The sequence below is a fragment of the Canis lupus genome, chromosome 22 (assembly GCF_048164855.1).
Source record: "Canis lupus baileyi chromosome 22, mCanLup2.hap1, whole genome shotgun sequence".
Lineage (NCBI taxonomy): Eukaryota > Metazoa > Chordata > Mammalia > Carnivora > Canidae > Canis > Canis lupus.
The window spans coordinates 35,059,017-35,203,195 of NC_132859.1; the positions used below are offsets into that span (position 1 = coordinate 35,059,017).

General features: G+C 38.4%; 2 long non-coding RNA genes across 3 annotated transcripts; one reads left to right on the forward strand and one right to left on the reverse strand.

Moving 5' to 3' along the window:
* Positions 1-12,150: 12,150 nt before the first annotated feature.
* On the reverse strand, positions 12,151-25,890 carry LOC140614479 (uncharacterized). The gene is made up of 3 exons (XR_012015334.1): positions 25,765-25,890; positions 17,858-17,994; positions 12,151-14,301 (listed from the first exon to the last, which is right to left on the reverse strand). It is a non-coding gene; the product is annotated as an uncharacterized lncRNA (long non-coding RNA).
* Positions 25,891-53,297: 27,407 nt separating this feature from the next.
* Positions 53,298-94,159, forward strand: LOC140614480 (uncharacterized). Of its 2 annotated transcripts, none has more exons than XR_012015336.1 (3): positions 53,298-53,434; positions 54,041-54,224; positions 93,929-94,159. It is a non-coding gene; the product is annotated as an uncharacterized lncRNA (long non-coding RNA). The 2 variants fall into 2 exon arrangements; XR_012015335.1 differs by lacking the exon at positions 93,929-94,159 and adding an exon at positions 63,074-64,128.
* The last annotated feature ends 50,020 nt before the right edge of the window (positions 94,160-144,179 follow it).

Sequence of the window (144,179 nt, forward strand, 5' to 3'; positions counted from 1 at the left end):
AAATAAGAACCAAAACAAAACAAATTAAAGAGAACTCCTATAATAACTAACACTTGATGGTATAATTTGTAATAATAACTTTACCTCAAGGAGATGAGGTAAAGCTGAAGGTGATGTTCCAAGAATAAATATTATCAGTAATTTAGCTTTCAAAGTGTTAGTTATCTATACAAAATCTTAAATCTGGCTTCCTTCCAGATTTTCTGGAGGGCTGTGTTGAAGCACATTTATTTGTACACAATTTTACCTGTGTCTGTTTGGTACCAGGCAAGAATAAATTGCCTGGATTGGAAGCCTGGCTTTAATCCCATTGAACTCCATAACCTTGGGGAGTTAATCTCTGTACTTCAATTCAGTTTCCTCGTCTGTAGCATAACTCTTTTCCTGCTGTTCTTTTGTCCCTCCTCCACAGTATCCTGGTATATTTAAACATGTTGGCATGAAGACAATAGTAGTTATTATACAATTTTGACTACATATAGCTCAGCTGAGTAGTATATTATGGTTGGGTTTTATTTTTATACTTTTTCATTTGTTTTTCTTAGAAGTACAAATTTGCTAAGGTTCAAATTTTCTTATTTATTTTTAAAATACTTTTTTTTATAATTTGAAGAATATGGAGAAATTTAAAACATGGACTACCTTTAAAGTATAGAGAATAATAAAACACTCAGGTGGCCATCTTCTATAGGTAACAGATTACATGAAATGAAATATTGGCTATATGGTGAGACAAAGCAGAGAAAATATTGAGGGTCTATTCCTTGGGATTTTTACTGATAATTGAATGAGCATGTGTATGAACAATTACCCCCACATTACTTAAGTCTTTGATGGTGACACTAATCTGCAAATCTTCAAGAAGAGGGAGCTTCATTGACTTACATTTGGATGTTCCTAACATACTAGCCCTTATTTCATGGGCCTAGGATCTAAGATAGATTCTGCCCATTTACTAAGTATACCTCCTTTCTGGGGAATAGGGAGATAATCTTAGAAGTGTTCATGGTTACCCTGGATTCACTGTTAGATGGGCTTGGGCCAAGTTTCCATCTATCACCAGATTTCCATAAACCCCTTCTCAGTGGTATCAAGGGTCTCCAGGAATTAGCAGAGACTCATAACCAATATCTAATAACTCCCAAAAGGGTCAGGCTGTTTCCTTTTTTTCAGAGTACAGTTGCTCTGGAAAGTGCTACAAATCAGTCTAATTTGGAAAAGCTTGGGAAAAGGGTATAGTTTTAGTCAGGTTGTAGGCTCCTTCCACAAACAGATGGACCTTCCTCTCAATTGAGGGTCTAGGGGTCTATGTCCTGATTTAGGTCTGAAAACTGCTAAGAGGCCAGAATCTCCACCATGATAACTTGAGTTCATTTTCTTTTCAGGCAACCAAAAACATTTCTGTCAATATGTGTCAAACAGAACCTTGATAGACTACTGATCTAATTTCATCTTTATGGACGGTGTGGTCAATTAGCCATATCTGTCCTGTTATTAGTAGAGATGAGAGGCTCCTTGAGAACTACCAAGGAAGCCTTCTCTACAGGTTCATAAATTTTAATTTTTTATTCTCTTATGTTTGCTCCCTAGGGTGATCTGTTTTTCCTTTAGTAATTAGGTTCACAGCCACTTGATCTCCTAGTGCCTCATCTTCCATTTGTACTTCATTTCCCAGGGTACCACTGGTGATAAATTCAATAATTGTGATTCCACTCCATGCCCCAGATGATCTCTTTTCTATTTCCTTCAGCAAACAGGAATCTGCGTTCCTTGACTTTATGAGCAACTCAATCCCAGAGTCTCATCTTGAAGGTTTGGTCCTTGACCCCACTCAGTACCAATTACAGTTTCTAGTCAAGATCCCATGACCACACCAGATCTTATGATCAAGTAGGATAATTTGAGGAGTTTGATAAAGAAATAATTTACAAAGATGTGCATAGTATATATGTGTGGGGCCCACTATTGCCTGGTTTAGTGGTATGGGAGGGGAATCATTGGGGTTTAAATATTGAGAATATAGAATTTCAGCCAAACTTCATGTCATCAGAGGCTGCCTGGTCCCTACTTTCTACATCTCCTGAGGCCTTAAATGATGATCCTCCCAGGGTTTCTGTAGGACAAACTTACTCTATTCTTAACTGTATTTTTCAGCAAAGCGATTAGGTAAAAGCTGTCTCCATGTTGCCACACTGGTTAGCACTCCTCCAATGTTTGTCTATATCCAAACTTTTGAGCTCTCTCCACTACTATAGGTTCTTCTGTGTTGGTTGTATAGTAACATTTTTTTTAAGTTCCTCCACTTTCATTTTACTCCAATTTTTAGCAGGTGAAAAAGTATATATATATATTTTTTGTTAATTGGCCATTGTAGGCATGGACTTAAAAAAGGGGTTTTGTTATGGACAGTGTGCTTCTGTTATATAATTTTTTGTTATAATTGATATCAACCAATATTTCCTTAATTAACTTAATTCTATTTAGATTTTAGTTCTGTAAAATTTCAGGACACTGGAGTTTTAAATGTTTAGTAGGATTTCTGAAAAATTGGAGCCCATGATACTCTCTTTCTAAAGGATATTTTTACTCCTTGGGCAACAGATTAAGTTCAGCATGATAGTCTCTATTTGACAAGAAATGGAGGTGATGTTATTTTCTGCCTTCTCTACCCATTATTGGGAAATTAAATTAAAGATGTGTATGTGCATGTGTATATGTGTGTACATGGTGCCTGTGCACTTGATTACATTTAAATTCTGTTAGATAAGTATGCAACTTGTAGAATAGTAGAGACTGCTGATGCAAAGAATATAATTGTTTTCTTTATTCCCTTAATTCCCAAGGATACCTTAACTATTGATTACCAATTATAGTCATTAGAAGAAAGTGGTCCTATAGTGCAGATTATAAATGTGAAATTGTCATACTATGGCAGAGTTGTTTTTTTTTTTTTAAGATTTTATTCATTTGAGAGAGAGAGTGAGTGAGAGCACACATGCATGAATGGAGGGAGGATCAGAGCAAAAGGGAGAAGCAGACTCCCTGTTGAGTGCAGAGCCCACAACAGAGTTGGGCTCAATGCCAGACCCTGAGATCATGACCTGAGCTGGTCAGATGCCTAACCAACTGAACCACCCATATGCCCCTGGCAGATTGCTTTTTTTTTTTTTTAAGATTTATTTATTTATTCATGAGACACAGAGAGAGAGAGAGAGAGAGAGAGAGAGAGAGAGAGCAGGCTCCATGGCTCCATGCAGGGAGCCCGATGTGGGACTCGATCCCGGGTCTTCAGGATCAGGCCCTGGGCCGAGGGTGGTGCTAAACCGCTGAGCCATCCGGGCTGCCCTGGCAGATTGCTTTTAAGATAAACTATAATTTTTTTTTCAGGTAGATTTTCAAGAAAACTCTAAAGTCATCAACTTCTCAATTAATCAGTGACAAAAACAAAAACCCTGGCAACCAAAATAATACAAGCATTTTAGTTAGTGCTTGAATCTTTTACTGTTTATTATGGCTCAAAGGGTTCTGGGTTCCTTTAGTTTCAGTAGACAAGCTGGGAAAAATCAAATGGAACTGTGTATTTTCTTAGACAGTGATAAATAAACCATAAAATACTGGTAAATACGGTGGAATAAATAGATTCAGCTGTAAATTTTAAAGCACCATTGAAAATTGAAGATTGTCACTTTTGGGGTTTTGGTTAAGGCTTTAGCACTAAGATATCACAGCATTGTGAAATAAAAATAACTAGAATTATCTATATGTGCAAGCCTGTCCACTTGATCAAATGAACAAGGTAAAAGTTTCTCCTTCATTTTGGTTTTTATTGATATTTTAGAGATAAACTAGCCCACTTTGTAGGACTTTTTCTTCAATGTTTGTACTTGAAAAAAAAAAAGCCTTTATATAAACTAACTTCCATGTTTTTCAAGTAAGGAAAAGGAGACTTAGTAATTTCTCATTAAATTACCCAAATCTATAAGATTAATTTATGGTAAAACCTACCTATTTGTTTGTTTGATTGATTATTTACCCATATGTTTATTTGTACACTTGTTTAGTCATTTATTTATTCATTCATTCAACAAACAGAACTGAGGGTATACTATGTGGAAACAATTAAGCCACTCAGGAGTGCTGCCGGTAATCCTTGTTCCCAAGAAGCTTGTTGTTTAGTGGAAGAGGGAGATGTACATTAACAGCTTATTACTCATGGTGAGGTCAGTTGAGGATGATTTTTAGACCATACACTTTATTAAGAAAGAAAGATATTGTTCTGTTCCCATTACAGACTTAGCACAATAAATGCTAGTAGAATATTCAAGACAGTACACAATATTGTGCACATGTAGAGGAGGAATATTTAAACCTGCTTGTAAGGGGCTGGTGGAGGTACACCTAAGGAGGTATGGACTAAGAGTTAATCAGATGACAATGTGTATGGGCAATGTTCCAAACTAAGAAGACATCAGAAACAAAGGAACAGACAGGCAAGTCAACATATACATCTTGAAAACAGTAGCAGATAAAGGGTGAGGCAGAGTGATGGAAGCTGGAAAAAAGAGATATCTGATGATGGAAGGGCTGGTTGAATTGTTAAAAAGTTTATAAGATGTGAGAAGTCATTACAGCTATATTAATCAGTGTTTGCTATGTGATGCTATATAGCAAATAACTTCAAAATCCCGATAGCTTGCAACAAATATTTTTTCTTGCTCACTTTACATGTTAGTGGCTTTGGGTTATCTGCTGTGGCTTTTCTCCTACCTGTGAGTTTAGATCTGCTCTACATTCCCAAGCTCCCCTCTTTTTTTTTTTTAAGATTTTATTTATTCATGAGAGAGAGAGAGAGAGAGAGAGAGAGAGAGGCAGAGACACAGGCAGAGGAAGAAGCAGGCTCCATGCAGGGAGCTTGATGTGGGACTTAATCCCAGAACTCCAGGATCACGCCCTGAGCTGAAGCAGACGCTCATCCGGTGAGCCACCCAGGTGTCCCAGCTCTCCTCTTTAGTACATGTCCTTTTCATGACAGAGGCCAGAGAAACATAAATACACAATCAGATTGAAAGCTTCTTCTTGGCAGATTTGTCACATCTCCCAAAGCAAGCTACAGGGTCAAGTGCAACACCAATAGGAGAGGAGATGTACTCTTCCCATGAGGAATAACAAGGGCATGGTGCTGCAATCCCTTTTTAGGGGAAAAATAAAGAGAAACATGAGTAATAATAATGCAATCTACTGCAGAGGGTTTCCAGTAGGCAAATGGTAAATGACATAGAAGTATATTTATAGGAAAGTATATTTAGAGGAAATAAAGAGGCTATAATCAAAGTAAGATATTCAGCAGTGTTACAAAAGAAGTGGCGGTGTGCAGAGGGGGGGTCCCATTTCTAGGACCTCAATCCAGGAATGACTCCTTTTACCTAACAGAATTTATTTTGCCCTTCCAACTCTCTAATAGAGTGTAATGTATTGGAAAGAAGATCCCTTCCATAGGGAAATAAGGTATCTGCCATGTGGTGCCTGTGTTCTCTTATTAATTAATCCCCTTTTATCCAATGTACAGGGACTAGATCATTAAGTGTTGTAAGTGTCTCATGAAGTAGTTCAATTTTATCCTATAGGTCATTGTGGAACCATTAAAGAAATATAAATAAGAAAATATAGTGAAATTATCCAGGATACACATAAATATATACATATGTGTGTATGGACACATTGATGTGGATGTTGATTGGATCTATATTAGCTGCGGAGTCCTGGGTGAACTATTGAAACCACTCTAATCCTCAATTTCTTCATTTGTAAAGTAGGAATTGTAATAGTACCTTCATGAAAATATGTTTGTTGGGGGAATTAAACTTGTAGATGGGAAAAGGTAGAGTAATAGTATATCAAGACTAGAGTCTTAGTTGAGATCGTCAGACTTTAAAGTTGGCTCCATCACTTACTTGCTGTGTGACTTAAAGCAAGTTTCATGACTTCTCTGTGATTAATAAACTAATAGTAGCATTGTTATGAAGATTCATATAATTCCAATAACTGGATTACATTCTAAGCCATTCTCTGGTTCTTAACCCAGAGTTCAACATTTGTTTTTGTTCTCATTTTGTGTGTCACATCAACCCTGAACAAATTTCTCTTTAAGGATAGCTTGGATCTTATAGTTTTTTTCACCATCTTACCATTGTTTAAACATCTGGGGAACCTATCTTGTGAACTTGCCTCTTCAGTGGTATTTTTTTTCAATAACATAAAGTATATAATTCTTTATTCATCCACCCATTCATTCACTAGAGCCCATCTAATTCTGCTCCTGTACTTTAGAAGGCACAGCACCTACATTTCTGATAAGAAAGTGACATTTGTAACCCACCTGACCATCACGGAAGTTTCCTTAAAGATCCAATTTCCCAACAGGAGGATCCCGAAGATGGGTTTTCTTTAGTCTTATTTCTTTTCGTACTCTGTTCAGTCACTAAAGCTCATCTTTTCTGAGTGAATTGAGTCTCCAAAGTATCTAAGTGTACGGACTTCAGAAAATGGCTTTGTGGATTGCAGTAGACAGAATAATTTGGCAGTCACACATTAGGACTCCTTGAATCATCGTGGACTTCTGATATCTCTCAAGGGAAGCTGAAGGTCTATAATAATGTACATCTTACACAGTCGACTGCCTGTGGTCATCATCTCTAAGACACATTGGAGAGTGGCACTTTACATTACCTTGCACTCTGTACTTTATAAAATACTTTCACATCCATTATGTCACTGCACATTCAGTAACCCTGAGAAAGAGACAAAGCTCACAAATAGGGAATGCTCTGTGAGCACTTCTCTGCCATTGGTATTCGTCTGGTCCCTGAATGAGGACTTACCACGTTGGCTCCCCAGGTGGGGAGGAAAATAGCTAGGAGCCAGAGGTGTGTTTCTGTAGGATATAGAGGGGGTCATGTTCCTGGGCTAATACTGTGAAACAAAGCACTAGAATCAGCAGTGTCTCACTGAACCGTTTTAAAGGATGTATATTTTTGTGCTTCTCTCCCATTTGACATCATTTTCACCTATTTCAATTCCTAAATGACATTTGATTTTAAAATGCACCTTTAAAGGGATGTATGGGTGGCTCAGTGGTCGAGCCTTCAGCTTAGGGTGTGATCCCAGGGTCCTGGGATGGATTCCCACATCAGGCTCCCTGCAGGGAGCCTGCTTCTCCCTTTGCCTATGTCTCTGCCTCTCTCTTTGTCTCTCATGACTATATAAATAAAATCTTTAAAAAAATAAAAAATAAAAATGCACCTTTAAGAGTTGTTCACACACTATCTTAAAAAAAAAAACGCATCACTATCTAGTGGAGTGATATAAGTTAATTTGTGGAAGTCTATGGGCTTTAGGATTTGATGACTCTATATGTTCTCGCTCTGCCTTTCAGTAGGTTTCAACAAATTCTGAATCCTTTTCCTGAGCTCTCAGGTTCATAACCTCGGGTAGATTATGTGTGAAGCCTCATATGCCCTTAATTACTCCGAAGCATATTTGACATGTGAGACATTGTTGCACAGAAGCTAGAAGGGCAAGCTCTGGAACCAGACGGACTGGAATTGAATCCCAATCCTACCATTTACTAACAGTGTGCCCTGGGGGAATGTAGTCCATCCATGCCTCAGTTTTCTTATCTTAAAATGAGTTTCTCATAGGGTTTTGAGAAGAATAAAAAAGATTTGATATATGGAAAGTACTTATAGTTATGCTTGACATAAAGTAAGTATTCAGTATATTTTAGCAGTTATTATAGGTAGTTATAACCTCTTGACTCCAGATTTTCAAGGGTGGATACAGTTCTCTCAACTCAGGGAAATATAGCACTTAAGGACTTAAAATGTAGGTATATTGGTTCACTAGCCCCTGGAAACTGTTATTTCAGACAAAAATTAAATTAATTATGTACAGGCATTACAAATAACATCCCCATTTCTAACTCCATTACATAAATCATTACTCATTCTACATAAATGTCTGATGATGAGAGGCCATACATTGTGAGGGTCTTAAGTCGTCAAAAACATAGGGTCTTGAGAGCTGTCTTCAGCAATAAGGAGCTCTTTCGTTGAAAGATTAAAATGATTAATCATTTTCATTGCTGAAGAGACTGTCTTTTCAGGACCTTCCTAGAAGAAGAATTTCTTCCTTTCTTCCTTTTGTTATGCTTTGTTTGGTGTTCGGTTTTTAGTGTTTGCTCTACTCAGTACAATCTCATTGGCAAATAGCCATGCTGGGCAGGCAGTGTGAAAGGCTTGCATACCTCCGTTTGAAGTAGGCCTTAGGAAGTGAGATAGGCAGTTAAACACAAATTTCTGCCACCCAGCTCATTTCAACACTTTTCATATTTTGTGAGGAATCGGCCACATGCTGAGAGTTTATTAAATGTATTAAAAGGCCAGCAGCTCTTTTATGCAGAACATTTATACACCTGGGGTACAGGTTACCATCTGACTACTCCATCTGACAAAAATGATCCTCTTCAACTCTGCCTCTGTGAACAAGCTATTTGTGACTGCAGGAGACTCGGCTTGTCATCCACGCCATCTCATTATGCCAAACCTGCTCTTCAGGCCTTCCGGCCTGCTTTCAGGATTTGTTTCCCTATTAGTCCTAGTGTATATATATATATATATATATATATACTGATTGTCTCCCTGAAAAAAATATTAACTTGCTACTTTCACCCTAGAAGTACACATATTTCCAAGTGAATGACATGTGGAAATGCACACTTTCCAGCAAGACCCTGAATGCCTGGTTTTAGTGTCTTTTTTTATGATCTCTCAATCTATGAATCATTACATAGGTACCATATGTAATGGCATGCGAAGGGTATTTCTTATTAGGAAAATTGGAATCAAAATGGCAAAAGGGTTTTTAGCTTTAATTTGACAATATTTTCATGTTGATGTTTTTTTTTTTCTCTTGAAAATGTAGTAAAAAACAAGGAGTTTAGATAGTGAATCTGTTTTGGACTCAAAATATATGTTGGATGAAGTGATAATTTTGTATGTATCAAGAAGACTCAGCCAGAAGGATGTTCTGATGAATTAAATTTCTCTCCCTAATTTCAGGTAAAGTGATTGAGTCCATGGTGGTAGTTTTAAAAGCCACGTGCATAAGTCAGGACAGGTTAGGCAATGTTGCAATAACAAGCACTATGAAATCTCAATGGCATCATAAAATAAATGTGTATTTCTTGCTCTTGAAAAATCTTCTGCAAGTCTTGATGAATCCCAGGGCAGCCACCTTGTGTGTAGTGTTTCGACATTCCAGGATACTTTGATTTGATGTCACCTCCATCTGATCATATGCTTACATTTTTACTGTCTCAGGGAAAGAGTAGGTAAAGAATTAGCTTACCACCAAAACCACTAGTCATGACTAGTTACATGGATCTACTTATTGCAAAGAGGGGAATGGAGGTGTAATATATCCAGGAAGGGAAGGAGAACTGGAACTATCATTGAGATTATATCTGCTACTTCATCCCCACTTTTGATAAGAATTTTGGCAGAAATAAGCAGATGAGATATAAGTGCCTTTCTGTTATTACAATCTCAGGTGGAGTAGCCAACAGAAAGCTTGATTAGCTCTTATAACCAGAAGTGGGGAGAGAGCACTAGCAGGTGTGAGATCAGATTATTGATAAATCTGGTTCAATCAGTGTTACAGTCATTTCATAAGAAGGCCATTCTGAGACCCAGTCCTAATTGTCTGATACTCTTTGGCATGAGAGGGGGGGTTACCATCAAGTTTCCCCTAAATTCTACCCAGCCTATCGGGAGACATTTGAAAACCTAACGGTCATCCACACTGGGGTCAGGGTATCCACACTAGAAGAAAAGCTGGCTGGCCCTATTTCCATCTTCTCCCCTCTATCTACATGCCCACTAAATAAGCTTATTTTTGGTGGCATGTTTGGTACTAAAGAAACTGAATTCGGTTGAACTTCACAGATCTGCTAGGAAATGCCAAAGTTATGTTGTAAGCTATTAGATTTAGCTCGCAAAAGACATAGTCCTATTTGGATTACAAAGGACTACTAAAAGACACAGATCTTTTATTCTTCAATGTAACTGTAAAGCACTCAGATGTGTTTTCACTAGTCCAAGCACTTATAGGAATACAAAGACGAGCTTGGCAGAGTCAAGCAGAGTCCCTTAATAAGACTCTTGCATATGGTGATGGCATACATTCTTGGTACATGAAATTTGTGCAAACAGAAGCAAGTCCAAGATACTGAAGTGGGGTGAAAGGGTGAATCATTAACTCTGGTGGGTGGGAGTACTGGTGGGATCAGGGAAGCCCCACAACAAGTAAAGATTAGACCTGACTATTGAGTAGTACATATGGTTTTTAGCATGGAAGCCTAAGAACAATGCTTGGCTACTATGGGAGACACTTCTCTTAGGTCTCACAACAAGTAACTAATTTTTTTTTTATCCCACTGATGTGGTAAAGCTTGCAACTGACTAGGTTTCCTTCTTTGCTTTGGCTGACAAGAAGTACACATGCAGATTGGGGTCCCATCAAACAACTATATATATTTTTATGGCATATATATTTACTTCCAATTTAATCTTTTTTCCTCTCTCTTACCACATCCTCCTTTTCTTTCTTCATCTTTTTAAAAAGTTCCGGTGTATATTACTCTGTAAATCATCTCTGATTCCTTTTGAACAAATTCCAAAAGGAAGAAGAATGGGATATTTTTGTAGCATTCTGCATGGTTTGGTGTTTTGGGAAGGGAGATTGGAAAGTAGGGAGACAGGGTATTTTCATCATTAGCATAATAAGGATATGGATTGAGGCTCAAGCCTGGGAAACAAGTTAGGGGGTTTTCTTTCTCATTTGTAGAGATAATAAAAGTCAATACCAGCGGTGTTGTGCTGGCAATGTAAAGAGAGAAAATGAGATTCAAGAGATAATTTGAAGATGTACAATGCAAGGTATGAGGGCCCCTTGGAGATGGAGAATTGCTTCCAGGCTTCTGGTTTGAGTTACTGGGGTAGACTGTAGGACCCCTCACTCAAGAACAGCAACTGAAGGAGAAAATTAACAAGTCTAAAAAGAATTTCATTTAGATACAGTTAGTTGGAGATTCCCATGGGAAATCCAGGTTGTGAATTTGTACAACTAAGGCAGCAGGCCAAAGCTCTGAGGAGTTGAGGATGCTGTTCAGAGCATAGCCAAGGTGATAGGTATTATCGAGTTCAGGTAGAGAAGGGAAGGAGTGAAATCAGAAGAGCTAAGAGAGCAAGAGAAAATGGTGGAATGTGAGATACCAGTATTAGGTCTGGTGGACATACCATGATAATTGAGGAAAAAGGATGGGAAATTGTTGGGAGATTGTGGGACTATGAAATTTAAGACCTTACAGGAAGAACTATTGCAGGAGATAACCAGGTATAAGATGTGTTCCTAGCAAGGGGACATACATAGAGATCATAGGTGATGGTTGTTGTGGTAAAGGAGGTGAACGATGAGCACAGGTGGGGACTTGTCATAAAGAGGAAGATCCCTATGTGTTAACTGAGCCTGTGGGAATGATTCACAAGTTATTGGTAGGTAAAGGTTTGAACAGGTAAAATGCATTATGGCCAGAAATTCAATGAGGAGATTTCAAAGGTGTATAACAACCAATGGCATGGAGTCAGAAGTTGGAGCTACACATTTAGAAAACCCGTCTTCAATTTAGAGCTCAAGAAAATAAGTGGTCTTCCAGCATTCCAAATAAAACCCAAGGGATGGGATAATTCTCTCTTCCTGGATGTTTCACAAGGCTGGTATGTGGACAAATGAGATAAGGAATATTAAAGTTCATGGCTAGAACACAAACTTAGGAGATGTTGATGATATTGAACCTAAATTCAAACCCCCATGTCAGTTACCTTTGCCGCTTACAGGATTTGTCTCATGGTGGCCTGAGGTTGTTGTCATGAGTCCAGTCATGACCAAAATGCAAACTATTTTAGCAGGTAACCCCGGGAACTATAACACTGGTATGTGATCTTTTGGTTCATGATGTATTGGTATAAACACAGAGTACTGATCAAATATAAGGATGTTGGATAAAAATAACATTAAAACTGATATGGATATCTGAGAGCATAGAATTAAAAATTCACTTATATGTTTAAAGTAAAGGAAAACTGTATAGAAATTTCAAGATTTGAGTGGATACTTTTGTTATACCTTTTCATATTTTGGAGCACTGTGCTTTCTATTCTCCCTGACTGCCTTTGTACCTAATAGTGGAAAAGTGTAATACTCACACCCTGCAGATGTTGGAGGCATTCTGAAAGACAATGCCAAAAGATTCTCACTGAGAGCATTGCTCATATAAATGGATAGCTTTCTGAAGTGCTAACATGGAGATTTCCAGAAATCTTTGAAAGTGTGAACTCTGGGAAATTTGTGCCAGGCATTGGGCACATTTCCATACACACCCATTAGAGGTAACCCAAATATCTGATAACAGGATCATTAAGTAAATTATAGGCCATCTTTGTAATAGAACATTGTTAAATGTTGATGTAAACATATGCCCAATATAAGGAAACACAATACATCAATTTTTAAAAGAATATTACAAAGGTGTTTCACATTAAACTCAGTTATCACTCATACATATGTCATGTCATAAGAAAAAATCATGTTTATATGAAGATACTAACATCGGTCATTTGAGAATAGTAGGATTTGTGTGCATATATATGATTTAAATTGCGTTTCTCTTTGTTCATCAGTATTTTCTATTAGTATTTGTCTACAACAAACATATATTGCTTGTGTGATAAATCTAATAATAAAGAGAAAATAAATAGAATAACTATGGGGAACTCACCATGGCATTGAGTCCTCCTAGAAAACCCACTTCAGGAAGAACAGAAATTTATTTATAGTGGATAAATTAGATCGGCTGTTTTTCTATTCCTGTTTTCTCATAATCCTATCCTGTGAAACTGCCCTACCAGCTTCAGGAGAGTTGGTTTTATATGCAGAGTGTTCCCTGTTGACCATGCTCTTATAGTGCTCTGCAAAGTACACTAGATTACAATACCTATTCAGTTTGGAAGGTCATGAATTGCTTCCTGTTTCCTAGTGCAAACTGGCTTTATGCTCACATGTTACTTTTTTGCTTCGCTACTGATTTGAGTATTGAGGGAAAGTCTTCAAGCCAGCTTTAGAAGGAGAAACTGCTGTCATTTCTGAATGCAGTTAATTAGAATAACATTTGCTTTTAAGTATTCAATATTTGGCACCGTTATCAGACCTAAAGGTTATGTTGTCCTATCAGATAAGCTGGGCTCCCAGGGATGTCTGTTGTCTCCCTGGACTGGTGCTGGCTAAATATAAGAATCTGAGGTGGATAGGAATAATTGCCTTAGATATTAAATCTGCACATTATAACCATGACGCTTACTTAAGTCTTTCATGGCATTATTGGCAGATGGATTTTCTCTGTATGGACAACTTGCTCTTTGCTCAAAAAATTTCTTGGAAAGTGAAAGAGGGAAAGTTTGATTTCCTTGAGCACACTGGGAGCTTTAACAGGTTGAGGTAACTTTCAGAGGGGAAGCTAGTTTGGACAAAGGCTATTTGATTATTGGCAGGGCCTGACATGCATTCCTAAGTGGCTGGCAATTAAACTGCCCAATTAAAGAAACATCCTCCATGGAGAGCTTGAAGCATTACCCCTACCCTGATTTTAGCAATCAGCTGAATCTTTCTAACTGAACCACTCAAAGCATCATATATGTCTGTGCTGGGAAATAGCTTCCCTCCTCTCTCTAGGATTTGCTCATGAAAATGCCTAATGTTTCATGGTGACCAAAGTTCTGTCTCCCTCCGTGCCATGTGTCCTGTGGAAATGGGGTGGGAAGCTATCATTTTACTCTTTACTCTAATCATCTACTTTGGAGGGAAAAAAAAGGATAAGAAAAGTGTATATTTGGTAGGAGGTTGGGAGAGAGGAGGGAGGAAGCCAATGTGGGAAGTGTGTTCTGCCTCAGGCTGCATTTCTAAGTTGTTTCTCCCCCCAGGAACTAACATGTATTGGATATTTCACTCAGAAACTTGTAGTTCATTGTAAGAGATGAACGATGCATGAATAATATCAGCAATAATGCTCAGTGGGGCCCAGGTTCATGAATGGTTTTGAAAGGAAATCTTGGTTGCTTTGATGGCTTCATTCATCATGTTCTGGAGGAAGAATCCTGGTGTCCTGGGTACCTTTCTGCTCCAAATCTCTAGCTGAAACAAACAAGTCATATAAATTTCTAAAACAAAATCAAATAACCAATTAATTCCATTAATAAATAATTAATTAAAATGAATGCATAAAACTATTTCCCTTTTCTCATGAATTCAATTAAAGCAAACTACTAGCTTGAGGATTTGCCTTCAGTCCCTTTGACAGAGGTCATATTTTCTGAGGTCAAAGGTGCTAGATTTGGATGCCCTGCTACTTGGCCAGGCATACACTGGTTACTCTTTACTGTAGGCTCTTCCGGGTTGCAGGTTTAATATCTGCCTCTGTTCAGCAAAATTTTTATTGAGGCCGCTATGTTCTTTGGATGGTAGAAAATGATCCAGATCTTGGTCTCCCTACTTAAGGCAGTTAACTGATTAACTCCAAACTTTGATTGGAGTCAAAGTTTCCATCCTCAGTTGTGTACATAAAAATGGAGGTAATATTAAAGGGAAAAATAACAACAGGTCATTTAAGAGAAAATCCCAGAGAACATATCATTGGTTGCAAATAATAAATGCCATTAATTTGTGCTAGGAGTTCTGATGAAAGAGAAAACACTGGTCACAGCAGTTTCCTGCAGGATTTGAGAGTGGAAATAGAAATAGTAACAATTAACCTTCTCGCTTAATCTATACTTTCCTGATGGTTGAGTGGCATCTGCTCCAGGCACTTCTGAGGTTGGAAGGAGCTCATTCCATTGCAGTGAGTGGTTGATATCAGAATGCAAGAATGCAAGAAATAGAGAACCCAGGTAACTTCAGGATGTGTTTCAGCTGCTGGTCAGACCTGACAAGGCTGTGGAATGTTCCTGGGAACTAGCCACTCTTACGGCTCAGGGCTCTCTGGTACTCTGCGCTTAGCATGATTTAGCTTCCCACTAAGCGTTTTGTGATTTTTTTTTTTAATTAGTTTACTTGGCTGCTACTGGAAGTCCTTTCTCTTCTCTCCTCTTTACCCCTTATTTCAGTAATTGATTTGTGGATTTTGCTATCTTCTCCTCCACCAGGAGAATTAATTGGTTACTATTCCTGTGTATCAAACTATCTTTAAAGTCAGAACTATGTTATTTGCCTGTGATTGTGTGGGTTGGGACTTTACCTGGTGTCTGCCAAGATGTTCTCCCTGATGTCCATGGGGATGGGAGTATCTTGAGGGGCATCTTTACTCACAAGTGATGTCTGAGCTAGGAAGTTTCAAGTTGGGCCTGGTGAGGGACAACCTGACTGGGGTCCAAGTCCTGTCTGTGGGAACCCATTTTCCCCATGTTGGCTGGGTCCCTCATTTCTCCCCAAGCAGTCTCAAGATCTCTCTTTTCCTGTGGATTCTCTCTCCTTGTCCAGCAGGGCACCTGGACTTTTGTGGTGGCTCAGTGGCAGAAAGAGAGCAAGGCAGGAGCTGCTATCAGAGAGAAACAAACCCAGACATTAAAGTGGTAAGGACAGATTTATTCATTAGTAACTGCTGGAGGAAGGAAAGGAGTCCAGCATGAATGGAACTCAACCTCACTGAACAAAGGCAGGAGACATTGAAGGCTGGGGTGTGCTAGGGGAAGGGCACTGAAGGGTACACATGGGGTAGTCCACGTGACTGAGTCCATGTGTATCCTAATTGGCACTAATTCAGAGGAGAAACAAAGTTCTCATATCCTTTTTAAAAAAAATAACATTTAATTTGTTCATTTGAGAGAGAGAGAGAGCATAGGAGAGAGAACGCATATGAGCAGAGGATGGGGCAGAGGGAGAGGTGAAGTAGACCTCACTGCACAGGGAGCCCCATGCAGGGCCCTGATCCCAGGACCCAGGATCATGACTGGAGCTGAAGGCAGATGCTTAATGGACTGAGCCACTCAGATGCCTCCCAAAGTTCTTGTATCTTCCTGGCAGGAAGTAGTGGTTTAAGTTAAAAACAAGGCATCCGCTGACATTAGGCCCTTATCTTTTCCCAGGAACTAGGAGCAAGAACAGTCATCTCCCTGACTGTTGGCGCTCAGGTTCATGAGAAAACATTCTGGGCAGTAGCTTTACATCTCAAAAGGTAGAGTAAGGATTTATACTAAGACCAGACTCTGGGGCCTATCTATCACCACGTTTTTGCTATAACAGTGAACACTCCTGACAGTCTTGAGCTTTCTCAGGTAGGCATTTTAAAGAGAGGTGGTAGTAGTGTCAGGCTCATCCTAGGGATGTGGCCTTCTGCTGCTAGAAGCCTTATTATCATTTGGGCAAGTCTTATATATAGTGCAGGGGTTTGGATGGGCCCATTAAGTGCTGAGAGTTTTGTTGTTCCCACTGCCAGGCATTCTTAAGTCCATAGGCCCAGAATTCCAGAGCTTCATTTCAGCTACATTCTGTTGACTAAAGTGAGTCAACAGACCCAACCCAGATTCAAAGGGAGGGTATTATGCAAGAGAGAAGACCAAGAAGCATTGTTTATTGGGTCTACAATTGTGACTGAAACACAATTACAGTTACTTTGTCGCTACCAAGAGTGGGCCATTCTTGTGGGACAGAATATATATGCTGGGCCACCAGCCAACTCAAAGGCAACTGCCCCTCTCTTAGGCAGAAACCTGGCTCTAGCTCCACTCAACTATGGCAAAGGTGGTTGAATTTGCCACCACAAAATCGACATTGAGCATGAAAATTCCCACATAAGGCAATCCTCCTGGTAGGTTTATTTCAGTTGGGTGTTCTTTGCATAGAAGGTATTCAGCATTTCCAGAGACTCCTTAGTATGACAATGAGTCATTGCCTGGGGGTCAGCTCTATCTGGACCCCAGAGGATACTTGGGTGTTATGTCCTAAGGTTTCAGAGGTAATCAATTGACTACTGCAAATTATTATTATTTTTGAATATGGCCAGATTTTTTTGTTGTCGTAGTTATTGCTGCTGGTTTTTACTGCTTCAGGGAGTTAGCAGAAAAGAAATATGGGCAGGACCTCATAATCCCACTCCTATGACTTTTTCCAACTCAGATCAGTTCCACTGACACATATGACAGAAGTGATGCATATTGATAAGCCTATTAGTATTAACCCAGTGTAATGTGGGGGCACTTGATGTTATATATATACATATATATATATCATATATATTATATCTATATAAATATGTTATATCTATCTATCTATCTATCTATCTATCTATCTATCTATCTATCTGAGTATATATGTACATTCTAGAGCAACATTCTCAGTGTTTTTCCATAGTGGCTCACATGAAAGTGGCTCACATGTCTATTATAATCACTCTCTACAATTCCCAGTATACTGGTTATAACTACACCCTTCTTCCCTAATAAAATACATCTTAAAATGCAAATATGAGAGATCATGATTATCAGAGAAATCACCCTAATTCTGCTGTAACTCATAGATTATATAACTTCAAAAAATCATTTGTTACCCCATGCGCTGCAAATTCTGGGAGACACAAACAGTAGAACAGTTAAAAGGGCAGATTCCAGAGTGAATTCTATATTTTATTTCCTGTTTGTGTCATTTAAGATACTCTTTCAAACTATCTCTGTCATTCTCCCCTTGTCTGAATACCTACCTTTCACTTCAATGTGCATAGAAATGTCCTGGGGCTGCTGTGATGCTGCAGAGTCATATTCAGTAGACCTAGGGCGGGGCCTGAGATTCTGCCCAGAGAAAATGCTGATGCTGGTCTAGAGATCCAGTGAGTCCATCCTATGAACAGAATGCAGCCAGAGAGAAGGGATGTCACTACAAAGGTTAGGTTTTGAAAGACTGCGACCTCTGTCTTACAGTCCCTTGTTCTCTTTCTTTCTATGAGCCTTCATTCTAGGGAAAGCAAAGTACTGTGTTATGAGTAGCTCACAGGAGAGGCCCGAATCCTGCTGACAACAAACATGAACAAACGTATAAGTGGCTTCTCTCTGAGCAGGGCCTTGAGTGACTGTGGTCTCTGCTGACACATTGATTAGATATTGGTAGGAGATCTAAGCCAGAGGACCCAGCTAGGATATGCCCAGAGTCCCAATCCTCCAGTGACTCTGAGATAATGTATGCTTGTTGTCTTAAGCCATTAAATTTTAAAGTCATTTGTTTTGCAGAAATACATAACTAATGCACATGCTCTCACACATATGCTACTTCTTGCGCTCATTCAGCAAATAGTTCTTGACTGTCTACTAAATGCTAGGTTTCGGGGAAACAATGGAGACAAAATAGATGTGACCCTACCTAATGTCCTGGTGGAAGAGGCCAACACAAACATTAACTTATTCGTAATTTAGAATTTAATGGAAAAATAACTTAGAATTTTACAAGCCACATTAAGTACCTGGGGAAAATGAAGGGGCAAACTGAGACTGGAAAATTATAATGATGATGATGGAAGCAAAGAGAATGGAAAGTCAGCTGCTGAAATGGAAGGGGAGGGAAACTCCGGGAGGAGACCTTTAGGCAAAGACAGGAAGAACAGGAAGCAGACGACCCTGAGACTATGAGGCGACCACACTGGAAAAGGAGGCAGGGCTGGGTCACACAAGGTCTTACAGGCTATGCAGAAGAGTTATGATGTTATTCTAACTGCAGTGGAAGTGTCTTTGAAAGGTTTGAAACAAGGGGCAGCATAGTATAATGTGTGCTTTGATGAGATAAACTCTACTGCTGCATAAAGGATGGATCATACGGGGCAAAAAGGTGTGTGGGGAGACCATCAGGGGGCTGTTTTGGTTTCTAGGCTAAAGATGTCAGTGACATGCACTAGGCTACTGAAAGTGATGAAATGCCATGGATATGTTCAATGTATACAACACCCTTCCTACCCTGCTCTCACATCCACTCATCCAGACCTGCAGGTATTCACAAATTATCTTAAAGATTTTCTTCTCCAGAAAATTGTCCCAGATATGCCAGACTGGGCTAAGCCTCTATGTAAATCTGCCTCAGTATTTAATAAAAACTTAACCATAATAATATAAGATATGTATATGTAGCTTTTTAAACAATAGGTACTTCCTTAACTAGATTGTCAGTTCTTGGTGGGCAGGAACAGAATTCTGTTTTCATCTTCAGCACTGTGGTCCAGTGCTAGGCACATAGTAGATATTCAACAGATACTTAATTAGAACTAATTCAAGACATTCTGTTTCTATCATTATTTTGAGACCATGGCTTCACTCTTCATATGGAAATGTGCTTCCTTCCATCAGGAGGTAATTTAAATATTCATCCATTGTTGAATCTTGGAGGTTCTGTGTTGATGTTTTTCTTTGTTTGTCTTTTTTTGTTGTTGTTTCTCTTTTTTGAAGCATATATGGAATCACAACCATAAGAGTTAACAATTTTATCGATATTCTCTGTAACCATTCATAAGCAAGCAGGACAGGATCAAACAGCTTGAAGACAAAACTTAATTTAAGTAAAGACATATATATTTGTTTATTGGACCCCATGCAAAGGGTTGTGATATGAAAAACATGTGAGAAGAAAATGTTCTCTATCTCTCTCATTCTCCCCTTGTCTGAATACCTACCTTTCACTTCTTTTAGATTTTCCCTTCTTCCTTTCCAGGCCCTTGTAAGGAAATGTCTATGTCATTTACTGTCCCTGACAAAGCCACACTTTACTGGACTAAGTCTACCCAAAGTAGGGTTATCAAGGCACCAAACCAAAAAAAAAAAAAAGTTGCAGAAACTTGGCATCACCCTTCTGAATGGTGGCTCTTAATTCCAGAGGATATTGTCTGGGTTATGCCTGTGAATTTGTAGTGTACCTCATGTCAACTAAAGTTGAATATTCTTGCCTATTTAGCTGGGTTTCTCGTGTGAGAGTACCACGATATTGCTTAGAAACTTCCACTGTGATAAAAGAGTTATTAAAATAAGAATTTACCAGAAGTTTAGAGAAAGTTGAAATGGATGGTTCATTGACACTTGCTAATATGGCAGCAGAAATAAAATGGTGTCTTAAGCACTTAGTGTTGGATGACATTCACACTTTCGCAAAACTCTACAGTGTAGAAAGTTTTTGATACTAAACTGTCCATTGTACATAGTTCTAACGCATTGTATTGACCACCAGTACCTCTATAATGATAGATTGCACATTCAGACTTCTAAGCATTAAATATAACTTTTAGTATACTTATTTCCAATTCTTTTTCTGGATTAAGTTTATCATTTTTTTTAGGATTTTATTTATTTATTTGAGAAAGAGAAAGAGAGCATGAGCAGGGGGAGGGCATGGGAAGAAGCAGACTCCCTGTTGAGCAGAGATCCTAGATACTGGGCTCAATCCCAGGGCCCTAAGATTATGACCTGAGTCAAAGGCAGATGCTTAACTGACTGAGCCACTCAAGGGCCTCTAGTTTATTTTTTGACTATGCCATTCCTATATATCAAAAATTACTAATTTTACTAAAAAATACATAGTCAACTTGTGTCAACAGATCAACAACAACAAAAAAGTGAAATGACTCAAGAAAATTTAGACATTTACGTTTTTCCATGCATATTCCATTTGGAATAGTCAGAGGGTTCTAACTTATAATTTTCAAAATAAAACATTTGGACAGAGGCTAATGCATTTCACTGGTCAGATAATTTTTTCTTCACCATTATTAATCCATGGAAAGAAAACTGTGAAACACAATTGAAAATATATCACAATGAATTTTTCTCTTATCATTTATTAATAGAGTAGCCAGAGTGGGGGAAGAGACATAAAGCATGACTAGAGGCACAGATACATTTTCAAGATATTTTTAAGGCTAATATAAAAGACAGGACATCTTTTGGTCGTTTCCTTTCAAGGAGTCTTAAAGACTAATAAGCTCTTCAAAAAGGATTTTTTGATCATGGTCTGCAGGCAGGGAAGCTATAACATGTATCTTCCTCTTCTATATACCTGAATATTTTAGGGGCAAGGCCACGTCACAGGTAGGACATACAGGCCAAGAAATTCCCTTGGAATTGGTGGCCATTGGGCTAATTTCTAGGACATCTGGAAGTATAGTCATTTCACTCTAGCTATTGTTATGTTCTCAAGTTAACTGTATTTCATTCACCATTAAACTTTCTCTCAAATCCTTGGAGGAAAGCAGTTTAATAAACTCATCCACAGGAAGTTGCTTATGAGTGAAACAAGAACAGTAAATATCATTTGCTGAGTCTGAACAATGGTCCATAAGGTATCATTGATTATCACAGTTTATTTTTAAGCTTCAGCTAAAGAAACTGGAGCTTAGAGAGACTTTATAACATGCTCAAAATTATAGTTAGTAAATGGAAACATTAGAATGTGGAACCCAATGATGTTACTCTGAAGGCCATGTTTACCTAACCACCATTCTAAGGTTTATTCAGGACAAAGAAAATATTTGAGGCAAGAACAATTAAATGAACAGAGATTATCACTAATGATAAAATTCCAGACATTGTGGTAGGTAGATATGGAGAGATTTGCTGAGAAATGGTAGCTTGAGAGTATTTAAAATCACAACATAATGACAATTGCTGTCCGTTTTGGAAACATACAATGGAAGAGAGGAATTTAGCAAATTTGGGCTCTGTTTCCCATGTCAGTCTCCCCTTATCACCATTGTCCAATGGCTGCAGTTGATTCTGTATTGGTGATCAATTTTCTTTTGCTCAAACAATTATATATACTTATCTTAATTAATTAATTGATTGATTAATTAATTTTCTTTGTTTGTCTTTTTAATTGATTGATTAATTTTGAGAGAGAGAGTGAACACATGCAAATAGAGGAGCAGAGGGAGAAAGACAAGCAGACTCCTTGCTGAGCATGGAGCCCAACATTGGGCTTGATCTCACAATCCTGAGATCATGACCTGAGCTAAAATCAAGAGTTGTTGCTCAACTGACTGAACCATCCAGGCACCCCTGTATATATTAAATTGAACTGGTTGTCAAGATTTTAAAATATGTTCATTATACATAAAAATTATTATTTCCTATTTATTTTAAAAATCGGGAAACCTAGCAATACTAAGCTTGCATTTTCTTGCGGCAACAAGAAGCCAGAACTGAGTAATGGGCAGGTCCTATAGATAGAGCCTATGCTCTTTCCGATTTCTCACCATCCTTGCCCAGCTTGCTCCCCTCATTCCTGCTACATGTCTTACAGCGCTTCTGAATGCAACCTGCATAGGTCGCCGCAGCTGCTTAGCTGCTATAGGCATTTGGGACCCCTGATCTTTCCACCCCTGTTACAGAACTAATAATGCAAGTCAGGTCTGTAGGCAGGCAGGGACTGGTCTCAAATGACAGTTCTGCATTTCAGTGGTCATTTATTGAATGCTTAGAGCAATGGTTCTCAGACTTCACTATGCATCAAAATCACCTGGAGAGCTTGTTAAAACACAGATTACTGGGCCCCAGCTACAGAGCTGCTGATTAAGTAGATCTAGGGAGAGTCCAGGAGTTTGCATGTCCCATGCAGCAGTCCCAGGTGATGCTGAAACTGCTGATCCAGGGACCATACTTTGTGAACAGTGTTTTGGGAAAGCACTATTGTGGACTGGATCATGATAAAATAAATACTCTGTCTTCTACCACCTTTTGTTCTTCTATGTAACTTGCTTCCTGGTTTTTCTTAAAATTGTATGTTTTATTTAAAAAAAAAAAAACTTTCTTTTTGTCTTATTTTCCTTGAATTTCATCCACCTTTTAAGATCTTCCAGCTGGATTAAGAATTAAACATATATTACATAGGGTCACCAGTCATCCACCTGGAATGACTTAAAGATAGGAAGGTAGTCTTGATATGACACGGAGACTTCCTCCCTTCCTTACTTTTATGATATATTTTTTCTTTTATGATATCTTTTCATGTCCTACATTATGGTGGCCATAAACTGTGGCTGCAATCCAGATGCCCCCCTCATTACTGCCAATCCCAGCCAGATTTAAAAACTAGGGGCTTTTCCATTTCTAACAGATAACAGTCCAAATCCATATCTTCTGCAAATCTATTTATACTACACAGATGGCTGAAATCATCCAGAAGAATCACACTTTGAAATCCAGAGAAAGTGAATGTACAGCAAGAAAAAAAGTAGTTTGGCTATTTTTCTGCTGGCCATTTTCCATGATGTGTATTTTTTTCACATATATGTGAAATATATATATATATATCAAAGACTTTTTGTAGGGGTCAAAGACAGGCCACCGCAAAATGTGCCACTTTGACATATTCATTTTAAATAAAAGTTATAAATTAAATAAAAGCTACTTCAAAAACTTTTGTCTCCATAAAGCAGGAAATAGATCTTTCATGTGAATGGTACCCTCCTTGTGTCAGGAGGTAAACTGACATTCTTATAATTAGGGGTAGGAAATTCAAAGCCAAGAAGGCTACATAAGCAACTCTTGTTACTTTTATTAATTTATAACCGCAGCCTAAATTCTCTTTAGAATTCCTTGCTGGGATCCCTGAGTGACGCAGCGGTTTGGCGCCTGCCTTTGGCCCAGGGCGCGATCCTGGAGACCCGGGATCGAATCCCACATCAGGCTCCCGGTGCATGGAGCCTGCTTCTCCCTCTGCCTGTGTCTCTGCCTCTCTCTCTCTCTCTCTCTCTCTGTGACTATCATAAATTAAAAAAAAAAAAAAAAAAAAAGAATTCCTTGCTAACTAAAACTCCTGAACATAAGTTTTCTTTGTCCTGTCAATTCCCCAACAAATTTATTATCTCTGTATAAAAAGTATAAAATCTGTCTGCTTTGGCCATTTCTTAGGTCTAATTTTCATTTTTGAGCCTCTATGTACACATAAACTTTTTTTCCTTCCTCTCATGCCAAAGTAATTCTAAGATCAGCTGGAAGAGTTTTGAAAGGTAGATAAAAATTTTTCCTCCCAACACTACTTTTGCTCTATATGTAAACCTCTCTTTAAATAAATTGCAGTATATGCCATGTGCCTTCAAATCTTTCTCAGTTCAGCTTAAATAAAGGGTGGCAAGACAGCAGGACTGAGAGGCATTGAAGAAAAGTAAGCCTGATTGATGTGCTGTGGCTTCCAGCTTAAGCAATAAGGTGTGACAGATTTCTGTGTATCCAGAATTGTGTCAATTTTATGTATCCTATCTTGCACAAAGGCCATAAACACTTCATTCCTCCAATGACCTTTCAAGCCTTCATTACATTTAATAGGTGATAGAAGAAGAGGAAGAAGAAGGAGTGGGGGTGGAGGGAGGAATGAGAACCATGGAGGCATATTTGTTAAGGGCTTCATTTAACAGGAATATTTAATGAGATGAAGATATACAATGACCAATATAAGGCAAGTGTGCCAACACTAGACTTTTCTGAGTTAGCAGATATTTTTGATCAACAATATGCCTCTAGTTGCAGCTATATATAAGGCATAGCAGGTCTAGAAAAGATGGGAAACAAAGCATAAGTATACATTAAATAGACACATGGAACAGTGGTGATGTGATTTATTATGCACCAACTTTGTACCAGGTTCCATATAAATCATAGAATTATAGTCCATCAAAGTAACTTCAATTTCTATTTAATTATAAAGGTGTATATTCTCGTAAGAAAAGCCATTATGTAACCATGAAATTTTATGAAGCAGAGAATTTGGATTTTGATTGTTCATTTTGAAAAATGATTATGAGTACAAAAATATTCCTATAAATAGAGGATTCAGTTTATTGCATTTCAATTTTTATTTATAGATTATTAGCTATTTGACTAAGAGGTGACACAAGACAGAGACTTCAAGCTAAAATTATTAGGATGTCAAAATGAAGATAAAGAATGTCAGAAATAATAGAGTAAGTTTCTGATGACTCATGATTTAGGTTACAAAGGATTAATGCACAGCTTTTCAGATATATCTTCCCGTTGGGTAAGATAAAGTATAACTAAAATTTGAAAATAAAGAACCATTTAATGTTTTACTTTCCAGTGGGCAATAGAGGTATAAAGTTTTTCTATAAGTTTTATGCCTGAATGCTATTCCATCACTTACTAAACATAGGATCTACTTTTAGTAATATGTACTTACATTTCAGGACATCATTAGCTGCATTTTACTTATGTTCGAAAAAGGATCAGAATGCCTGCTCTTCCTTTCTCCACTGTCTTTGTTTGAAAAAAGAACGATGCATTAAGGAGTTGGTGTCAGGATAGGAGAAATCTTCTAATGTGAATTGTATGGTCTTAGTAATGGTTTTCTCTTAACAAGCTTCCAATAATAAGAATTTAGGGGCAGGTGGAGGGTGACAGGACAAAAAGTTTCTACTTAAAGGCTTCTTTCTTCCCTGTCATACAGTGAAGCAATTACCGAAGAAAATACTGGCATGATGTTAAGGATCATCCACATCCTCAGTCTTCTTTTAAGTTATCACCTAGTTATAATGGTTCTCCCAAGATGGAAATGTGGACATATGAGAATAGAAAGGAACAAAATGAATTGGTGATACATCTACCTCTGGTTTTGAGTTAGCAAAATTACCTCAAAATCATTTCTTTTCTCACTGGAAGATGTTTCTTTTTCTTCTCTCTCTCTCTCCTTTTCTTTGTCTCTCTCAACAAAACTCCATGAGGAAATGAAATGATTCCTAAAGAACCCATTCTTGTCTCTCTACTTTTGGTCATTAATATAGTTAGTCTGTAATGAACCCAGAGGCACAAAGTGCAAAGTGTTCCATGAGGTATAACAAATGAATCCTCTTTCAAGATACCAGGAATGTGTGTGTGTGTGTGTGTGTGTGTGTGTGTGTGTGAAAAGCAATTTTTAAAAGAGTGCCCAAGTGGTCTTCATTATTCTAATATAGGTAAGTGCTCCATTAAATTTAGCAATATCTTATTAAAGGTGTGAATAGCTGTAGATTGAGACCTTTACTTTATCTAAACATGGAGCAGTCAGAAGCTTCTCATACCTTTTCTTCTATAGTCTCAGGACTACCAATTATCTCTACATATCAGCCCCAGTCTACTTAGGTAAATGACAGTTTATAATATATTTGATTTTCTGACATTCTTTTCTCACCCTATTCCATGGATGTAAGAAAAAAGCATGATTTTGCTTCATTCCTAATGTAGATCTTGAGCTCTCTGGGAAAAGTTAAGTGTATGTTTTAACAGGTTGACCCTCCCCTGCTAAGAATTGGTAGCAAATTCTTAAATATAATTCTTCAGATTTATTTTAGTTTTGCTCACCAATTTTAGCTGAAACAAGTGGCATATCCTGGGATACTTGCAATGAGCTAAAATAGTTTCTAAGATGATGCCTCAAGTGACTTGTACCTTCCAGTTGTGATTATTAACCTCTAGCCTGAGCTCCTCACCTAAGTGAAGTTTAAGCCTCCATAATGCCTCACTCATTTTATTCCCAAAGTGTAAGGTACTTCTAGAGACAGTAATTGGACTATATTTTCTGGAAATGAAGTCCTATAGGAGAGATACGAATAACCCAGTACTGGGTGAATATGCATTTCTCCTGGCTTTCTCTTTTCCACAGATTCTTGCTACATACTGTGCATGAACATGGTCTTCCTTCATTTTGGAGTGATGATAACTTGAGATGGGGTTAAGGCTTTCATTGTAAGGAGAGAGAACAAACCTCAGCTTAATTTTGTTCTAAGTTCTACATTTAACCTACTTAGGAAAACAATTCCATAAGAGAAGAGAACTTGGGCACCAGTTAACAATGAAATACAATTGACCTCTTTGATTAAAAAGAAAAATAAAAATTCTGGGTTTTTTTCACCTTGATTTTATTTTTATTTTTAATTTTTTTTAGATTTTATTTATTTATTCATGAGAAACAGAGAGAGAGTGAGAGAGACAGAGACAGAGAGAGAGAGACAGAGACAGAGACACAGGCAGAGGGAGAAGCAGGCTCCATGTAGGGAACCCAAACGTGGGACTCAATCCGGGGTCTCCAGGATCATGCCCTGGGCTGAAGGTGGCGCTAAACCGCTGAGCCACCTGGGCTGCCCCAAATTCTGTGTTCTTACCTCAGTCAGCTATCTCTGTGGAGAAGTAATTAGCTAAAGGTAAATTTGGGATTGTACTGTACCATTTCGGTTGGCAGAATAATGGCCTCCTAAAGATGCCCCTGAGTGTTCCTAGTCATTAGAAACTGTGAATGTGTTATATTACATGCCAAAGGGGGATTAATGTTGCATATTAAGGTAAGATTGCTAACCAATTGACCTTAAAATAAAAAAAATTATCTTGGGTTATCTAGGTGGGCCCACTGCAATCATAAGCATCTTTAAATGAAAAAAAAAAAGTGTGGCAGAGGAGATGGCAGCGTGAAAAGACATGGCCAGCCGTCGCTGGCTTTGATGATGGAAGAGGCCACAAAATGAAGAACGCAGGCAGTCTCTAGAGGTTAGAAAAGGTGGGGCACCTGGGTGGCTGAGTGGTTGAGCATCTGCCTTTGGCTCAGGTCTCGATCCCAGGGTCCTGGGATGGAGTTCTGCATCAGGCTCTCCACAGGGAGCCTGCTTCTCCTTCTCCCTATGTCTCTGCCTCTCCCATGAATAAATAAATAAAATCTTTAAAAAAAAAAATAGAAGTGATAAAAGGTGAGAAAATTGATTCTCCTCTAGAGCCTCCAGAGGGGGAAGACAGCTCTGCCAACTCCTTGGTTTTAGCCCAGTGAGACCTATGTTGGATTTCTGACTCCTACAATTGTAAGATAATACATCTCTGTTGTTTTAAGCCATTAAGATGATGATAATTTGTCACAATAGCAGTAGGAAACCAACACAACTGCAAAGTACCACTTTAATAGAACCGCCAACCCAAACTCTACTCTAACATTCATCAGCGTCGAGTAGCCCATATTGAGATGATGTGCACCAGGTGCCTGTGATGCTAAGGGCCATTTTCCTTTTTTTCAACATCATTTTCTCTTAGTCACTTCTTTTCCTTTTAGTTTTTACTTCCATAAAGGAACTCAATATGAGAGAAGAAAGTAAGATGTTAACAGAGTAGAGAATTTCATCAGAGAGTAAAGGAAATAGTCATGATCCAGATTGGGTTGAGAGTGTGTATATGTCTGTGTGTATGCAGAATTTTATCAACTTGAATTATATAACAAAAATTTGTGAAAAAAGGCATCATATTTTTAAAAAATTTATTACTTTAAAACAAGATGTGGAAATAAAATGAACTAGTTTAGAAAAGACAATGACTGAAAAAGTCCTGTTTCTCCAATACTTAGTTCAGATCAACAAACTGTGGTTCATATGATGGTCTTCTGTAAAGTACAGCCAGATTTTTGGGTCTTGGTCCAAAAATTACTGGCCAATAACCTTGATTGTATAACCTCTTTTGATATAGTACTCAAAGATGGTAATAATGTTCCCTTTGTTTGATCAGTAAATATTTTATATCAGGAAGGCTTGAACTTAAGTAGGGCAATGATTAAGAAATGAATATAATATCAATACTTTTATAAAAATTGCATTTACACAGTGTAATTGCTTGAAAGTTTTATAATTATTGTCCTGCTTCATCTATGTAGAAGTTTCTTTTATACTTAAGATAATGACTTAGTACATTTATAAATTTGATATAGTATATTTATTCAAATTTTTTAAATGCTTATATTTTGCTTATTAAAGTCATGTTTCTCCTTTCAGATATTTAAAGTACTTGAAAGAATAGAATATATTAAACTATAAACATACTTTGAAATATTTAAGGAAATCTCTTCAACTACATGTATAAATGGGGTTAACTCTTCCTAAACAAGACTTCTTAGAATCTTAATTCTTTAAAGTTACAAATAAATTGATCATTAATAAAATATAAGTTGAAGTGTAATTACTCTTACATAAAGTTGCTAGATTTTTAAAAGAAATAAGTTTTTAAGCTGACATTGAAGACTAAAGGAAATTGAGATTTGAAATGTGTTATATTAACAGATTAATGATACATTAAATAGAACTAACCACAAATAGATATTTGTGCTCTTAACCATTTCCATTCCTCCCAGCAATGAAAAACCTTCACTGACAATTCATAGAGGATATTTGAAGGGAGATTGAATTTAAAATATACAAGATTTACTCAGCACGTTTATTGAATGCTTATGTGTTACACACTGTGCTAGGTGCTAGAATAAAGGGTTTAGAACAATGCTTGACATGTGGATATGCTCAGTAACTATTGGCTATTATTATGCATAGAAACCATCTTTGTGCTCCCAGTACCTAGCATTCTAGTGTGTGTAGGTGTATATTTAGATGTCTGTATGTTTCTCTGTGTCTATCACCAAGAAGGAAAAAAGAATACGAAAACTAGTAGAGATTTAAGGTGCTCCTTTGTTAATTGGCAATAGACACATGCATGTGTGCACATGCACAAACACATGTGCAAATCTGGGTTACCTCAAAATATTGTTTGTGACCAGTCCTTTAGAGTAAAATCTAAAAACAAATCTCCTCTGAGATCAGAGTGAAGAATTAGAAGGGGCAGCTACTTTGCTTCAGTATGCCAAACTTTTTGATAGATAAAGAAATGGAGGCCCTGGGAGATGACATGACTTGCTCAACAGCTATGTTGAAGACAAACAAACCAGATACTAGTGAAGTTGGGCGGCACAGTAGAGTCAGGGAAATGAGGTATTACAGGGGTTTAATCAGTATTAATGTGATTAGGTCAGCTGTCCACTAGGTATCAATGATCCAAATTGGGATTTCATCCTCCCACAGAGACTGGGAGATAGAAACCCCATCCTCAGGTATTGGCTGAAACAGACAGTATGTTTGTTTTGGCAGCCTTCAGTTTTTCTCAGGTAAGCGCTTTAGGGTGGGATATGGCTATCTTAGGGATGTGGTCTTGAACTCTTAGAAACCAGGCTGGTGTCTTGTTTAAGTCTTTATAGGCCACAGTTGAGGCCTAATGGATAAAGGGGCTCAGAGGAGATTGGCTAGGATTTGGTTAATGAGAGAATCTTTGTCACCCCTCAATGAATTTTCTAGGTGTGTGATTTCTGCTTGTATTGTAGCCACATTCTGGTAATAATAACTGTACATTAGACCATCTGAAAATATTTTACCTCAAAGAAAAAAAATAGGCTTCTTTCATCTTTTTTAAGTGGTAGGAGACTCGGCTTCACAGCTGTGGAGCTCCAGTCCAGCTGGCAAGTTGAAGGGTGTGTCTTTGTGCTCAGGAGAGCTGGCTACTTGCATTCCAACCATGTACTCTGAATTTAGTATGAAACCCATTGTGTCTATTATGTCCTCATACTCAATAGGTACAGTCCATTCCCATTATTGTTTCTACTCCAACCCATATTGCCCATGTCCTGTTGGCGTGTGCTGTTTTGAAACGATCAGAACATCAACCTCTAATACATACCACACTCTCTTGTTATTACCACACTGTCACAATTCAGCTTCTGAAATAGAAGTATACAGTGAAGTATCAGCCTTGTTCACTGTTATATTTGTCAATTCCTAAGTTATTTAAACTTAAAGTAACTAGTTCTCTCCATACCCTAGTCTAAGTCTACCTTTTGAAGACTTTAACCATTTTTAGAATATATTTAAATATTCGATCATCATTAGCTCTTGCATATCATGACTCTGTAAGTTCATCATCCATTAAGTTTGTTTCACTTAACACACTAGCCTTCTGTTTCACAAACTAGCCTTCTGTTTATTGCCCCCAGTGCAACTTCATTAAGTTCAAAGTGGTGACCCTTTTAGTGCACAGACCCTTTCCTTTTCCTTTTTTTCTAAAAGGTGGTCTATCTTTAGATCTGTTTCAGATGGTTTCCTTTGCCTGTAGTAAATCCCCATCCACATTTTTCTGGGGCTAATTGGAGTTACAAAATAGAAGGCAGCATCCTTACAGGGTTTAGATCACTCTCTTAGACGTGCCTTTATTATTTCTATTTAAGCCACTTTGTTTTCATTCTTGGGAAATGCTTTGAAAAGTTTAAAACTCTTCCCCCCCTGTAATTTTGGTTCAGTTAGTCAGAGTACTGAATAAGATGCATGAAGGTGAATACACTTTTTTCTCTGTTTCTTTTCTTTTAAAAAACATATGTTCTGCCTCTCCTCTCATTTGTACAGTTTTCCTGCCCTGGGTGAGAAGAGAGGCATGTGTAAGCCTTTATTTTCCTCTATCCCTGCATTTTGTTGTTCTCTTCTATTTCAGCTTTCTGTTCTTATGACTCCTTTACTTTCATTTTTCTTCCCCTTGACTCCAGTTAAAGGTAACTGTCACTACCCTGTTCTTGCAATTTTCTCAGTATAGCCCTGTTTTCCATGCCGGCTGATGGGTATCTAGTCTGCAAATGAACATCTGGGGAGTGGAATAAAGGGTTAGATGATTGCACTTATAAATATCCCCTTTGTGTTCAGAGTTCTGTGAAATCTGGTTTAAAAGTTTATCGTTTTTGTACCAAAACAGCAACTCTTGTGCTTAACTCAGAAGTAATATCTGTCATCCTTGGGGCACCGGGGTGGCTTAGTCAATTAAGTAACCAGCTCTTGGTTTGGGCTCAGGTCAAGATCTAGGAGTCCTGGGATGGAGCCTCACCAGAGGCTCTGTGCTTGGTGGGGAGTCTGCTTGAGGATTCTCTCCCTTTTCCTTTGCCCATCCCCTGCCCCTTAAAATCAATCAATAAATATTTTTAAAAATTTTAAAAAAAGAAGTAATCTTGTTACCCTTAATTTTATTTATAAGACAATAATTTGATGACTGATGTATTATAGTAGCAATGTGGACTATATAGACTACAGTAGCAGAGTATCTGTTAAAAAACAAGAAGGGCACATGGCTCTGTCTTCCTAAGGAGAAGCTCCCATAGCCCATTTAGGATCTGAACTTGAGAGTCATAAATACTACTGTAAATACCACTGGACTCAATTGTGGGATAGAGACAATGATGTGAGGATGTGCCTCACATCATGCCTCACTGATGTAATGTGATACCTCACATCATTAAATATGAGATGTGAGGAGTGTCAGGGTGGCATAGTTGGTTAGGTGTGGGACTCTTGATTTCCACATAGTTCATGATCTTGGGGTCATGGGATGGAGCCCTGCACCAGGCTCCACACCCAGTGCAAAGTCTGCTAAAGTTTCTCTTCCCCTCTCCCTCTGCTCCTTCCCCTCTGTCTCTAAAATAAATAAGTAAATCTTTTTAAAAAATGAGATGTGAGGCGTTGAAAGAGTCTCTTTGGAGAATCCCATGCAGAGAAAATAATGAGGATAGAGAGGTCATTCTATCAAGAACAACATGTGATTTATGTAACCTTGTTCCAAAATATGTGTTCTAGAAAAGTGCTTATGACTACTTATGAATCAGAACTGCTAAAGGAAATGGGTGATGGATAAATTTATACCTTCTGTGCAAATTAGAATTATAAAAGATTAGCTTTGAAAGACAAGGAGTTGAAATTTAGTGAAATGGTCAAGTGGGAAAAAAAATCTTTCCTGGTGAAGAATAGTCAGAGGGAATTGATACTAGCAAACCTGGAGCGCTTGTTTCTATAACATATGTCTCCTTCCTGCTCTAGACCATGAAAGAGAATTGATATAAGGTACTGAGTACAGGAGAATATTCCCAAGGTCTAATAAGGTATTAGCATAAAGCTACCATAAGAAATACATCTTCTCTAAAGTAATGCTATCTAATGAGTTGTTATTGGCACCAAATATGATCAGGCATTGTGTTACATATTGATGCTGGCTTGGGATTACTCAATACTTTATGGTTTACAGTGTACCTTTACATACTTTATCTCATTGGAATCCTACACTAGTTTTTTTACAGGGAAAGCAGTTGCCATGTGACAGATGAAAAAACAAGCTTATATAGGTTATGTGAGTTCCCATGGTCATATGGTGGATATGGGCCAGTGCTTTTATTAAAATCTTCGGCTCTGATTCCTCATTCAGCTGGCTTTCTCCCAGCATCCTTTCCTTAAAATAGTAGTTACTGTGGAAAGACTTAAACTTAAGGACCCAAACATGAAGAAAGAACCACATGTCATAATTATGAAGTTCCTAAATAAATGCTTTATTTCTTTGCATCAGAATTTGGCAAACTATGGCTTATGGACTAAATGTAGCCCTCTACCTATTTTTGCAAATGCAGTTTTATTGGAACACAGCTACGCCCATTCATTTATGAATTGTCAATGGCTGTTTTTGAGCTATAATAGCAGAGGTAAGTAGTTGCAATAGAGACCATATGGCCTGCAAAGTCTAAAATATCTACAATCTGACTCTACAGAAGAAATTTCTCAGACTCTGCTCTAAATCACTATCCAAATAGTATAGCATCCCTTCAAGCATGTGCTATCAGTTAATATTTAGGGAAGAGTTCTTCAAAGTTTTACACTAGAGTTCATAGGAAAAACGTTACCTCACTTCATTACTGAATCTTTGAGGCCTCAATTCTGGAAAATGTTGTAAATAATTGTGTGATTTGTGGTTACACTGGTACCAAGTAACTTCTAGTGACCAGCCTTCAAAACTCAAACTGATAAAACAATGTTAAACATCACAAGAGTACAATGAATAGAATTGGAATCAAACACAAGAAACATATCATTTACTGAATAACTATAAATTATGATATAATTTTTCCTTATGCATCTTCATCCTGGGTACATAAGGGAATAGAGCCAGCCACCACTGGCCTGATGTTGTGTGGAACCCCTTATTAGTTGGCTGCCTCTTTGCGATTTTGTCTTCCTGCTTTGTCCAAATTGGACAGTCTTTTGGAAATTAGAAACTAGGGGAGATTTTTATGTTCATATTTGATTATTGCTAAAATTTGTCATTTTTAAAGTATTTATGCACCAGTGACTTTTTAAATGTGCATATTGACTGTTTTTAGTTCCTTGAGGACAATGACTGTTTCATGTTTTTATGTTCTGTAGTGGCATCTGCTTAGAGACCAATAGTCTAGACAGTTTTCTGTGAACAGGCTTAGGGAGCCACATTAACTTAGAATGTTCTGATGAAAACATTCTGTTCTTTGCTTGGTCTGTCAATTTGCGTTGGCAGCCAAGAGTCTTCCATTTTAAAGCAACAGTTCACTTTTTTTTTCAACTGAAAAAAAAAAAAAAAAAAAGCAAAAACAAACAAACACTAACAATGCCCAAGCACTTTGGTATGTTGCTTAATTTGGAACTGTGAAACTGCTAGTTTATTCAAATAAGTCTCTGCGTTTTTATGTTAGAAGATAGACCTTCTGCCCCAAAGGCAGTCTGCAGAGCTACAACAGATAGGATCCCACTATATGAATTGGAGCCAAGGAGGCAACTTGATGAGCAAGCCAAGTTGGCCCCCTGTGTTCTTTGCCTCCTCTGTATCTATTTCCTCTCTTTCAATAGTTTTCCCTGCCAATGCTATCTCCAGCTGCACAAAGCTTATGTGCTGCCCATACCCCTACTTTCCCAGTACAAACTGATCTGGAAGTCTTAATAAAAACACTTTAGTTTAATAACAAATTAATTCTCTAAGAAATGTTTAAATAAAATAATAAAGATTAAAACATCACTTTTAAAATAAAACAAATGGACATAACAAGAAAATTAGTACTAAGTTGTGAATTATTAAGGATGTATTTTAGCAACTGTTAATTAGCCAATGGTGGAAATAGTTAGGGAATGAACATTTCTGGGTCTCTGGAAGTCACATGACCATAGTGACTTCCTATGCATGAATTTAATCTTGAGAATCATTTCAAGATTAGGGTAACAGATAGGAAGATATAAGGAACAAAATGGAGTTGACTGCAATGGACCAGAGCCTGGAATCGAGGTTATAAAAATAAGTGTGACTGGCAATTAAATTCATTCACAACAAAGTTAGGTTTATCTGTATCTAAAAACTAGAGGACATCACTGAGTCTCAACACCAGGGAATCCCATAAGACAAGGCAGTTTCCAAGTGTGCTGCACCATTTCCAGTTACCAGGTAGATTGTAAATTCTAAGTAGGTAAGCCATGTCTTAGCATCCTATTAGCACTCTATTCAGACCAGAGGAGATGGAAATATAGCAAGTCAGAAAATACAAGGTTCACAAGTGTGAGCTAGAGTTGAGTCTGGCTCACTCAGGTGAATCTACAATAGGGTGTGATATGGTCATGACCCCAGATCCTAGAATGATGCTCTAGTTTGATTCATTCAGCTTAGAGTAGATAGATAAGTATTAGCAGGAGCTGAATGGCAACCAGAAAAACAACTACATAAAGGGTGGTGGCAAAGGATAAGAGTATGTCCATATTACTTTGATTGAATTAAAGGGATGGTTCTTCAAAAATTATAACAGTAATATATTCATATTAGTAGAACATTTTTTAAAATGCAAATAAGTATAAAAGCATTAACAATAACCTATAATTTTACTATCCAGGGGAAATGGCTATTTATATTATAATGTAAAACTTTCTATTATTTTCTACCTTCCATGTACTTAAGCAAGCCTGTGTGACTTAGTGTGTCTATGTGTGCATTTTTAATTTATTTTTTGGATCTCCTTAAAAAGGACATTATTATCTCCTATCAATTAACACCATTGTATCTGTCTGACTTACTAAGTATGATCCTGCTGGATATGCTAGTCTAACATAATGTTCTGCTACTATTTCAACTGGGTTTGGACTTTATCACTGGCAGCAGCTGTTCATTATACAATGGGGACTTCCTGATGCAGGAGGGCCTCATCACAGTCATAAAAGGGAAGATAAGGGAAAGGAAGTTGATCCAATTACTTTGGCTATACAATAAATCATCCAAAAATTTAGTAACATAAAGGACTCGTTATTATGCTCACGGATTCTGTAGGTCAGGAATTTGGAGAAGGCACAATAGCGATGACTTGCCTTTGCTCCATTATATCTGGGCTTCAGCTGGAGAAATGAACATTTGGAGTGATTTGACAGCTGGGCCTAGGATCTTCTGTAGGCATCTTGAATCACCAGTCTGGCACCTGTGTTTCAATGACTTGGGAATGCTTGACTCAGTAGAGGCTGCTAACCAGAGCACATGCACATGGCTTTCTCATGTGACATGAGCATTCTCACATCCTGGAAGCTTCAGGGTAGTTGGATTTCAACACAGACGCTCAGGGTTCCAGAGGTTAATGCCCCTGCAAACAAAGCAAAAGCTGCATTGCCTTGAAGGGCCGGCCTCAGAAGTCACACACCATCATTTTTGCTTTGCTCACCTGGTTAAAAGAGTCACAAGGTGGCCCAAATTCAAGGGAGAAAAGACAAAGCTCCATCTTCTAATGGAAGGAGTATCTAAGATTTTGCCCCCCATCCTACAATCTCTAACTCTTCTAAAATTAGTTTGAACAATGTGAAAGAAAATTGAGTCTCCTAGGTGAAATACCACTTAAGGAAACTCCCCAAAGTGTTTTTCTCCATTTTTGTGATTTTTTTCATTTCTAGGCAAAAATTATTTTAAACAATTCAGAGATTATAATAAGGAATAAAGGAGACAAAGCATTTTCCCTAATGCCTTGGCCAAGAAGAACCTAAAACTTTAGAGATTAGATTATAATATAGAATAGGTATGAAAAGAAACATTTTTGGCTAACTCACATTACATCTAGAAAAATGTTGCTTATAAAGAGGTTGAGTGTGCCAGAAGGGGAGACAGAGGGCTGCAGAAAGTGATTAGTGGGTGGGCACAGTTAGGGGACCATAAGAATGTGAAGTAGAGTAATCCACTGGGAGCAGTATGCACATTTGCCCATCTCACTGGGGCAACAACTCATCCTTACCTGAAATGGCCCCAAATAAAACTGTGAATTGCCTTCTTTTCTGTTAGTATCTAAATGAGAAATTCAGATTGCTGGGCCTTGACTCTTGTAGTTTCTGGTAGCCAAGGTAACACTTTTTTGTTGTTGTTTTCTAGAATATCATACCACTCTGAGGCATAAATCTACAATTAATCCTCCAAAACAACTTGTGATGATGTACTGTTTGGCATTATCAACTTCTGTTTTTTTCCAGGTGCCAAATATATAGAGCTCTTAAAATGCACCAGGCAATCAAAATGCTGCTTTGGGATATTTCCTTCCCCATTGAATTTTTGTGTTTTTTTTTTTTGTTTGTTTGTTTTTCTATCATCTTTCTAAAATGGAGAAAAGGAGATGAAAAAAGGTAAAGGAAATAATTTTAACAGCTAGAAGATATAACAGAAGATACTACTTTTAAAAAATATCCTGTAGTGCTCACATTAGTGATGAAACCATTATACATAATGGTTCCATGGCAGTTTTTACAAGAGCAAGACTCTGCTGTCAGGTAATGGAGGCCTGCAAAGCTACTTGGTATGCCACAGGAAACTGATGACCAAACTTACCTAGAGGACAACTCCTTGTTGAGTTCAACATGTGAGTTCTTTGTTGGCAGAGAGTTGTCCATAACTGGCAACTTTTGTGTTTAGAAAGAAAGCCAGTTGGTTTGAAGGATACCTTTACTTGAGTTTGAAGTCAATGAATGCTTACTGAGCACCTACGGAAGACACAGAGCTGGGGCAATTTCACAATCAGGAAGTATTTGGGATTCTGACTTAGCAGAAGCAGAGGTTCATTTGGGATATAAGCATTCTTAAGACACTTGAGTGTTATCTGGGGACAATTAAGAGAGCAAACAAAAATTAATTACAATTGAACAAATAGCACACTCTAACATCAACGGTGGAGGAGAAGGAAGGACATCCATTTAGGTGCATGTTCCTTCTGCATTAGGGGAAATGTTCAGAACTACATGACCACCAGCAAGGTTAGTCTTTAAACAATTGAGTGTGTGGGGTGAAAGAAAGTAGATATGCACTTGTATGTATCACACACACACACACACACACACACGTAATCATAATCATAATCATAATCATAATCACTTGGCTTGGTTTAGTTTGTCAGTAGCCAACTTTTATCTCCCTGGATCAGGTTACTACAGGCTTGTTGTTTAGAGACCTCTCAGCTTGTTGAAAGAACATGCTGCAAACACATGGATGAGGCCCAGCAAATATCTGCCATCTTAAATTCCAAAAGCCTCTTGTGAAGAAAATGGCAGTAATTTCATAATGGTTTGGGGGGGAGTTAAGATTATGGAGAAGAGACTACTTCTTTAGATTTTCCTTCGCTATCTCTCATGATAGGTACCTGTCATGTGCCAAGGAATGCATTGGGTGGTTTAATATGCATTTATCATTTAATTGACCCTATACATTGTTATTGAGAAAAACAAGGCTCAGATAAGTGTAGATATCCTTAAGGTCACACAGCTTGTGTAGGAAAGCTGGATCTGGGCCAAGGAATTTTGACTCCAAGTCCTACTCCTCAAAGCAGTATGTCTGTCCAGAATCACCTTCCAGATTTCCATCTGTCTGTTGGGATCATACAAACCAGCTTAAATGTCACTTCCCCCCAGAGGCCTTTTTGGTCTCATCCAGCCTATGTCAGTTCTTGCCTCCTACATTCATGTAGATTTGGGTCTATGTATCTTATTCATTGCATATTACACCCTGTATATTGCCTGCTCAATGTTTTTTTCTTGTGTTTTTCTGGTGGGGAAAAAAACTAAAAAATTTCAGGAAAGCTCAGAGAATAATGTGAAACATATCAGTGTACCAAACACTCAGAGTTGATAATTATATACTTTCTACAATACACTTTAAATAAAATAAAGGAGCAGCCATTATAAAGTTGAACAGCCTCTGTGCCCAAACTCTGGTCCTACTCTAGTCTGTCTGTCCCCAGAGGCATTCATTAACATGAATTTCATATATATTCTTCTAGTTCATGCTTTTATACTTTTACTTCATATATATTTCTCCATAAATAATACATTGTATAGTGTGAATTTTTTTAAATGTAAAATACTTCATTTATCTAATTCCCTAGTGATACTCATTGGGATTGTTTTGAATATTTGGTTACATAGAACATTCTTACACATGTTCTCTTATTCTAATGTGTGAATACTTCTTTAGAGTGTATACCTAAAAATGGAATGGCTGGGATGTAGTATATAGCATTTTCCATCTTACTAGATCCCTGCCAAATTGCCATTTAAAGTGGTTGTACCCATTTATACCCCTTCCAGTGGTACAATGTGAAAGTATTCATTTTCCCACATTCTAGCCAGTACTTTGTATTGTCTGATGTCAGCTATATTTTAGTGGGGATACTTATTTCCACAGTCAGTGGTCAGCCTTTCAAGGGAGGCTTTATTTACACTTATTTATGTTGTTTGGTGTTCTTAGGGTCCATTATATGTGGCTAATCTAGATTGCTCTTGATGCTTATAGGTTAACCACTTGCCTACTGTGTCCATTGCCAAAAGGTTCCCTGTGATCTGTTGAAGTATGTAGGCAACATCTGTATCTCTCTGAGTAGAATTGCTCATACTGTTTCAGAATATCTTAAAGGAGGCAATACAAAAAACCCACAAAATACGATGTGAATTATTCCTTTGGAGCCAGAAATTAAATAACTCCTATGCTACTACAATCAAATTAAGAACATTTAATCATCAGAACTAATTAGTTAAAAGTTGAGCTGATCTATACAAGGAACTTGTGAAACACTTCTTCATTTAGACCAGCTACAGCTGATGACATTAATCCATAGGTAGTTTCTCTGCTTCAATGCTGTCTCACCCTCCAGGGTATTATCCATTTTTACTTGTTCTGTATCTTGTATATTCAGGTTCTTCTTCTGAACTGAATCCTCCCCATTTGTTTATAATATTCATATCTTAGCCATCTTCTAAAAATTTCTCTTTCAAATCTCCATCCAACATCCCCATGTCCCCTTTCATTCACCTTCAAATGTCTCTAAATTATATCTGCCTTCTCAGTGTGCTCCATTCTGGCTGTGATTCCCATTGGTCCACTGAATCATCTTTTACTAGTGACTTAATACTGCTCAATCCAATGGATGTCTTTGCAGTCCTGGTCTTACCTGCTCTCTGCAGTATCCTAGTTGTTGACTGTGGAAACCTTAGCTTCATTTGGCTCCCAGCTATTCCTTCAGTCTCATTTTCTAGTCAGCCAAATGTTAGGGTTTCATAAAACTGTCTAGACTCCCTTTTTCATTTCACTTTATAGCACTGTTCCTAGATTAACTCATCCAAGTTCATGATTTCAAACAACAAAATCTAGAGCTCCAGCCAAGATCTCTCTGAATCCTGGACCTGAGTATAGAGTGATCTACTAGTTAAACCACTTGGATATCTTTAAGGTACCTCAAATACAATATGCTTTAAATGAAGCTCCTCCTCTCCATACTTGTTCTACTTCTATGCTCCTTATATGAGTGAGGGCATTACCATTCAGGTGGGATTGCTAGCCAGTAAGCTAAAAGTTGGACTTGCCTCCACTTTCTTCCCAGAACCTTACCATATCCACTCTACCCTATTGATGTTACTTCCTTTGTATTGTTCACATCTGCCCATCTCTCTACAGGTCCCCAACCCTCTTCCCTGTGAATCTTTCATCAGCCACCACAAAAATCTCCCAACTTTTAGTTGCATGCTATTTTCCCTTACTTGAAATTGAATTGGTTTTCTATTGTTGCCATAAAAAATACCACAAACTTAGCCTAAAACAACACAAATCTATTATCTTATTCTTCTGGACTTGATTAGTTCTAATCAAAGTGTTGGCAGGGCTGCATTCCTTCTGGAGGCTCTGGGGGAGAATTTATTTCTTTCTGACTTCTAGAGGCCATTTGCCTTCCGTAGCTTTTGCCTTTTTCTTGCCCATTCTTGCTTTCTTCATCACATCTCTTTGAGAAACTTTGTCTATTCTGCCTCCCTTTTATAAGCAGGTTTGTGATGACATTGGGTCCTCCTGGATAATCCAGGATACTCTCTCATCTCAAGATCCTTCATATAATCACATCTGCAAAGTCCCATAGTCCTGTATGGCAACATTCCAAGGATTAAGACAAAAGCATCTTTTGAGGCCATTGCTCTGTCCTCCACAGCAATCCTCCCTCACTCCCCACTCAATTTGACTCCCACTAAGACTTTAGATAATAGTGCCAGTGTCTTATTCTAAACCCTTCTTCCTGAGAGTCAAGTTTATCTGTTAGAACTGTGAACACTATTATCTCATTTTGTATTTACTTGATTAAAATCTGCCCCACCAGTTAGTAGGTTCTATGAAAGCAGGACCAGCATTGGTTTTGCTCACTGATTTGTTTCCACACTCAGTGGAGTACTTGGCACAAATATGTCTTAAGTGATTGAGCAGATAAGTAACAATGAATCTTAGGTCAGTTTCCCTGGAAAATAGACATAAGATGGAGAGATTAGCATGCATAAAGATGATTGGTATGTGCCCTTGAACCAGTACCTATGAGAGAGTGAAGGCATAGGCAGGCTGTTATACGGTAGCAACAAAGGCCTCTCCTAATCCCATGGGGCCACTGCAGCAAGGATGTCCTTTGAGAACTGTCTTGATTCAAAGGACTGAGGCTGGGTCTTGGTATCCCCTGAATAAACTAGCCATTTGATGTGAGCTGCCTCTGTAGAAGGAATGTAACTCTGAGTGAGGCAGGGGAAAACTTGGGTGAGGCAACTCTCTTTGGCCAAGGGCAATTTTGTGGAGAGGATCTCAAGTGTACCCTCAGTAGCCAAAACTCACAGTGGCTGGGGAATCAGTACCTCGGTCCTACCTGGGGATCCATATGACACACAAGTGTCCACTTAGCAAACAGCCCTTTTTCTTTGGGTTGACAAAGAGTTCCTTTAAATGTGCTGCAAATAAAAAAAACGGGTTTTCCATTTTCATACCTGCTGTGCTGTGGTATCAGAATTTATTATTGACCCTGCAATGTGGGTTTAATTTGTTATAAGACACAAACCTTTTTCTTTTGATTTGAAATAAATAACTGATATCTCAAAAAATATCCTTTTTTGAAAATTAATTGAATTGTATTAAAAAATCCCTTATTTGCTCAGAAAGTAATGCAGAAATAATAGAATATTTTTCCCCGCAAGTATACATAAAACTCTCTTATCAAGATAAATGATAAATGACATTATTTCAACTATGGCAGTATTGCCAGTTACAAAATAGGGTATTGCTTATTTCTGAAACTTTAGCTCATCATAAATTGGAATTTTATTCTGTTTCCTACAGTTATTTTTAACATTTGATACTAGCAAATGGTATTCCTTCAATAAAATTATTTTGAAGTCAGACAAAAACACTCAATGACATTAAAGATATCTTTGGTAGAAATTATAGAGTGAAATTTATGAAAAGAGGAGTTTCTTTTAAGTAGTTTAACACATAAGTTAGACAACAGGTATATGAATCAAATGTTTCTTTTTTTTCCCATGGGACAGAGGAGGATTGGGGAAAGTAGTAAGAGGTATTGCTTGATCAAAAGCTAGGATCTATAGAAGGACATAAAACCAAAGTAGATAAAAGGTATCCTGAAACCATAGATTAAAAAGAAATATGGAATGCCTTTGTAGATATAAGCATTGAAACTATTTTTGGGATATGGTAGATTTAGAAGTAAAGATGCATATAAAATAAAAGGTTATTTTATCAATCAGTGAACTGCTAACCAAGAACATCTGGAAGGTTAGGATCTAATTAGAGGTGATTAGTATAATATGAAAAAGCTCTTATATGTGGACATATGTCAAATGAGACAGAAAAGGGTAATTATATAGAGGCAGAAAAATATAATGTTGATTGAAAATCAATCTCAAATGTACAAGTCACCCATCTTAAGAAATTCAGTTTGGTTAAACAAACATATATTGGGTGTCTATTACTATGTTTTGGTCATTCTGCTAGGCAGATGGATACAAGACCTAGCAAAGCCAATCAGAGTCAATTAGACTCAATTATAGTACTTCAGTTGCAACAAAAGATGAAAGATAACCATTTCTATACTAGTGAGACTCCAGTCTTTTAATTTGAGTATCATATGAAACCTAACCACATTTTGTACTGTAAACTGGTAAAACAGAAAATGTTAAATTACATGTGAATACATGACAACATTTAAGAATAGAACACAAGTTTTAAGTTCATTTTTGCTTACTAAAGAATTACTAAAATATATGGGTGGTCACAGCCACTACATTGTAGATAAAATTTACCATTTCTATTAACTCAAATCTTTATGCTTTGTTTCTGTTATATCTGAATAAACATTCTTGTACCTAGGTGTTTTCCTCTAATTATGATATTTTTGAGGGATATCTTTTAACAAATATAATTAGTGGATCTTCTTCCTCTCTTCCCCCTCCTGCTCCCCCTCCTCCTTCTTCTTCCCCTTCATCATCCCTCTCTTCACCACCCCTTCCCTTTCCTCACCCTCCTCCTCTACCTCCTCCTCCCCCTTCTCTTTCTTCCTCCTCCTCATTATCCTCCTCCTCTTCACTATGAGCCTTAGGTTTCCCTTCCCTTCCCTTCCCTTCCCTTCCCTTCCCGTCTTCCTCTTCCTCTTCCTCTTCTTCCTCTTCTTCTTCTTCTTCTTCTTCTTCTTCTTCTTCTTCTTTTTTCTTCTTCTTCTTCTCCTCCTCCTCCTCCTCCTCCTGAATATTCAGATACTTTGGGCTTCTTGATAGGAGCTACCTTTACAACAGATTTCATGTATTTGTGCCTCAGTTGTACCCTTCCTAAATCTTCAGGTAGCAATCTCTCTCTCTCTCTCTCTCTCTCTCTCTCTTTAACTTTATTAAGGTATACTTGACAAATAAAATTACATGCATTTGAAGTATATAATGTGTTGATTTGATATAGGTATGCATTGTGAAATGATTACCACCTTAAATTAATGAACATATACATCACCTCACATTGTTACATTTTGTATATGTGTGTGGTGAAACTACTTAAGATTTACTCTCTTAAAAAATAAAATATACAATAGAGCACTATTATCTATACTCATCATGCTGTACATTAGATGCTCAGAACTTATTTATCTTATAACTAGCAATTTGTATCTTTTCACATCTTTTCCCTCACCCTCCATCTGGCACCATCATTCTACTCTCTATTTCTGTTTGATGTTTTTATTTTTTATTTTTTTGAGATGGTTTGATTTTTCTTTAGATGATTTGCTTTTACTGCTTGAATTCCTACATGCTTCTTTTAACCATCAGTTTTAACAATGTCATCAAGTATGTGTTGCTGATGATTATTTTCTTAATTTTATCTTATGGCACAGTTACATCTGATGAATGCTTTCATCAGATGATTATATTTTACTTAATTTCAAGAATTACTTCTTTCTGTTTTGTATATTTTCATTTCTGTTTGTCTTGCTCTTTGTTTTTCAGGAATATCTTTTTAAAAAATCTTTTATCTTTTGTCTTTCTTTTAGCTATTTGAAATCTCCTGGATACTTTCTTTTGTGTGATTTTGCTCAATCTTGAAATGTAAGCTAGATCTTCATTGTCTTTTTTTTCCTTTCCTTCATGTTGCAATTTCTAGAGCATTTCATATATATAATGAGTTGTGTTTTCTCTTTTTTTCATTCAGCTTCTTCACTTTATGTAGCATTTCTTTGTGATCTATTATTTCTTAGGTAATAAGTTACCTTAAATTTTTTCAGACCCTGCGGACTAATTTACCTTAATTGTTCATCTGTTTCTTGGGGAGTGGAGGATTTCCACTCCTACTGTATTAGCCAGCTTCTTTGCCCTTTCTTATTACTCTCTGTTTCTCTCTCCCTCTCTCTTCTTTCTTTCAATCATACTTCAGTTTCTTTGGTGTGAGAATGGGTGATAACATTATCAGTCTATAAGTCTAAGCTACACATTATTTTCTGGTTATCACCAATTTTTGATGGGAGAAAGTCTAGTCATGCAAGCTTTTTGCTGACACATCCTGCGGACAGGGATAAGGGCAATTTTCTGCTTTATTTGGGCTTTATTCCCCCTCTACAAAATATATTATTTTTCTAGAGGTCATGCCCTCTCTTAGTGTTAGACATTTCAAATCTTTCAGTAAATAACGTAAGTCACAGAGTTCATATAGTGATCTTAGGTTAGCCACCGTCCTCCTCACTTAACCTATGGCTGTTTGATTTAACTAGAGGGCCAGGTCATTTGAAAATGAGGATGGAATCATATCTCTTCACATCCTCCTCTCCCTTCCTTTTGTGGTTGAAATGTGGGTCTGTACAGTGATACTGCTACTTCTTTACACTGTCCTGTACCTATTCCTTTCTATTCTTGAAATCAAAGTTTTGTTAGATGGACTTCAGGAGTATGACACTTACATTTGCAAAGATATTTTTGTTTTTCCTGAAGTACAAGAAAGCTTGTTGATAGTTATATAAGTGTATCAGTGTATATACTGGTATGATAGTTACTTTTTATCATTTAATATAGAAATTTCTTTTCTACTTTTTTCTGTTCTTTTATTGTTTTTAGAGACATAGAATAAAAATATCCTTGATCATAACTCCATCAGCTTTAACTGAAAGTTTTCTTTTTTTTTAACTGAAAGTTTTCAACTCATTTCTTAACTAGCCTAATGTGGCTATATTATTTTTAAAATTTAAAAATAATAAAAATTATTTTAAAATTTACAAAAATTCTTAGTGTAATCACTACTTATGATGTCAAGTTTATTCAGGGATAAATCATTGCTCCAGTTTATTGAAATTTAAACAAAACTTAGTTTATGCTCACAGCTTAAAATGTGGAAAATAAATATAATTGAAATCCCAAGGTTTACTGAACTTTGTGATCAGGTTCCCAAATTCGTTGGAAATGTTACAGAGAATTATTTTTGAATAAAGACTGGAAAGACATTCTAAAATGTTTCTATAAAAGGGTAGGAGGGATAATTAATTAAGATTTTTCTTTTTTAAAAGAGAATAAAATATCAATGGAAAGTTATGACAAGAACAACTAAAATATTTTTATCTAGTAGATCATTGTTTGGGAAATTATTTTCTAATAAAAAGGTGGTTAGAAATATAATAAAGAACTGTCATAAAAACACTTCTCTTCCACAACTTGGTTGTAATGGTGTTAAATTATTTCCATTCCAATGCAAATTATGTCTTGAAAAACTTGAATGGATATATTCTTACTTCAAGCAGTTATTAACATATTTGTTATTTTTATTTTATCATCGTTTTTTACAATCCAGTCTCAGCAGAGTGACACAAAGAACTTCTTTTGATCTCATTATTTAGGGTAAATTTGGAAGACACATTTGTTAAAAAATATATCAGTACTTTTATCTCCAAAAGGCAGTTTATTCACACACATGCTCTGAAAACCATAACCTGTCAGATCATGCCATTCCTCTGTACTTCTGTCCATGAAGATGAGAGTTTTCCCAGGAGAGAACAGAGAGCCAGCAGAGTTAAAATTGGCAAAAAGGGCACGAAACACATGTGTTTGGGGGTGTCAGAGAGAGCAGAAAGTATGAGCATCCAAAACTGAGTGCCTGCACTCCTCATTTGCTGCTGCCTGAATATTTACTGGTGTGAGATTATAAAGGTTTCGACTGGCAGTATTCTTTCTTGGGCTCTGTATTTTTAGGAAACAAGTAATTCAACTTTTCAAGAAGGAATATGTCAAATTATGAAAGACGAAGAAATTGATTTTGGGGAAAATGAGATAGATACATTATTTGCACTTCGACATATTTACTGTGAAATGAAAGTACATCTGTTTCTAAATAGCCCTTTACACCGCAAAACAGGTAAAAGTCAAAAGAGTGAAAATATCACCTGGATAGGTGGTAGATGCATCTAGAAATTGGATTTTCAGAGGACTCTAAACAAGGTCAAAGGGTGGCAACATAAAATAATTCCATACTGTTTATATAAACTGCATTATGTGCTATTCTGAAATGGAACACATTTTGTAACAACTAAAAATCACTGAATATTCCATCAGTTATTTCATATATGGATGACAGATTTGCATCAGTGCAATATAATACGGTCAACACAGTGAAATCAATATAGGTCTTTGTTTTCAGTTCTGAAGGTATTTTAAAACCTGTAGTGCCTCTAAATTACACTGACTAATATTTTACTACATCGATAAGGGTAAATCAGCACCCTATATTTCATTACATTGATTAAATGAAACATTTCATGTGTAACTATACAGAATCATATGCTGACTCTAGTCTTAAAAAACAAAGCATTAGCTTAATAGCCTTATTTTATAGATATGGAAACTGAGACCCAGATGTGATACCTTCTCATCCTATACCTACTAGACTTTCTGTTACTCACTATATCATATTGTCTTTCCTAACAATCCTTTGATGTGGAAATGATATTGGAGATACTTGTCTAGGTATGCTGGATGCTATGTTAAGTAATGGATGATGGATAAAGACTCTACTGAATTAGTTAATGGACATGAGAGCATTTTATGCCCTGTATATATACCCCTATAAATTATGAATTCTAAAATTCAGCTTGTTTCTCATTACCATCTCTTCTTCCAGTGCCATGAGCTTACCTTCACACTAGCCAAGAGATTTTCCTTCCCTGAGCCTCATGGTCTCAGGGTTTTCTCCCTATATGACAAAGCAGATAGTGGCCTAGAAGTTAGTGTGTATTTTGCTTTATGTAACTAAAAAACTTACTACCAAATGTTTAGCTAATGAAGACATTTATTTATCTCACATAGCAAAAATGATGTCTATGAGACATTAAAGTGAAAATGTCAAGCTAGGTAGGTGGACCTTGAGTCTGCAGTTCTGAGACAAGGCCAAGCTAGAGATATGGGGTGAAATTGCTTAGGAGGAGTGACTGGAGGACTAAAGGGATTAGATAGAAATCAGGAGGAGAGGGGGAAACTAAGGGTGTATGAGATGTGAACTACAGAAAACAGAATAGTTATATCCTAGAAGAGATGTCAGGAAAGGAGTGGTCTATTGTATCAACAGGTGCTTGGATGTCAAGAAACAGCTAGTTAATATGGTATCTGTTCCTTATTTTATTATTTTATTTTATTTTTATTTTATCTTATGGACTACTGACCTTTTTTCTTTCTTGTTCCATATTTTAAAACTCCTTACATTTAATGGACACTTTTAAATATTGGGAATTTTAATCAGCCCATCTATTGATTAAGAGATCTGTTTTGGGGTAGGGAAGAGTTTTGTGTCCTTCAGATCTCACCTCTAAGTGACTACCTATTTTTAAAAAATGAGATAGAATTAAAATCTCCCAATCAATATTTCAGGTAGAGTACTTTCTTTACTCAGTCCCATGTGAGGAAAAGTAATGAGATTATTCTATTAATTCAGAAAAACAAACTGAAGATATAGTTCTGAAGAGAGAGAAGCAAAGGTGAGAAAATGAAATCTGTAGAATTTTTTTGGACTTTCTAGTACAAATCATCTGAGCTTCTATATATTGAATGCTTAATGTTATAAATTCAAGCTACATCTCATTAAAGCATGTTTTGGTACAACACCCTTAAGGCCTAAGGTGCCAAAGATCACTGGGTTGTTGAAAACTTCTCTGACTCAGGATCTGTTGTTGTCACAAGTCTACTGAACAGGAAGAGAAACCTACTAAGCATGTGCTAATGATCAATCACTATGTACTTTCACATCGATTATCTCTTTTAATAGTGAAATGGCCTTATGAAGGGTATTACTAAGCTGTTTTAGGAGCACATAAATTGTGTTTCAGAGCGATTAGGTAGCTTGCCCAAAATCACACGATTAGTAAGTACCAAGGTCAGGGTTTGAACATATAGCTGTCTGACTCAGACTCTCTTACATCTCCTTTTCTTAATGTAAGACCTTTCTGGCCCCTTTGATCTCCTGAGGCTGCCTTCACGCATTCAGGCATGTGTAGAGGAGAGCAACCAGGGATTCCTCTGTCTAGTAGTGTTTGGGGGTCCATTTAGAGCTAAGGCTGCTCATGAGCAAAAGATCTTAACTGATGATTCATTGAGATAGACCTTTGGCTTCAGAGGAATGCAAAAAGGAGACAAGTCCAGGTGAAACTCTCCAGGCATGCTGGAATCATGGGACCAGAGGAGAAAGAGCATCTCAGGACACATTCTGTTTTTGTCTTAAACCCTCTCCTGTCTAAGGAAATTGCTTTTTCTCAGAGCCATCCCATAGCTTCAGGAGATTCTCAAAGAACTTGAAGATTGATGGTATGAGCCTGATAATGGGCGAGCAAGTCTGTGACATTTGGGTTCTCCTTTATCATAAACTGTAACTTAATGAAGACGTTGTATGTGTGTGTCTGTGTGTATGTGTATTAATAATATATTATATTCCTAAGAGTATAGGGTTGAATTATATCTCTCCAAAATTCATATGTTGCAGCCCCAACATCAAGTACCTCAGAGTATGACTTTATTTGAAAAAAGGATCTTTGCAGATATAATTGGTCAAATTATGATGAAGTCATTAGGGTCAACCTTAATCCAATATAACTGAGGTCCTTATAAAAAGGGGAACTTGGACATAGAGACGAGCATACAGGGAGAGAGCTATGTGAAGATAAAGGTAGGGATGCTTCTCCAAGCCAGGGAACGTTAAAGATTGCCAGCAAATGTGTGTGTGTGTGTGTGTGTGTGTGTGTGTGTGTGTGTGTTATTTACATAATTTTTTCTGATGAGTTTTAGTTTCTATTGGAAAGATGCAGATTGTCTGGGACACAGTCTCATCCTACAACCTGATCACTATAATGTTTTTTACAATTCTCATGGATAACTGTTTCTTAACATTTGATCGTCTTTCCTGGATCTCAGTGAAATAGCAAATAAAATGTGCATTTGAAGCCATCCTTTATAGTTTTGGCTATCATCAAGGTGTATACTATATATTATAATTGGTGCTAAGAACTGGAGCAAGAGTGAAAATGAGTAAGTGGACAAGGGACAGGGGCTATATGTGATCCATAACGAGGACAAATCAGTTTTCTCACTGACCAGACTGATACTTTACGAAGAATGTACTCTGTGTGAACAAACACTTCTCACTTTCATTAGGAGGAAGACTGGCTTCTCTCTGGGTGATGGAAATGATAAATAATCTTAGAGAGGGTAGGCTGTTTGTTATACACTGGTGCATTCACAAAGCGCTTGGTCAACTCTCCTGGAACAACATAATTGGACCAGCTGTCCATTCTGGTCTTCGAAAGTTTTTTGACACAGGAAGGCATTCTGTTGGCAAAGTCACGAGTGATGCAATTCATAGCACAGTCTAACATTCAGAATCAGACTGGGGGGTCTCCTGGTGACTTGATCTTTCATGCTATCTCTCAGACTCTCGAATAGGTATTAGCAATCATACCATTGTGGAGTAGAATGTTCTGACCCCTTTACAGACATACAGGTGGGCTTCAGTTGGAAATCTGTACCTCCCCGTATTATGTACAAAATATTTTCCCTATGTGTATGTATACATTTTAGTAGTGAGACTTCATAGCTTTCAATGGATTCTCCAAAGGTTTTATACCTTTTGTGCCCCCACAAAAAATAACACAGAGGCAAGTTCCATTGGAATTCTCTAAGCCTGTGTACCATTAGCCTTATTTTTCTTTTTGCTGGTGGTCATCACAGAGGAGGTGCCAAGACATACTTTTGTGAACACCATTTTTAAAAGCACCAGAGATCCCAGGTGTTGTGTGCACCATGTACTATTCTAGGAGAGAAAACTGTTTCATGTTACAGAACATTGCAGCATGCATGAATGACTGGACAATGCAGTGAGTGTGCCACTATCCTGGCCAAATGACATTAATCACTTAATTCACCAAGAATCTAAGAATGTTAGAAGTTGTCTTATGTAAAGTTAACTTTGTTCATGTCTATATTCAAGGACTTCTGTCTCTGACAGAAAGTAGACATGATTCTAAGCCATTGTCATTAGTCAGATGCCTGCAAATCAATGTCTTGCTGCAAACCATCTCAGTTTTACACTGGGAGCTAGATTTGCAATTTTTAATATGACATGTACCCACCTGTTAGCTAGATTCATCAACTGTGAAAAATTCTTTGAAGAAATATGAGACAAAAATATTCTGAGTTGTCTTACCTTATTGATAACAGATGTTGAGACTTAGGGTCAAAAATGTTTATTAAAGTTTCTTTTTTTTTTTTAAGTTGCCTAGGAAAGGACCAGATATAACTCTTTCAGAGTGGAGTTGGATTTTGTCCAGCTTGGGAGAAAAGGGTCAAATTAGACTTTGGTATGATCCAGCATCATACTTCTATGAATAATTTTATTTTTATAACTTTTTCAAGTTAGTTTAGTTATTTGAGAATTTTAAAAAGTTGTGTTTAAAAACATGAATAAAATTCAACACAAATGAGTACTGGGGAAAGTACTATCTTCAGGAATGGCAAAGTAAGGTATTAATACCTTAAATATATAATTACCTTTTAAAATTAAATATGAAAAATTTTCTCACAATTAAAAAAATACCCATAAGACAGTTCACAAAAGAATAAATACAGTTGAATGTGACAAATATGTGAAGAAATTTTAATTTCACTCATAATTAAAGAGATTCAAAATACTCAGTTATTTTTATACCCTGATATTTAAAAGTTAGAAGTGATAATACTAAGTATTGTGAAAGATTTGGAGAAATGGTCCACTCATAAATAGCACCATTTGTTTGGATGGCAATCTGTCAATAAATCACAAAATCTTTAAAGTGTGCATGCCTTTTGAGAAAGAAATTATATTCTAAATATTTTCATTCAAGGAAATTTTTAGTGAAAAATATATTATTTATAATAATACTTATAATACAAAATAGTTAAAAATCTCTTTTATCTCCAAAATAAGGATTGTTTAGTTGTGATACTATCAAATGATAGAATATTAAGCAGACTTTTAAGATTTAAGTGTGGAATTACATTATAGCATAGGCATATTTTTGCACACTTTAAAGAAATAGAAAACAGATTATGATACTATATATTTGCATAAATACATCTAGCTTTCTATCTACAACATAGAGGAAAAATCTAAAAGGGCATACATCAAATGTTGACAGTGGTTATTTCAAAACAGTGGAAATATGAATTGTATCTCTATTCAGTTTTGCTTCTGTGTGTTCAAGTCTTTCTACAATGAGCATCCATTGTTTATATAACAGAAGTAAAAATGAATTTTAGAAATACCATGTGCGTTTTCCTTTATTCTTTTAGCATTGGCAAACTATTTGAAGATGCTCTGGGTACTGACGTAGAAGTGTATTTGTGTTGGAGAGAAAAAAATATGTAGGTGCTTTCTGATCCTCAACTCCATTGAAAAAGAGAGTTTGGCAATTTATGATCAAGTAGAATAAATAAGTAAAATTGCAGGATTTTTGTCGAGTAACATAAACAGGAAATAAAACTTCAGGATATTGGGAATAATGAAGGGGCCAGTCTGGGAAAGTCAGATTTTCCAAGTGTCTGTGGAAGGTGACTTAATCCAGGTGATGTATATCTGGCTAGTTTCATCAAATATAAAAGTGTTTTATGATAAAAATTTTTGCACCTTTCAGATTAAATTTCTCCCTTACTAGTCATCTTACTCATTGTTATGTGACCAGTTGAAACCTTCTATGAAGTAAATAAGCATATAATTACTACTGCAACCAAAAAGCAGAGAAAACAAAAGTTTTACTTAACTGTACCAACAAGAAGAAACCTTTTCTGATTTCCATAGATTCAAAACCTGCTGCAGAATTTGCTAGGCTGGCATTACCTGACCCTTACATACTTCTGTGTACACTTAGCTGAAGTCTGTTGGAAATATTTTCTTCATAGCAGCCACGTAGCTTTGAAGGGGAGGAAAGTCTTTGATCAATAAGAACCTTGACAAGTATGGTTTTAAAGAATTCTGACGACTCCAAGTTGTTCAAAGAAAGGTTATTTAGGGTAATCCCAATTCATGCTGCCAAAATTTCACAGAGTGCCTTAGGAGAGTATGTGTCCAAGAAGAGTTTCTTTTCTTGTCTTGCCCCTCACTTGATATCCTTAAGCAAGATTCCATATGTGGTTCGCAAGAGAGTTCTAATGTTTCCACATCTTAGTCTTGGTAACAGGTAATAAATTAAGCCAGAATGGAAAACAGAAATGGGAAAAGGCCTAACAATGGCTAAGCTTTTAATCAATAAAACTGTGGTTTTTCCAATGGACAGATAAAATCCTGCCTTAGAAATTTCTCTGAAGCACTTATTGGATGTGAGTTGTTTTTTTCCTTGTTCTGTTTATTCTGCATGCTATTAAAAATTCAGCAAAAGTAATTTGACAAAATCATAATTACATTAAAATCAGTTAATATTTTAAGCAAACATTTGCTATAGTTTTATAACAACTTTGTTTTAGAAAATAGAAAGGCAATAAATATTATCCATTATCTTCCTGTCCAGAGATGATCACTTTTAATATTTTTATATATTTTAATCTGTCTTTATATACATAACAGTTTTGAAAATTGGAATAAAATTTGCATACTGCTTTGTAACTAGATTTTCTAAGTTTTAATTCAAAGCTATGAATATTTTAAACATTCCTTGGTACCAGGGTGGCTCAGTCATTTAAGTGTCTGACTCTTGGTTTTGACTCAGGTCATGATCTCAGGATTGTGAGATCGAGCCCCAAGTCAGACTCCATGCTGGATGTAGAACATTCTTAAGTTTCTCTCTCTCTTTCTCTGTACCCCCCCCACCTCTAAAACAAAACAAAACAAAACAAAACAAAAACACAAAAACATTTCTGAAATATTTTTTGAGAGAAAAAGAAAGCTACATAGTATTTTTTTTCCCCAAACTTTCATTGAAAAACCAGGACGTATGCTGTATCCCTTTTCTGAAGAGCACCTTATACAAATGGAGGCTGTGGACACCACTTCACCTAAACTGAAGATGTTATTTTCTCAAACTTCAGTTCCCCAGAATTCATCATGGCATGGTCTTGGATCAGACTCTTAGCATCAATGTCCTGGCAGGATCATCGTCTTCATTTACAACAGGTAACTTTCCCTTCTTGCTGCGCTGCAGAGTTTTGTTTGCTTCCTTCAATGTGATGCCTGCAGGGGCTACCACCAAATCTTCCTCTTTCATCATGATCTCTTCCAAAAATCAGTCGTTCTCCTCCTCCTTGAGAAAATCAACTGCCCATACATCCTGTGCTTGTGGTTGGGATACCAAAGACGCCATGCTGGGCTTTGGCTTCAAACACATCCCACACTCAATCCTCAGGGCTGAGGACACAGGGTCTTTGATGAATCCTTGCTCATATTTCTTTCCTTTCTGAACTTTGTTGGCTTTGGAATTCAGGTATACAGTTGTAATAGATGAAGCCAATACCTCCTGTAAGGGCCTTTGCTAAGGCCAGACCAGCCTCTGTGACTGTGTCCATGGTTGAGGAAGCCAGGGGGGTCTTCAGAGTGATCTTTTTGTTTTAATTTTAAAGTATTTTTAAAATTTAATTTTATTTTTAAGTAAACTCTACACCCAACATAGGGCTTAAACTCACAACCCCAAGATCAAGAGTTGCATGCTCTACTGACTGAGCAGCCAGAGTGATCTTTCTTATGAGAGCAGAGGTCAGGTCCATCTGGTCTGCAGTGAGTCAGCATACCCAGTGAGAATGTGAAAGTCATTGTAGGTGATGCCATCCCCACACTTAACTGTCCCCATGGACAGCTAATGTTCCACGAGCCTGCTATTTGGGACATAGATGTGCCCCTGTTAATCAGGTAGTGGGCCATGACCAGTGTGTGGCAAAGCTGCATGTGGCTGAAGACCTGGCTGCAGAGCAGAATTTCTTAATTTATGCAGATCTCCTATTCTAAAAATATGTGAAAGAGAAATCAGTCACCCTCTCTGATTTTTCCCACTCATTTTCTCTCCTTACTCTGGGAAACGAACAAGGGGTAGTGTGGAAGGGGGATGGGGTGACTGGGTGACGAGCATTGAGGGGGACACTTGATGGGATGAACACTGGGTGTTATACCCTATGTTGGCAAATTGAACTCCAATAAAAAATACATATTAAAAAAGAGATAAATCAGTGATCTAGGCACTGTGAAGATAGAGTGGATAGTGAGATACAGTCTGTGATCTCAGTCAGCTTGTATTCTAGTAGTGAAAGAGCCAGCAAGGAGTAAACAGAAATGAAAATGCCTCTCATGAGCCATGTAAAAGAGAGAAAATCCAGACCATGCTCATAGAGTGTCAAGGGATAAGAGAGAAACTCTGATTTGGAGGGTCAGAAGGGGGTGATATAATGATCAGTATGATAGCAGACTGCTTCTTACACCATGTCATTGTGATCCAGTTCAAATGAGTTAACACCTATTAACTGCCTAAAACAGTGCCCATCATATACTAAGTACTCAGAAGATTCCACTCTTCTTAGTGTTGTTGTTATCGTCAATACTGTAATTGTATGGCAATTGGAAGAAAACACTGGCTACAATGCCACTGATATGAACTCTTTTCCGACTTCAGCCCCCAAATTCAATAGGCCATTAGTTTCTATAGCAAATGGCCTTCAAAACTCAGCTACTGATATCAAGAAGTCAAGCTGGCTGCCATCCATTAGGCCCTGGTTAACATTTCCCCTCCAATTTTCATTTGCCGAAAATGATCCAAGGAGCCATAAACTTGAAGAGAGTATTTAATTACTTCAATAAAATAGGCCCATGGTCTTCCATGCTGGTTTAATAACTACATTTCCATGCTTTTGGAATCACTTACAATATGCATTTTAAACCAGTGACACTTATTTCCTTTTATTATTGTTCCCACTCTGTTAATATGTGTTTATCTTATTTCAGTCTCGGTAGCCTTGAAACAAGTACTTATTAATCAGAAGCCATTTAAATGCTGATATGCCATGTTCTACATTAAGGAAACTAAAAGAACACCAAGCTGCCAAGTACACATAGGTGCTTTTCCTCTTAATTAAAAGCTGCTTTGTACGTATAATTCCTTTCCTGGCATTTTATGTGGAGGTATTCCAATTAGACTCAATGAGAATAGGGTAATTATAAACATAAGTAAAGATTCATAAGAATCTTATTTTAGGGACTTTACTCAGTGATAGATGACAAGTTAGTCTATCATGACCAGGTGTTCACTAATGGACTTCTGCAAATTTATAGAATGAGATCTCTGTGTGTAGAAACCATGGTTTCTCTTCCTGACCTGGAGTGTTAAGGACCCCAGATACACTCACTGTCTTGGAAAACATCTTCAGGCCATTGTCTTGATTGGCTTTCACTCTTCCTGCAGGTTTGATGTACATCTTGGAGATGCATTGGTTCATGATCCTATATAAATTCTAAAAACTGCAATATATGATAACTTAGTGGTAGAGGAAAAAAGCTTCCTGAAGGTGCTGAAACCATTCCCTACAAACACAAAAAAATGTAGGAAACAGAGGTAGAAGAGCTTATAAAATAGTAATTTAAGTCCGCCTGTCTCTAGATAACACATTGTTTGACAATAAAAATCCTGGCTATAAGAGGAGTTAGACATTGTACTATAAGAACCTCAGAGCCAAATACCTCCATTCTCTTAGCTAGTCTCTTTCATGGAGCATCCCAAAAGTTGGAGGTGAATTTTTGAGGCAAATATGCTGGGTTTTTAATGAGTGCTTTAGGAGTCAGACCCTGCATAGGTTTAAGAATTAGTTTCAGTAAATCCTCTCCTTAAACACACACACACACACACACACACACACACACACACAGAGAGAGAGAGAGAGAGAGAGAGAGAGAGAGAGAGAAATGGGGAGAAAGAAAGCAAGCTGTGGGCATCTTGTTAGGTTCTTTTGCTGGACTGAAGCAAATTGGGGTGATAGAGGGCAGCTTAGATGGAGTGTAAACAAGCCAAGGACTCCTATAGCATCCTAATACAAATCTTCATATTGTTTAAACAGTAGGAGACGCGAAAATAGGCATCTTCTGGTCCAGCTTTCTATTTTACAAAAGCGATCCAGAGAGGAAAGGTCACTTGCCCTCAGATGTACAATATTAGTGCCTGAAAAGGAAGATGAACTCATTTTTTCTCTTCTTTGATCTTGTACATTCCCATTATATTAGTCTGATTAATAAACATTACTCAAAGTCGATTCCCCTGAAAATGGTTTTCTTCACTTTGGGATAACTCTCTTTACATTAAAGACCCTCCCTTATAAGGAAAGAACTAAAAAAATTTGCAATAAAAATGGACTGCATAAAATGGGAGTACCAGGATCTATTTTATGAAAAGCAGATGCCCATTCTCTTATGACATCTGTGGTTTAAACATTGATTGTCTATAGTTCAAGAAATTCAACAAAATTCAATGTCAAGATATCAAATCAGTTTCTAGTGAGCTCCATGAACAGGGATTACTCAAAAGAGGATGTATGCTACTATGGAGTCTGATTTGTTTTCTAGACCTTACACCTATTTAAATATCATAATTCTTCCCCAAATTTAGAAAGTATAGTATGGTGGTAGGCCCACTGAGAGAGTTTATATACCTAAAAAAATCAGCAGCATAGATTTGAGGTCATGAACATCAAAATAGCAGGAAGTGGCTTTCTATAAAGTTCAGAATCAAAGCAACAAATTTTCCTCTCACATCTTATCAAGTCCCAGGCACCTGCCCATGAAATTGGCAGCAAAAAGATATTCTGTCCTGCCAATTACAGGTTTCTCAACATCTTGCCAACTTGCTTTGTCTCCACAACCTGGCAAAATGTGGCTATTGGCAGGAAAGTGAATATTTGAAAATGATTATAGTATATAGGGATTTTTGGTTCCATAATGTCTAATTGAGTAATTTAAAAACTGTTTTAGCACTAGGGATCGATTTGCTTTCTACTTTATAATATGGGATATACTCTGGAATTTGAGCCCTTTGGCTACTAGTCCCTCAAAGAAAGAGCTAGAATGAGGTCCTCAATGAATGTTATCTGTAACAAGGATAGTTTAGCAAAATATTAATGACTTCCATACTTTGGAATTCCATGATCATAACCTTCCCTCAGGAAGGATGTCTCAGGAAGCTAACCTGAGACATCCAGCTGCCTCCTGCTACAGAGGAAGGGGATGGAAAGCCAGAATTTTTGAAATATCTTGACCATTTCTGGAGCCAGATCATCCATAAAGCGTGAAGAAAGTACCCAGCCATCTATGGCAGCTGCCCTATTTGGCTTGTTGCCTAGGGTAAGAGAATATTGCAACCTGGAAATGGGAAAGCCAAATCCAGTTATTCTGGTTTGAAAGGGCTGTGAAGGGATACAAGGCTGTAAGGAAGTGCAATGGTGGAGTGGGGGATATAAGCAGCCCAAAGAGCCACCGGGGTGTTAAGTAAGGGGTGTTTTTTTAAAATTCACATTAAGGATTCCAGAATATAATGGTCTCATAGGTGACCATTCACCATATCAAGCCACATCAAAGTAAAATTAAAAGCACTGAAGTCTCAGCTTTCCTGATGGCTTGGTTCTTCTATGACTAGAGGTTCTCAAACGGTGACAACAGCATTAGCATCACTGGGAAGGTATTAGAAATGCAAATTCTTAGACCCCACTCCAGACCTACTGAATCAGGAACTCTGAGGGGGGGGCCCAGTAGCCTATGTTTTAACAAGTCCTCCAGGTGTTTCTTGAAGACCACCGTACTAGGGCCTGATTTGAGAGTCAGGAATTTCTACAGATCCCCAAAGGCAGATGGTCAAGCTGACGTCAAGCGTCTATGCCTTAGAGCCTACCCAAGTGAGAGGCAAGGGGCTCGTAGTATAGAACACCTAGGCCAAGGGCTGGATGGTGAATATGAAGTTATTCAGAGGCCTTTGTGACACCACTTAGAACGGAAGAGAGACTGAGACTATCAGGGACCACAACTGAACCTAGACCCAGCCAAGAGAGATCAACCTGACTACTTTAGGTACAAATGGAATTAAATCATTCATATATAATATTACCATATATAATTATACCACTATATATCACACAAGCTACCAGAGAGGGGACGTCTCAGAAAGATACCCGAGGAAGTAGAAGACACAGAACTTTGAAGGATCTCAACTTTGAAGGACCAAATGTTTATACTGGAGGGAAACTGTTGAATCAGAAAAATCTGGAACTTTGTTAATCGGCAGATCTGAGTTGTTCCCATTCCTTAGGAGAATAGGATCCATAAGGAAGCTTAGGCCAGTGCTAGAGGATAAATAAACTGTGTGTCTGAAAGCAAGATGCATAAATTTGTGACCATGCTATGCACTTTTGCAACTTTGCAGTATACTAGTTGCAGTTTTGCTGACCAGAATGCCCTCTGGAAGTCGAAATATTTCAGTATAGAAATGATAGAATGAAATAATTTTAAAATGGATTTTAAAATCATGGGAACTGCTCATGACATTTTTACAGTTTTCCCTTGGCATATTCTCCTCTGTCCTCCCTCTCTTCTAGATAAACCATCGAACGAGTTTTGCCAACTGACTCAGAGCCCTCAGGTGGAGGGAGTTTGGCAACATCAGAATGGTGGGCAAATCGGGAAGAGTCAGGCAGGAATTCCATATTTGGAGACTGAATGAAACAGAATGAATATGATGAGCCTAAAATAAATGGATATAAAATAAACAATAGGCAAGAAAACAATAGATTTCTTTGTTACTGGGATTAGTCAGTTTGCCCTGGATTTTTCAATTACTTCAATGTCAGGAGCATGATCTTGGAAATTCACACCAATGTACCTCAGCTGAGAAATATTAAAAGCTCTTTAGAAATGTTTCCAGGCAGTATGTTTAAATATTTATGAACAATTTCTATAAATGACTGCTGGCCAGTTGTAATAATTAGGTGTATTCAGATGATATAATAATCTCCCCATCATTTGAAAATGTGCTGACTATGTAATACTCACCCTGAAATAGCCTCTGCTCAGTGTGCTGACCTGCTTTTTCTTTCTGGGAAGATTGGCTTTTATTTTTAGTTAAATTAAAAAAACAATTTTTAGTTAAAATATAACTTTTATATAAGTTAAATTCACAAATCTATATGTATAGCTCAGTAAATTTTTACATATATATATGTATATATATATACATATATATATGCACCCATCTGAACTCCACTCAGATCAAGATATTTCTTTTTTTTAATATTTTATTTATTTATTCATGAGAGACCCAGAGAGAGAGAGAGAGGGGCAGAGACACAGGCAGAGGGAGAAGCAGGTTCCATGCAGGGGCCTGATGTGGGACTTGATCCTAGGACTCCAGGATCAGGCCCTGGGCCAAAGGCAGAGGCTCAACCGCTGAGCCACCCAGCAATCCCCAGATCAAGATATTTCTAATGCTTCAGAAGGTCCTTTGTCCTCTTCTATGGAAATCACTCCGTCCTAACCCAACTATTGTTCTGATTTCTACTACCATTGATTATTTTTTTCCTTTATCTGAACTGATGGAAATGGAATCAAATGGTAATGATGGTTTAATGATTGGGTTCTTTTACTCAAAATTATGTCTTTATGATTCATCTATATTATTGCATTTGGCACAAGACCATCTCTTTTCATTGCTGTGTAGTATTCCATTGTAGGACTAAATCACAATTTTCTTTTCATAGACATTGGGTCATTTCCAGTTCTTAACTCTTACTAATGAAACTGCGATGATCATTCAGGTTTTTGATGAACATAAATATCCATTTCTTTTGGGTATAAACCCAGGAGTGGAATTGCTGTGTCAAGGATATATGTTTATTTAACTTTAATAGCCACTGCTGGATTTTCAAAATGATTTTACCAATTTATACTCTTATCCAAAAGGCTGGCTTTTTAAATGGGAGAACATGTATTGTATGTTTTCAAGGCAAGCCTTTCTCAACACTGGCTTTGTTGGGATGGCTTGTCTGTAGTTGCCTATGCAGGGCATAAGTACTCTAGAGAGGAAAATTTTTCACTTGTATAGCCCATTTTCACATTCAACTATGTATTTATCCATCAGAGAAAGATTGCTCATACAGGAAGCAATTTAATACAACAGAGCCAGTTTTTTTAACCCCAAATAATACATTTCTTTTTAAACTTTTATTCTTTTTTTCATGTTTGAAAGTATATATGGAAAGCGGAGGAGGCTGTGCATGTGTTGGGGTGAGGGCTATATGGGAGTACCTTCCTTCCCTCAATTTAGCTGTGAACCTAAAAGAAATAAACTCTTAAAAAACATACTCACTGTAGAAAAATCAGAAAACACAGGAACATGTATACAAGAGAATAAAGACTCATAATCTGTGACTTTTCTGACTGTATGCTTCTACAACTTACTAGGAAGAATTCTAGCCATATGAAAATCATTTCATTACACAGGTTTTGTAACCTGTGTTTTTGTTTATAATGTGCTTCTTTTACTTAACTATTTCATAGAATCTTCACACATCAATAGTTATAAATATGAATCATGCTTAATGATATCAAGAAACTTTATTGTATATAAATAACACAATTGATTTAACTATTCCCCTACTGATGGATGTTTATATTGATGCTTTGTTTTCTTTTAAATTTTTGTAAACATTTTATTTATTTATTCATGAGAGACACAGAGACACAGGCAGAGGGAGCAGCAGGCTCCCTGCAGGGAGCCCAGTGTGGGACTTGATCCCTGGACTCTGGGATCACACCCTGAGCCAAAGGCAGATGCTCAACTACTGAGCCACCCAGCTGTCCCTGTTTCTCTTTTAAAAATAATGATGTAGTAAGCATCTTTATGTATACATACTGTGCATATGTTAAATTATTTTCATTAGGATAAATTCCTGAAGTTTTATTTCCGAGTCAAAAGTGATGCATACATTCAATTTTAATAGAGATTAACAAAATGCCTCCCCAAACGCTGTGCCAAGATACATCTCTAGCTGTCTATGAGTGCAATTCCCAAACTCCCAAGAAGTTAGCTGTAGCATTCTTTTTAATCATCATTTTACTGGTCTTAAATAATGCCCACTTTTATTAATATTTACTTAACTACAAATAAAATTTAAAATAGTTTCACAATTCTGTTCACTATTTGCAGTTATTGCTTTGTAAATTACTTATTTGCCTCATTAGTCCATATTGCTATGTAAAAATTTTTGGATGTAGAAAAATCTATTAACATGTCTGCCACATTTGCTTTAAATATTTTCCTCTTTTATTTTTAGCAAATTGGTATTTTCATTATCTAAGTCTTTGTTTATATTCTCTAGTTGAATGTAGTGATTTTTTTTCACATATTCTTCACAATTCTTATTAAATTCAGTTCTGATATATTTTGCATGATTACTGCTAATTTGGTTTTTTTTTAGTAAATTTATTTTTTATTGGTGTTCAATTTACTAACATACAGAATAACACTCAGTGCTCATCCCATCATCCCAACATTTGTGGTTTCCTGTCTTGTTAATTTTCCCCATTCTTACTGGTGTGAGGTGGTATCTCATTGTGGTTTTGATTTGTATTTCCCTGATGGCAAGTGATGCGGAGCATTTTCTCATGTGCATGTTGGCCATGTCTATGTCTTCCTCAGTGAGATTTCTGTTCATGTCTTTTGCCCATTTCATGATTGGATTGTTTGTTTCTTTGGTGTTGAGTTTAAGAAGTTCTTTATAGATCTTGGAAACTAGCCCGTTATCTGATACGTCATTTGCAAATAACTTCTCCCATTCTGTAGGTTGTCTTTTAGTTTTGTTGACTGTATCCTTTGCTGTGCAAAAGTTTCTTATCTTGATGAAGTCCCAATAGTTCATTTTTGCTTTTGTTTCTTTTGCCTTCGTGGATGTATCTTGCAAGAAGTTACTGTGGCTGAGTTCAAAAAGGGTGTTGCCTGTGTTCTCCTCTAGGATTTTGATGGAATCTGAAGCAGTCATCAAAAACCTCCCAAGACACAAAAGTCCAGGGCCAGATGGCTTCCCAGGGGAATTCTATCAAACGTTTAAAGAAGAAACCATACCTATTCTACTAAAGCTGTTTTGAAAGATAGAAAGAGATGGAGTACTTCCAAATTTGTTCTATGAGGCCAGCATCACCTTAATTCCAAAACCAGACAAAGACCCACCAAAAAGGAGAATTACAGACCAATATCCCTGATGAACATGGATGCAAAAATTCTCAACAAGATACTAGCCAATAGGATCCAACAGTACATTAAGAAAATTATTCACCATGACCAAGTAGGATTTATCCCCAGGACACAAGGCTGGTTCAACACTCGTAAAACAATCAGTGTGATTCATCATATCAGCAAGAGAAAAACCAAGAACCATATGATCCTCTCATTGGATGCATAGAAAGCATTTGCCAAAATACAGCATCCATTCCTGATCAAAACTCTTCAGAGTGTAGGGATAGAGGGAACATTCCTCAACATCTTAAAAGCCATCTACGAAAAGCCCACAGCAAATATCATTCCCAGTGTGGAAGCACTGGGAGCCTTTCCCCTAAGATCAGGAACAAGACAGGGATGTCCACTCTCACCACTGCTATTCAACATAGTACTGGAAGTCCTAGCCTCAGCAATCAGACAACAAAAAGACATTAAAGTCATTCAAATTGGCAAAGAAGAAGTCAAACTCTCCCTCTTCGCCGATGACATGATACTCTACATAGAAAACCCAAAAGTCTCCACCCCAAGATTGCTAGAACTCATACAACAATTTGGCAGCATGGCAGGATACAAAATCAACCCCCAGAAGTCAGTGGCATTTCTATACACTAACAATGAGACTGAAGAAAGAGAAATTAAGGAGTCAATCCCATTTACAATTGCACCCAAAAGCAGAATTAATATTGTAAAAATGTCAATGTTACCCAGGACAATTTACACGTTTAATGCAACCCCTATCAAAATACCATGGACTTTCTTCAGAGAGTTAGAACAAATTATTTTAAGATTTGTGTAGAATCAGAAAAGACCCCGAATTGCCAGGGGAATTTTAAAAAAGAAAACCATATCTGGGGGCATCACAATGCCAGATTTCAGGTTGTACTACAAAGCTGTGGTCATCAAGACAGTGTGGTACTGGCACAAAAACAGACACATAGATCAATGGAACAGAATAGAGAACCCAGAAGTGGACCCTCAACTTTATGGTCAACTAATATTCGACAAAGGAGGAAAGACTATCCACTGGAAGAAAGACAGTCTCTTCAATAAATGGTGCTGGGAAAATTGGACATCCACATGCAGAAGAATGAAACTAGACCACTCTCTCTCACCATACACAAAGATAAACTCAAAATGGATGAAAGATCTAAATGTGAGACAAGATTCCATCAAAATCCTAGAGGGGAACACAGGCAACACCCTTTTTGAACTTGGCCACAGTAACTTCTTGCAAGATACATCCACGAAGGCAAAAGAAACAAAAGTAAAAATGAACTATTGGGACTTCATCAAGATAAGAAGCTTTTGCACAGCAAAGGATACAGTCAACAAAACTAAAAGACAACCTACAGAATGGGAGAAGATATTTGCAAAGGACATATCAGATAAAGGGCTAGTTTCCAAGATCTATAAAGAACTTCTTAAACTCAACACCAAAGAAACAAACAATCCAATCATGAAATGGGCAAAAGACATGAAATCTCACAGAGGAAGACATAGACATGGCCAACATGCACATGAGAAAATGCTCCGCATCACTTGCCATCAGGGAAATACAAATCAAAACCACGATGAGATACCACCTCACACCAGTGAGAATGGGGAAAATTAACAAGGCAGGAAACCACAAATGTTGGAGAGCATGCGGAGAAAAGGGAACCCTCTTACACTGTTGGTGGGAATGTGAACTGGTGCAGCCTCTCTGGAAAACTGTGTGGAGGTTCCTCAAAGAGTTAAAAATAGACCTGCCCTACGACCCAGCAATTGCACTGCTGGGGATTTACCCCAAAGATACAGATGCAATGAAATGCCGAGACACCTGCACCCCGATGTTTATAGCAGCAATGTCCACAATAGCCAAACTGTGGAAGGAGCCTCGGTGTTTATTGAAAGATGAGTGGATAAAGAAGATGTGGTTTATGTATACGATGGAATATTACTCAGCCATTAGAAATGACAAATACCCACCATTTGCTTCAATGTGAATGGAACTGGAGGGTATCATGCTGAGTGAAATAAGTCAATCAGAGAAGGACAAACATTATATGTTCTCATTCATTTGGGGAATATAAATAATAGTGAAAGGGAATAGAAGGGAAGGGAGAAGAAATGGGTAGGAAATATCAGAAAAGGAGACAGAACATAAAGACTCCTAACTCTGGGAAACGAACTAGGGGTGGTGGAAGGGGAGGAGGGCAGGGGTGGGGTGAATGGGTGACAGACACTGAGGGGGGCACTTGATGGGATGAGCCCTGGGTGTTACTCTGTATGTTGGCAAATTGAACACCAATAAAAAATAAATTTATTATTAAAAAAATAATGTATAAACTCTACTTTGTCATGGAGCCTTTTTTGCTTGAAAAGTTTAGACTTTTATTTGTAGATAAGATTATAGGTTCACAGTTTTCTTGCTTGGTAACCTTTTTAGGTTTTTCTATGAGAGGTATGCTTGCTTGGTAAAATAAATATGGTAGCATCCATTCCTTTCTTTATTCTGTGAAATACTTTCAATGGCAAAGGCCATTTCTATCCAGTAATGCCTATTTTACACATTATTATATCCCAGGTACTGTGTTGGGTATTAGAGATACACACATGAGTAATAAAGATGTGGTGGCTTTTTGAAAAGAACTTATAGTGGAATCTGTTCCCTGAAAGTTTGAAAGAATTAGCCTGGCCCCAATTTGGGGGAGTAGAGTGCATGTACTTTTTGTCAAATTTTCTTATTTTTTCCATTTTAATGGCTATATTCCAGTTTTTTACTTTTGTCATTCATATTTTCTTGGAAAATTATTCCTCTCAAGGAGAGCTTGATACTGTCTTTTGAATTACTGTTCTCTATCTGTGGTTATATCTCAGCTCCTAATTTGTATGTTTCAGTTTTCTCTCTTTTTCTTTCCTTTGATTTCAAGTGATGTTACTGTGTGTGTGTGTGTGTGTGTGTGTGTGTGTGTGTGTGTAATATAAAGCAAGGAACAAATTACCCTCCTATCTCTACAGTTTTGTTACATTATCAATAATTTGCCAACTCTGAGAGGAAATACATTGAAGATGATAGGCTTTTTGAAGGTCCCTGCGCTGTGTGACCTTGGGCAAAGAATTTAGTTCTTGCCTGCAAATAAACTCTCTAATCTATTACTTGAGAAGAATATGAATTTCTTAAGACCAGGAGCTATATTTCCTTAATCTTCCCCAGGACCTGGGACAGTGACTCTTATGAAACAGGCTTTCAATAACAATTTGTTGAATTGAATTATCTGCTGAAGGGCAGAGAGCTTGATGAGATGGTTTCTTGAGGAACATTCCAGCTCTAAGAGCTACAATGCTGTATGAGAAGAACAATTACTGTGATGAGAAGGAGAGTACTGTCAAAGAGCTAAAGACATCATAGAAACATATAGACCAGAAACATATAGACTGGACCAAACATATAGATTTTCCTTTTTATGAATCATCCAGCAACATCATCACTCCTTCTTAATTTAATCATTAACTAACTACATTGTTGGGGAAAATATTGAATTATTTTATTCTGAACATTATAAAGCCAATTCTTTTAGCCATGACTTTACAAGGGAAAAATGAAAGAGTTTAACCATATGACCATAAATAAATAGCAAGTTGTTTCACACTCATGCTTGATTCAATGAATTTTCTAATTTTTTGTTAGCTGCTTTTCCTAAAGCCCAGCTTACAGAGTGTGTCCAAGTAAGTAATTCATATGATTTTGAGAGATATAAAGGAAAAAAAGGTCCCATACTTTAATAGATTCATAGCTCCCTATTAAGTATTAATTTGAGAGTGAACTTGACAAGTTACGAAAGTAAAACATATCTGTGTATTATTCTCTCTTACTAACACACTAACCCATGGCTATTTTTGTGTTTTTGTTTTCCCTCCCAGGACATTTTCTTCCACATGATGCTTGTATTTCCAAGAGCAATGCTTAGTGACTTTATTTTAGAATTTTTATTAACTATGAATGGTAAATCTTTTCTCCCATGATCACCCACAGTGAATAGCTGTTTATTGTCAACACTAGTTTTGGGGTAAGCTGTGCCAAATCCAACTCTCATGTAAGCAATTACTCACTAAAAACTCCATGGAGATGTAATCATATTGAAAAAACTAAGTCTTATTATAATCCTGTAAAGAATATTGGTTATATAAAGTAATATTTCCTAAGCTTATAGATTTTTGAAAGATCTTATCAATTTGTTATATAAGCAAGATCAAGAAAAACACGATCATCTAATTTAACTTACTGAATGATCATATTTAATTTTTAAAATCATTGTTATTTTAATGAATTCTATTAATAGAGACACTAATAGAAAAAGGACTCACTTTAGACCCAAGTCCACCTTATCTTTTAGGATGGCAAGGTGATTGGTGAGCAACCTAATATTGTTTTCATTTGGATATTTTTCTCTCTAAAACTAACTCAATTTTCTTTTTAAAGCAAAATAAATGCATATTACCATCTATATGTCTTATTTGATTAAATACAATAAACACATTCTGCAGACCTCTTCTAAAGTCCCTTCCAGCACAGAGATAAAGAAGAATATACATTGACTGAGCTCCAGGCAGAAGTGATCACAATGTTTTGGGGTGAAGGGGGTAATGACTTGAGGTAAGGAACTCATTTGTGTTACCAATGCTAACCTTACATCTACTATGATAGATTCCCAAAAGCATTATGGCAAGAGCCCACTTCAGTTCTCAATATCCCATCCTGTAAAAAGAGGGAGAAGTATGTAGTATATAGAGGTATGTAGTTTTCTTCTAGTCAGATATTTGGTGATGCACTAATTTGTTTTTTTGAACTCTCATGACTGGTGTTCTTACTTGGAGTAAATGTTGGGAAAAGAAGGTAAACTATAACTTGAATGATAAGAATATTTAAGAAAAAGAGGTTGATGGTGCAGAAGATATGTATCATCATTCCATGAGGTTTTGGGCTCTCGGCTTAGTTCAAAATTGACGGTTAGAAATATTTATGTATGGCAGGAAACTAAAGAAGCATAAATCAGAAAGAGCTGGTGGACTCTGAGTTCCTGATTTTCATTATGTGGAGAAGCATGAAAGGCACTTTAAGTCTGAGTTCTTCCACTCACTTTCTTTAAATGACAATGCTCACTGATAGACTTCAGTAATTTTACTGAATACTAAGGCAAGCAGAATTGTTCATGTGGAATATTATCTGCAGAAACCTCCTTCTGAAGCCCTGACACTTCTCCCTTTTCCAAGTAATCCACATTATGACAGCACTTTGGCATGAAAGTGAGTTTTCCATTTCGTTACTTGCTAAATTGAAGCTATTTGATAAATGGCATAGATGCCACACAATGGTGTATACAAACGCCATGATATTTGACAGAAAGCAATTTTAAAGCTTTTACTTTTGCATTTCATATACTTATAGTCCAAGTTAGCTTGGGAAGTGGCTAGGATGTCATGACACATGCATGCCAAAATAAGCTTGAGTGTACATTTCATATGGAAAAGAAGTATAAGTTTGTATTCTAGTTGCAAACAAAACAATACAAAGAAGACCCCAATTGTGTATTCATCTGCTACATAATATCAAACTTCACTATGCACTTTGGATTTAGAAATTTTATCAGTAATTAATCTTGCACACTTTTCAAAACTAGGATGGATTTTAAACTTCACACCGACCGACACCTTTCGTGAAATAATGATAGTATATATGATAGACAGTTTATTCTTTGATCTTGCTTGACTGTTATCTTTCAAAAATGGAGCTCTGAAGATCACCAACTCTAAAAAATCTTGACAAGATACATGGGTTTCCACCTGGTGCTATCATATCCTTTTCTTACATTTTTGGTCTTTCACTTGTCAAAGTTACCCATTTAATGTTCCTTAGTACCTTAGAAAGAGAAAAATACCTAGTTACTCTTGAAAAAAAAATGTATTAGGTAAAACATGATGGAAACCCATAAATAACAGCTAATTGTCAGTCTTCGGTGCAAGTCAGTAAATTTATGCTTGTGTGATTTTGCTTGCAAAATTGGTGTGACTGTGTCATGTTTTCTTTTCTGTTATTCTCTTTCCCAATTAAAACAATAAAAAGGACAAAATGTGGTGAGGTTAACAGGAAAGACACACACACACACACACACACACACACACACACACCAATTCAGGAATTCATGGGAACTCTATGTAAAACTAAAGAATAATTCTTTGTTGGTGTTCCAGACACAAAATAAGGTCTTTTTTTTTTTCCTGTGTAAATTCTCAGAACACTGTTGAATTGATGGGCAACAGGAAAGCCATTGACCATGATGGAGAACATTAGGGAGGTTTTTACACCTCTGACATATTTCCCACACAATGTAGAAGGGATCTTATGTGGCAAAAAGGAAAGTGCACAGACCCTGAGACAAAACATACCTATGTCCAATACTACCTCTGTCACTTAGGGGTTGTATCATCTTAACTAAACCACTTTGGCTTTTGTGAAATTTCATTCTCTTTTGTGTAAAATTGCCATGGATCTACCCAGTAGGTGGAGTTGTTAAGATAAAAACTGATAAAATATACATGTAGTACCAGACTTAGTGAGTCCTCAATAAATATTATTCCTTTCCAATATTTTCCAGTGTCACTTGTAGAAATTTTGTGAACAGAAGTTTTTAAGCAGTGCAATGAGGTAATTAAGGTCTCTCAATATCAAAAGCTACTGAAAGGGACCAAGATTTAACCATGAGTAAAATTATTCTTCCTTTTTTGAAGCATGATAATTGATACTTAAATGGGTGGTTTCATGCCAGGAGTAAAACAGAGAGCCCTAGTAGCATATATTGACCATTTGTTGATAATTTTTCATTATTAAAAAGATAACGTGTTAATTTTAGGAGAAGACACCAAAATAGAAAGAAATTGTTTTTAACTTCAGTTCCACAGTCCAAAGACCCATTTTGGCACTCTTTCTTTATTATGCCATTGGTTTGATTTCTCTTCACTTACATTTTTTCCTGGCAATTATTTGTCGTTTCTGGAAATGAGCTCCAAATCAAAATAAGATTATTTCCCCTTGGCATACAAGGCTTTGGCTAGAATATAAATTTTGTGTGAATAATAGAATGTTAAATCATTGCTCTCCTGAGCTTGTGAGTCATCCAGATACTTCGGTTTTCATGCTCATAAAAGACATGAAACTACTGAAAATTTAGACTTTATCATTAACTCAAGTGCTGGTCCTGCCAGTCACCATGTATTATCAATATATCAAACTCCAGTGGTAAAGAAAGCCAGAATCGCTACCATTAAAGGACTTGTAAACCCTTTACAAAATGGCCTCTTAGTTTTTAGAGAGTTTACAAGGTGGTTATGGTGTTCCATCAAACCTCAAGTCAAATTTCGGAAAGAAGTTTAAAATTGTTAATGCCATCAAGGAATAAATTCAGTTGAATTTGAATCATGAATGTTTACTTAGCACAACCAGCATTAAAAAATACCATAAGTAAACAATAAGTCTTTGCATAGTGATTTTGGGGAAAACTGTGGATTCCAAATATAAATCACTTCCTGGCCCCTCCCTATGGAAACAAAATAAAAGAGATAGCACCATTTATTATATCTTAATTGTTTTTTTTAATTTATTTTTTATTGGTGTTAAATTTACCAACATACAGAATAACCCCCAGTGCCCGTCACCCATTCACTCCCACGGCCCCGCCCTCCTCCCCTCCTACCACCCCAAGTTCGTTTCCCAGAGTTAGCAGCCTTTACGTTCTGTCTCCCTTTCTGATATTTCCCACACATTTCTTCTCCCTTCCTTTATATTCCCTTTCACTACCATTTATATTCCCCACATGAATGAGAACATACACTGTTTGTCCTTCTCCGACTGACACTTCACTCAGCATAATACCCTCCAGTTCCATCCACGTTGAAGCAAATGGTGGGTATTTGTCATTTCTAATGGCTGAGTAATATTCCATTGTATACATAAACCACATCTTCTTTATCCATTCATCTTTCGTTGGACACCGAGGCTCCTTCCACAGTTTGGCTATCGTGGCCATTGCTGCTATAAACATCGGGGTGCAGGTGTCCCGGCGTTTCATTGCATCTGTATCTTTGGGGTAAATCCCCAGCAGTGCAATTGCTGGGTCGTAGGGCAGGTATATTTTTAATTCTTTGAGGAACCTCCACAAAGTTTTCCAGAGTGACTGCACCAGTTCATATTCCCACCAACAGTGTAAGAGGGTTCCCTTTTTTTTTTTTTTTTTTTTGTTTCTCTAAAGAATAGATAGATGCACGTGGGTGATTTTGACAAAATTGTCCATTCTCACATAGACCATTGCATTTCTTCCTGTTTCTTCACATTTTTATTAATAGTATTTGGGTTTTACCTGTACATGCAATTTTTATAGATTATTTCCTTTCTCTGATGGAAAAGCAGTGTATGTTCATTATAGATTATGCAGCAAACATAGAGCCTATAAGGAGGAAAATAAAAATAATCTCATCACCAGTTGTAACCTATCATTATGTTAAAATGTTTCCTACATTTTTTATTTTGATTTTTTTTCATTTTTTACATATTTGAGTTTATATTAATATACAGTTGTGTCATAACACATTGTCACTCTGCCCTTTAACACATTTATTTCTCCATTTTTAAAAATACCTTGAAAACATTATTTCAACTGGTGCATATCATAGTATATGCCTTTATTTAAATACTTCTATTTTTTTAAATACTAGACTATTTATACTCCTTGTCTTCCTCCTATTTTTCTTAACATTATAAGTAGTATGGCAATAAGCATCTATGTGTATAAACCTATTTTCTGAGTTTCAGATTTCTCCCTTTTTAATAAATTTCTCAAAATTGCTGAGCCAATGAGCAGAAAGGTTTTGAGATGCATTGGATTATACCTGGTCACTCTCCTTTGTGCATTTTTTTGCCTTTTTTTTTCTCACTCTCCAACTGGTTTTGAGACCTTTAGTGTTCCTTTATCCCTTCCTATAGTAAAGGGTCCTTGGATTCAAGGACAAGGTCCTTGGATTGAATGACATCACTGTTCTCCTTTCTTGTTTTTTTTTTTTAATAAATATATTTTTTAATTTTTTTATTTATTTATGATAGTTACAGAGAGAGAGAGAGGGAGGCAGAGACACAGGCAGAGGGAGAAGCAGGCTCCATGCACCGGAAGCCCGATGTGGGATTCGATCCCGGGTCTCCGGGATCACGCCCTGGGCCAAAGGCAGGCGCCAAACCGCTGCGCCACCCAGGGATCCCTTTCTTGTTTTTTTAATAAAGGGATAGTGAAGCTCAGAAAGAATGGGAAGCACATTGACATAATGTACCTGGGAAAAAGAGACAAGAATCAAACATTTAAAAAAGATAAATGAAGTGGTTGACTTCTCACTTAAAAGAAAAGCAATTTACCTCATTTGAATCATTGGGGATAAAACAGAATTTCCTAAAATGACAAGGGAATTTGGTAGTAGAAATAAAAAAACAAACCATTTAGTTCAAAGGTCCTTTTAGAGCTCTCTTATATGCCCTTCCCAGAATCAGAAGTGTCTTGCTTTCATGTTTCTGCTTGTGGCCAGATTTTGTTCATTTTCATTGCTATAAGGTGTTATATGACCATGCCACAACATATATATATATATATATATATATATATATATATATATATATATATATTCCAATATTGAGGAGGCATATGCATAGAACTCTAACTACTGAATTTTAAGACATGTGAAAATTTGACTTGAGTAGCTACTTCCAAACACTTGTCAAAGAAGTTGTACCAGTATATACACTTCCACCAACAATGTATGAGAGTTTCAGTTCTCCATATTCACCAGTATCTGCTATTTACCTGTCTTTTGAATTTCACCCAATCTGTTGGGTATGTTATAACATTGCCTTGTAATTTCACTTTGCACTTTCTTAATGATTAATGAAATTGTTCACCATTACATATGTTTACTGGATGCTTTTAAATCTTTTGTAATATAGTTGTTGAAATCTTTTGATTATTTTATTAAGTGTCTAATTCTGCCTACCTGATTTGTAGGAGCTCTTTATGTATTCTGGAAACAAGTCTTCTTTTGGACATATGTATTGCAGGTGTCTTACCTTGTACTGTGTCTTGTTCTTTTACATTCTTAATGCTATCTTTTGGTAAATAAAAGTTCATAATTTTAATAGAGCAAAATTTATCAATTTTCCTTCATAGTTAATACTTTTTATCTTACTTAAGATATTTTTGTTTACCTCAAGTTTGTAAAAATATTCTATGTTTCATTTTCAAAGTTTATTGTCTCACTTTTCACATTAAGATTTTTCAATATGTGTTGATTTTGTAAGTGATATGAAGTAGGAGTTCAATTTCCTTTTCCCCTATGATATCTAACTGATCCAATGCCACTTACTGCACTTCACTATCACCTTTTTCATTTATCAATTGACCTATGGAAGACCTGAGTTTTAGATGATCACTCTGGCTACAAGGTAGAAAATGGAATGGTGGTTGGGAGCAAGAATGGAAATTGGGAGAACAGGTAGGTGGCTTCTATAAAGTACAGGTATAAATGAGGGTGACTTGAGTTAGGAGAGTAGCAACAGAGATGCCAAGGGACAGGTTAATTTGACAGATGTCTTCAAAGTCAATGTATAAGTAAACATAGAGCGACAGAGGGAGGAGTGTGAAAAGGAGGGCAATAAAAATTACTTTCATGTTTCTGGCTGAAACATCAAGCTAATGGTAATGCCATTCCTTGAAATGAAAGAAAAGTTTGATTTGCAAGATTTTACTTTGATTTTTCAAGAACTTACATCTTCCACGCTAGAAGATTCTTGTACCTCCACCAATAACTTATAAAACTATGACTCTTTTCTTAGTAACCTAAATAAACTCAGGACAGGGTTGAAATGGTCAGTCAAGAACTATTAAATTTATCAATTTTCTTCAAGGATGGTGGAAAAGAAAAGAAAAAGAAAAATTATTATTATTTGTTAAGTAGAAGCCACTTTATGTACTTGATAAGTATACAATGAGCCAGATCCTTAGCAAGTACTGGTTTTTATACGAAGACCAAACATCAACTTCAGCACAGCACTGACACAAATTCTTTATTTGTGTGTTTTGAAAGCATAGTTCAAAGTCTTCTGGAGTGATGTAATTCAAACTGAAGCATATCCATCTTTTTCTATGTCAACTGAACTTTGGAGAACTACTCTCCTGAAGTACCCTGCTACATGTATCAAGGTCTACAGAGGCTTTTACTTCCATGCTCAAAACAGGAATTATTACAGTAGCTCATTTCCCAAAGGTATTCCGTGAGGTGAAAATTACATTTAGAAATGGTGGGCTGAGAGTAATAATAACATTAATAATTGATGCTTCTGCAGTTCATTTAATCTTTGAATTCCACAGCTAAGTTGTCATATCATATTATCTAAATTTCAGACAGACAACCTTCACACTGATTAGCACATTAAGGTAAAGATGGAACTTAGAAAAACCTGAGGTGGTTTATTATTCAGCTCCATGTTCTATAGCAGAAGTTCGCAGGCTGGCTGAGATTGGGTTTTAGGTATGTGAGAAAGGCTTTTTTCCATCAGCATTGGGACAGCCAGGTATGGCTTTCAGATCCCAAGTAACAAACTCTGGCACTGAGCAATGTCTAATGGTTGACCCCACAGTTCTGTAGCATGAGTGACTGAGCATGAGTGACTTCTGGCTCCTGCTGCTTTGCCCATTATGTGCAGAATTCCTCAAGGAGATGATCTGCCAACAGCAAGGCATGCTGCTCTCCATGGACAAGAAATCTGTGGTGTGGTTGAATGAGTTCTTCTTTTAGATGATGGAGGATAGAAGTATGCATGACAAAGCCAGGGAGTAGAGAGTGAGTGGTGGTGATGAACAGAAAAGGCTGGATGAGTGCTTCTGTTGGGCTCTCCTCCAGGCAGCAGCCCTGTATCTCTGTTGATTCTTCTGTCATTTGTTTTGATGAATGCGTTTAGTGCAGGCCAAGCTATTGCCAAGTGACTGCCTTAATGATGTATGCATTTAGAACTTCATCATTTTGATATACTTGGTAAAAAAAAAAAAGTTTTAATCAGAATCTAAAACCATTTGCATCATCACAACAAAATGACATTATATTTTTTTAATGAAAGAATGTGAGCTGCCTGGTTATTTCAATACACTGTCAACCGTTGCCAACTTTGAATGAGTGAAAGTGTTTTAATTTTCCTACCACTTATATACACAAACAAGTTTTCAATGTAAACTTGATCATTTAAGGAGATTATCAATAGAAAATCTTGATAAGAGATTGCATATTAGTCATTTTTATCATAAAATTTGAAATGAAAATTATGTTCATACATACTGTTGTGGATTGGATTGTGTTCCCTAAAAACATGTTGAAGAGTGGACCCAAGGAAACAGGGCATTCACAGTGGCCACCAGCTCGAATGACTCACAAAGTAAGCCACTGCTCTCAGAGTGCTACTCAGGTGCATCTCCAGCCTAAGAGCACTTAATGAGGCATCCCAGTATCAGTCTTCATCATAATTAAAATGTGACTAAATGTAAGGCTTAGCTCTCAATTCCAAAGATCTTTTGAGAATTGACAAATACTTGTCTAGTCTTGAGTCAATCATAATAAATGTCCACCTAAAAATACCCCTGGGAAAAACAGCCTTACATTGAGCATTGAATCTACACAACAGGGGAGACCATTCAATATGAGGAAGGAACTCTCTTTCTTAGTCTGCTTTTGATTTGACACATTGAGTTAGTGGTCAGTGTAGTGGGAACCAGGGTTAAGAGGGGAATTCATTTTTATTTTGTCCCTTCACTTTTGCTTCAACTATAAAATTCAAGGGCTTATTTACTCATTACTTAAGTAATTAACAGTTATTTTATGTTATCATTTGCTTCCAGTGTTTTCTTTGACTTTCTGATCTCAAAGGTGAGTCTTCTTGTCAGCTACTTAGACTTCCAGATCATGGCTCACCTTTTCTATCAGATTTTCTTGTCCCTCTTCCCAACCCACAGAAGGGCCATGGAACAAGTCCAAATAACAGCTACTTGCAATTCCATTACTGAGCAGACAGGTCATATCATCCAAATGGCCCTGACCATTGCTCTGCAGCCTCTTTGCATCCCACTCTCTTGTTGGCTCTCTCCCACCAAAGCTGCTCTACACCATCCTGATGTCCAAGCCACTAGATTCTTTCCTTAGCCTTTAAATATTAGGTGGATGTTCTAATAGAAGGCTTTTAATGTTATTTTTGAGATTCTGAGTTTCTGAGAAAACTTACAATTAGTGACCTTATTTCACATAGAAGACAGAAACCCAGCCAGCATCTTGCTCCATCTTTCCTTTTAATTACCCCATCTTAGATTGAACTATCTCTGCATCTCTTGTCTGAGCCCACCCAGATGCTGGGAAGAGAATGATTAGCTCTTTCGTAAAGTTAATCCCTCTGGTGATCTGAATTGTGCCCTGTTTTACCTTCTCAAGGATCAGGCTTTGACTTAACCCATTCTTCTCCAGCACCTTCTCTCTGTGTGGTTCCTGTCTATTTGTGCTCAACAGTGTCCAGTTCTCCCCTACATAAGAAACATATACATTCCTTTTCTTGAAATGAAAGCTCTGAATATATATCTATATATACTGTTTGCTTGCTGCTTTCCTGCCTGGCTCACCTACCCACTACCACCACTGCAGAAACTACTCACTGACACTGATCCTGGTGAAGGACACCAGGATCACCTTCTAGTCAAATCCAATATTTTCTTCTTGTTTCTTCTTATCCCTTGTTTTCCATGATCTATTAGATTTGATGGACTTTTGTTGATGTCATAGTAGGTAAAGCAGATGTAGGAGTCCTTGGATAATTTGAACAGGAAAAAATAGGTAAAGAATGAGAAGTAGCCTTCCATGGAATTTAGTGGGTTTGTTAACCACCCTGACTGTTCCTGGCATGTACAAAAGGCCAGGTAGACAACCAATGTTCTATTTTTTGCTGCAATGTGAACTTCTACTCTTGTTTTTGGAGTAGGGAGCTCAGATTTCTTTTGTTGTATCACATTGAGTGCCTTGCCATAGCACCTTGATACCATGACAGGGTGACCTCAACATTGTTCATCTCTTCTACAGCCTCTACTCCATAGCTGCTGAGACTATAGGTCTCCACCTACTTCTCTGGCAGTTTCTCTCATCAGTTTCATGTTCCTGACCCTTCATTTAGTTTGCTCTTGAGTTTGGCTTTGTGCTTGAAGGCCTTCCAAATCTTATGTACAGGAAGAATTGACCAGTAAATTGGGTCATCATAAAGCCTGGAATTTGAAGAAAATAAATCTTTGGCATTGGGAATGTCCAAAGCAGGGACACTGGCATTATATTCTCGTTAGCTAGATGACTGCTGCACTGCAGCAGAGAACTAGAAACAGAGAACTAGAAAACATGAAGAAGCTTACAGATCAAAATGACAAGATACATGTCTTCTATCACTCATCCTCCCCAGTCTCAATGAAATAATAAGAGAAATATACAAAATCTGTCACTAGTAGCACTTAAAAAAAAAAAGATTATCACCAAATCAGAACCCTCAGAGTATTTTTCCTTTGGCTCAAAGCCATAATACAGATTCTCCATGTATCAGGGGAGATCTACCTTTGGAAAGAGTCAGGGTAAATTGAGGATTCAGAAGCAGAGCTTTGTCCTTAGGTAATTTCTAACACTGTGACAAAATAGAACCCTCCCACTCTGGAGGAAGTCTAGCTTCTTCTCATTTTGTCCACTGCTACCACACTGGGCCAAGTGACCTCCCTCCTTGGTCTGAATTTGCAAATGCCTCCTAACCAGAGTCCCCACTTCATGTTGTGCTAAATCCTGTTCTCCACAGAGCAGCCAGTGATTCTATTAAACCACGAATAAAGTCACATCACTTGTTTGCTCAAAAGCTCACACACAGTAAATTCCAACGTGGTAATAGTGACCCCAAAGACCATGTGCAAGCTCATGCAGAGCAAGCTAATGGACCGTGTGGTTTTCACTCTATCAGAACTTGCTTTAAACAATGAGAAGGAAAATAGCTGTATCCACCAAGGGTTCGTGAATATGAAACAAGGAGATTGGAGAACTGACAAGAGCAGAATTAAAATAATCAAGTCTAGACTATAAATTGGATTGGGAGAAAGCACAGCTATGGTGGACTGAAGAGACATGGAGTTGCCAGAAATTATGACATGAGTTGGGGTGAAGCCCTGCAGTCCTGATGGGGTGGGGAGTGGCAGTAAAGGGCATCTCTGAGCAGAGGTAGCTGGAGTCACGGCAGAAGGAAGCTGGAATGGAAGGGGCTCAGGCTTGTCCAAGGACATGGAGAGTAGGGGTCTGGAAGCATCCCCATGAAAGAGGAGGGAAACAGCCCCAACTCCAGCATCCCTGATTCCAGCATGACGTGATGTTGGAGAGAGGATTCCAGGGAACAGGATGAAAAGGAAGCTACATCTTCAGGGATTACCCTGACTTCCTTGAAAGTAAAGCATTGGAGAGGCTTTTTGGGAAAGGGATTGAAGAAACAGAGGACATTCTTGCAGAGAACTATATAGCAAATGAAGGATTCTGGAGAGACAGAAGAGATGGGTCAAGTGAAAAAAACAAGTTTTAGAAAAGTGTTTGTGATACAATACTATTTTACCTAAGGATAAATATATGTCAAACTCCATATCGAAATGTGGAAGGATGCAAACGCCAATGCCTTACAACAGATTTCACTGTCAACAGTCTGTATTTCTACATGGGCTTTACTCTTAGCAGCTATCGTGATTTACCTTTGTGATCATAGTAAACAAAACAGAATTAACAAGTACAACAACAAAACTTGCCTGAGGAAATCAGTGTAAATATGATTGTGCTTCTAAGAAGGGCAGGGGATGTCATGGAGTTATCACAGGTAGTAAGGAGCAGGTGCGAAGAGTTACATTTCTAGGAGCATGCTTGTCTTTTGACTTAAAGTTTTGTGGGTAAAGTTATTGTGTGGGAGGGCACAGAGCTTAGAGTAATGATCTTTTAAATAAATTATATTTTCCTTTCAAGACGGGTGATAACATCACTCAGCTTTCCAGAATGTCAATTCATCAGTTAAAATAGTGTTTTGGGGGATCCCTGGGTGGCGCAGCAGTTTGGCGCCTGCCTTTGGCCCAGGGCGCGATCCTGGAGACCCGGGATCGAATCCCACATCAGGCTCCCGGTGCATGGAGCCTGCTTCTCCCTCTGCCTATGTCTCTGCCTCTCTCTCTCTCTGTGACTATCATAAATAAATAAAAATTAAAAAAAATTAAAAAAAAATAGTGTTTTGGGGAATCCTTGGGTGGCACAGCGGTTGGCGCCTGCCTTTGGCCCAGGGCGCGATCCTGGAGACCCGGGATCGAATCCCACGTCGGGCTCCCGGTGCATGGAGCCTGCTTCTCCCTCTGCCTATGTCTCTGCCTCTCTCTCTCTCTCTCTGTGACTATCATAAATAAATAAAAAAATTTAAAAAATACAGTGTTTTGTAATTAGAGAGTTCTGGACTCAAATCTTGACTGTAACCCTTACTAGCTTTGTTACTGCGAATAGTCACTTAACTTTTCTGAACCAGTTTCCTCATCTGTAAAATGAAGTTATTAGCATATATCTAGAGGTTAGTCTTAAGAATTAAATAAGGGTATAGGTTCCCAGTACAATGCCTGGCCTGGAGCTAGTCCTCAATAAATTGAGCCTGTTATTAGCTATTCCTACGTGAATTAACTCTGAAAATATCTGCAATATGTCAATTCTTTGTAAATTGTATTACATTTGGAAAAATTTGGCAAAGATGGAAGCATAAAGCTATGCAGTTTGTCAAGAAAACCATTGGTCCATTTCACTGATTATTATCACTTGAAATTAAAGAGATCTGAAACTTACCAAAACTTACCAAATTGTAAAATTTGACAAATGTTATTGTAAATATTCATGTTGGTTTTTAATAAATTAAACTTTACCTCTTTATAACTTTTTTTGAACACATACTCAGTGTCATAGGATTTCATTCTAAAGAATTTCAAAATGAAACAAGAAACAAATGTCTCATTTTGACTCAAGAGATATTTCTCTGTTCATGTCTTTTGCCCATTTCATGATTGGATTGTTTGTTTCTTTGGTGTTGAGTTTAAGAAGTTCTTTATAGATCTTGGAAACTAGCCCTTTATCTGATACGTCATTTGCAAATATCTTCTCCCATTCTGTAGGTTGTCTTTGAGTTTTGTTGACTGTATCCTTTGCTGTGCAAAAGCTTCTTATCTTGATGAAGTCCCAATAGTTCATTTTTGCTTTTGTTTCTTTTGCCTTCGTGGATGTATCTTGCAAGAAGTTACTGTGGCCGAGTTCAAAAAGGGTGTTGCCTGTGTTCTTCTCTAGGATTTTGAGGGAATCTTGTCTCACATTTAGATCTTTCATCCATTTTGAGTTTATCTTTGTGTATGGTGCAAGAGAGTGGTCTAGTTTCATTCTTCTGCATGTGGATGTCCAATTTTCCTAGCACCATTTATTGAAGAGACTGTCTTTCTTCCAATGGATAGTCTTTCTTCCTTTATCGAATATTAGTTGACCATAAAGTTCAGGGTCCACTTCTGGATTCTCTATTCTGTTCCACTGATCTATGTGTCTGTTTTTGTGCCAGTACCACACCGTCTTGATGACCACAGCTTTGTAGTACAACCTGAAATCTGGCATTGTGATGCCCCCAGAAATGGTTTTCTTTTTTAAAATTCCCCTGGCTATTCGGGGCTTTTCTGATTCCACACAAATCTTAAAATAATTTGTTCTAACTCTCTGAAGAAAGTCCATGGTGTTTTGATAGGGATTGCATTAAACGTGTATATTGCCCTGGGTAACATTGACATTTTCACAATATTAATTCTGCCAATCCATGAGCATGGAATATTTTTCCATCTCTTTGTGTCTTCCTCAATTTCACATGAACAGAAATCTCACAGAGGAAGACATAGACATGGCCAACGTGCATATGAGAAAATGCTCTGCATCACTTGCCATCAGGGAAATGCAAATCAAAACCACAATGAGATCCCACCTCATACCAGCGAGAATGGGGCAAATTAACAAGGCAGGAAACAACAAATGTTGGAGAGGATGCGGTGAAAAGGGAACCCTCTTACACTGTTGGTGGGAATGTGAACTGGTGCAGCCACTCTGGAAAACTGCGTGGAGGTTCCTCAAAGAGTTAAAAATAGACCTGCCCTACGACCCAGCAATTGCACTGTTGGGGATTTACCCCAAAGATACAAATGCAATGAAACGCCGGGACACCTGCACCCCGATGTTTATAGCAGCAATGGCCACGATAGCCAAACTGTGGAAGGAGCCTCGGTGTCCAACGAAAGATGAATGGATAAAGAAGATGTGGTTTATGTATACAATGGAATATTACCCAGCTATTAGAAATGACAAATACCCACCATTTGCTTCAACGTGGATGGAACTGGAGGGTATTATGCTGAGTGAAGTAAGTCAGTCGGAGAAGGACAAACATTATATGTTCTCATTCATTTGGGGAATATAAATAATAGTGAAAGGGAATATAAGGGAAGGGAGAAGAAATGTGTGGGAAATATCAGAAAGGGAGACAGAACGTAAAGACTGCTAACTCTGGGAAACGAACTAGGGGTGGTAGAAGGGGAGGAGGGCGGGGGATGGGAGTGAATGGGTGACGGGCACTGGGGGTTATTCTGTATGTTAGTAAATTGAACACCAATAAAAAATAAATTAAAACAAAACAAAACAAAACAAACAAACAAAAAATAAATTTCCCCAGTGTCTTTTCATGGCTGGTACCCCATGTCTTGCTATGTATGAATAATATTCCATTGTATGATTAGATCACAATTTGTTTATCCATTCACCTATTTAAAGACATCTTGGTTGCTTCTAAATTTTGACAATTACAAATAAATCTGCTATAAACAAACAAACAAAAAAAGAGATATTTCTCAAAACTAGAAGCCATAGGGGCCTCTGGGTGGCTCAGTTGGTTGAGCATCCTACTCTTGATTTTGGCTCAGGTCATGACCTCAGGGTCCTGAAATGATTGAGCCACACCTTGGGCTTAGCACACACACACACACACACACACACACACACACACTCTCTCTCTCTCTCAAATAAATAAATAAAGTCCTAACAAAAAAAAAACCTAGAAGCCATAATTCATTATTTATCATTTGAGAGAAATTATGAACATTTCGAGACTTTTGAGGATAGAACAATAAAATTATGCCCCACAAACCTTCAAATATCTCAAAGACCAAAAAATTACTCTTCAGACGAGAGAACAAATTCTGAAGAAAGTATATCGGTATATACTGAGCATTAGATACTTTATCATTACATTTAAGTTTATGCTTCCAGAAAAATGTTCATAGCAAAATTAAATAAACTTTGAAATTACTGCTGGAATGGAAGAAGCTATTACATGAAGGAAATATTTTATAGAAAACACAAATATAAACCCCAAACTGCATTTTACATGGATGATGTAAAACTATTTTTTTTTTGTGCGTGATCATCTCTAGTATTTATGAATTCATAGTCAATATAGCCTTGGGGGGAAATAACTTATATCTGTCTCTTGGTATTGCTTTGACTTGGCCAATTACTACATCAAGCATAAAATGCTAATTTCTTAGTATATACCATCTAATTATTTCTTACGCAATGCTGTAGGGAAGGGCAGGCGTAGATTTTATGCTTTTATCTATTGAACCAAAATTGACCAGAAATATTTATGGAAATTGAACATTTTGTCATATTAATTAAAACACAAAGGGGGAGATAAATATGAAACAAGAACAAGATAAACATTAATGGTCTATTATAGAAGTTACCTGAATTCTAGAGTTATCTTACATAGCAAAAAGATTTTCTCTCGATTTTCAATTAAAATTAGTTGATATTGCCTGAATGCTATACTGGCTCCAAGGCTCAGCAAGAGAAAAGTCCAATGATTAATTAGTAATGTCTGTCACGGATACAGATGACAAAGTGGAAATACATGTGCGGGGACAGATTAACCCAGAGATTCTCGAAGCATGGTCTCTGGGGCCACAACGGCACCTGAGAACTTGCTGGAAATACAAATTCTCCAGTCCTACCCAGGCATACTGAATCAGAAACTATGGGGGTGAGGTTCAGCAATCTCTATAAGCCCTCCAGGAGATTTCACTTTATAAGCTAAAGTTGAAAACCCCTGGGTTGGAGTAATGCCAATTATCAAAATGCCTAAATTTATAGAACTATCCCGAACAACGTCTTGTGTTTCTTAGCGACAATTTCTCATTATATTTGCCATTTTAAAAATTTCATTTTATCACCTTTCTTTTTTCCCCTGCCCTGTCTTCTTAATCCTTAAATTCTAATTTAAGGCAATTTTAGAAGAGAATATATTATGCTGGAATTTGACAATGATGCCCTGGAAAAGTGTGCTATTTTAGGCTGGTAGATATTTTATAAATTCCAAACAGAGGATAGTATTGCAACAACAACAAAAAAAGTGTTACTGAGAACTACAGAAACTACCAGGACTCAGGGTATCATAAAAACAAAGAAAACCTCTGAGATTAGAAATGAATCAGTAGAAAGTGTTTTAAAGCAAACCCAGAAAGCAGTTCTGGGTTTTCTGGGTTACATCACTTGGTTATCTATCACTGCATAACACAATCCCCCAAATTTAAGTGCCTTAAGCAACAATAATTTTGTGTGGTCATGATTCTGTGGGCAGAAAATTGGGACAGAGCATAGGAGGAATGGTTTATCTTGTTCTACATGATGTATGCTGAGGTTGGAATATGCAATATTGTTCCCTCATTAATATAACTGGACCCCAGCCAGGACAACTTGGCAACTGGGACCCTCCAAGTACCCCTGTTTCCAGTAGGGGTGAGGGCCAAGTAGGAGGAGGCAAAACTGCCACTTTCAGAATAGGCCCCAAATTGATACAGCAGCAATCCCCCTATATTCTATTCCAGTTCAGGGGGTTAGAGAAATCAACTCCACATTCTGAGGAGGGAAGTGAAAAAGAATGTGCTGCCATCTTTAATTTAGTACTCCAAAGGTTAAATTCTATCTTCTGGAAGATCTCAGTATTTTGAAATAAAAAAATAGAACTTATTTTACAGAAATTGCTTTATCATTATATTTCATGCAGTCTACACAATGAACACTTCAAGGATAGTAATCGAGTCTTCCTCATCTTCAAATTCCCATTACCTAGTACTATGTCTGGCCCACCGTAAGAATTTAATAAATGGATGTTGAGAGAATGAATAAGTTTTGTTGGTAAGGTATAAGCAGTGTAAACTAGATTATGTTGTTGTAACAAATAACCCTAAATCTTACATCCTGTCTGTCTTGGATGAGTTAAAGCTCTGTTCTATGTTGCCACCATTCTGGAATCCAGACTAAAGAAACAGACACTCTTTATATATGGTGAGTTTTGTGGAAGGGGAAAAAGAGAATATGGCCAACACTCTATGGCTTTTAACACTTCAACCCGAAATGGAAGAACTTCTCATATTTTGTTGGCCAAGGCAATTCAGTAACCATGCTTGATATCAATAAAGCAAGACTGTGTGATCCTTCCACAGGGAGAAGCGATGGATATTCTGAGTAATAACATAATCCATCACGAAAAAGATATCTGAACTGATAATAGTGCATTATTATTGGTTTTAGCATTTCTTTCTGAACGATCACAAGATTGCAGAAATATTATCTTTTTTTAAAAAGATTTTTATTTATTCATGAGAGACACAGAGAGAGAGAGAAAGGGAGAGAGAGAGAGAGAGAGAGAGAGAGAGAGAAAGAGACACAGGCAGAAGGAGAAGTGGGCTCCATGCAGGAGCCCGACATGGGACTTGATCCCAGGACTCCAGGATCACGCCCTGGGCTGAAGGCAGGAGCTAAACCACTGAGCCACCCAGGGATCCCTGAAATATTATCTTTTACAAGGATTATTAGCATGTGGTCTTCATGTGATAGTGTCCTTTAAAAAGAATTACTAAGTTGTGGTTCCATCCTCAAAAAAAGAAGTTGGCACATAATCCCAGCAGAACAAGTTTATGGAACTAAGTCTCTGGTACAGAGCACCGAGTTCCTGAATTCTTCCTAAAGGTAATCTTTTTTCTGAAGTGAATAGGAAATAGAACCTGTATGTTATGTTCAATTCAATAACATGGCAGGTGTTGACAGCTGTTTCCTGAGACTGAATTGTTTTGGAGGGAGTGGGTCAGTTAGTGTAAACAAGTTGGTTTTGTTTTTAAGTTGCCTTTGCACAGTTCTGGTTTCTGTGAATTCCAACCTAGCTGTGAATGAAGCCCACAAAAGCCCCAGAGAAATGTTCTGTACGTCAGTGGCTTCAGAAGGCGTGGGGACTGCCAAAGCACATCACAGGCAATGACCTGAACTTTGCTGAGGCATACTGTGCTCTGTTTGTAAATACACATAGGAGGCCACCATTTGGGGGTTTATCTACATACAATTTTTCTCTCCCATAGATTTGGAAAAGAGTCTGACTGGCCTTAAAAAATATTTTCAAAGGATTACATAGAAATGTTTAGGGTAACCTGGAAACATGGAGATATCATTAGTAAACTCCATTCCTTGTGAGAATGATTTACATTCCTTCTCATTTTCTGCCTTTGGCCCAAAAGGCCACAAGGCCCAGAAAGGAAATCGGCTCTCTAATGGTGGAGGCCTGTGCCTGTCCCATCATTTCCCTGCCTGTGTTGCTTTCAAAGGGAGGGAAAGCAGTTCTTCCAGCCAGAGAAGCAATTACTGCTCTGAAGTTGGTTGGCAGGTTAGTTTACAGATTAACATTTTGTGGTTGCATATTTATGGTCTAGAATCCCAAGTACTCACTTTATAATAGAATGTGTGAGAGAGAGATGATAAAGTGGCACAACCCAGCACATCATCCCCATGGCAACTGTATCACAAAGAAAAGTTACTGCTGGTGCAAAGGCAAGACGCTTTTCTCTTTGATGCAAAATATTGCCTTCGAAATCTGTAAACTGGGAAGGGGCTCGGGAGAGCTCTTTCTCCCTCCAGCTCCTTGCTCCTTCCCTCTCTCTCCGTAGCTTTCTTTTCTCTTGTCTTCTTACCTTCTCACCAGCCTCTCTCTCCTTTCTTGTATGTGGCCATAAACAGCCAAGAGAAAAGGGCATCTTTTTTCCTGAGTCTTCTCATCATTCCTGACTATAATAGGTGTGAACAAATAATTTTTAATGAAACAATTGTCAGAGAGCAAGGAGGCCACCTCAGAACCATGTGGCTATCCTAAATGTTTTGGCTTTTTATTTCCTCCATCGTGTCCTGCTCCTCCAAATAATACGTTCTGACTAAACACACAGAAGTGCTTGCCTAACAGTTGCTCTGCACATTTGTCATTTGTCCAGGCAAATTGTTCTGAGTCCTAAGGGGGGGAGCGCCCACCCACTTTGATGAACAGATAGGATGTGATCAGTCACATGTATCCAGAGTGTGGCTGAAGGAACTTGACACTATGAATCAAGTGTTATTCCCCCCTCCCTAGTACAAAAGACAAATTTTTTGTCCCCTGGACAACATTGCAAACTATTTCTACATGGAGAGATTGCCAGTTTCCCTAAATTGAAGGCCAGAAAATTCCCCTTGACTTAAATCTTTCATTAAGTTCTAATAGCCATTCTAATGGCTATTTCTCTTCCATATGCTTGGTTATTTTTTTCCTATCAATATGCTGGGCACTCAAAGCACCCTCTAATTTCAGATGATATTTTAAATCTGTGACCTTTGTCTCTATTGGAGGAGGGGGAAGAGAGAAATTCTTCTACTATTGAAACTGTATAAATGCAATTATATATATGACTATATGTACACATAAGCACTTAAATCAGTATTTGTTGATGATGACCACCCAAAACCTGCTCTTTCCTCTTTGCTCAACACACACTAACAGACAATAACAAATGAATTAGCAACATTGCCAAGCACTAAATTTTAAGCCAGAAATGACAGATCATTGGTTATCTGTTTCCACAACTCTGAATTCATCATGGACATGGCTAACCAATTTATTGTCTTCTCTCACTGAGTACAGACATAGCCTCCGAGTTCTTAATTCAGCTCCCCGAGCAGCCACTGCCAATTGATTAGAACTGACCTGTAACATCATAGCATTGACCTGTAAAATATATTTCTTATTCCTAAATAAGGCAATGCATTAACTTCAGGAGATAATATAGCACTAGATCAAATCCCTAACAAAAATGGAACCCAGTTAACACAAGTTCAGTTGCATAAAGTCCAAGCTTTTCTAACTAGATACAAATTCAGCAATGAATAGAGATAACTCCCACAAGACATGGAAAAAATCTAAATATGCATCAATGGATGAGTGGATAAATAAGATATAGTGCATATATACAATGGAGTATTATTTGGCTGTGAAAAAGGAAATCCTGCCATTTGCAGCAACAAGGACAAATCATGAGGGCATTATGTTAAGTAAGAAAAGTCAAAGAGAGAAAGACAAGCCCTGAATGATTTCGCTCATATGTAAAATCTGAAAAAGCCAAACTTATAGAAACAGAGAACAGATTAGTGGTTGCCAGGGGCTCAGGGAGAGTAGAAGGAGAGGAATGAGGAGTTGTTGGTCTAAGGGTACAAACTTCCAGTTATAAGAGGAATAAGTTCTGGGTATCTAAGATACAGCATGGTGAAAATAGTTAACAGTACTGTATTGTACACTTGAAAGTTGGTAAGAAAATAATTTTAACTGTTCCCACTATAACAACAATAAAATGGCAATTATATGAGGTGAAGGATGTGTTAACTAAGCTTATTTAGATAGTTACTCCACAACATATACATATAACAAATAATCACATTGTACACTTTAAACTCACACAGCATGATATGTCAATTATACCTCAATAAAGTTGAAAAAGAAGAGGTTAGGATACTGTTTGGGAAAAAATGGGGTTCTGAAAATTAGAATAGGAACATAAAGGATGATCCTTATGAAGTTTGAGATTCAACCCCTAAATTCTGCTGAGTCTTTTTTGACAGCTGAAGTAATGCTTCCATTTTATTCAAGGAGCTCAACCCTCCTTTTTAGAATCTATAGTGGCCTCCCCTTGTAAGGCACTGCTGCTCCTCGTCAAGACCTACTTTCATGTCCCTTTCTGCTTTCAGACTTAGAATTAGACTCATATCCCAGCAAGAACCAAAGGGTGAGGTACAAAGAGTTGCCTGTGAGGAGGCAAATACACATCTAAGAATGACAGGATTTTTAGCTTTTTTTTTTAATTTTTATTTATTTATGATAGTCAGAGAGAGAGAGAGAGAGAGGCAGAGACATAGGCAGAGGGAGAAGCAGGCTCCATGCACTGGGAGCCCGACGTGGGATTCAATCCCGGGTCTCCAGGATTGCGCCCTGGGCCAAAGGCAGGCGCCAAACCGCTGTGCCACCCAGGGATCCCGGATTTTTAACATTTATATAGACATAAACCTGTAGAATATTTGTAGGAATGGATACTTAGGGTATGGGATTGTGATGGAAGAGATATAAAATTGGATCAGGCTAAATTTACTGATATGGGCCCATTAAGCAAAGATTCTGGATTTATTATTTTGGTTCAGAAGACTCAAAAGGCTAAGAATGGTTCTAACATTTTTAGAGAGTGATTTTCTAAAATATGGAGTCAATGGTGGTCTGCACTAAATAAAGTTAAAATGCCAGAACTGCTTTGGTATACTATAGAGGAAAATATCCAAAGAGAGGCTAACTGGAATGTTAGAGGTGATGTGTCATGTACAACCTAATCACCCATTTTTGGAGGGCCTAGAGGACATACATTTCTCATGACTGTGAAAAATAAGTTTGTGAAGATCCCTTGAAAAGTTTTATGGTGGCTCCTCTCTGTAGGAACCACTACTGTTTAACTGGGATTCCTAAATGCAATAGGAATAATGGGACCCTGGGGTGTCAGGGGTAAAGGGCACTAATCACGAAGGACAAGATAGGTGTGGTTATCATAATGGACAGTGGAGCGAAAGTGGTAATCAGAATATTCTGACTCACAGAGCCTTATGGTGTTGGCCAGCTGATCATGATGTTCTGAGAAAAGAAATGGATGGGACATCTCAGAAGTATAGTGTTGAAAGAAAATCCTCCTACATACAGAATTTTGAGCAGTGCTTATTTTGCTTGAAAGGAGAAATAGCCAGAGGTGTGAGTATATATCAATTCAAGGGCTGAGGCCAATGGTTTGGCTAGTTGATGAGGAACTTAGAAGGAACACGATTAGAAAATCTGTGACAAGGAAGTTTGAGGAAGACATATATGAATAGACCTCTCCAGGTAGGCATAGGACATGAAGATATTTATTGGGTACCATTTGAATGCTCCTGAAAGGGTCACCTAAGCAGAGGAGGATATTAATAATGTAGTAGAAAAGATGACTCAATTTATGGTTACCAGTCAGCCCTTTCCCCCAGCAACATCTGTCACTGTCCAAGGGGCTCATGAGCAAAATGGCCATGGTGGCAGAAAGGAAAGCTATATCTAGGCTCAGCAACACGGACTTCACTGGAAATGTGAATATTGCTATTGCTAATATGACTTCTCAGTCTGCCAGAAACAAAACTCAACATTGAAGAGCTGATATGACACCATTCCCTGGAGTGATTAGTTTTTTCCATGTGTGAATTTGGCTAGGTGATAGGTTCCAATCATTCACCTGAAAACTTATTTAGGTGTCACTATGAAAAGATTTTGCAAATGTAATTAGAGTCCTTAATCAGTCAGCTTTAAGTAAGGGAAATGATCCTGATCCTGGATAATCTTGGTAGGCCTGAAAAGTTAGGCTGAAGCTTCCTTAGGAGAGAGAGAATGAGACACAGAGACAGAGACACAAAGAGACAGAGAAAAGAAATCTCCCTTGTGGATATTTGGCTCATGCCTATGGGTTTCAGTCTGGCTGTGAACTTCTCTTCCTGAATGCCTGCCTCACAGAGTACAGTTTGGCCTTTGAGACTTGCTTAGTCAATCTCTACAATGGCATAAGCCAATTCCTCATAATAAAAAAATATTTAAAATATACATATATGTGGGGTCTCCCCTCTACTTGCTAGATGGCATGCTGCCTGATTGATGAATCATTTAATAAAGCCAATTTGATTATTTATTTATTTATTCATCCATCTATCCATCCATCCATCCATCCATTCATTCATTCATTCTTTATCTACTACTGGTTCTTTTTCTCTGGTTAAATCCTGAGTGATACATGTGGTTTGCAGAGGGCCACCTCTAGCATCAGAGAGCAGAGTTTAGAAGAGTAGTTTTGAAGCTGAGAGACAAAACAGTAATAACCAGCACATGGAGCTTTACTCATGAGGGACAGATTAGTTTGCTCTGTGACCAGAAATGAGAATGAGCTTGGAGACGTGGGGAGGCATCCTCTCCTCAGGAGTCTGGAGAAGAAAGGCACAGATGGGTGGTTGCAACAGAAGTCTCTCAGCCTAGCCAATGAGGACCTGTAGTAACAACTGGGGGAGGTTGGCCTGAGAAAGCAGGCTCTGTGGCCAAACCGTGGGGTGGGGAGCATTTCTACCATTGGCCAGCATTTCCAGAGCAGAAATTTGCATCACACAAAGGAACAGAGAGACTTCCCATCATTCAGGGAGAGCCAGAGAGAGAGATAGGCCTGTGGTGGAGGGGATGGGCTCCCTGGCCTTCCAGAGTCCTCCAGGATAAGTAGTGCCCCAGTGGTGCCTCTTATTTCTCCCTGTCATGCTGCTTAATTAGTGATGGGGAGAGTGATGATAGCAGCGAGGTCAGCATTCATGGCAAAAGCTCTTCATAAAACTAGCTCATCTGAGTCCCAGTCTTAGCAGCAGCAGCATTGCAATAGAAACTTCCCTAGAGGGGCACCTGAGTGGCTTAGTGGTTGAGCTCTGCCTTTGGCTAAGGTTATGATCCTGGGGTCCTGTGATGGAGTCCCCACATCAGGCTCTATGCAGGGAGCCTGCTTATCCCTCTGCCTGTCTTTGCCTCTCTCTCAGTGTCTCTCATGAATAAATAAATAAAATCTTAAAAAAAAAAAAAAGAATTGCCATAGAGTAGCACAGGATACCTAGGTGAAAAAGTAAGAATTGAGGGAGTATTCTGGGATAGCACAATGGCTCTAGTATATCCTAGGATTCCCAGAATTATCACAATCCTATCCCAGTTACCTTAACATTAGTATTTTATTAAAAACAAACAAACAAACAACAACAACAAAAACATCTGAGAGTCTGCACTCCAGTATGTGCAAGGCATGGACAGGTAACACAAATGCAGGGGTGAAGTCAGATGTGGCCTCTGACAAACTAGGGAACATATGCTCCATCTTAAGGAGCCAACTTCATACAGCTCTGGTTCACTGATGCCAAGAGGGAGCTTGGCCCACTATTCCCAATCTCCTGGATTGTTTTTTAGAGAAAATTTTGATGAGACATCTTCCAATTTTTAAATGTACCTCAATTTTTTTCCAAGCACTATGTAGGTCAGGGAAAATACATCTGTTTGGAACTCAGCTGTAATCATTAGTGGAATTGGAGATAAAGTAGGATTAACTTAATCTCATTTCCTTTCCTCTCCTCTTTCTCTTCCCTGAGGCTTGTGCCCTCCAAGGCTGTCTGCTATGTAATCCTTCGGTACTTTGCTTTCTCGGCTGAAGAGCACTGACTGGCCATCTCAAACCACATTACAAAGTAATTGAAAGGGGGAAATCGTCCTTCTCATTTTAACAGCTGTGAAAACTCATACAAGAAACCACACAGTGAGACCTGGCACATTGGTTTCGAAGGAGATAGTGATAAATTCAAATGGAACTCGAAATTTTACAAAGTATTTCTTGTTTATTTGCTGTGTTTTGTGTTTTGTTCCTACTTTTATGGTCTCTCCCCCAACAACACCCAGCATCATGCAGATTGAAGTCAGCTGTTAAGGGATGCACTTAGAACAACTGAAAGCAATGATCTGAAAGTGCTTATTTTGATGCGGCTTTGTTGAACACTAATTAGCAGGTGGTTTACTGAGGGTGGCCGTCACTTGTCGTATCTATGAAGTGTGCTATCTAACCTCAGTTATACAAACTTTATCCTCTCTTCAGTGAGCGCCTTCCCGGATTCCTTCTGAAACTGGATCCTGAGTCTATGTGTTATGGGTTTTAGTGATTCCAAAGAAAAAAATGAAAGGAATTTAAAGTAAGACTCTTGCAGAGAAGATGAATATTAGTTAACTGTTACAGGGTTCAGGTCAGGCCACCCTCAAATATGCCACTTTGGCATATTGGTTATTTTGAATTAAAGTTCCTTAAGAAACAGCAGTGCAAAGACACATTGGCTTTCCTTTGTCCCCCTGAAAGCAGGAAATAACCTGTCCATGTGAAAGATACTTCCCTGGACCAGGAGAGAGATATCCTCAACACCAGAGAGAGGAGATTTAAGTGATGAGAAGGCTGTATAAACAAAACTTGACTTCCTCACTAATTTACTACCTTAAGCCAAACTTCTTTGTCAGTTCTTCACAGATTTGTTGTTTCTTTATCTAAAAGATATAAAAGCTGCCTGCTTTGGCCATTTCTTTGAGTCTCACATTTCTATAGTCTTCTGTAACACAAAATTAAATTTATTTTCTTCCTGTCAATCTATCTTATGTCAATTTAATTAATAGGCCACTCAAAGGACCTAGAAGAGAAGAATGGAAAAGTTTTCCTCCAATACACCCGCTTCCAAAACATTCTCTCCCAGCATGAATTTGAATATTGGCAGATGTTTGGAGGGGATAAGATATTTCAGATCAAGGAGCATTACAGAATAAATTTACCTCAGGAAATGCTGGCAATACAGAGCAGGAGTTCAAAATGGATTTTCTAAAATACACGATGAATGAAAATGTCTTGTTTTTGTTTTGTGTCTGAATGTCTCCCAATAACTAAAATTGAACATAAAGGAGTTGAAAAAGAAATCTGAACACTTCTCTGTGGGAGATTTTAAAAATGGATCCCGGCTTTTACTAAAGAAGAATTAAACATATAGTGCAAGGCTAAAGGTGTGAATTTTACAAGGTGATGAAATTCAAATCCAATGAGACTAAGTCACAAAAATGATATCCTCTTTCACATTTACTATTGCATGAATACCTTGATTATAAATATTGATGAAGATCTTTTCATAAATTATTTTCAGGTTATAATGTTTCTGAAGATATTGGAAGTAATAATATTTATAAAATATGACAAACAGTAGGCTTGTCACAAAGACAAAATAAGACAACCTAAAAAGAAGATATGTATCCACATACTTCTCAGAGAAACCATACTACTTAAGGAAAAAGAGATTTGGGATCTCCAAAAACTTCTTAGTAGTTATTGATCAAATGCGCCAGATAATAGCTGAGTTTTTTTTTCATTTGTCTTTCTGTTACAAATTATGTTTGCAGGCTATCCAAACAAGCTATGTTCAGATGAACACAATATCCAGACCATCTACTGATTTCCATGGGTTCCTTGGCCAGCAGAATGGGAACTACTGCATCAGCTTGTGGAGACAGTGTGCACACATCTTCATGCACCACAGTTGTTGGTTCCTTATTTTGTTTCCAATATTCCAAGTGGTTCCCATCATCGTCCACAGTTAAACCCTAGCTAATTAAAACATGGATATATGAGAAGTGGGATGATTTGTGTGTGTGTGTGTGAGGATAGGAAAGCCAGAAAACTTGAAGCTTATTCTTTTTCTGTTTACTCACAGATATTCTCAAATATCTGTTTCTGACTCCTGCAGAAGGTTTGACATGTATCACTCTGTGGAGAATAAAGCTGCAGCCAAAAGCTGCACTGTCTGTGCTCCCCAGAACCTCTGGAACTCCTTGGCCCCTTGTCCCACCTGAAAGGGGCAAGTGAGGGCCTGCCCAGCAAAAGCAGAAACTAGACAAGAAATAGAGGGAGCCAAAAAAACAAAAAACAAAAAACAAAAAACAAACAAACAAAAAAAACAAACAAACAAACAAAAAACAAAGAAAGAAAGGACCATACTTGGGGAGCCATACTTGGGGCATTGGTTCCTGTATCCTTCTTCCTACCTTCAGAAACCAACAGCACAGGAAGGCAGTGAGCTCTAGCCTGAGCCTGAAGGAGCCTGATAGCTTCTGCTTGTGTTCTTCTGGATCCCAGGCTGTTCTGTTGGATGGAGAGTGACCAAGTAGAAGAGAACCAAGACACTCAGTTGACAGCTAAGCCCAGGCATGTGAGTTAGGACATCTTGGAGTTACCAACCTTGGGGATGCCACATAGACAATCCTTTACCTGTGTTTCAAACATCTCAGGCAACCTTCTCCTCCCACATTCCCAAACCACAGAATCAGAAACAAGAAAATGGTGTTGTCTTGGGCTACTAAGTTTGAAATGATTTGTTATGGAGCATAGGCTGACACATGAAGACAATGCTGTTCTCCCTAATTACTATCCTAAAAATCAAATATTAAATACAGAAGCCTTTCTAAACTGAGATGTGGTTTAAAATGAAGAGAATTAGTAGTACTATGACTAATACTTTATATAAAATCTTGGCGCCCTTCACATTACTGAGGGCAGGAAAGGAGAAGGAAACAAGGAGATGAGGTACATGTTTTAATAATTATATTGGTAGCTATTATTTTTTGACATGTGCTCAGTGCCAGACACTGTTCTGGCCAATTCACAATGCTCTAGGAAGGTCCAGTACAGTGACCCCATTTTACGATGAGAAAACTGACTGTACCATGAGTGCGTCAGGGAGCTTCATGCAACCAATAAACAGATGAGTCAGAATTATCCGTATCTGAAGCCAAAGCTCTTCTCAATGTTGAATGTTGACCATGTTTTTCTGTAGCTCTTTCATAGTATCAATTCTGTTCAAGCCTCTTGGAAAAGGCAACTCAAAGGCTAGGTTCAAGGCAAGGGGAAATAGACTTCATTTCTTGGAGCAAAGAATGGTGTTGATGTGTGTACAGGGCTTGGTGGAATTACTGGCAGTTATCTCTACAGACACTCTGCTATACCTTATTTTATACAAGGGGAATCCCAGGCCAAAAGTATTAGGCTATTTGTTTAATGTCACACAGTCATTGTAAAGCAGAACTAGAATGAAAACTCAGCTGTGAAAGCCCAAGTTCAAGTGATAAAGGGATGATGGTACAAATAGTTTGTCGTCAAAAGGAAGAGAACAGTCAATCCTGAATAATAGCCCAGGTGAGGAGGGGTTTAGGTCTGGAGAAATCTGCTGTATTTTACTGGTCAATGGTGTTCTAGCAGAAAGCGATGGAGTTGCCCATCAACTGGGCAGTGTTAAAGTATTTACAAGGAACAACCTGGAGAATTTAGAATAGTACGTCCTGACCCCTGACTCCTGGATTCTGATCAGCACAGCAGCATATAGGAAAACTCCATCACTGCCAGTGTCATGCCAGGAAAGAATTCCATTTAAATAATGTATGTTTTGGCTCTCAGAAATGGCATTTGTGTTTTATTCATCTGTATTCAGAACAGGAAGTGTTTCTCGAGGCTTTAAACTGTATTATACTGTATTATAACTATTCTACGTGCTGGAAAGGAAATAAGATTAAAAATGTGCTGAGACACAGAATAATATTAGTTCTCAGAATATTAATTTGGTCATCTAGCAGCCATTACTTGATTCTTTATATTGTTTTGTTTCAAACAGATGGATTATCTGCATTAAAAAAGCAAATGACCAAACGAATAAGAGTGGGGTCCTTAGCTTGATGGTCAGGAAATTTAAACAGCAGCCAGATGATACAGGCCAAAAGGATATGGTATCAAAAGAGGTTTTGGGTGAGCACCACAAAATAATTGAAAAGTCATTCTGTGTGCTGATATTGCTAGTTATCCTGTCACATACGTTAGTATTAGCCAATGGGGCATCCCTGGATGCCACTGTGGGCACTTCTTTTGGAATTAGTTTCAGGACATCATGTGGACATAAAAGAAAAGACTGGCTGTTTCCACTTTAGAGAATTATACTTCCTCTCCTCCCAAATCACTCATAGTTAAGCAGTTATGCTTATAAAACAGACATCTGATTAAATCAGACTTGTATGTGCAAAAGAGGTGTTATTGCTTCCTTTGGCTCACAATCCCCTGGCACCAAGCTAGTATACTCAGATGTATCCTAGATGAGTGGATGTGACTAAAGATGGGTAGAGGGACAGGGATCCTCTCTATAAGCCTTGGCTGCTGCTGCATCTCTACCAAAGTATCTCATATAAGGGAAGGTCATGATGTGAAAGTGGATTTTGGGACATCATCCTAAATAAGAAGGCTCAGCTGACATTACAATTCAGTGTGTGATAAGGGCCAGTCCTTTTTTTTTTTTTAAGATTTATTTATTAGAGAGAGAAGAAGAAAGTGAGCTGGAGCAAGGGGAGGGACAGAGGGAGAGAGAAAATCCTCAAGCCAGCTCCATGCTGAATAGAGCCTGATGTGGGACTGCATCCCAGGACCCTGAGATCATGACCTGAGCCAATGTCAAAAGTCAGACACTTACCTAACTGAGCCATACAGGTACCCCAATGGGGGCCAGTCTTATAGTACTTTTTCCTTGGCTTCTATCATCAAAAATAGATCTTGACCTTTTGAGTAGAAAAACTCTATTCTCTACTTCCTCCGCACATTGACAACAACTAGAAGAAAGCTCCCTGTTTCTTCCCTCCACTCTCTCAACTCTATCCACAGAATCCTTCTGTACTCCTACCTTATGAGAATTTTTCCCATACTAAGTAATTCTCTAATTCTCTACAGACACCAGCTGGGTCCTACCATTCAATTCTGACACCATCCCCCTGGAGTTAGTGTCAGATCCCACAGGTTAAGGTGGAGGGCTCAGTTCTACTTAGACGCCAGTCTCAAGTAGTGGGTCCTCAGGTTACTCACAACTTCCATCTGACTTGGCGACCAATCAGGAGTTTCCACAATCTCTTTCTCAGTTTCATTAATTTGCCAGAGTGGCTCCCAGAACTCAGGAAAACAGTTTACTGACTAGGTTACTGGCTTGTTATAAAAAGATACAACTCAGGAACAGCCAGATGGAAGAGATGCATACAGAAAGGTCTGTAGGTAAGGATGTGGGGCTTCATTATCTTGTTTCACCACCCTCCCAACACCTCCTCATCTTCACCAACCAGGAAGTGCCAAACCCCTTTGAGTAGGATTTTTATGGAGAATTCATTCCATAGGCATGGTTGATTAAATCATTGGCTGTTGGTGATTGAGCCCAATTTCCAGCCACTCTCCCTGAGCCTAAGGTGTGGTGAATGGAGTTGTGCATATAAGGATGGTGTTTGGATGGGAAGGGGTTGAAAGTTCCACCCTGAGGCTGACCAGGAGTGCCAGCAGCCACTAGTCATCTCATTTATATAGAAAAAGACACTTACCACTTTGGAAATCCCAAGGGTTTTAGAAGCTCGGAAAGCTGGGGTGCAGAGAACAAATATATATTTCTAGTAATCCTTTCACTAGTCCGTCAACTCTAATGCTGCTCCATCAAAAACTGGAGCTTACTTCTGTTTAGATTAATTACTCCTCAGATTGCTATGTAAGTAGACCTTCTTTCTCAACTGCCTTACTTTTCTTTTTGAAATAGACTGATAACTAAAGCTTTCCTCAGTTTAACATTTGTCCACAAATATGGACAGTGTCTTTGAACGCTTAATGCTAAAAGTGCTATTCTAAAATCTTGAATATTTTTGGGATCCCTGGGTGGCTCAACAGTTTGGCGCCTGCCTTTGGCCCAGGGCATGATCCTGGAGTCCCGGGATCGAGTCCCACATTGGGGTCCCTGCATGGAGCCTGCTTCTCCCTCTGCCTGTGTCTTTGCCTCTCTCTCTCTCTCTCACTCTCTCTCATGAATAAATAAATAAAATCTTTAAAAAAATAATAAAATCATGAATATTTTCAGCTGTATAGATCTCACTTCCTATTTTTGTCCCCAAGGTCAATAATTTTGTAAATATTCTTGAAGGAACCTATACAAACACTTCAAACCAGCTGTACCTAGAAGTGTGTCCCAGGGGCCCTGAGGTCAGGGCCAGGTGCTGCATCCTGGTGGCCAATCTCAGAGTTGGATAGGGCTTCAGTGGCTCAGGGTTGTCATGTAATGAGGTTTTAGAGAGTGACTCAGAAGTCAGCTTCCTTGGGGAAGAAACAAATCGTAACAAAGTTCCTTTATTGAACATTTTCTTTTTTGAACATTTTCTATGAACCATTCAGCTATGTACTTTGAATACATAATTCTAGTTCATCCTTACAACTTCAGAGGATGGTGCCATTCCCATTTAACAGACAAAGAAACTGAGGCTTACTGAACCTTAGTAACTGATCCTCCATAGAAGAGCTAGCAAATGGAGGAATCATGATTTAAATCCAGTCAGTCGTATCTAATTCCAAAGCATTAAACTACTTCGTAAAAATAATATAACAAAACATAAAACAAATGGAGAATTTGGTAACAAATAAGAGTGAAAGCTTGAAGTGGAGGATGGGAGAGAGAGCCCCTAATTATCCCCCAGTACATTTCTCGTAGCCATTTTTAAAGTGTTTTTGCAGCCAAGACTGGGAAAGAAGGCTTAAGGACAGTTTGGGAGTTAACAAACCTCAGTGGAACCCACTAGGACAAAGCAATACTTCCTGCCAAAAAAAGCCCAGCCCAGGAGAGGGCATAGGAGATGTGTAGACAGCTTCTTCTCATGAGTCCTAGATGTTCTCCATCTTCCTTTGAGCCTTGCCACACTCAATGTTCACTTAAAACCCCCAGGCTTGGTTAACTGTGAAAAGAATTCAATATATTCTCAAATCCCCCAAATCCACTTTAACAACAACCAAAAGAAAAAGGAAAAGTGGGAGGTTCTTACGTCATGATACATTTTTTTTTATTTCTGTAAATAAAATTTTATAAGATATACAAAAATTATGAAACTAGAAATCACTGTTCTACTCTTGGAGAAGAGATACTTCACACAATAATTTTGATAAATAATATTTATTTGATACTTCCATGTGGATGACACTGTGCGGAGTGCTTTTTATATCAGGTCATGCATTCCTTTGTGCAACCCAGTGAAGTCGCTGGTGGCCTAAGAAGCTGAAGCTTGGTGATGGAGCCAAATCTGACCAAACGCCAAGGGCTTGCTGCTTGGGGTGCGTCAGCCAATAGACCAGCCTGAGTCTTTGATTTAAGCAAATGTTTTTTATTACTTCTGGCAAGTAAGGAGACAGGAAGAGAGTCCTCCAAACACTGTTTCCTCTAACACAAACTGTAGGGCAGCTTTACACTGCCAGCCAGTGACCTTTTGGTCAGTTACTCTTGCAATTGGAAGCAATCACAGGAACTTAGCAAAACTTTGTAATCCTTTAAGCATGACTTTAAAAGCATTTGTTTAACTGTGTGATTTCCCAGGAACCTTATGATTTTCTTTGTTCCCAGACATCTGCTCCCTTGAGTAACTCTGGTGGACTTCCTGGGAACGGGGTAGTTCTGAAGGACTCGCAAAGTTGAAAAACAAGTTGGGAACAGTTTATAATTTTGTGTTGTGGTCTCTCTGATGGCTTTATCTCTCACTAACAATTGCAATAACCATCTTTGTATTAGCGATTAAGTTACAGTCCTAATAATAATGTGTATCTCCTTTAGTCTTGACACTGTTCTTTACATATCGCTATCTATATCTATATTAATGGCTCTGAGATACAAGGCTTATGGGGTAAAAATAGAAGTTACTCACCTTCAAAGCATATCTTGTGTGGGGACCAAGGACAGGCTACCCCAAAATGTGCTACTTTGGCATACTATTTTAAAAAGTTACTTAAAAAAAAAAAAGTTACTTAAGAGACAGCCTGCGTAAGAAGGACACTAAGACCCTCCTCTGTCCCCTAAAAAGCAATATATAAATCCCCCATGTGAGTGGTGTCCTCTCTGTACAGGGAGGTAAAGAAACATCCTTGCAACCAGAGATAGGACATTTAGAACCAAGAAGGCTGTATAAACAACCTTTGTAACTTTTTGCTAATGTATTACCACAGCCCAAATTCTGTTTAGATTTCCTGACTAATTAAAACTCCTAAACACAAGTTTTCTTTGGCCTGTCAAATGTGCACAAATTTATTGTCTCTTTGTCAAAAAAAAAAAAAAAAAGCATAAAAATTGCCTGCCCTGGTCATTCTTTAGGTCTCAATTTAATTTTTGAGCCTCTCTGCATATGTAATGAAACTTTTTTCCCCTCCTATTTGTCTCAGGTAAATTTAATTCTTAGTCAAGCTAGAAGATCTTGAAAGGTAGAGGGAGAATTTTTTGTTCCCTTCACCTGAATACTTGTCCTTTACTACATTTCCTTCCATACCAGTGCTCTGCAAACTTCATGTGCATATGAATCATCTGGTTATTTAGTTAAAATGCAGGTTCTGGGAACCCTGGGTGGCACAACGGTTTAGCGCCTGCCTTTGGCCCAGGGCGCGATCCTGGAGACCCGGATCGAATCCCACGTCGGGCTCCCGGTGCATGGAGCCTGCTTCTCTCTCTGCCTGTGTCTCTGCCTCTCTCTCTCTCTCTCTCTGTGTGACTATCATAAATAAATAAAAAATTAAAATAAAAAATGCAGGTTCTGATTCAGCAGGTCTGGGGTACAGCCTGATAGCCTACATTTCTAATAAGCTCCCCAGTGGCTAGTTTGGGAATCATCTTGTGTCTAGCAAGGATCTTGGATTTTGCTTCCCAGAATGAATTTTGAGGGCATCTGTGTCCCTGAGGGTATCACCCACCTTAGGTTGTTGGGTGGATACCTGGATATTGCACCTCAAACCTCTTCAAGACATGGGCTGAGAAGACAGCACTGTCTGAGGGTACCTGTTCCCAACTGAGGAAGGGGGAAGTTGAATTTTCCCCACTCTCCAGTGGCAGCCACTGTGCTTCAATGAGCTCACATTAGAATATTTACATCAATCCTTGGCCCTGGGGGTTATTTATGTTCTAGTGAGCTGGTGATTAAGTGCTATTGTAAGATTAAGAGTTCACAGCTTCATGGCTGGAATTGGTAAATAAAAGATTCCTTATTATTATTTTTAGCTTTTTTTTAGCTTTTCCTGGAGGCCAAATGGAGACCAGGTGCTTTACCCTAATGTGAGTGACAGCACAGTTCAGCTCAGTGAATGCTCAGTGAGAAATGACTGCTGGCTGGCCTCACACAACTGATGGGCTTTGTAAATTATCTTTACATTGAATTTGTGTAATGACTTTCAGCATGATTTCAGATTGAGTTTATATTGTTTTATATAACTGAGTAATGAGGCTAAGCTTATTTTTTTCCCTTTTTGAATAATTGATTGTGTAACCTTGAGCAAACTCTCACCTGCCTTGAGAAAGTATGTACTCAAGAGGATTAGCAACACAGCATTGCATACAAACAACCACAAACAAAGCACACACAGCACACAAAGGTTTAGGAGAGTTCCCTTACCTGCCAAATGGCAGATCCCTTCCACCTTTATAAATCTGTGATTCCTGAGCAATGCTTCTTAAAGTTTTTTATACATAATTTACTTGGAGGTCATGTTATTGTAGATTCTAATCTAGTAGGTCTGGGTTAAGACCCAAGATTCTGTAGTTCTAACAAGTCTCCAGGTGATGACAATGATGTTGGTGCATCAAAGCTCTACTAAGTAACTTCAGTAGGCTTTCCCCATCAAGAAACTAATGATTTCTTCATATAAGCAGGGAAATAGACACTTAGGAGAGTTCTTATTTAAAGAAATTCCATTTCACTATTTTTTTATATTCCCCAAATGAATGAGACCATATAATGTTTGTCCTTCTTCAATTGACTTATTTCACTCAGCATAATACTCTCCAGTTCCATCCATGTCGAAGCAAAAGGTGGGTATTTGTCGTTTCTAATGGCTGAGGAATATTCCATTGTATACATAAACCACATCTTCTTTATCCATTCATCTTTCGATGGACACCGAGGCTCCTTCCACAGTTTGGCTATTGTGGACATTGCTGCTAGAAACATCGGGGTGCAGGTATCCCGGCGTTTCATTGCATCTGTATCTTTGGGGTAAATCCCCAGCAGTGCAATTGCTGGGTCGTAGGGCAGGTCTATTTTTAACTCTTTGAGGAACCTCCACACAGTTTTCCAGAGTGGCTGCACCAGTTCACATTCCCACCAACAGTGCAGGAGGGTTCCCTTTTCTCTGCATCCTCTCCAACATTTGTGGTTTCCTGCCTTGTTAATTTTCCCCATTCTCACTGGTGTGAGGTGGTATCTCATTGTGGTTTTGATTTGTATTTCTCTGATGGCAAGTGATGCAGAGCATTTTCTCTATGTGCTTGTTGGCCATGTCTATGTCTTCCTCTGTGAGATTTCATGTCTTTTGCCCATTTCATGATTGGATTGTTTGTTTCTTTGGTGTTGAGTTTAAGAAGTTCTTTATAGATCTTGGAAACTAGCCCTTTATCTGATATGTCATTTGCAAATATCTTCTCCCATTCTGTAGGTTTTGTTGACTGTATCCTTTGCTGTGCAAAAGCTTCTTATCTTGATGAAGTCCCAATAGTTCATTTTTGCTTTTGTTTCTCTTGCCTTCATGGATGTATCTTGCAAGAAGTTACTGTGGCCAAGTTCAAAAAGGGTGTTGCCTGTGTTCTCCTCTAGGATTTTGATGGAATCTTGTCTCACATTCAGATCGTTCATCCATTTAGAGTTTATCTTTGTGTATGGTGCAAGAGAGTGGTCTAGTTTCATTCTTCTGCATGTGGATGTCCAATGTTCCCAGCACCATTTATTGAAGAGACTGTCTTTCTTCCAGTGGATAGTCTTTCCTCCTTTGTCGAATATTAGTTGACCATAAAGTTGAGGGTCCACTTCTGGATTCTCTATTCTGTTCCATTGATCTATGTGTCTGTTTTTGTGCCAGTACCACACTGTCTTGATGACCACAGCTTTGGTGTACAACCTGAAATCTGGCATTGTGATGCCCCCAGATATGGTTTTCTTTTTTAAAATTCCCCTGGCTATTCAGGGTCTTTTCTGATTCCACACAAATCTTAAAATAATTTGTTCCAACTCTCTGAAGAAAGTCCATGGTATTTTGATAGGGATTGCATTAAATGCATAAATTGCCGTGGGTAACATTGACATTTTCACAATATTAATTCTGCCAATCCATGAGCATGGAATATTTTTCCATCTCTTTGTGTCTTCCTCAGTTTCTTTCAGAAGTGTTCTATAGTTTTTAGGGTATAGATCCTTTACCTCTTTGGTTAGGTCTATTCCTAGGTATCTTATGCTTTTGGGTGCAACTGTAAATGGGATTGACTCCTTAATTTCTCTTTCTTCAGTCTCATTGTTAGTGTATAGAAATGCCACTGACTCCGGGGCATTGATTTTGTATCCTGCCACGCTGCCAAATTGCTGTATGAGTTCTTTTTTTTTTTTTTTTTTAAATTTTTATTTATTTGTGATAGTCACAGAGAGAGAGAGAGAATGAGGCAGAGACACAGGCAGAGGGAGAAGCAGGCTCCAAGCACCGGGAGCCCGACATGGGATTCGATTCCGGGTCTCCAGGATCGCGCCCTTGGCCAAAGGCAGGCGCCAAACCGCTGCGCCACCCAGGGATCCCTGCTGTATGAGTTCTAGCAATCTTGGGGTGGAGGCTTTTGGGTTTTCTATGTAGAGTATCATGTCATCGGCAAAGAGGCAGAGTTTGACTTCTTCAAATATCAGAAAGGGAGACAGAACATGAAAGACTCCTAACTCTGGGAAACGAACTAGGGGTGGTGGAAGAGGAGGTGGGCTGGGGGTGGGGGTGACTGGGTGACGGGCACTGAGGTGGGCACTTGATGGGATGAGCACTGGGTGTTATTCTATATGTTGGCAAGTTGAACACCAATAAAAAATAAATTTATAATAAAAAAATAAAAAAATAAAAAAAATAAAATAAAATAAAATAAAATAAAATAAAATAAAATAAAATAAAAATAAAGAAATTCTAGGGCAGCCGGGTGGCTCAACGGTTTAGCGCCACCTTCAGCCCAGGGCATGATCCTGGAGACCCGGGATTGAGTCCCATGTCAGGCTCCCTGAATGGAGCCTGCTTCTCCCTCTGCCTGTGTCTCTGCCTCTCTCTCTGTCTCTAATAAATAAATAAAATCTTTAAAAAAATGAAGAAATTCCAATGAATCTTTGAACATTATTTTTAAAAAATCTAAACATAAAGCATTTATCTACTTTTAAAAATATAAAATTTTACTACTACTCACTTATTAGAATGGCAATTTTTTTTAATTAAAAACTGGCAACTCCAATTGCTGTGAAGGATATGGAGGAATAGGAGCTTTCATTTATTGCTGGTGGGAATGCAATATGGAACATCCACACTGGAAGATAGTTTGGCAGTTTCTTATAATGCTAAACATAATCTTGTCTTGTATGACCCAGCAACCACACTTAAGCATTTGATAACTTGAAAACTCATACACATATACAATGAGCGTGCAATATTTATAGCAACTTTATAATTACCGGAAACTGGATGCAATCTACATATTCTTTCAATATGTGATCTATAAACTGTAGTATATCCTTACAATGGAAAACTATTCAGCAATAAAAGGAAATGATCAAAGCTACACAATGACATGGGTAAGTTAAATGTGTGTTACTAAGTTAAAGAAACTAGTCTGAAAAAAAAGCGAATTACTATATTGTTATAATTTTAACATCTAGAAAGGCAAAACTATAAATGAGGTGAACAGATCAACAATTGCCAGGATTCTCAGTGGGAAAATAATTGAATATGTGAAACATGGAATTTTTTTTAGGCAAGTAAAACAATTTTTTTATCATATTGTAATTGTAGATACATGACACTATGTATTTGCCAATATTCATAGAACTTCATGGCAGAGAGTGAACATTGATGTACGAAATTAAAGGTGATCATTTAGGAGATGGGGGACCAAAGTATGGAACAGAATCTTTACGAAAGAATCTGTATAAACAGGGTAAAGGGAAAAAATAAGTCACCTTGGAAATGAGTAGCAACTGTTGCGATTAAAGGCAAAGTGGACTGTTTATAAACACTATCCTGTAGTTGATAAAGTTGTTTCCCATGGCTGCACAGGCTAAAAACTCTGAAACTGCTATACATATATTCTGGAACTTGACTAAATAAATGAATGGCAGATAATAGGAGCCAGATTTCTCACTATTGGAGTGGCAATTTGCAGAGAAGCAAAGTGATCCAGGTAGTAATGAATTAGAGTTGGAGGTATCACTAAGATCTCATGCTTAGCTTAATATAGGTGATGATGTTTCCATATAGAAATATTTACAAAGATGACTATATGTGCAGATCAGTATACAGTTATATATTTCCTTGCTCTGTCAGCTGAGAAGACCTGAAACAATAAGACCCCAGTAGCAACAGGCACACCAAGCACCCACATCTTAACTTCTAATACCACTCACCAGGGATCCCTGAGTGGCTCAGTGGTTTAGCACCTGCCTTTGGGCCGGGGCATAATCCTGGAGTCCCGGGATCAAGTCCCACATCGGGCTCTTTGCATGGAGCCTGCTTCTCCCTCTGCCTGTGTCTCTGCCTCTGTCTCTCTCTGTGTCTCTCATGAATAAATAAATAAAATCTTTAAAATAATAATAATAATAATACCACTCACCAACGGAGGGAACCAGGGCTTCTTGGAAAATGGCTGATTCTAGGACTGAGATAGAAAATAAACAACATGGCTTAGAGAGTCCTGGAGTGCCAGCAAACAAGGAAGTGCTAAATCAACAACAGCAACAACAAATCTCCAATTATAGAGGTATATCAAAGGATCATAGCAGCCAACCAAAAGAGGTCCCAATTGCTAAACAGTGGAACAATTTGAGCAAAAAATAAAAAATGTATTTGATTATAATGTGCAGGACAAAATAAACATTCAGATTTCATTAAACTTGCAAAATCAAGTAAGGTCATTGTAGGGCTGACTTTGATAGACAAGTTGACCTCATATTGAACTCTTAGCTTTACAATCTCTAGTAGGTAGATCTGGTCCCCTAGAGACTGGTGCCTTTTGAACATAGACTCTGCTAATCTGTTAGACAATCACTCTAGAAGTTGGCTAAGCCAACAGAACTAAACTTCCCGGATGTGGGACTTAATTATGTGACAGTATCTAGTTCTGTGGATCCTTGCTGGTAAATGTTGCCATTAGTCTTGGGCAGGTGTTCTCTTAGAAACACTGGCTTTCAGGCTATTATGGCTCATCCTTTGTAAGAGAGGGTACATGATTATGTAAGACTAATATGCATGATTGTCCCCCAGCTCCCCATAACCCTTGCTTACTTCTGTCTAGAAATGCTAATGCTTAAATGAGAAATCCAAACCAAACAAATGAAACTATTTGAGGGAGCCATCCTTTTTCTTTATGGCAGTATGCTGAGATCTCCTTAATGTAATAGTCAAGAAATCAGAAGTAGTAAATCAGAGGCTTTTAGCACCCTTGAGACATTCTTTTTTTTTTTTTTTTAAATTCACCATGAATCTCAAGCTAATTTACAAGCTTTGATTGGTTCCAACTTTAAATGAAGCTCAGCTCAGGTAGGTCAGGTGAACAGTCTCAGTGGTCCAATTTCCTTCCATTACATGCAGACTACATCCTTCCTATTTAGAAAGTGTGTTGGTGATGTTTTGTCACTAATGACTGGCCTGCCTGTCTCTGAGGATGACAATGGCTTTTAAAGGGGTTTGTAATTGTTAGACTGTGCCAGTCCTTGTGATCTTCACTGTATACAGCAGTTACCTAATACCCCCAAGGTCCCTAGAGAATTAAACTAAAGCCTTCCGGTGCCATCTGGTGTATATTTTTAAAAAGAAAAAAATGAATAAAACCTCTGGTATGAAGCTGCAATGCAATTACAGTTTAACCTAAGGAAGGAAGAAATAGGAGCAATAATCTAATCAAGAACAAATATGTAACAAATGCCTTTGTATACAAAACTCTGCCAGTGAGAAGGACATGTGGTTCTAGAAAAATATAGTCTCTGACCTCAATGAACTCACAATCTAGTGGGAAGAACAGATGTACAAAGCAAACTGAAACAGAATGAGAAAAGACATACAGGTGAAAGGGACTAAGAAGAAAGCTAATGAGGAAGGACTGATCCTTTAGGGATAAAAATGGGACAAAGAATGTATTGCAAAGTAGATAAGACTAAATTTGATCTCAAAAGATGAGTAGAAATTTCCTGAATGAAAAGACCAGGGAAGGATATTCTAGGCAGATAGAAGAGAATAAATCAAAGATATGGCACTGTAAATATGTGTTGGGGGAATGTGGCATAATACCACAGGCAAGAACAGTTCTAGTCAAAATGTGGTCCATGGATCAATAACATCAGCATCAACATCTGAGAACTTAGTAGAAATGCTAATTTTCAGACCCTAATCCAGACTGTCTGAATGAGAATCTCTGGAAGTGGGACCCTGCAATCTGGGTTTTTCCCCTGATCTCTTGAGTAATGTTGGTTTGAGAAGTACTGGACTAGAACACTAACTGATTTTGGAGACCAACTATAAGAAAGGGAAGCAGGATAGATTGTAGGTGGGTCAGATCCTGATGAGTCATTGTCCTTAATTAAGCATAATTAAGGCAACTGAAAATATAGTGAATGGAATAAATGATAGGTTTTGCAAGAAAAATATGTTATCCCAAAATAAACATAATCTTGGGTTATGAACATCACAATGAAGTTCTAAAAACCCAGAACAAATTAAATGTGGGTACTTTCAAAGACCAGATCAGAGAAAGCCCAAATTAAATGTCAAGAGAGAGGGAAATTGTAAAGAGGACTGGATGTCAACCATGAAAAATTATATGAAACAGATGTGGATTGAAATAAAAGCAGAATTCACCTTTCTTTGGCTATGTTCTCTCAAGTATCTTTTATTCAACATGTGTTGAACACGTACTGTGTGCTAAGTATTTGACACACACTGGGGACACAAGCCAAGTGAGACTTGTCTCTGCTTCAAGAAGCAGATTTATTGCATAGTGGTCATTGCAATTTATGAAGTCTCTACAAGTGCCAATCACCACCTAACGTTAGAGATGATCTTAACCTCTAAGAAATAATAAGTAATGTATAGAAGTCTGTGATTATAGAGCTCACATTCCTTTTCTTTCTTAAAAAAAGATTATTTAAGAGAAAGAGATTGTACCTGAGCACGAAGGAACACACAGGGGAGAGGGGCAGAAGAAGTCTAAAGCAGACTCAGCACTGAGTATGGAGACCTATAGGGGCTCAGTCTCACAACTCTGGCATCACAACTGGAGTGGAAACCAAGAGTTGGTCACTTAGCCAACTGGGCCACCCAGATGCCCCTCACATTCCTCTTCTAATACCATATTATCTCTTTGCATGAAGTCAGAGGAAATTCATTAGTATTAGTAATGATATTGCTAATATATCTCCAGACTGAATAGATCATCATCATTGTACTATAAATAGGCCAAGGTCTTTGATGATGTCTTTATGCCATGTATTTCTGCAAGACTTTTAAACTCATCTTTGCCTTTCTGGATTCAACTATCTTATTTGTTCTTATTTGGGTAGTTCGGTTGACCATTTTTGGCTTTGTTAATTCATGGGTTATTCCCATAGTCATAAGCAGCATACTCTGCTTCTTTCTAAAACCTTATATTGGCATCTAAGATACCTATCCCCCTGCTTACCTCCACCTCCGCCAGATCAATGTGAATTTTAGATAATAGGTGGCCAAGTAAAAAAAAAAAATCATACCTGAGGTCACAGGCAATCAAACAAATTCAGAGTATCCAGGTAGTCAATACCACCATATTGGAAAAAATACTGGAGACTATGCTGCAAATCTACTATTTGTCAGAATCTGGCCAGTCTTAATTAGGTTCATTGCATCACAATGGGACACACTAATAAAAGGCTTGGGTCTAGATTCATCCACTGGTATGGGGCAGGTACGCGGGGAAAGAACCAGCCTGAGAATATGAAAGGCAGCCCCACTGAGTGGCAAAATGTAGTGACAAAGGAGATAGGAGTACCTGGCAGGTGATGGTTCCAGCAGTGATAGGGTCTCCAACATGCAGTATTTGAATGTCCCCAAGGGAAGTCAACATTCAAGACATTTCACTTAGTGTCCGGTCTATGTATAGTTGATCAAAATGAAAAAATGAATCTGCTCCTTAATGAAGAAAGTATGGAATAACTTCTAAAGTACTAGTTATGATGGCAATGCCCAATACAAAGTGGGAAAACTCTAGGGGAACATAAAATCAAAACACATGTCTAGAAGCAAGTGTTGGACATCACAAAGCGGACTTGGGCCAATTTCCAGGTAGAAAGGCCATGAGTTAATATACAGAGATAATCTGAACATTTGATGGGAATATTTGGCAGAAGAAGTTGGAAAAGTGCCCACTGATAGAGTCTCAAAGGTGCCTGGCATCTCTACCTTATGCAACCATTTTTAATCAACTGTTTCCAAGGAGAGCCAGAGGTGCTATAGAGACAGAGCAACTGGGGCTGGTTAACAATGGTGCCAGGACAGGCAATTTGTCTGTCTCTAAATCTGACATATTTATTTATTCAGAAATGTCTATATTAGTGTGTGTATGTATGAACATACATGTTTATTTGAAAAAAAGATATTATTTTAATCTACTTAAATTGACTTTTGGGTCACCTAGGTGCCTCAGTGGTTGAGCATTTACCCTTGGCTCACTTCATGATCCCGGGGTCCTGGGAACGAGTCCCGCATTGGGCTCTCCCCAGGGAGTCTGCTTCTCCCTCTGTCTATGTCTCTGCCTCTCTCTGTGTCTCTCATAAACAAGTAAAATCTTTTTTAAAAATTGACTTTTTTCGGGACGCCTGGATGTCTTAGCAGTTGAGTGTCTGTCTTTGGCTCAGGGCGTGATCCCAGAATCCAGGATCGAGTCCCACATTGGGCTTCCTGCATGGAGCCTGCTTCTCCCTTTGCCTGTGTCTCAGCCTCTCTCTCTGTATGTCTCTCATAAATAAATAAATAAAATCTTAAAAAATTTTTGACTTTTTTCTAGTTCCTTATCTGTGTTAGGTGCTAGTCACGTGGTTCTAGTAATTTCCCTGGCCTAACACTCTTCTTAGCAAACATTTGATGGGAATCTTTGGCAAGTTTGCCCCAGACTATACCTCAGGGATGACCTGGGAATGATGTGGGAATGAAGTCCTCAGGCATCTCTCAGTATCGCTGGCTGAATGAGGCTGAATAGATGGCTCTAATTAATATCTCATGGAGCAGAAAAAACACTCAGTTGGGATCTGCCTGAAATCCTACAAAATTTTGAAAAACAGTAAACTGCTGCCGTAAGCCTCAAAGCTTTGGATTATTTTGCTACGCAGTCCCCTTGCTGCCCCATTAGTTCCAGTCAGAAAACAATCTGCTTAGGGCCAGAATGAGGAGCAACCCTGTGTAGTGCTGGGGAAAAGCATTCCAGGAAGGGCAAGTACAAATCTTGGAGGCAGAACAAGCTTTGAAGTGTTCACAGAACCCGGAAGCAGGCCAGAGAGACGAGCACAATGAGTGGGAAGAAGGTTGAAGTGAAGTGGGAGCAGGAAGCAGGAGGTGGATTTCATGGGGACTTGTAGATGAGGATAAAGGGTTTGCAGTTTATTGTGTGAGCAGTCTGAAGTCATTGGAGTGTGTGTTGAAGACTATCTGGTTTATTTTTAAAAAGATCTTTCTGGCTACTGTGTGGTGAATGAGTAATGGTGGAGGCAGGCATAGTGGCTGACAGAGCACTTAGGAACCATTGCAGTGGACCAGGTAAGACGTGATGGTTACTTGAACTAAGATGTTGGCTGTGGTCTTGGGAGAGAGGTAAACAGATGTGAGATATATTTTGAAGGTAAAATGATTAGGATTTAGTGATTGATTCAAGGCGATAGTGAAAAAGGGGAAGGGATCAAAAATAACTCCTAGATTTGGGGTTTTGAGCTATCAGAGAGTATAATTCAATAAATGAAGCCAACTAGGGTAGAAGAAGGCTCTAGCAAGGGGATGGGATGGGGGCTCTAGCAAGTTATCAAGAACTCTAGTTTTAGTCATAATAAATTTGAAATTTGAAAGCTGGATACATGGGGTTGGATAAGATCTCATGGGAAAGTAAAGGGTGCTAGGCTAAGCCCTGAGACAAGTTGATTAAAAGGATTGAAACGGCACAGAATAGCTGGCATAGAACAGTAGGAAACAACAGCTTCTGAGGGAGAGGAAAATTAGGAAGCTAAATGTAGAATATTGCAAGTCAGAAAGAAGAATGAACTGTGTTGGGTACTACTGAGAATCAGATAGGAAGATGGAGAAGGCATTCGTTTGATTTGGCGACATGGAGGATGTTGACAGTATTGACAGGAACAGTTTCCTTAGACTGAGGGGTCTGAAGCCAGATTTTACTAATTGAAGAATGAAGAACTATAAGGAGCAGCAAGTTTGGAGAAGTCCTTCAAGAAATTGTGGTATGAAAGGAAAGAAAGGAGGTGATACCTAGAGAAAGGTGGAGTAAAGGGAAGAGCGTTGTGGTTGTTTCTGGTTTTACATGTTTGCTTATCAAAGTAGTACATATTCTTATTTTGAAAAATTTAATTGTATTAGTAGACTTAAGTTTTTATTTTTTATTTATTTTTTAAGATTTTATTTATTCATGAGAGACACAGAGAAAGAGAGGCAGAGACATAGACAGAGGGAGAAGCAGGAGCTGGATATGGGCCTCAATCCCTGGACGGGGATCATGCCCTGAGCCAAAGGCAGATGCTCAAACGCTGAGCTACCCAGGCACCAAAACTTAAATTTTTAAAAAACCCAGTAGTGCCCTGACTCTAGCCAAGAGGCAACTGCTTTTAACTCTTTTCCTTGTTCTTGTTGCCTTAAAGTTCTAAATAATACATTTGTATTACTATTTCTCAAAGTATTGAAACGTTTTCTCTTAGTGCTGTAAGATATTTAATTTTTTTTCTTTTCCTTTAATGACATATGCTAGAGCAGAGATTGGCAAACTTTTCCTATAAAATACCAGATATTTTAGGCTGTGGGAATCATTTGGTCTCAAATGGAGCTATTCAACTCTCTTGCGGTAGCATGAAAGTGACTACAGACAATACATAAATGAATGAGCATGGCTGACATTCAGTAAAACTTTACTACAAAACAGGTGGTGGGCCAGATTCAATTCATGGGCTAGAGTTTGCCAACTCCTCTTTAGAGTATGATTGTGGACTTACGGGACTGATTCAGGAGGGAGGAGGAGATCGATAATGCAGATCCTAACTATAGGTTTTGAAATGTAGAGGCAACGCATCACTTCATACAATGTCAGGGTTCTTTAAATCTTCTAATCTCCTCACCTCTTCAGCACTATGGCAGAACAGGGGCTGTCTGATTTTCTTAAGAAGAATACAAGGTTAATATAGTCATTCTTGCCCCACTGGGCTTGGGGCTTAGTAACATACAGTATTTCAATAGAACTAATTTCTCCTTTTGGTGAATGCAGCAGGTGAGCTCAGCTGCATATATGGCTATATTTGTAGACCCTGCCCATCTCTCACCCACACTCAGAAATTAGAGTCTATAAGCATAGCTAATTAATATCTGTAAAGCCAAAAGGACACAGGAAATCTCTAATTTCCCTCAGGAAACCATGGTTAATCAAAGGTTATAGGCCAGGTCTTCTGTGCTTCCATCTATGACCTATAACTATTTTCTAGAAATGGGTTTGGTTCCCCATGTCTCTTAATACCCAGTGGTTCAAGGATAGGCTATTGGCCTTGGCAAAATGAATAAGCTTTAAATAGTCTTAAAAATAGACACCATCACATCATTCGTAGCTCCTCTGAAAGTGGTACTTCTGGTAGCCCTTCTTGTTCTATAACATGGCAGAGAAATGATGGGAGTCCCACTATCTGGACATTAATGGTGATATATTAAGCAGTGATATCGATGGTTCATTACTAACTGGTGCTGCCCCAAATGTCCACTTTCTAAACACTGGGGGAATCTGGCTTACTGGCCAATACATTTTATGGTTTCATTTACAGAATTTACAAATATGCTTATTTAAATGATCTAGGCATAGCCAAAGAAAAACATTATTTTTCCAAGCCAAATGCGTTTTTCTGATTCTCAAAAAATCAATCAATAGTTTGTTTAAAAAACAGAGAACTTAAAAAAAAAAAAAAAAAAAAAAGAGAACTTGTTTTATTTATTTGATATATTGTACTGTCAAATATAGAGCATAAGCTCTCATGCTGATACCTTGATATTTTGTATCTTGAGGTGGAGTGTGTGTGTGTAAACTTGAAAATGTATCTAATTAATTAAATTTAAGAAGTCTTTCCTGCTTATTAACCTTTAGGGAAATTGCCATTTTTAAAAAGATTTTATTTATGTATTTTATTTATTTGAGAGAGAGAGAGAGAGAATGTGTGTAGCTAAAGCAGGGGAAGAGAGGGAGAAGCAAGCTCCCTGCTGAGCAGGGAACCCGATGCTGGGCTTGACCTCAGGACCCTGAGACCAACTGAGCCGCCCAAGTGCCCTGGAAATTACCATTTTTAAGAATTCACCATACAGGAAGGAAGAGTTGGCTAGATTTGGGATTTTCAAATTAGCCAGCAACATGTCTAGAGAGAGATATCTAAAATATGACAACTGCTTTTTTTGTTATAGTTTATGATAGTAAGAATTATAAAAGGTTACAAATTTAATCTATATTGATATTTATTCTGGATTCATAGGAATTTTCTTAGAAACTAACTGTAATTTGGATCTCCAGTTTATTGGTAGAGCTTCTGGGGATGGGGTTGATTATGGTATAATGAATTAACAGTAGGATTAATTTAAACTGGCACTGGAGTCCTGCATAGAGAAGATAGACAGAAAAGGTGATGAGAGCAGCCAAGATGGTCTGGCATCCCAAGTACCCATGTGTTAGAACTCTGAAGTCCTGGCCAGGTGGTGGACATTTTTCCAGCACTCACCTTGGAACAGCTAGCCCACTGTCTTCTCTGAACCAAGCAAACTGGCCCTTTGGAGAAACTATCAGGTGCACACAGCTCAGTGCTTTTAGCAAATGATGTTTTCATGGTGCTAAGGTTGGAGAATGGATTTGCCCTAAAGCATCAATTACTTTCCATTAGATAGAAAGAACATCTCAGCAATGGAATCTCCTAGAGTCTCTACTGGCCTCCCATCTCACTTCTTTAGTTCTCCTCACAATGCCTGGCACCATGTATTGTCCATTCCACCTCTCTTAGATCTAGTTTTGCTGCTACTCTCACAGCCTGATTGAAGTTGCTGGAAGCCAACAGTGAAATTGGGAAGTCAGGTGAGGGACACATATCTTATATTGGGTTCCTGGTATTAAATCTTGAGATGAGGCTTCATGTGCAAGTAGTTTATTAAGGAAGTGTGCCAGAGAGACCATTAAAGGAACGGGGGGGGGGGGGGTAGGGCAGGGAAGAGAGTAAACCAAGAAGGGTGGTCTCAGGCAACATGCACAGAGGGGAGCTCCAGTCTAAGCCCTGGGGGAAGCTGGAGGGTCAGTTGTGCCAGGTGGTGGCACTGTCCTAAACTGATGTAAAATTTTGCACCAGCCAATCATTGATTAACTACCACCCTAGTGGATTACTTTCTGCTCTCTGCACCTGCCGGACATGTGGTTCCAGCAGCCTGAAACTAGTTCTGTGAAGAAAGCCACAGGTTCTGGCCATGGAAATTTCATGGAAGTCAGAGAAGACACACCGTGGTCAAATACTTAAGTGAGAGGATCTAGAGATCCCCTGAGCACTGATATAGTCCTCCTTAAAGCATTAGGCAAAAGATACAGAAGACACAAAAACTCCAAAACTTCAATTTGATAAGCCCTCCACTATGTGGGAGGCACCGTTCTAAGTATGGACATACATCATCGTGTTCTACATTTCTACCTAAGCATGAACATTACTGTTTCCCCACACTATAGATGAGAAAGGTCAGGATCAAAGAAATTAATTTGCTCAATGTCAAACAGCTCCTAGGTCATAAAGCTGGAATTAGAATCCAGGTTTCATTTACCCCAGCAAAGAAGGAGGCAATAAGTAGGCCTCCTTCTCAAAACATTCTCACATTGCTCAAGATTGTCTAAGCATCATATGAAATTTGATATACCCTATGCCTTTCCTTGGTGGGCCTTCTCTTGAACACCCTCTCTCTCTCATGTCTGTGCTGATATCATTACTTCTTTGTCACATCCCTCCCTCCCCTGTCTAGAGTACCTTGAGGTTTTCAATTAGTCTCTCCTAGTTTTGTCTTTCTGCAGCTATATGTCATCTCAGTGCGCACAACTCTTTCACATCGTGACCTGTACTTTCTCTCATTTTAGACCATACACTTCTCTAGGTCAGGGACCATGCCTTGTTCATCTTCGTACCCCTGACAATGAACACACAACTAGGTGGCTAAGTGCTAAATTAAATGAGTCTGTGTATCTATCGTAGGGGATATCAAGGCCCTTCCAACTGCACAGCAACCAGAGGGTCAAGCCAGTGTTGGATTCACAGAGGAAAGAAATGGATTTGCATTTGGGGTTATTAACAAAGGCTCTATGGAGAGTGTGGCATTTAATGGTGGTTTTGGTGGTGAGAGGAGGTGGGTGGGCAGAGTTTTCAAATTGTCCAAGTGAGTAAATTCAAAGGCGAGGCCAATCAGAGACAACTCTTTTTCTTTCCAGTAGCATCACATCAAAAAAACCTATAGCATCCTGAATTTCCACAGCCACTGCATGACCACAGAAGGAAAGTTATCACTGATGAAGGAGCCTTTAAGGAAAAAAGAAAATCCGGGTCCTAGTTCCATAATTCAACTGCTAGATAAGGCCAGGCTTAAAGCTGTTATTATTTGCAGTTATGAGAAAACATTAAAGAAATAAGACATGATAACCATCTTCTACCAGTTTAGATACTGTTTATTTGTTGTTTTGTTGTTTTTTGTTTTGTTTTGTTTTGTTTTAGTTGCAACCCCAAACATCCTAACTAATATACCCTGAGATCTTCCTTTGCCTCAGCTGCTGGTTTGGATCAACCTAAAATACTCTGTTGTCTACTCAATCCTGCCTCCTTTACAGCATGAACACACAAAGTTGTGACAAGGAAGATGTGTTTACAGGCAGCTTAGAAATATAAAGTTATGAGTAGGTTACAAATATCATACAACAACATTATCCTACACAGTTGGCGATGGTGACAATCCTGAGTCATCATCTGCTTTATGGTTAAAGAACTGACAAGTTTCTCTTCACATTGAGGAAAGCCCAAATGTTTTCCTAACTGCGTATAAAATATTTCTTTTGATTTTTATTTGAGTTCTTACCCTACAATGATGTAGTTTATTTATTTAGCATCAATTTAAACAGTGTATAACCAGTAAACAACTAGTTCAGCCACAAGGTTTTTACTGATCTGTCTACCCCGTGTGTGACCAGCTCATGTTTGGTGGGCAAATACAACTTCTATTCAAGGGCTGTATTCAAACCTTGTATCCATTCAACCTTCAATTTTGAAGATGTGAGGTTATTCCTAAAGATTGTTCTCTGCTTTACTACCCCTTAAAAGCAAAGAAGTAGATAAAGAAATACATTTTAAACTCATTTTGGAGAAATAATTCACAAAGAGCCCCAGAAATCCTTGTAATAGGGTGGATTCATCCAGCCCTACAATACTGATGACAGCCTAATTTGACAATATGTCCACCATTTAATTAGATTAAACCTAAGAGAAGCTCTTCCTGAAGAATGTTTATTTCCGCACCAACTTCAGAATGCACAGAATATCTATTTCAACCTTATTTGGATACAGAAACACTAAACTACACACAAGAAACACTCACCAGGATTGAACTCGCCAAATAAATGACACATTGCAGGAATCTGCTCCTAATTTGGGAGCTGGGAGGTTTACTAGATTTAGTGTTAACTGAGTAGAACCTCTTGGGAAGTAAAAGTGTCTCCACATCAACCAGCAAAATTTTGGACCAGGAAGTCTAACAGAAGCACCCTAGCTTAGTGGCTGAGACATAGGTTTTTAACTTTTTTGGGGGGGATGTAGATCTTTTTGATTATCTGGTAAAATCAGTGGATCTCTTCCTGGAATAATGTTTTTAAATCCATAAAATCAAGCACAGAGGATCATCAAGGAAACTAATTATATCAGAATGTAGTCAGCAAAAAATTTACAAATTGTGATGGAATTATATGTTTTCTTTTTAATTAATGCATTAAATAACAAGATCTAGCAGAGGGTCTGATAATTACTATAATTTCAAAGTAATTTCAAACAATATCTCATGATGTTTGTAAAAACTGTGATTTGAAAATGTGAAAATATGTGTTTTCAATTGTGACAAAATTGTTAAGTACTGCTAATGCAACTGTGGGCTGTTATCTGTTCACAATGTAACAGAATGACTTTCTAGGGAGGAGTGGTCTTTGCACTAAATGGTCAGTATTGACTTCTCATTGGGTGCGGCTTCTATTATCATAGATTTGTTTTCCCATACCATCTTAATTATCATATGCTTCTCATGGGGTGTAAATTGATGTAAACACTTTATAAAACTGTTTAAATTTATCTAAGTCAAGTTACATGATTTCTGTATTAGTCAGTTGGGCTGCCATAACAAAATACAACATACTGGATGCCCACATGGTCCAGTCTGATGTGAGCTTCTCTTCCTGGTTTGTAGATGGTCGTCTTCTTACCGTCCTCTCTCATGGTGAAGAGACAGCAAGAGAGAGGGAGAGAGCAGAAGAGGGAGGCAGGAGTATAAATAAATAAGCTCTCTGGTGTCTGTCCCTATAAGGACACTAATCTCATCATGAGAGTACCATCCTCATGACTTCATCTAAACCTAATTACATCTCAAAACCCTCATCTCCAATTACAATCGTATTGCGGGTTAGGACTTCAACATAAGAATTCAGAAGTGGGACTGGGATGGGACTCCTAGGTGGCTCAGTGGTTGAGCATCTGCTGAGGTCCTAGGATTAAGTCCCACATTGGGCTCCCTGTGGGAAGCCTGCTTCTCCCTCTGCCTATGTCTCTGCCTTTCTCTCTATGTCTTCGTGAATAAATTAATAAAATCTTAAAAAAAAGAATACAGAAGTGGGGGCATGATCCATTTCACAGCAATATTCTTGCTAAGGTAGGTCAATTCAAATTCTTCATCTTCTGATTATATAGGGTGCCAGCTGAGACTCCTAAACTTTTCTTCTTCTCCACTTCTCTGGAATAAAGCTACTATACTGGAAATATAACCACTGAGAGGTTTACTACATGCAAGTTCTATGTTGGGGAAGATATTTTGAATATGGTATGACTTACAGCAATACGAACAACATGATAATAATAGTAATCATAACACATGTAATGCTTATAATATACCAAGCACTGTTCTAAGCACTTTATATTAATGATTCATTTAATCCTATGAGTTAAAATAAAAAAGCATGCCCATTTTACGTATGACAAAACTGAGACACAGAGATGTTATATGACTTGCTCAAGGCCTCACAGCCAGTGGTGACAGTGCCAGAATCCATCCTCCTAACTACCACACATTGCTGCCTTTGCCAGGGTGCTGATGAATAGGCAGGCTGATCCTTTTTTTTTTTTTTTTAAGATTTTACTTTATTTATTCATGAGAGACACAGAGAGAGAGAGGCAGAGACACAGGCAGAGGGAGAAGCAGGCTCCATGCAGGGAGCCCGACATGGGACTCGATCCTGGGTCTCCAGGATCACACCCTGGGCTGAAGGCAGCACCAAACCACTGAGCCACCGGGACTGCCCAGCAGGCTGATCCTAATGAGGAATGAATGTAGGTTCTGGGAGCAGATAGATCTGTGTTCAAATCTCAGCTTTATCACTTATGAGCCTAGTGGCTTAGAATAGTCTTTTGATCTCAGGGGTATTTAATTCTCTCTAAAATTGGGATAAAAATAACTACTACCTCAGTTTGAGTTCCCCTGAAAGCAGAGTCAAGAGAAGGACTTGAATGCAAGTGTTTTATCTGGAAAATAAGGGAAGCAGCAATGAGGGAGCAAGGAGAATAAAACAGGAGGGAAAGGCAGCGGAGGGTATGTTATGAAGTTTGTACTGGGGTCAGTGAGAACCTAATTCCTCCATGACCTCCTGAGAAAAGCACAGTTTGCCTCTCAGGATTGCTTACCTGAAGGACATGAGACTCAAGCAACGCATTGGTGTTCGGTCTCCTTTGGTGGAGGATTGCCCCAAAGCGTGAATGTCCCTGCCCTCTGAGGCTGCATTTGCAATGCTGAGTGAGAACTGGCTCTGTGGCATCACAGAAGACCCTGAGGAAAGTAGAGTGTGCTGGGGTGGGCGATGGCAACAGAAATGAATCTGAGCCTGTCCCCGATGCTCATCGCAACGATAACTTAAATAAGAGGTAAGTTAAGGAGATATGCCACAGGGACCATCACCTACACCTATTTTTCCAGTTTGGGTTAAGATTAGGGATGATACCTCCAAGCATCTGCCTGAGTACCTGACTTATAGTGGACAAAGGCTGCAGCCTTACATTCTTCAAAGAAACCTATGTTAATTAACCCACCACTGCAATTACCTCTTCTACTACCACTATTGATTATGTTATGATTGAACAATTGAATAAAGAAGAGCTTTAATCCACAATTCATACCACATAAAAATCAATTCAAAATTTATCATAGACCTAAATATAAAACACCAAACTATACCAGTCTAGATAAAAATGTAGGAGAAAATCTTTGTGACCTGGGATAGGCAAAACAATAGACCCATAGAAGAAAAAAAAAAAAAAAAAAAAGAATTGAACTTCGTCAAGTTAAAGAACCTCTGCTTTTCTTTTCTTTTTTTAAAGATTTTATTTATTTATTCATGACAGACACAGAAAGAGAGAGAGAGAGAGAGAGAGAGAGAGAGAGATGCAGAGACACAGGCAGAGGGAGAAGCAGGCTCCATGCAGGGAGCCCGACGTGGGACTCGATCCCGGGACCCAGGGATCACGCCCTGGGCTGAAGGCGGTGCCTGAACCCCTACTTTTCATAGGTCACTATGAAGAGAATGAAAAGACAAACCCCATCTGAGGAGGAAAGATGCGTAATTCAGATACTTATAAAGGACTTGTATCCAGAACATATAAGGAACTCAAAATTCAGTAAGAAGAAAATAAGCAATAAAACAGTAGGCAAAAGATTTGAATGAGCACTTTACCAAAGAAGATGCATAGATGGTAACTGAATACATAAAAATATACTTAACATCTTAGCCCTTAGGGACATGCAATTAAACCCACAAAGAGATACTGCTAGATACCACTTATGGTAAAACTCCTGACCACACCAAGTGTTGGCAGTGATGGAGAACATCTGGAACTCTCCTACACTGCTAGTGAGAATGTAAAATGATACAACTGCTTTGGAAAACAATTAGGCAGTTTCTTAAAAAATTAAATATACACATACCATATGTCCCAGTCATTCCTGTTTTACCCAAGAGAAATGAAATTGTATGTCCATATAAAGACGTGTGTTTCAGTGTTCAGAACAGCTTTATTTGCAATTGCCAGGAATTGAAATGTCCCTCAGTAAATGAACAGATAAACAATTTGTATTATATTGATACAGTGGAAAATACTCAACCCCAATGAAAGGATACATTATTGAAACAGACAACGGCAAGAATTAATCTTAGAATAAGTATATTGAGTTTTAAATGCCAGAAACAAGAATACATACTGTTTGAATCTATTTATATGCAATTGTTTATATTTATATACAATTGTCTCAAATGGAAACTAACATACAGCAATAGAAAGAAGATCAGTGGGATCCTGGGATGGAGGGGTGGGCGAGGGATTAAAGAGGGTTTGAGGAAACTTTCTGGGGTAAAGGATCTGTTCACTATCTTGATCCTGGTAGTGGCTTCACAGATGCATTCATATGGCAAAATTGATCAAATTGTACAACCTAAACATATGTGGTTTATTGTGTGTCAGTGAAAGCCATTACAAATACTATTACAATGAAATTTCTCCTGAGTTAAGGTGAGGCCAGTGCAGCCTCTCTCCCCCAAGTATGACAGCTCTCAAAATGTAGGTTATACATAGCCACCTATTTTATCTGCTTGCAAGGTCATATTTAATATATTCCCTCCTGATTTCTTATAAAAGCAATGTCATTAGAGACTCTTTAGCCCTGAATTTGCACACATTTGTATTTGTGCATTTGCCATTGCGTTGGGATTAATGCTCTAAAGGTCTCATCTTAGTAGTCATTAATCCCAGGTCCAGATGGCACTGTGTCTAGAGAGAGATTAAACTTCATCTTCATCTATCTTTAGAAAACTGGACAAATGCCCCTGCTCAGAGGTGTTCTGTGCCTCCCTGGAAAGAAGCAGGCTCATCAGGAAGTTCACTGTTAAAAGGAATCTACATTTTAAAGATAAAGCAATTTGTGGCAGATTTTTTTTTTTTAAATTTTTATTTATTTATGATAGTCAGAGAGAGAGAGAGAGAGAGGCAGAGACACAGGCAGAGGGAGAAGCAGGCTCCATGCACCGGGAGCCCGACGTGGGATTCGATCCCGGGTCTCCAGGATCGCGCCCTGGGCCAAAGGCAGGCGCCAAACCGCTGCGCCACCCAGGGATCCCTTGTGGCAGATTTTTTACATTTGTCATGCCATTCACATGTGTCCCAGAATAGCCATCGTGGAAAGTCTCATGCATTGGCTACTGATGCCCTCCCCTTCCAGTGCCCTTGTTTTTCTGTCTATGGCCTTCCTCTAGATGCTAGGGAGCCCTCTCAGCCAGTGACCAGGCACAGGCCAGAACTGAGCAGGATTTAATGCTCTGTGGGCAAGCCTCAATTAATGGAATAGAAGCACATGCTACCTTCATTCCATAGTCCTTCAAGAGGAATTTAAAGCACATTCTAGGCAATGCCCCAGAGCTAACTTAGACATGAGTCCCATTGCACAGTAGTGAGCAAATAACTTATGCATTCGGATTGCCTTTGATAAGTTCTCTTTTCTCTCTTCCCAATTACTCATTTTTGCTTCCAGGAATTATCTCCCAAATATAATTAACTCCATCTTAGACCTTGTCTCAAGTTCTGATTATCATCATTACCACATCAGAATCTTCATGTTCAGTGAAGAAGTTCAACATCTAGCTCATGGGTAAGTCTACAAAAGAAGTTGAGCAAAAATTTTTGATAGTAAAGTGGAGTGTTCTTTGAAAACTTCAAAAAGTTTTTGACATCTTTTCCTTTAATTCCTCAATCCTTCATAAGTAAAATTTTGACATTCTAATCACAGGTTAAAAATAACAGTACTTGAGCAAGGAGAGTGAGAAAATGATATTTCTATTTAACATCAGGATCAGTTCTATAAGAGAAATTCCAACCAAACAGAGCCTTTGGGCTCATTATCATTGGACAATCAATGGCATAAATACACATGGCAACATTATCTGCTTAGAAAACACATTGCAGGGGTAGCCCGGTGGCTCAGTGGTCTAGCACCACCTTTGGCCCAGGGTGGGATCCTGGAGACCTGGTATCTAGTTCCATGTCAGGCTCCCTGCACGGAGCCTGCTTCTCCCTCTGCCTGTGTCTCTGCCTCTCTTTCTCTATGTCTCTCATGAATAAATAAATAAAATCTTAAAAAAATAAAATTATAAAATAAAACAACACAATATAAAACAAAGGTATTTTGACACTAATGCTTAGCAGTGTCGTGGAGAAAATGGGAAAACTTTGTTTGGTCAATGCCTTCAAAATCAAAGACAATCTGCAGATTTCTGAATTCTCCTACCATAATCATGAAAAAATAAATAAAAATCTTTTAAAAAAAAAAAAGAAAAACACATTGCAGTGCCTCAAAATGGCATACTGACATTAGAATCTTCAGTACATACTACCCTGTCTGTTTCTGCCTCATGCATGGACTATCTATTTTGCTCAGAACATTCATGCTGTCATCGATACAACTCAAAAACTAAAATTTTGATGGCAAGTATTAGTCTAATCTATTATTCAAGATAGAAAACACTGCTGTCATAATACATTTATGATGATCATTAATTATCCTTGACAGAAATGGGCCCATAGAAGAACATTAAACAACATCTACTTCTCTTGATGCCTAAATGAACCTTTTTACTTGCCTGATTAAAAAATTGTTATCTCCAAAATGATGAGAGTCATCTTTGTCAGCTATCCATACATAATTGATAATTTAGATACAAAGTAAACTTTACCCAGCATGCAGTAGATCATTATGGTATATGACATCTAACTTATGTAAAATTCCAAGATTTTGCTTATTTAAAAAATATCTTAAGGGAGTGATATAAACATAGGTGAAATAAGAGTTTGGGTAGGATAGATGAATGAAGTGAAAGGTGTTTATGTCCCTGGAGTCCTGGTGTACTCTAGTATTCCTCTATTGTTCAATGAGATTCCTCTGAGTCCTGGAATATTCTAGTATTCTTCTGTTTTCTGACATGGGAAAATTTGTGACTTGCTTGCTAAGAAGTGAAACTCTGTATTCAGTCAAGCTTCAAGGCTAGGTATTCTAGGAATATCTGCCCACAGTTCTGAGAGTATGATACTGAGACATTAGTCATGTCATTCACATGTGTCCTAAAAGAAAGCAAAGCACAGTGGTTAAGAGGCAGAGTTTTGGAGTAATGCATGGATTTAAATCCAGGCCTTTCTGCTTATTGGCTATAGAATCTTAGGCAAATTACTTAACTGCCTGAGGCTCAATGTTTTTAGATCTAAAATAGGATTTATCATGCCTCTCTTGACAGGGATTTTGGGAAATATTAAGTGAATTAAAGTCAACAACATTCTTAAAATAACTGGCAAATGGTGAAATTCAAAAATTCAGCCACTGGCATGTAAGAGTAGCCATTTGTAGACTGCCTGTTAGAGGTGAATTGTGTTCTACCCCTCTCCCAGTCTCTCAAATTCATATACTAAAGCCCTAACCCCCAGTACCTCAGAGCATGAATGCATTTGGAGACATGGTCTGTAAAGAAGTGATTAAATTAAAATGAGATCATTAGAGTGAGCTATAGTCCAATATGACTGATGTTTTCATAAGAGATTAGGACATGAACATAGAATGAAGTCCATGTGATGGACCAGGGAGAAGACTGTCATCTACAAACCAAGGAGAGAGGCCTCAGATGAAATCAGTTCTGCCAAACCTTGATCTTGGACTTCCAACCTCCAAACCTGTGAGAAAATAGATTTCTGTTGCTAAGCCCCCCAGTTGGAGTTATTTTGTTATAGTGACCCAAGAAACTAAAACACTGCCCAATGACGACAAGCAAGTATAAAATGAGACAAATAAATGAAATTATTTCATTGGACAACAGGAAAGAAAAGAAAGTGATCCTTGAGAGAATGAGAAGAGTTGAGAGCTCTTTTATCACCCTGGTTTTCTGTCCAGAGGCATTTTTGAGCAGACAGTAGAGGAAAGGGAACCATAAGTAGAGCCCAGTGGTCTCTCTAAGTTCAGGAGATATTTAGCAATTAGATAGTTAGCAATCGAACTGGAGATGGATAGAATTTGCTTAAGCAAGAGTACCAGAGAGAAGGTATCTGCTAGAAAAAAAGCTCCCCAAATCTGCAGTAGCGTCCCCTCAAGTCTTTGGCTAAAGATAAAGTGGTGAAAATGTAGAGGAAAATCTCATGTGCCAGAGCAACTACTAGAAAAAGAACAAATTTCAGGCAAAGAACAGTTACCAGGCAACTGTAAACAGTGATTTCTGGGGCTGCCCAGCCAGGAAAATGAGATCTTGTTGCGTCCTCAGGGCATTTAGTAGAGATATCAATAGGATCACATGTTACTGATAGGGGTAAAATAGCCCTAGAGAAAGGTTTTCCTAAGAAATCTTCAAAACAGGCATCCAAGAATCAGACTGCTCTCTAAGTAACCTTACTTCCTAAGTGGCAGGGGTAGTGGTGGTGGGGATGTCGACACTCTCAGAAAGAAACCGGGGGAAAAAATGGACAAGTAGAAAAAAAAATAGATGATAGGTATAAACCCAAACTCTCTACTCTTTATCTACTTTATATCTATGTATCTATATATGGATCCATGTGAATCCTCTAAACAGCCCAAATAAAAGCAGAGGTGAACATAGTGAGTTCAAAAGAAAAACCCAACTATATAGGTCTATATGAACTACATTGCAAATATAATCACACAGGCAACAATTGAGAGTAGAAAAGATATACTTTACAAAGCAAAGTATAAGAAACCTGGAATGGCTAAGGTAATTTCACAGAAGGTAGACTCTTAAGGAAGGATTATTATCAGAGATGAAGAGGTAAATTTTACACTAATATCTAGGTTAGTATTGGGCCACGGTTAATTTTTTTTTTTTTTTTTTGCTAGATATATATATCACTGGTGTAAGTTGTTAACATTAAAGGAAAATAGAGAATAAAGAGTAATACTTGATATAATCTTTGCAACTCTTCTGTGAATCTAAAACTATTGCAGAAAAAATGTAAAGGTATCCAGCTTGAAAAGGAAGATTAAAAAAACCATCTTTATTCACAGATGACATGATTGATTCTGAAGAAAACCTTAAAGGATTCACAAAAAAAGTTATGAGAAGCAGTATGTGGACTTGTAGGAAGTTTGTAGGCACAAAGGACACCTGGGTGACTCAGTGGTTAAGTGTCTGCCTTCGGCTCAGGTCGTGATCCCAGGGTCCTGGGATGGAGTCCCATAACAGGCTCCCTGCAGGGAGTTCCTCTGCCTATGTCCCTGCCTCTCTGTGTGCGCCTCATGAATAAGTAAATAAAATCTTAAGAAAAAAGTTTGTAGGATCAAGAATGGTACACTAAAATTATTTAATGTAAACTAGCAATGAGTGAGCTGGAGCTGAAATTTTAAAAGACCAGTTACAATACCAGCACCGTGTAAAATATTTAGGGATAAATTTGATACAAGATATGCAAGACCTAAACGTTGAACACTACACAACATTGCTGGAAGAAGATAGAGAAGGGCTGGAGAGGTAGTTCCTGTTTGTGAGATAGAAAACTGGGAAGGCTAAGATGTCATTTCTCCAGAAATTTATGTAGAGATTCACTGCAATACCAACACAACTCCAGCAGACTTTCTTATAGGAATTGACAAGCTGCTTCATTCAATATTCATTTGAAGATGCAAAGGACCTAGATTAGCTAAAACAACTTTGCAAAAATAAAAGAGAAACAAGAAGCGGTTCCCCTACATGATTTCAAAATGTATAACATAGCTACAGCAATCAAGACAGTATCATATTGGCATAAATGTTGACAAACAGCTCAGTAGAACAAAATACAGAGCCCTGAAGTAGACTTACACATATATATAACCTATTGATTTTTCACAAATATGCAAAAGCAAATCAGCAGAGGAAAAAAGTACGTTCTTCAACAAATAATGCCTGAACAATTTAATAGTCAAAAATGAAGAAAATTAATATCCAAAATGCAAAAAACTAAGCCTTGATTCATACCTTAAGCCATGCACAAAGAATAATGGAAATAAATGATAAAGTAAATGTAAAACCCCAAACAATAGAACCTAGAAAACAAAATTGGAAAAAGTCTCTGTGACTTTAAGTCAGGCAAAGATTTCTTATATTCATCCAAATCACAATCCATCATATAAATAATTTATAAAGTAGACTTCATCAAAATTAAGAATTCTCTCTCTAAATGACATTCTTAGGGAATGAAAAGATACATACCTGCAAATCACATATCTATCAAAGGACTTTTAACCAGAATATAAAGAACTCTCAAAACTGAGTAATAAACAACAAAACACCCAATCAAAAAATGGGCAAAAGATTTAAAGACATACAGTTGGCCAATAAGCACCTGAAAGAGGTTCATCATCATTAGAGAAATGCAAATTAAAACCGCAATGCAATGCCACTAATACCTATTAGTATGTCTAAAATTTAAAAAGACTGGGCCATCCTATGTGTTGATAAAAGCATGGAGCAACTGGAATTTTTAGATACTTCTAATGAGAAGGTAAAACGATGCAACAATCTTGGAAAACAGTTTGGTAATTTTTTAGAGTATTAAACACATATCCGTCATGTGAGGTGGCTGTTCCTCTAGGATTTTGCCCAGGAGAACTGATAGCACATTTTCACAAAGCCTTGTACACAGATGTTCATAGCAGCTTTATTTGTAATAGTAAAAACCTGAGATAAACCCAAAATCCACAACAGCTGAAAGGAAAAAGAAAATTGTGTTATATCCCTAGAATGGAACACTACTGAGCAAGAAAAAAAAAGCAACAACCAAAAACAAAACAAAACAAAAATCCAAAAAGGTGTTGCCTATGTGAAGAGGGGGAAAGAGACAGAGAGAGAGAGAGAGAGAGAGAGAGAGAGAGAGAAAAAAGTAACTGTGCTAAGTGAAAGAAACCAGATCATGAACACACATGGCATATGACTCTATTTATATAACATGGGAAAATGTAAACTAATCTATAATGCTAAATGTAAGTCAGTAGTTAACTATGGATAGAGGAAAGTTGGTGGGGAGAGGCAGAAGGAATATTTATAAAAGAAGACTTTAAGCATGAAAGACATGTTCATTATATTCCTTGGGGTATTTTCCCAAGTGTATACATATGTCATAACATCAAATTGTACAGTTTAAATATTTTCAGTTGATACGTATCAAATATGCCTTTAAGAAGCTGTGCAAATGACACGTAAAATATTAGCGTATCGGCATAGAAAACTGTTAAAGTGTCTGATTAGGTGGTATTTGTTGATGTTTGTCAAATTATACATACTACCTAAAACCATGCAGGTTATATAAATGACTACGTGCCATTTGCATCATCTAAAACAAAGAAGTCTTGGGGGATACTTGAGCTCAATTCTAGTATTACATTCCCTGAAGTAGGGAATGAAAAAGTATATAAATTGTGTGTCTGTGTGGGGAAGATTAGTTTTCTAGACAGATTAGTTTTCTTTATGGCTTCACCATTAACTCTGTTTCAGAGAGGAAAAATTTGTCTGGGTAAATTAACATCAGAGCCTCCAAATCCTCTGATCTGACTATGCTCTTGAGTTTTCGAAGTATTGCACTTGGGTCTGATGATTATGATCATCATTCCCATCCAAATGAAAGGCATTGAGTGCCTGTTTGTGAGGAATAGCTACTGAACAGAACAAAAACACAGCACTGGAGATGTGGCAGTGACTTATCTTCTCCCTAACACCATTAGGTTAGGGTAGGACATCAGTTTTGAGCCAGCTTCACTGGCTTTTGACAAAATGCTATGTTTATGTGTACTTGGTTAGAGAGCCTGTCTTCATTTTATTTTTCTTTTCTGCTCAGGCTTTTAGCTTGATGTGTAAATAGTGTTTCCAATCAGCTTTGTGTTTTCCATGAATATTGAAGCCAGTAGCTGATAAACCTGAGGCAAGCCCAAGTATTTTTAGGAAATATACAGGCTATATATAGAGTCCTTAGAGCACTGGGACAATGTATCTTTGGTGCCTAACTCATTTCCTGGTTCATGGTGAACATTCCATGAATGAATGAACAAATCGATGGATGGATGAAAGAAATAAAAAATATGTATTCATTCTTAAGAAAAGTATATTGTATATTTCCACTTGGGAGATATATATATATATATGTATATACATACATATATAATATATAATACAAGTGTATGTATGTGTAGGTGGTTTGCTATGTGTATTAGTTATCTATCGCTGCATAAAAATGTACCCCCAAACTTAGCAGCTTAAAACAACATTTATTATCTCACATAATTTCTATAGATCAGGAATTTAATAAGGGCATAACTGAATTGTCTGGCTCAAGAAATCTTAGCAAATACATGTTCAAGATATCACCCAGAACTGTCATCTTTAAAGATTGGGGCTAAAGGATCCACTTCCCAAATAGCTCACTCACATAGATGTTAGCGATTCCTGGTATTAGTAGGAGACCTCAGTTCTTTACTACGTTCCATTCAGCTTCATGAATTTCTTATGACATGGTATCTGGTATCCCCAGAGCAAGCAACTGGTCTTAGAAAACAACAAGCCACAGTGATTTTTATGACACAGTCTCATAAGTGACACTGCATCTGTTCTGAAATGTCTTATTTGCTGCACAAGCCAGCTCTATTTGGTGTTGGACCGACTATATAGAGGCACAAAATAGCTAAGGGGGGAATCCTTGGAGACCACCCTTGAATCAGATGACTGCATTACTCTTTGGGTTATTCAAAGTATTTCCCTAGCTATTGTAGCATTAACATATAAGTACTCTTTGAACTTTGTGAAAAGATATCATGGCTCATTATCACCATTAATTATAGGTTCTTTCAGTAGGTGGCCAACACCAGGAACCAATACAGTATTATTTGAAGGATAACAGCCTAAACTGGGTGATGTGTCCAACAATTAAGTAATCCTTGTGGCCTGGGGGATGACCTGAGTTACCTGAACAGTCACTGTGACAAGGAAAATGGGGTTAGCTGATTGGGTTAGTTTCACCACGGTCCATGTCTGATTGAGGGTGGGATCACTTTAGCCACAAGACAGACACCTAAATGTCAACTAGTGCCCTGTTAGAAAGTGGGAGTTGAGGGATAGATGTTAATCAGGTAACAAATGAACGTCCACCATCCTATACCTTGGAGTCCTAGTTGATGATGTTCGCTTTGGAATGGAAAGAAAAAATCAGGATCTCTTTTGAGAAGGGCATGTGTACTTTCTTTCCAAACTTCCATCATTTTAAAGTTAGTCAGGTCCAATCATTCTTACTCAGTGTTTCTTCATTCCAAACTTTAAATTCCTCGAAAGCAAGTCTGGTTGACACATCTTGCATCAGATGTCCAATCACCATGGCCAAAAGGGCAAGATCATGTAGTAAATACATTGCTACTGCAACTTCACCCCTACACGCTGAGGCCATTCTTAGGAAAGACAGTTGCTTGGCTGTTGGAGAGGCAGCTCTAGTACACTTAGGGCTATTATGCCCTGATTGGATTCATCTTTAGCCTCAGGGCTGTATTAACACCAGTGGAAGCCTGATCTCCAGTTATCATGACTCCCCAATCACCACATATGACTCAAAGTGAAAATAATTTTAACCATAACATCAATGAAAAGAAGTCGATAAAATAGTGCTATTTCCCATGATCATAGATGCAATGCTCTTCTTTCTTAAAATTGTTTTTTAAACAAGCATTTTTAGTACCTTAAGCCCTCAACTAGTATTCTTCAGTGATCCAACATGGACCACTCTTATGAAGTTGACTATAGAATTCAGGATCAAAATCAAAGAACACAGCAAATAAATTGGGCAGTAGCAGTAGGTGGAGGCGGGAAATGCAAGAGCACAGTGTCATTTGCTGACATCATTGAAGGGTGCTGTCATAGACACTGACACTGCCCCTCCCAAATCTTATGAGAGCCCACTGTTCCCTCTACCCCAAGGGCTTCCTACTGCCAGCAACTCTACGTCTATGCCTGAGGCTTTCTCTAGCCAAAGAAGTCTACACAGCCTAAGCAGTGTCTCCAGTAGTTAATTCCCCCTGAAGCAGTCCTCAGCCAATGGAGGATGTGATCAAGGATAAATACCTCTCCTGTGAAGTTGAAGAATTCAACACCGTCTAGCAAAGTATTCCAAGGAGATTGAGTCTCAGTTGGCCACAGGGGTTTCTTCCCATTTCTGACTCATTCCTCCTCCGCCTTTCCAGTACTGCTGAGCATCATTCCCAAATAAACAAACTGCAGTCAAATCATTATCTCAGGATTTTGTGGGAAGCCAGTCAAAGACAGATCCCAGCAAGAGGATATAACCAAGGGAACATTGGAGGCCTGACTACTTCAAAGCCCCATAGGGTTCAGTTTCCTGGATGAATTGATAAACTCAGCCCAGGATCCGACCAGACAGCCATAGAAAGACTTTCTCAGTTCACTGGCATGATCAGTGTTTTAGTGTTAAACTTCTCTTAACTATGTACACATGCCTAATGATTCAATGCCAGAAGTCCAATGAGTAACTTTATAGTAAGACAGAGTTTGCTCTAGGAATCGGGGTGCCCAAAGCTCAATAAAATGATCGGAAATGTGTCAGGTTGGCAATGATATAGCCAAAGGGAGATGGATGTTTGTGGAGCTATTTATCCAGGCCACGGAGAGGCCTGATAAATCTCCTCTCCCCCACACTAGTGGTACCCCTGGCTGATGGCCAGAATTCCTGTCACCCCCAGGTTTAGGGACTTTCTCTGGAACAATGGTGGACTGTCAAGTTGGTGTCTTTGAACTCAGTTTTCTCTCCGTGTTAGCCCTTCTAGCTGAAACATGCCTTCTCTAGATGGAACAAGCAATCTGCAACTATATCCACAGGACACTGTGTCCCCTCGATTTCACTCCTAGGGGACAATCTTCTTGCCAAGTACTGAGTGGACCCCTCACTATTGCCCACAGACAAGTCTTCTAACCTTGTTTATATTTTACTCTCTTCTAAAAACAACTTACCTTAAGTAAGCTCACAATAATGCCTAAGATAATGCAAGAGAATATACATTTTTTAAAAAGGTGAAGAAAATCTAGGAAAGGCTTACAAAATGAAGCTAAGAATGATGTTAAAATCAATATAACAGGCCATTTTATTTTATTTTAAAGATTTTATTTATTTATTCATAGAGACACAGAGAGAGGTAGAGACATAGGCAGAGGGAGAAGCAGGCTCCCTATGGGAAGCCTGATGTAGGACTCGACCCTAGGACTCCGGGATCACATTCTGAGCTGAAGGCAGACGCTCAACCACTGAGCCACCCAGGTGCCCCTAATTCTTTGTTTTCTTAAAATTTAGCCACAAGAAACTAAATCCCCAAAATAAGCCCACTAGTGGTGGTCCCAGGATTCATAGCTCTGAGACACCAATGTTTGTCCTCTATCTGGGACATGAGGTCTTTTGCTTATCCACACAGGAGCCTCCATCAAATTAATTGGAGCACATGTTCCAAGGGCTTGTAAGCTTTCCTGCCACCTGGAATCAAGAGAGCAGTAGGCGAAGCTCTCGATCTAGCCTTCCCCACTTCCCTCCAGCCAACAAGAAACAGAGAGGGGCCAGGAAACAGACTTAGAGCTCTCCTGTGTATTTTCAAAGGCCTCTACCTCTGACCAGCAGTAGCTGAGCTCCCTGTCATTTGAAAAGAGTGAAGACGAAAATCACAAATGGCTTTGCTGTTACCCAAACTCATATAGGCACCGGCCCCTCTCTCCCTCCCCGCCACCCTCTCCCCATTTATTTTCGTGGTGACAATTTCCAGAGGTTTTCTCTTTGATTTTCTTAGAATGAAATTCAGTAAGGGGAGAACAAAGAGGTTTTCAAGGGAAATTGTAAGCTTGACAGACTAGGGCCATTTAAACTATTTTAATTAAGTCCTAAATGCTTTTGCGGAACACAGTACACCAACAACAATAACAAAGAAACAAGAAAAGGGCCTCTGCCTTACTGTCAGCAACACAAATAAAATGAAGTAACACCATTCTGTCCAATATAAAGCCTTCCTTTCTTTGCTTCTCAGGCTGCGCTCCTCACGGGCATGTCCAGGGTGTGTTTTGTTATATGGTATGCAGCAGAACTGTCCACGAAGCAGCCTCTTCTCATCTCTGGGGTATGAGGTCTTTGCAGGCTGAAATGCTGTCTCCAGCCCTCCTTTGCTAGTAGAAGAGATAACTGTGTTTCGGAGAGGCACAGAAATCTTCCCCTGCAGGCCAAGCCCCAAACTTCCTGGGTCCATTTGATTTCTGCCACAGGATCAAAGTTCATTCTGCTCATGAACTGCAGTCACCCAGGGGCTATTCTTTGACATTAACCTTAACCAGTATTCTAGTAAAGTAGCAGTTATTCAAACTATGTTCAGTCTCTGAAGTAAAAAAAAAAAAAAAAGTAAGAGAATTTTTTTTTTCTGATCGATTTATTCTAAAATGTCAGAGCCATTCTGAGGGGTTCTTATACATAGAAAGATGTTTCTTTAATAAGCTTTAGTATTCTTCCTAATTCTCATTACCCTACATCTGTGCAATCGTGGTGAGGTCGGTAACTACCGCATAAGACCAGTTTGGGAATTAAAAGAGGATATAAATGCAAAGCGCTGTGCACAGTGTCTGGTATATGGTAACTAAGCTCTCATTTCCTTGTTAATGTTTATTACTTGGTTTTTGAATGATCAGATATGGAGCACATATTCTGTGTCATGTACTGCAATAAATACTTTTTTTTGTGCAATCATCTATTATCCTCAGAAGAGCCCTGAAGAATGTGTTCTGTGAAACTTGCCTTTTTCTGATTGTAGAGTAATATATACTCTTTGCAGAAAACTTCAAAAATGTGGAAAAGCATACATAGGAAAATCGAAATTAGAATAAGCACTCTTAATCTTTTAATACGTTTTGTCCCAATCATTATCCTTTCATATACAATGTATGTACTTTACAAAAATGGGCTCATCGTGCAAATAAGTGTGACTTCCTATATTCTTTTAATTCTATAATGTGAACTTTTTCCCAGGACGTTTAATATTTTTGCATAACATTGGCGATTGGATATGCCATCGAAAGAATGCATAATGACTTATTTAATATTCTGCAAGGTAGCTATCGTTTCTGTCCCCGGTTTGCAGCCCGAGGAATTGAAGTTAGCAAGGTGGAGTGATGTGCAGAAGCAGGACAGTTTATGGGGAGCAGGGCCAGGATTCAAAACTCGGTGTGTCTGGCTGCAAAGCAGAGGCATGGTGCCCCTCCTGCATGGCCTTGTTCTACCCTGGAAGTCACCTACCGACCCTCCTGGATGTGTAGGGGCTTCCGGCAACTCTGTCTGGAGGTGTTCTCTAGCCAGAGGAAGTATGCTTAGCTCTGGAGGGGAGGAAACGTTTCTCCTCTGTCCATCTCAGGGTCTTAAAGTGGGGCACCTGCAACAAAAGACAGATAAACAAGAGAAAAATAAGTTGACCAACATGTGTGTCACATGGGAGTACCCACAGATGAGTAACACGGAGGTGGCTCAGAACTCTGGGTCAGAACAAAGAATAGTCAATTCGTGGGAAAACAACAGGACACAAGAAGGTGGTTTTTGGCTTCCAAAGATGGCAAAATTGTGGGAAAGTATATATAAGGAAGGAAATTCATGGAATAAGCTTTGTTTATAGATTCTTCTGGTGCCGTCTCTTGTAAAACAGATTTTATATCCTGGCTTTAGGCAGAAAAGGGGGAAGGTACATAGAGCTTATTACTTATTTGCTGCTTATTAATTGCCTTCAGTTCAAAATAATTTTTGTTAAAGGAGGATATTTCGGGGTGACGTGTTCTTGTTTTCTTCAGCTCCCATATGTCACAGCCCAGTAATATCAGAAGTTAAGGCCCCAGAGCAACCCTCCAGGGTGGGACGGCAGTTAGAGACTACCTGAGCTTCCTCACCCCCAGTGGATATTTGGAGGAGCGCTGCACAGGGTCCTTCAGAGGATCCCTGTGGGCCTCAACTCACTTTGCCTATAGTGGTGTCCTGCTCACGTCCACATGCTTCACTGCCGCCCTTCCTCCCTGTCTTCCTCCCTCCCTCCCTCACAGTGCTTCCCAAATAAACATGAATGAAAACCCTTGCTTTAGTGTCTCCTTTTGTGAGGGGACCCAAACTAAGACAATCTCAGAAGCACCCACATTCTGTATCACTCAGAGCCCAGCCCAATGCTCCTTTATCAGCCTCAGCATCATGCTCATAGAGAACTCTCTTCACGGAACTCATACAATCTCCAATAATCGGAACTTTTATGCCTGTGAGGCTTTATGGATTAGAAAGTTCCTTTATGTTCTATTCCACTTTTTTAGTTTTAGCCTTCATAGAAAACCTATTAGATGAGCAAATCAGATCTCGTTTGGCCCATTTCATGGATGAGGTGAACTTGGCCCAGGTAGGTTACTTATAGCACTCGGAGTCCCAAAGAGAAATAATGATTATTCTGTGTGGTTTCCTGTTGAATCCCATTACATACAGCTAAATACTTCTAGATTGCTCCATATTTTACAGTCCGGAATAAAAAGGAGCTATGACTGATTGGTAATTAGAGAAAAAGTAATAATTGGTTCATTAAAAAGAAGACGCTTAAAATTGTCAGCACTATTAAGTTTCAATGTTTTTCTCACAAATTCATGGAAATAGTAACATGGTTTAAGTAACAATGAGTTTAACCTTATCTGCTGAAAAAGGATGAATAAAATACAAAAAATGAAAGGTCAGTTTTAAAAGGTAACTGTCTCTCCCCTTTTTTGTACACATTTCTTCTGTCTGACAAAATGTTCTGTTTGAGCTAATTGGTCAACACAGAATTTCATTTTATGTGGAAGATTTTGAACTGATGGCATAAAATGCAGTTGTTTTGGGCAAAAGCCTGAGATTTCAATCTCAGTAAAACCATGTAGGAGGCATTTACGCATATAAATAATGACACAAGCATCTTTCTCACACGCAGCGCTCAGCTCATGGATGATATCCTCTTGAGGCTGCTCCCCAGAGTCTGCAGCTCTGTCCTCTTTTTTTCCTTAGGTCCTCGATCTTAGAGGATCCATCATCCTGGTCTCTCTTATTCAGAGTCTAACCTCTTCTCTTCTATTACCAACTGGGAGATTTTATTTAGATATCCTAGAATGGCTTCAAATCCAAAGTCTTTTTGGTTCCTTTCCAACACCACTGTTTATAGCCCTACCTTTATTTACCCTAGAAATCTTGCATGTTCTTCATTGCTCTCCAATCCCAAAGACTAATTCTTATCATTTTCCCATTAAAAAATGGGATCCCATGGCCACAAAGTCATGTAACAACACCTGCTGGAGTGTCTCACCAGCCTGCCTCCGACCTCCCAGCTCACACTCTTTCCTGCTTGTACCACTGCTCACAACGCTTGGAACCAAATCCCTCCTGTGACTGTCTTTATTGAGTGTAATCTCTGCTGTATTCTTACAACCCTTCCTAATATCTCCCCATTTGGGTCCAAATCTATTCTTTGTTATTTTGCTATACGTACTTTCTCTTTTGGTCAGGATCTAAGTCCCTGAGATCACTGCTTTTTCAACTCACAATGTTCTCACTCTTACAGGTGCACAGGAATAGATGTTCTCTGAGGACAGGGTTTAGGTCCTATTCTCTGTTCACTAAGGGGCCTGGTACAGGAGCACCTGGGTGGCTCAGTCAGTTGAGTGGCTGCCTTTGGCTCAGGCCATGATCCTGAGGTCCTGGGATGAGGCCCACGTTGGGCTTCCAGGTCAGGGGAAGACTGCTTCTCCCTCTCCCTCTACCCTTAACCCCTCCAATTTATGCTCTGTGTCTCTGTTTCTCAAATAAATAAATAAATAAATAAATAAATGGTCTTTAATAAAAGCACCTGATACAGTGTTAAGCACAGTAGAAATTCAACAGTTATATACTGACTCATTAGGTTTAAAGGCCCATTCATCATTTTTGAGAATAAGGAGTACATATTGCAGATGCCAATTAAAAAAAAAACAAAAAACAAAAAACAAAACCCCCAATGATACCAATATCCTAGGCCAGAGAATACATTTAAATTTAGTGAATAATAGTCACTAACTCTCTTTGTGTTTGGTTCTTGTAATAATTACACCTGACAAATGCCTCAGGTTCATAGGCTGAGAGGAATCCTTGTAGCTCACTCCCTGGGCAGAAAACACAACATTTCCCAAGCCAAGGATGGGGCAGCCACAGGGTGTAAAGTCCAGGCTGAGTTGCACTGACATAGGATCTAGTGGGTTAGTCCCCCAATCTTCATTCCTATCCCAGTTGGCTTCATTGGATGTTGTCAATAGAAGCTTGAAGAAGGTTCTTTCCAAGGCATGGTGGTGGGAAGGACAGTGCCTCCAACCCCCCTCTCCCTATTCAATTAATATCTTATTCTTGTTCAGTCAAGCTCTCTTCTGACTACAGAGGAAAGGGAAAATCAATGTTGTATATGGAAACAAGAAAACAAACTAAAAAATGCATAGGGCTCCTTTTACAAGTTAAACCCCTTATATATGAGTGAAGCGTTCCTTGAATTTGACCATTTAAAAGCAAAATCTCGACACTAGGGGTGAGTTTGATCTCTAAGTCAGTGGTTCCCAATCCTGGCTATTCATCAGGATCATGGAGAGGGAGGGTTGCTTTAAAAAATACTGATGCCTGGGCCCAAACAACCACAGATAATGATTTGTAGCTCAAGAGTGGGGCCCAGCTGTGTGTGTGTGTGTGTGTGTGTGTGTGTGTGTGTGTGTCTTAAAAAAAAAAGCTCTCCAGAGAATTCTAATGAGCATCGAGGGTTGGAAACCATTATTTTAAACTTAACAACTGGGGTATATGTATGTTTAAGTTCCTTTCTATCTTAGGAATCTATGATTTGAGTGAATAATCAAGCACTGTGTCAAAAAAGGCACTTTTGGGTTAGAAAAACATGACTCAGTGGAGAAAGAATATTTCTGTAGCCTATATATCATTAATTTTGATTCTCTGACATAGCAGACCATAATATAGTTACACACTTTAGATACTCTCCTTCTATAAGTTAAAGGACATAGACCTGTTGGCTGACACTGACCTTACAGATTCTGAATGGCTACGATTTGCAACACCTATGCAAGATGTGCATGTCAGAGTCAAGATGTGTTTTAAGTCTCTGAAATCTAATTAGGAACCACTTCTTCAATATTTTCAAGTAGTTTCAGTTGGGGAACTTGTCAACAAGGACAAATTCAAAGTCTGTCCACTTAAGGGAAGTTGACATATTTATAATGAGGGCAGGAGAAACCTACTTTCTCAAAATAGTGAACTCCATAGTTTGCCTATATAATTCCAGGAATGTTTATCAGCTCCTCCTGTGTTCCCCTTCCATTTTCCTAATCAGATACCATGTTTGAAGTATCCATGAAATGTCAAATTACATCACTAACAGACTAACAAAATTACACGGAAATATTTTGATCCCACAGAGGGCCTTTATGCATTTGTCACTACCTTTAGTGTCTTTTCAATTTAAAGCATTACCAAAGGAGACGTTTTCATTTTGAAATAGACGTGATCATTCTTAAAAATAGGAGAAGGTGTTTGTTTCAGAACTTAATGGACTCTATGGCCAGACTTGAAAGTAGACTGCTGATGAGACTCTTGGGAGTGTCTTTTATGGACCACTCTTATCCAATCAATGAAACTTTAGTGCCTTGGTGTCTGTTGATTTAGGGTAAGATAACAGGAGGGAAAAGATGTATTTGCTACTTCAGAATAAAGCCCCGGGGATCTGAAACTCCACATAAGATATTTATTACTTTGGATTAGTTTGTCACTAAGTGTTAGACAGTTAACTTATTCATAGTCATTTACACCATAGTGTGAGCTAGTTCATTAGCCACTTGCTGCTGTGGCTGCCAGCTGATATTTTCATTTGGATCAGGGAGAAATAAGATGGATAGTGTCATTTTCAGGATATAGCAATTTGATGTGAAGACCACTGGCCCCTCGAGAAAAGGGCAGGAATTCCACGGTAGCAATTAAAGATATCTGTCTGGGCAGTGAAATAAGGAAGCCTGAGACCAAGGAAATTGTTCCCCCAGCAGCACTAGGAAATCATCTCAGATATAAATGCATACATGCAGCCTCTAACTTTCTCAACCCCACTTAGTCCCCAAGTGGAAAAAAAAATTAATGAGATCCTGGAATCCACACTTGGATTTGTGGGGTTCTCTGGGTGAATTTTGAGGTTCATTTTGCCCCCGTACTTGATTTTCTTTTTAACTAGTCCTCAACTGTATACTTGTAGTGGAATGGAGACAGCAAGATATAGAGTGATTTGTCTTCAGCCAGGCCTTACCTCAGGACCATCCTAAGCAGTCTCATGGGTTTGGAGTATGAACTCTTCTGCAGGTCCGACTGGGGGCATCCTGAAGGTCTGGGCACCTAAAAGTCAGCTGGAAGACCCCGGGAGCCTAGAGTCCTTTGATGGACAAGTCCAGAAAAGAGAAGTGAGAACGTCACCTATAAAGCTCTCTTCCGCTATGGTTCCGTTATATTCCCCTGGCCCAAGTTGAGCCCAGGGAGGGCATCCTAGATTCTTTCTTTACATAGCCAATCAGCAAGCACAGTCTATACTCCTTGAATATTCCATCAGTGGTTTCTCTGTCCCACTTCCCACCCCTGAGCCCTACAACGTTCCTCTCTCAGACCTTCATTACCTCTCCCCTGGGCTGTGGTCATTTGCCTCTACCTGAACTCTTGGCCACCAGTCTTAGTGCCCATAAATCTACACCCTTCAACATAGCCATAGAGATGTTCCAAAAGGGTAACTTTTCTTCCTTAAAACCATTAAACGATGTTCCTATCACCCCAAGAGGGTTTCCCTAATTGTGGGAACTCTGCCCCTGGCAGCTCTGAGGATGCTTTAAGAAACTCATGGTGACAGCATTACCTGACATTGGATTCCACAGCACCAAGCTCATTCCCTTCCCAGCTTCCTCTCCATCCTTCTAAGTGAAAAGTTTGCCATATGTGCTTGATGGTTTTCACACTCCTCGAAAACCTACTGATTTCCCTTTTTAGCCAAGAGACAGTAGGCTCAGAGCCTTTGCAGGCAAAAGTATCTAGCAAGCATTTATGAAAGTAATTTGTTTTTACTTTACTTGTTTTGCCATTATATTTACAGCAGAAGATATGGATTATTACTGACAACAATAATAGGTTTATTTAAGTTTAAAAAAGGTAAATTAGGGGCACCTGGGTGGCTAAGTGGTTGAGCATCTTCCTTTCGGCTCAGGGCGTGATCCTGGAGTCCCGGGATGGAGTCCTACATTGTTCCCCGCAGGGAGCCTGCTTTTCCCTCTGCCTGTGTCTCTGCCTCTCTCTGTGTGTCTCAGACTAAATAAATAAAATGTTTAAAAAATAAAAATAAAATAAAAAAATTAAAAAGGTAAATTAATTTAAGGAAAATATTAAGAGGTTAATTAAGAAATACCACATTACTCAGATGTGGCAAAACCTGTGCAGGTGATACTGGCTGAAGTTTGGAAAACACTGATTCCCGTGGGAGTGGGAGGGAATCCCTGCTGCTTAATGTGTGGCTCGGGGCCTCCACTACCTGTTACCTTGAGTTCCCAGATGGCCCTGGCCTCACTGTCACCCTGTAGGGTGCCTGGACCAGGCCTGGGATGAGTGCTCAGGCCATGCCTCCCTACTTGGCCTTGACATCAACTCATTTTGAGTCTCAGCTCTGTTTTCTCCAAGCAGTTCTCCTGTCATGCTGTCTGCCCACTGTTGTCCTTTGGGGTTACTGGCTTTTCTGGGTTCATTTGCTCTTCATTTACTGTATGGGAGACTCCCCGCATGCTGGACCACTCCCAGGGAATGTGCGGTCCAATGGGGCTGAGTCCCCCATGGAAAGGAACAAGGTGATTGCAGTGTACTGCGGTAATTACAATGTTAGTAGTAGCTAATGTTCATTGAGTGCTTATTATGTGCCAGGCATTTTGCTTATATATGGGATCATGAGTATTCTCCACAATAATAGTACGACGAAGGAAGTACTATTAATGTCACCATTTTGCAGATGACAAAGGTGAGGCATTGAAATGACTTTCTCAAGACCACCAAACTGCAAACAGTACCTAGCCATGCCAGGGAGCAGGGGAGAGAGGTGCTTTTGGGGTTTGTGCTGTTGTTCAAGACATCTAAAGGTGGGCAGCCCGGGTGGCTCAGTGGTTAAGCGCCTGCCTTCAGCCCAGGGCATGATCCTGGAGACCCAGGATCGAGCCCCATGTCAGACTCCCTGTGTGGAGCCTGCTTCTTCCTCTGCCTGTGTCTTTGTTTCTCTCTCTCTGTGTGTCTCTCATGAATAAATAAATAAAATCTTAAAAAAAAAAAAAAAAGACATCTAAAGGTAAATTCACCTGGATGTCACCATCTCTAACATTTCCTAGGACACAGAAGGATGTGAAGGTGATTGGAGACCTTGCCTAAAACAGGAGCCAACAGTGTCCCAAAGTCTTCTCTCTTCTGGTTGTCCCCAGGAAGAAGCTCTGCTGTCCTTGCAGGGGACCTAACAGAGCAGGGCACAAAGTAGTATTCAAGGGGACCCCTTTAGGGGTCCTCATGTTTCCCTCAGATTCTTAAATAAATAAATGTAGGCCTAAATCTTTGTGACCTTGGATTTGGCAATATATTCTTAGATATGATACTGAAAGCAGCAAAAAGAGAAACATAAATTGTGCTTCATCAAATTTAGAACTTTTGTTATGAAGAAAGTAATGAGACAACCTACCTATTTTTCATGCAGTCTAAAAGCTTGAAGCTTTAAAATAACAGTGGTTTTTCACACACATTATTTCACTTCTGTTCCCATCCACCCTGTGAGGGACACTTTCTTGACCCTATTTTATAGTTAAGAAAACTGAGGCGTAGGCAAGGTAAACTCTTTGTCCAAAGTCATGGGACAGCTCAGTGCCAAGATCTGGGGCATCAATCTGAACCGTTGGTTACAAAACCAGTGCTTCATTGTTTTGTTTTGTTTTGTTTTGTTTTGTTTTGTTTAAGTGATACCCTGGCTGCTCTCATAGTGAATAGGTCATAGTTTTATTGTTTGGGATTCACATTACCTCTGAAAGTGACAGGCTAGCTGCCTGGGGGTGATTTCTAGTCCAGAATGGTATAGGGAAAGAACAGATCATTAAAAACAAATCCCAGACTTGATACCTCCATGAACTCCAATTCAGAAACACATGGGCTGTCTGTGGAATGGTTGTGTCCAAACTGGCATCACCATGGGAATTGTCAGTATCGCCCAGAGGAGCCAGAGGGGATTCCTTCCTGGCCTAGCCAGGAAACCCCTCTGCTTCAGAATCCATCATTCTTGGGTCTAAGGTTCAGCTCCTCACAGGTTTCTCTTCTGCTGCTCATTTCACATCATCAAGTTCGGCCTAGACAGCTAGGTCCCTTGCAGTGTCTAGAGGTCAGGCCACCTATTCAGACAGCGATGCAGATCTGAGCATCAGCCATAGGCAAAAGGCTGTTGGAACAGAATGTCACCTGTGTGTGCTACATGGTAGGACACAGAGCCTCTCCCTCTATTCCCCTTTCCCACCGCCTCGCTCTAAAGAAGAGCTTGCATTTTTATTAGGTTGAAAGAACAAATGAACCTCCTTGAAAGTGACCCTAGGTAGCTTTGTGAAGCGCCACATTCCCATGTGTTAGCCACACTGACCTCCTCTCCATATCCCTGGGAAGTTTGTAACTCTCATGCCCTCATAACCTTTGCATTTCTTCATCTGGAATGACTTGTTCTACCTTTTTTACATGTAAAACACTACCCATTTTTGATAATCAAACCAAATACCCAATCTCTGGGGAAGTCCTCACCGTTTTCCCCTCTACTCTTCTCTGGATTTCTAGAACTCCTTGATTTTGATACCACATATCACAGAAGTTACAAGCATTTGCTTTAAATTCGTATAGATCTATGCTCACAACACAGTTCTTCCAATCGCTAATAATAACATCAGAGAACTTATTGATTGCTCTGAATATTTCCTCATTCATTTTAAAATGAGAGTAATAATACTAGTTTCCTCAGGAGGCTGGTTTGAAGCTAAACACGGAATGATACATATATAACATGATACCATAATGTAGACAAAATGCCGTAACCATTAATTTTATTTCTTTTGCTTCAAATAAGGGTTCTCACTCCACACATTGTAGAGCGGTTACTTGTATACAAGTCATACATTGATTGCAGGCTCAGTTTCCCCAATGGGTACGGTCTCTGGGCCTCCCAAAGGGAGAGAGTAGAGAAGGGGAGACAAAATGAGGACATGGAACTTAAAAGCAGCCCATCTTCTACCCCACAGAAAGCTGCTGGAGATGCAACCCGAGCACACTGGTTCCTCCACGTTGTGGTCAATTTAGCCAGAGCATCCGTGAGGGTATCTGTACAAAAGTCCCAACCTCAAGGCCTCTGATACTGTGAAGATCTGAGATGCCTGGCTCTTGCCTCTGCTTCTTGCCCAAAAGTTTGCAATTCTGGCTTTTCCTGGTGGATAACCATAAAGACTTCTCACCTCATCTCTACAACCACTCTCAAAACCAGGATCTTGGCCTCTCTCTTTTGTGAGCCATGATTTTATTTCCTATGACCGAGGAATATCACTGGGAGGCATCCTGGTGGAAAAATTTTTATTGCTGCCTCTCTCTGTAGACAGAAATAAGTAATACCTACGTAGAGCATGGGGCACTCTCAGTACTTATTTGTGTTTGGTACTCTTTTGAGCACTTCGCAGACATTAACTCATTTGTTTAATTCTCATAATGATCATGGGGAATAATCTCTCATAGTATCCCCATTTTGTGGATGAGGAAACAGGCATCCAGAGAGTCACTTACCTACAGTTCCACAGCTAGTAGGTGACATAACTGGGATCCAAAGCCCATGACTGTAACCTCTAAG